General features: G+C 43.0%; 6 protein-coding genes across 8 annotated transcripts in view; 2 read left to right on the top strand and 4 right to left on the bottom strand.

The window, feature by feature from the left end:
* bsg (basigin) overlaps window positions 1-5,035 on the bottom strand; it is a 12,892-nt gene extending 7,857 nt beyond the window's left edge. For both annotated transcript variants that reach the window (XM_080004288.1, XM_080004289.1), the window contains exon 1: window positions 4,801-5,035. In XM_080004288.1, coding sequence (XP_079860414.1) covers window positions 4,801-4,864 — 64 coding nt within the window. In that variant the 5' untranslated portion in view covers window positions 4,865-5,035. The remainder of the gene's footprint in view (window positions 1-4,800) is intronic.
* Window positions 5,036-12,625: 7,590 nt separating this feature from the next.
* Window positions 12,626-21,849, bottom strand: LOC307243117 (E3 ubiquitin-protein ligase RNF126-like). The gene is made up of 9 exons (XM_080017771.1): window positions 21,768-21,849; window positions 19,151-19,209; window positions 18,776-18,836; window positions 17,303-17,538; window positions 17,031-17,099; window positions 16,868-16,937; window positions 16,648-16,741; window positions 16,365-16,480; window positions 12,626-13,585 (listed from the first exon to the last, which is right to left on the bottom strand). Exons 1-9 carry the CDS (start codon window positions 21,840-21,842, stop codon window positions 13,439-13,441), a joined length of 927 nt encoding a protein of 308 aa, XP_079873897.1. The 5' UTR covers window positions 21,843-21,849; the 3' UTR covers window positions 12,626-13,438.
* An 18,199-nt stretch (window positions 21,850-40,048) lies between these two features.
* On the bottom strand, window positions 40,049-46,005 carry fstl3 (follistatin-like 3 (secreted glycoprotein)). Its single transcript, XM_080003206.1, has 5 exons — window positions 45,842-46,005; window positions 45,128-45,313; window positions 42,490-42,705; window positions 42,063-42,290; window positions 40,049-41,667 (listed from the first exon to the last, which is right to left on the bottom strand). The coding sequence occupies exons 1-5, from the start codon at window positions 45,909-45,911 to the stop codon at window positions 41,615-41,617; spliced, it is 753 nt and encodes a 250-aa protein (XP_079859332.1). The 5' UTR covers window positions 45,912-46,005; the 3' UTR covers window positions 40,049-41,614.
* A 3,936-nt stretch (window positions 46,006-49,941) lies between these two features.
* Window positions 49,942-89,962, top strand: LOC307234436 (serine/threonine-protein kinase stk11-like). 2 transcript variants are annotated; one of them, XM_080006155.1, is made up of 11 exons: window positions 49,942-50,110; window positions 50,781-51,661; window positions 52,100-52,183; window positions 61,005-61,094; window positions 61,199-61,331; window positions 61,790-61,926; window positions 62,072-62,199; window positions 62,522-62,579; window positions 70,405-70,640; window positions 82,360-82,651; window positions 89,294-89,962. In XM_080006155.1, the coding sequence occupies exons 2-10, from the start codon at window positions 51,435-51,437 to the stop codon at window positions 82,599-82,601; spliced, it is 1,335 nt and encodes a 444-aa protein (XP_079862281.1). In that variant the 5' UTR covers window positions 49,942-50,110; window positions 50,781-51,434; the 3' UTR covers window positions 82,602-82,651; window positions 89,294-89,962. The 2 variants fall into 2 exon arrangements, with proteins under 2 accessions (XP_079862281.1, XP_079862282.1); XM_080006156.1 differs by lacking the exon at window positions 89,294-89,962 and adding an exon at window positions 82,831-82,887.
* A 3,909-nt stretch (window positions 89,963-93,871) lies between these two features.
* Window positions 93,872-106,141, bottom strand: cbarpb (CACN subunit beta associated regulatory protein b; the record flags this gene model as incomplete). The annotated part of the gene is made up of 9 exons (XM_080006055.1): window positions 93,872-95,399; window positions 96,993-97,182; window positions 97,817-98,069; window positions 98,339-98,491; window positions 98,943-99,114; window positions 99,891-100,053; window positions 100,398-100,459; window positions 104,599-104,747; window positions 106,094-106,141. The coding sequence occupies 9 exons, from the start codon at window positions 106,139-106,141 to the stop codon at window positions 93,872-93,874; spliced, it is 2,718 nt and encodes a 905-aa protein (XP_079862181.1).
* A 4,063-nt stretch (window positions 106,142-110,204) lies between these two features.
* Window positions 110,205-117,281, top strand: atp5f1d (ATP synthase F1 subunit delta). The gene is made up of 5 exons (XM_080024544.1): window positions 110,205-110,443; window positions 111,512-111,665; window positions 113,145-113,233; window positions 116,769-116,897; window positions 117,138-117,281. Exons 1-4 carry the CDS (start codon window positions 110,321-110,323, stop codon window positions 116,889-116,891), a joined length of 489 nt encoding a protein of 162 aa, XP_079880670.1. The 5' UTR covers window positions 110,205-110,320; the 3' UTR covers window positions 116,892-116,897; window positions 117,138-117,281.
* Window positions 117,282-144,179: the final 26,898 nt, after the last annotated feature.

Genomic DNA, 144,179 nt, shown 5'->3' with positions numbered 1-144,179 from the left:
AACACACCGTTTAGATCAGTTGTGTTACTCTGATCCATTAAGACATTTAAGAGAATTGCCATAAAATAGTAAAGAAAAAAAACAAAAAACATTACTCGAAAGGCATGCTTGAAAAAAAAAAAAAAAAAAAAAAACAAGACGAGGAGTGAATAACAGTACCCAAGTGAATAAATACACACTACTGAAACAAAAGATGAAAGGCAAGGCAGGTGAGATTGAAATGAAATCTAATTCAAGAAGAAAACAAGCAATGTTCATTTAAAAACTGATTCATGTCTACAAACTTGTCAGTATAGCCACCGCCTCAGAAATATTCTGCCAGGCTATGTATTGGCAAGGAAATGGTCATACAATCTATGCCATAAATTGGATTACGTGTGTAAATGTGAGTTGATTACAACACATACCCCATTTCAAAATCTGACTGTAAATATGAGCTGATTACACATATGTGACCCAGCTATGACTTAGTAAAGATTAAGGTTTTGGAAACAGAAGTTCTGAGAAGTCAGGCTTTAAAGTTTTAGAAGCATTTCCAACCTTGGAAACCTGGAAATACTCGATTTAGAGGAGGGATGAGCCTGGGGAGGCAGGACATGACGCAATGCCACAACTATTTATAACGTATTATATTGCAGCATGCCTTATGTATAATAAAGAATGCCATGCCAGGCCACGGACAAGGTAATGGCATTGGCTTTCAGGACGGCACACACTTGGAAACACTGATCCAGAATAATGCCAAATTTTTGTTTTCGATGACCGTGGATTCATAGAACAGCAGAGGACCCAAAACCCTGTTTTCAGGGCTTCGCTGTGGCACATTTCTTACCCACTCTCATAATATACAACCTTAAAACCCATGAAGAAACAAATTGAAAAACACTGGTGGGTCCTACTTGTTCAGCACCAGTAAGAGCAAAGACTCTTCCAGCACACTAGCCAAGGTCAAACTGCAAGCTGTGGTGCCTCTATGGATAAATATTGTTTTGCCCTGCAGAAAAAGAGGCACACCCTATTCTTTCACGTCACGAAACAGATAGTCAGTCCAAATGAGGTAGATCACAAAAACATGATTAGCAGTGCATATGCCTGCATTTGGGAAAGGTCTCTTTTCAGCAGGTATCAGTTGAAACAGGTCAAAAAGTGGTCGACCTATAATCTTGGTTCCAGACCAGCGTGCCTTTGTCATGTGACACTCTCGGCTAAAGTTTACCCAACCAAAGGTCACCTTCATAGTGCACTGTGCATGCTGCATAAGATGTTCAAATAAAAATAGGCTAGGCTGGGGTCCAGGGTGGGATCATATGTTTACCCAAATAACCTGATAAGAAAACCTATACAATTAAAAATCTCTCTCTCTCTCGACAAATGGCAGGCTATCAGGAGGAAAAAGCTTTAAAATGCACGGAAACTGTAAAACCTTTCAATGGCACAAAAGAAGAGATTAGGTAAATAAGCCCCAACCGTGGCCATACATGATTTTATCTTGATAAAAAGTCAAGGCTTATTGTAACCAACTGGCTGAATTCCAAAAGTACAAATTCCAAAAAAAATATGAAAAATGTTTCCTTTGAAAAGACAAAGAGAGTGAAATCTAATATCCTCAGGCAAACTTCAACACTAACAAAAGCCTCAAAGCAAATTTAAGGTTTCATGTTGAACAGGAAAAGCAAGGAACAATGTGAGGGATATTGTATTAGAACATGGACACAATTGTTTCCAATATGAAAACAATGACACTAAAAGGAGAAGTACTTGATCAAAAAGGTAAGTTATAGCCCTTTTAAAAATTCTGTACATTCACATCAAGGGTTAGCAGTGGGCAAAAAATGCCGGCCAACAATAAGCAATTTTGACAGCTTCAAAAACACAAACAATATTGCCATAAATATATATTTTTTTATTTTTTATTCATTTCTTTTTGGCAGATTAGTGGGATAATAAGCAGGGCAGCAGTTCCTCTGAAGTCAGTCCTAAGGCCACCACCCCAAAAATGTCTCCTCTGTTAAGACTAGCAAATAGCAATGACAGCAAATTATCATGACTACAACTCTTGGCTTATCTAAACAATGGAGAGAACCTCCAGAGACTTAAATATGGCTGAGTGTTTTCAGAATGACCTTTTGATTGGACACCTCTTAGGCAGTTGGAGCAAGAAAGCAGAAACCAAGTGGAAAATTGCACAAAATGTGTAAAACAGCTCATTCCCACTCCAAATGTTCCTCGACCAGGCGACCATTTTAATCAAAATCTAGGCCTTCCCTACCTGTCGAATTTGTCTTTCACAATAACCTACTTTTGAGCTTCTGAGACAAAAGTTATGCTACAGAATTAAGTGAAACTCAGGGGACATCTAAATTTAATCATGATCTACTCTGGAGCAGGCATTGGCAAAGCTGGGGAAGAAACTGGGAGGCAAATTATTAAACATTTCTTTGCAAAGGTCATGCTTTTCTATTCAACACTTGCAATGGAGAAAACTATCAAATAAATCTGGCTTGCATATACAATCGCCAAGATTCTGTGTATTACTTTTTAATTTCAGATTCTGTATTAATATGTGTAATTCTGCCAACTGCCATTACTGTTTGGGGTTCTTGCTTTCTAACAGCAACATCTTTTTTTTTTTTTTTTTTTTAGAAAACTCAAGTCATGGCTGGAGGTACATGACTTGGTACAATAGTCAAACCCAAAACCATATTTTTTTAAATTTTATAAAAGGGACAGCCCCAAGGTTTAAGAGGCTCATTGTAATAGCTTACATCACGGCTCAGTTTTGTTTCATTGGAAATCTTTGAAGGAATACATTTTGATGGTTGGCTGCATGTTCAAATTAATTTAAAAAGAAATAGTGATGCAATTGGGAGTGACATTTTTTGTCCATTCCATATCTACTGTCAGAACTTAAACAAGCTGACACAACTGAGCAAATGTCCCTAATGCTAGTTTCCATGACGCAACAAATTTATAAAATTACACTAATGATGTTAGCGAACACTTGCGAACCTCAGGCAACTGGCTGGGTGGAGAAGTTGTCAAGTAAACTTACTAACGTATAGATACAGAAGGAAGTATTAAAAAAAAATATATATATATGCAGCTTTATTAGGGGGCAGTAGACACGTTTCATTTTATTTTAAAGTGAAGCGTTATAAGCAAATTGTACCATTTCTCTCATAATTTCTGCCTGCCATTATTATTCTTTTTGGGGGGGGTTCATGAACATTTTGGGGAAGAAATGTTAGTTTTTATTAGTAGACCTGGAGGGTAAGATTGCATCAACATTTCTGATACATGAGTGGATCTGGCGGTCTATGCTTTTGACTACAAACGCTACCTACAAATACCGAATTATCTTGCCTGGCTGCCTCTAAGGACATGACATCATGTCAAGAGCAATTTATTCAGGGTATTTTGGGTTGGCTGAAATATAATTGTTTACTTTCAATTGTTAAACTAAGTTTGCAAATAAAATGCTGCAAACATTTCACCGTTACTGGTTAGCAGGTCGGGCTTCCTTCCCTGCAAAAAGTACTGCGCCAAATTAGAATGGTGCCTAAAAGGGGTTGTTTGTTTCGAGAAAGCCAGATGACGTACTGATTTAGCAAATTAGTTGTTGATTGCATAACACGGGTACCGCCACCATCGCTTCAGGCTGTGGACTTAAAATCAGCATTTCCTCATTAACTCACATTCTTAAATGGACAATGGAGCACTGGTACAATGAGATGAAATGGTAACCCACAACCATTCATCTGCGTTAACTAAGTTTGTGTGTATTCAAATTTTTAAAAAAGTATCTTGACATTTGTTTCAATGTAATAGAACAATTTCCTATTTGTACTAGAAATGAACAAAATATCAACAGTCATTAAACTCCCAAACTTTTGGATGAATGTGTTTTGAACCTTTTAACTGTTCCAGCGAGGATTTTAAACTTAAAGGATGTGACGGCTGCCATATGACAAAGCGTGACAATAGACGGTGCAAATAATTATGTTTGATCAAATTAAAGATAAACAAGTATTGAATGTATGTTGTAAAAAGTAAAGTGCTCGCCACTGGTCAGATGTGTTGACAGAAGCCCCAGTGCTCGCGGCCTTTAGGGAACTGCTTTACCAACTGGTTTACACCGGTTTCAGGTCATTCATCGGGGACGCAAATCAATGACAAATCGGCGCCGATTGTCGTAGAACTCCGAAGTGACGACGTCCAGCTCCACTACTGCACAGCGCTATGCAGCCATGTCCGCCAAACTGCTTCATTCTTAGGGATGGATAACTGGAAACATCACGACGGGACTGTGGAATCCAGCTAATCGAAGGCAGCTGTCAGTGGAGCGGCGATGAAAGGTTCGACTCATTTTGGCGATCCGGTGCTCGACGGTATGGCTCGGCTCTCTCGATACGAATCATTGTCAGAGGCCTTGGCCATGTGCACTGCCTTAGACCTTCGTTTAGTGGCACATTTCCAGATTGCGAGTCTTCGATACACTTGTGTTGCCGGATTGACTCCCGACGCCGAATCATTGCAGAGGCTCGTTTACAGTGAACACGTCGTTCGCGAGTCACGCATCACAAGTTAGGCCGTTTCTGATGTCACAGTTTCGTTAGCGAGGACGACCAATTGCGCTGACGAGCGGATTTCCGAGCGTTTACTTCCGAATTCCTTGAATCACCCGATGCCTTAACGTACCCGAATAGGGACATTATTTCCTATCACAGCGGAAGGGTTTCTCAGACTCTCATAACGGACACAGTGCCTCTGGAAGCAACATGGCTAACGCGGAGCTCTTACCTGTCGAGGCGCTGCCTCGGCTCAGGCACAGGCAGAGGGCGGCGAAAGCCCACAGCAGCTTCATGGCGAACGGTCTTGTCTTCTGCTTCTTGGGTTTTATGGCTTCAGCTCTCAACGCCTGGTCGTTAATACTCGGTGTGGCGCTGTAAGCTCGTCGAATAATCAACAACTACCGCCACTGACCCCCGGAGCCGCAGCGATTCGACCGAGGCACTGCGCGTCCTCCGGCTGCCTTCTCGGCGAGTGCTTGTGAACGAGCACGTAGGCGACGTCATTGTAGTGGGGGCGTGGCCGCACCCGAACAATGCTGCGTTCCGAAGCCATAGGAAATCGGTAATTTATAGTCCGGAGTCTCCGCTCTCAGCTCAACGTAGAGGAAACGGCTTATTGTGAAACGCCTTGACACGACAACGCCTTTGACGTTCGACTATAATGTCTATATAACAATGGCAGCACGTGTACTGAGTGGTGAGAAAGAAATCGACATGAAAGACTTTTCTCTAAATGAAGTGGAAAATGTTTAAATTAATACATTTAAATTCTTTTTTTTTTTTTTTGCCCTGGAATTCCGACTTAAATAGCAGTTCATTTGCGCTTTTTCTAGTATGATGTGTTTTTCCGACTTCGGTTGAATGCAGCATGAATAACAATACATTATGTCGTCGAGCAGACGCTTTTGTCCAGAGCGACTTGCAATAAGTACGTTTGTCACAGTATCACAGTCACACAGATAAACATTGTATAGAATGTCCACGCCATTAGAACTGTCAACGCTGACCTCACCAGGGGTCCTAACTGAGCCATGCACTAGGCTCCACTACCTACTGTACTATATGTAGCATACTGTACCGCATACTGTGTCACTGTTCAGGGTTGTTCGTGATGCCGTATTGCTGCGCCGTACTGTTGTATACTGTGCTGTATTATCCCAAACACTACCTCACACTATTCACATTCACATGCCACTTTAATTCACATGCCACTTTAAATGCACATATCTGTATATACATAGCCATATTCCCTCTATCTATTCCATTTTATTTATTTTTATTTTTATTGTATTTTGTTCTATATAATTTTTATTTTATTCTATAAGTATTCAACTTACTGTATTACGTTTTAGGAGTCAGTTAGTCGGCCTATAGAAAGAAATGTTTTATTTTTATTTTTTCCGAGGACATATTGTGTGCTATCACCGGGTGCGTTGCATTACATTTCACCGCATATATGTATGAAAGTATGTATCTGTATGTGACAAATAAAAAAATCCTGAATCTTGAATCTTGAAACAAGCAGTACTAGTAGTAAGAGAGTCGTTTTGTGTAATTAAAGTATGTTCGACAGTAAAGGGAAAAGACGGACTCGTGGGTTAGACAGGTCAGTGCAGGCAGGGTCCGGCCGGGTGGACTCTGCGTTGGCACATGGGAGGGTTAGGGTCGTTCTGGCACACGGGGGGGGGGGGGGGGGGGGGGGGACTACCATCCAGCATCCAGCCCGGCATGAGAAGAGTCGCGACTGGGATGAACGACCCTCGAGACCGCCAGGCGGCCTGCAAGGGTGAAAGAGCGAACGAGTGTGGAACCAGACCAGTGACCGGAGGTAGGGAACAGCGGTCAAGCTAGCCTCCACTTCGAAAAACGTGGTCAAACTAGCCCCCAGTGGCCCCCAGTGGCCCCCAGTGGCCCCCAGTGGCCCCCGGGTTGTAGGTAAGAGCGCCCGTGAACTGACTTCAAAGTAAAAGCCTCATTCCGGTGAACGAGTTCACATTTCATTCATACAGTCAGTCACGAATAAACGAATAAATAAACAAATAGATAGGTAAAAACACATTTAGAACTACGTAAAACAAAATCAATAATTATTCAATAATAAATGAAGATGAATAATAGCAGAAAAATAACAACTGCACCCTGCAACTTGTACTTCACAATTAAAGCAGAAAAGTTATTTTTAACTTTTGAAGAACAATCACAACATCTTCACAGATTGGGCGGTTGGTTGATTTACTCTCCAAATTCTTCTCTCAAAAAGAAAAGGACTGTTGTTCTCTCACCATTGTATATGTATATGTGACAAATACACCTCTTGAACCTCTTGAACCTTTCCTCTAACTGGCCACGGTCAACCTCCCTTCAACGAGAAGAGCTGCTGAGCTCGAGACTGAAGTGAGGGCCCTCTTAACGGTGCATTGGCATTTTCAACAAGAGGGTCAATAACAATATGTTTTAGATGGAAATGAAAGAGCCGGATGACCACACTACCATTGAAGGGGCGGATCCAGATATTATTATATCATATTTGACCTGTTTTGAGTTGTTGAAGTGTGTCTTTGCTTTGTCACATATTTTTATCACTTTTCTATATCCTGTCAATAAATGACATTGTGTGACAGAGTGTTTGAGTTTGATTTAACTATTTAGTTTTTAAATGTGAAACATTTTTTCAGTTCCTTGCTGACATTTATATTTTTCCACACCTGATGGAAATACTGTTTACTTACAGCTACTTATGACGCTGAAGTTCGCTTCTGATTCATAGCTTCCGATTCGGCAATTAAGGAGAAAGTTAAGGGAACCGTGAGGCTTAAGTTAGCTTCCGATTCGTAGCTTCCAATTTAACTTAAGGCTGTAGTGAGCAGCCCATTCACAGCTCCTGTTTTCATGGTGCACTCAAAGTCCTCTGAATTTCTACACAACCAAGTCTAGATCTGTACTTATAGTAGTCAAACTACTGTACAAATGGCAGTCAAATCTGGACTAGATTAGACCGCCCAGCCCCCAAAGAAGCCGGAAGCCCGCGGAGAAACACCCCGAGGGGGCCCGAGGGGCATAAAACAGTCCCAGAGAGCGCGAGGAGACCCTGCACCCCTGAGGCACACACACACTCCCCCCCCCCCCCCCACACACACACACACACACACACACATACAGGCACAAGATGGAGCCTCAGGCGCAGAACCTGGGCCATAGATGCCAGGGACAGACCATAGCCCTGGAGCCAGGGCCCACACCGACAGACCGATACCCCACCCGAACCGCGAGCCAGCGGTGCCCCGACGGCCACCAACGGCTCGTGCAAAGGCGCGGCCCGCCGACCGGCCAGATGCTTCGCCCTGCTGTGCGCCTCGGGCACCTATCCACGTAGCCAAGTACACACTGAGCGCCAGGTGTCAGGTCATTGGCAAAGGTAGGGACACAATGAGGACAACTGATGGACAGGAGAAGAAGAGCAGGGACTGAAATGATCACAGAGTGGTGGTTAGTGGACAGATAAACAAGATAAATCCAATGATTTTATAATCAAATGTAGATAATTGTGATGAAGTATTGACAAAGTTTTTCATAAAAATGTCTTCATATATAGATCAAATGAAGAACAAGCACACTGTATTGGCTGACTTATGGTACTTCTGACGCAGGCCACGGTAAAGGCTTTGGCAAAAGTGAGGAAATGAACATTGGCAGAAGCAGTGGAGGAGGTTGACCGTGGCCAGCAGTTAGAGAAATGGGAAGAACAACAATAATTGTATTTTTGAAAGACGGATTTGAAGAGTAAATGAACCGACTGACCAATCTATGAAGATATCTTGATTGTTTTTTCAAAATTTAAAAATAACCTCTACTTTTTTTTCCAGCGCGAAAGACAAGATCTACGTTACAATCATGAATGAAATGGAGAGATGGGGACTTGTAAAGTAACCACAACAACCAATAAACAAACCAGCAACTAACAAAGGCCATGTTGTAGTAAGACTGTAACATTGATATATATATATATATATATATATATATATATATATATATATATATATATATATATATATATAAATTGTTTTTTTCCCCCACGGTTGAATAAAGTTTTCACAAATTTGAAACTGTCTTAAAGAATCTTAAGCCTCTCTGGAATAATGTAGTCCAGGTTTGACCAGTGTAGTGTTAGTTTTTGAAATATACCTGGTTGTGGCGGGTGTGGAAAAATACAGTAAAATCCACATTGTTCCTGTTTTCACAAATAGAATATTAGTTTCACAAATCAGAAACGTATAGTCTAGTCCAGGCCAGATCCAGACATGGCTTTAGGTGGTCTGCCTGTAGAAGTGAGTGTACAAATTCCGAGGTATCGGAATGCAGCATGAAAACAGGCGCTGTGTATCGGCTGCCTACGGTTCCCTTGACTTTCCCCTGAACTGCCGAATCGGAACCAAACTTCGGCGTCGTCAGCTACTTACAGTAGATACTTCAGTGGAATAAGGAATGCAGAACTTCCACCTAAACTGCAATTATATGCCATAACACTTCACTTCTACCACGGCACTTGGTGATGACTGATATCAACGAAGCCAGAAAGATGTGTCATCTAAAAGAAACGGCCCCCACAGCGTATGGCCATTGAGCTGCGACGACGACAGACAAAACAAGCCAACATTTTATTGACGGCCTCAACAATGAGGTAATGGCGCTCAGTTCAACATTACTCCAATAATAAAAGCAAAGGGTGGGATCTAAAACGTGATCTCAAGTAGACGGGTCGTCAGGACCGCGAGCAGGGAACACGTCCCCCCGGCGCCGGAGAGAATCCCTTCGCGTCCCCTTTCCACCTTCACGCCGCCGCCGCCCCCCTCCTCTCGCGAGACTTCGTGTTTTGTTTCCGGGGTCAGCGCCCCTCAGTGGTGTGGAGCGGCGTGTTAAGACGTAAACTGAGTTTTCATGGCGCATTCTGCTGACGTTTGTTCGGCGACATGTTCTTCGGTGGTTCCTACGTCCTTCGTGTACCCTCCACCCGCCTCATTTTAACGAAAACATGGGTCTGTATATTCAGGCAAGTGTCCGCTACAGAAACGGCAATGAGAGCACCAGGCTCCGCCTCACTCGGTCTTCCGCCATTTTGAATAGTCTGAAAAACGGTCGTTTCGCTAGCGCGCTGTCAGTCCTCGACCAGTTGACACTGAAGCTGGTCCAGGACGTCGAAGGACCTAGCTTCACAAAAATCATCCTCAAAGATGTGTGATCCGACAAGAAACATGGCCGCTATTGACCATTAAACTTGACAACGGGTTTGGTCAAACACAAAATCGGCCGTAATTCATTGACCGTCCAATCCCCACGAAACTGAATGGGGATATTATGTAGAGGTATTGGAATGAACTGTGTGCGCCAAAGTATGAACAAATTGAACAGTAGGGCGCGCTACAAAAGCCAACAACGTGTATCTTCTTATGTGATAAGTGGAACGTCACTAACTTGGCGTATGCGCCTTATAGATTCGTGGAAATCTACAGGTTGGTTATCGGTACATGCTAGGGGGGCCTGGGCTTATTTACGTATGTTTGCACAGTACATCTGGAGCAGTGGCGTCACAAAGGGAGTCGCTTCCACCATAGGATCCAAGCAGCCTTCGTGGGTTTGAATCCCTTATAACCCCATATAACTTGCATTAAGTTTTTTTTTTTTTATACAAATAGTGCACATTCAAAATGTAAGACGTTTGTCCGACATTTCAATGGCAGTTTAACATAATGTCGGCGATTCAATCCTGTGTTCCACAATGGAACATGAACTTCAAACTGTCGGTTGAAGTCAGATAGACAACTTTGTGACTCAAGAGTCCTGAAGCCCTGCCGGCTCGCTGTTTGTTTAAAGTTAATTAACATTACATGTGTGTCGTGTCCCAAGTGCACCAATTCAACACTGCACGTCTTTGGGTCGTCAGCAATACACCCGCCAAGTGTGAAGTCGATCAAATGAACGGTTGTCCAGATAATCCTAGGACATGCACACAGACACATACAGATCGATCTTTATAGTTAGAAGATTAGATCTTTATGTAAAGCACTTGGAACTTCCCTGGGGTATGAAATCTGCGATGCAAATACAACTTCCTGCCTTGCCTTAAAATAGCACCACTTACCCTCGTGTGTATTCATTAAGGCGGACCCCAAAATGTAGCACAGTCTTTGAACAGGTTCTATGAAACGTGTTCAGTGCATTGTGCGCTGCTCGCTCAGGAGCGCTCCTGGAGGAAGTGTGACATCGTGACCTCAAGTAGTTTCATGTAGGAGACTGAGCCACAGGCACCTCAAACTGTCAGTCTGTTTGCGTTCTCTTTACAGTCTGTGAAATCAGTCCAACAGGAGTTGGATTTTTGAAGGATGGGAAAATAAAACGCATCACTGCTCAGGGATTGGACTACACACTCCCATCTAGTGGCTGGAAACGGGCTGCATTGGCTTTCACAATAAATATGTTAAAATAGATAGCTTTTAAGGCTCAAAGCTAGGGATTTCAATGTACAACTTTCAAATCAGAAAATAATTTAAGTGTAATCTTTGCTCCAATGATCAAAAGGGAGCTGAGCCTCAAACCTTTAGACTAATTTCTTTCTGCATCGCCTCATAACATTTCAATAAATGTCACATGGTAAGATTGGCACCCCCTTGCATTTTTTTTTTCCAAATAAATTGTGAAATAATCAGATGTTGGTATCCTAATATGTATTTCTTAGGTATGCAGAGTAACAAAACAACAAACACTGAATCCTAGCTTTTTCCACAGAGAAGTCCAAAAGTGACCTGGACAATTTTATTGGCACCTTTTAGAAATTGTAAGAAATAATTGGATTTCAAGCAGGTGATTCAACTTGAACTCACCTGCGGTGTGTCACAGGAGCCTGTCGTCTAATCACTCATTCAACCAGTTTAAATAGAGAAAAGCATTAATTCTGCTGTTTTGTGTCACATTGTGTACCGCACTGTGGATGGTGAAAAAAAAAAGGGCAGCGAATTGTCATGGAGAACCTCAAGGCTACAATTCCCTCGGCATTGACCTTGATGTTCCTGTGTCCATCGTGCGCAATGTTATCAAGAGGTTTAAGGCCCAGGGTACTGTAGCCAACCTCCCTGGAAGAGGACGCAGGAGCAAAGTTGACCAAAGATTGCAGCGAAGGATTGTTCAAATGGAGGAGAAAGGACCTCGGACAACTGCAAAACAGTCAAGCTGACCTTCAGACAAGGTACAACCGTTTCCATTCGCACCATCTGTCGCCAACTCAATGAAAGTAGGTTCTATAGTGGGAGACAAAGCCCGGCTAGAGTTTGCCAAAACACACCAGAACAAGCCAAAGTCTTTCTGGGAGACTGTCCTGTGGACAGGTAAGACCAAATTAGAGCCTTTTGGTAAATTGCATAAACTCTGGTCAAAGAGAGGAAGGACCATGTTTGTCCTTCAAACATGGAGGATGTTCACTGATGTTTTAGGGTTGCTTTGCTGCCTCTAGTACTGCGTGCCTTGAATCTGTGTGTGACATGATAAATCAGATAACCACCAAGGTGTTCCACCCGTGTCACAAGCTGCGTCTCCAAAGGTTACCGGTCCTCCAGCAGGACAATGACCATAAAGACACGTCAAAAAGGACCCAGGAATTGTTCAAAACAAAATGCTGGACGGATCTAAAGTGGCCAACAATAAGTCCAGAGCAAAATCCCATTAAACACAGATCTGAAAACAGCAGTTTGAAGAAGGCACCCTTCAAATAAGAGAACTTAAGCAGTTTGCAAAAGAGTGGGGCCAAACTGCCAGTAGAGGTGTAGGAATCTCAGTGGAGTCCATAGGAAACTCTTGACAGCAGTTATTTTCTCAAAAGGCTGTGCTTCCAAATATTAAATCTAGGGCATCCATTTTGTCAACGCTATTTCTGTTATTTAAAGATTTAAAAGGATATTTTAAGTTCTGAATCAAAAACAAAGTTTATGTACTATTATGAGTGAAATAAAGAATTGTGGAGACCAAATACTTGTTATTTAAACTTATTTTAGAGACAATTTTTTTTTTTTTTTAATGTGCACAGGTGCCAATATTTTCAGCCATGACTACACAATATTGAGTGGTAGTACCCAATTTTTTTTTTTTTTATCAGTTTTATTTACATAACTTGTAAATCAATCATCTACCATCAAGTTAAAAAAAGAAAAACACATTTACTTATAAGTTAAAAAGCAAAATGCACTGGAACTTCCTTAACATCGCCATTAACATAGTGGCAGGCTGATTCAAATATAAAGTAGCAGATAAAATGTCTAACAATCCCTTTTATAGTAAATATATTGTTTTAAAGACCCATTACATTACTTGACAAATCACTGCATTCTTCTCCAATCCAAGTACAAAAACTGTTATTCTATAGTCTATTCAAATTTTGTTTGGAAAACATGTTTCCTTTTTAAATCGATACAAACCCAGGGAGATCAATGTCCAAAACTCAACAGTGTACTCTACTTGACATTTTACTCGTCCGGAGACTGTTCTGAAGTCTTTCCCAACGTCTGATTCCTTGGTCTTCACCTGTTGTATAATGCAACTTGTGCACACAGACATTGTTCCGAGTGTCCACATGTTCCACATCCTTCCAGATAGCGGTCGCAGACCGAGACTTGGTCAGTCCGTTGGGCCAAATTTGTAAGATGTACAAGAGGGTACTGGTATGGACAGAAACCCCCCGTCCTCCTTTCTTTGCCTTTGCTCCTGGTGTGGAGACAGTTGCAGAGAGTCCCAACGTCACGCCGGGGACAGGAGAGGCCGTCGCTGTGGTGCGCGACGGTCTCGGAGCTCCAAGGAGCTCAGTGTTAGACGGCAGAATGTTATTTCTATGAGTTATCAGAGTTCTCGTTGCTTGTTGAACTTGAAGAAGGTGTGGAGGAGGAAGAGGTAAAGTTCATCCCTGATAGTTCTGGAGGGTTCAAAGCGGTATTTTGTCCACTCAAGCTTTTCCTGCACACTGGGCATGTGTCATGCTGAAAAGGAGCAGTGGAGATGTATATTAATTAATAGTGGAATAAATACTAGACTGCCACATTACACATCGCAATTATTTGATTTATGCCACACTTTGGCTGCTGTTGTAACTGTATGCCACACTTCCAGTAATACTGTCATTTGTACAGCATAACTGTCACCTTCCCATCTTGAGCTCACTCGTTATCATAGTCAGCTGCACAGTGCTGCACCATGCTAACTTTGGGTGGATAGATGTGCATATGTCATTTTAATTACGTTTTACAGACCTGCCAACCTTGGGTGGATATTTTGAGTACCACAAGAGTGTAACAGAGTCTCTGTGGTGTTTGAGTTACTGCAGCTAAATGACTCCAGTTATTCACGCCGTAGCCGTCTTGTAACAAGGCTCATCACATTGTATGCCAGCTACTATGGCTATATAACTATATTCAGTATACACATTCATCTCATGAGGATATACACCTTAAAATGCATCATCTTGTAAAGTTACTGAACATGTTTACCAACTAGAGACGCACCAATTGCAATTTTCTTGGCCGATTCATATTTTTATTCAAGTCTTACCTGCCGATTCCAATTTTGGCCGATCTAGATTTTCATTCAATTGTGTGGATATAAAATAAAAATCATTGACTGTTAATCTTTTACATTGTCGTCAGATCTTTGAGTTTATAATCTGTGATCGGAGAAATTACATTTTCTTATCCATTGGTCTCATGGTATATCTGCTGTAGGTGCATTAAAAAAAAATACATTGCCTGATCTGATCACGCTCACATGATAGGAGAGCAGCACATACAGAACACCACTGCAATTTCCAGTTACCACAATAGTGAGATTGCTGATTTTGACACTGTTTATTGTTCATTTTTCACTATGGAACAATAATCGAACATACAACAGTCACCAAGTTCCACTGAAACAGAATATGGAACGGTCACTAAGTTTCAGTATAATTCAACCTGTCACTCAACATGGAACATGGAAATGTGCAGTTCAAACTTCAAATGAAAGTGTCTCACTTTTAAGTGCAAATCTACATTTCTGTTATATTTATATGGTACTTTCTATTCCAAAATAAATTGCAAACATTGCAAGAAAAACAAATGGTCAACTCTTCTCACTCTTGTTCTGGAAGTCTACCCTAACTCACTGTGCATTAAACGTACTGAATCAAATCAAACAACTAATTTTACTGAATGAATTGTCAAGAACCAAGTCTAAAATAAGAAATAAAAGTCGAACCGTTAATCATGATCTGAGCTGCACTGTGACAGTGATAGAAACGCAGCCTGTACAATGTTAGAATATTGTCAGGCGATGGATAAATGATTTATCTAATGTTCTTTGCTTACCTTGAAGTACCTCCAAACAGCCAAATTTTTCTTTGACTCTTTTTTTGGCGTCAACAACGCAACTGCGTTACATTAGGTTGGCACTGGGTTTGAGTATCGGATCATTTTTAAGAGTACATGAGCAGGACGCATATTTGACCGGCACAGAATCTAAAAACATACGTATCTGATCAGCCGGGCATGGCCTATCGATTGGTGCATATCATGTTTTATGCTAACAGTCACATTTTTGTGCGTGATATCACACTTCCCATTTTACCACAGCAATACATCTTTAAGCCTCGGTGGATAATAAAGTAGCACTGCGCTCAGTGTGCTGCCTATCAGTGGATGTTGAGTGAGAGAAGGGTTTACAGAACCACAGGCACAAGGTCGTTGCATCTGATCTAATCCGAGGGATGTAGTTTAAATACCGAATAAATGTACGGTATTGTTTGGTACTGTGATTTTTTTGGTGTACTTTCAGCTGGCATTTCGTACCTGTGTATTTTGACCAAGAATTGCATGGTTGGTACACAAAATGCATGCAGCTCTATACTTTATCCCTTTGACCTACACCTGCCTTTCTGTCCAGGGATTAATAAGTATTATCATACATTACAATTTTTTGTTTCTGTCCAAATTTCAGGGGGATTTTAAACCATTGTTTGAAATAGACTGAATTAGGAGCGTTCCCATCAGGTGAGTTTGAGGAACATCCTTCTGCAATAGGTGGCCATGTATTATTGCAAATTTTTTGCCACAAATATAGTGGCATAAAATTGACAAAAACAAAAGGTTCTTCGTATGACAATTAATCGATAACTAGAGTTTCCTGATCGTGATAGCTCGAGAACATATCGGACATTGGGTCCCACTACTTAATCTATATTGCGCTAACAAGCAAGTAGCTAGTTATGCATACACGGTACCATGCGTTGTGTTAAATATACTTGTTTTACCTCTTTTGATAAGGGATGTGCATTACAATTTATTTTTAGTGGGCGACCACTGACAACAATTCAGTCGATTAGTCGAGATGTCATCACCTCTGCCCCCCGGCCTCAATACAGACCATTAACCGCATGTAAAAACAGATACTAGTACATAAATAATATAACAGGTGCTATTTAAAATTGTATTTTAAGTGCTACAGTGACCAAACAAAAGTCCTACCGGAGATGACAAGACAAACTCTGGGCGGAGTTTCTCGTAATGCGTGTGCTACACTTATTTATCATGAATAGTTTCTCAGAAGTCCACGTCACTGCCCGAGTTGACTAATCAACGACAAATCCTGCCCATCTCTAATTTTGACACCTAATTTTAGACCTTGTCTTTATGCACACTGTATTTGTTTTCTGTACTGTGCTTATGTCTTTCTACCGGGGATTGACTTAGGACCATCATTATTTTTGATAAATAGAAATATGAAGATTACCTGTTCCAGCCAGGGAACTATGCAGTCATTGTGGAACATGTGATTGCATGGAAGCTGTCTGACATTTTCTCCAGCACCGTAATCTTCTTTACAGACTGGACATTCTAGGCCTGAGGCTGAAAAACAGGACAAGTAAAATGACATTACTGTAGATCTTTGAAGGCAATGGGATAATGTTTTATGGGAATTTACTATGATTCCCTGTTTTCCCTTCCTTACTAGCCCATCCACAGCTTCTGAATGGCCAGAATCAACAATGAGAGTAGTGTTCACAGGTTATTACCAACATGCTCCTCTGTGATTTGCACTGTGGGGAGAGTCTTTATTTTATCCCTGTCAGCAGGCGGTGGTCCCGTGTTCTCAAACTGGTTCAATAACTAGGGAGAAAAAGCAATTAATTAAAATCATGTCATTTATGTTCTGCATGTTCGCTACCATAAATATAATTGCACAATATCTTTAACCTTTACATGAAAGCGCCATTTTGTAATGCAACATGCTACCTGCGTTATTATCGCATCAAGTCCGTTAGCACCCCAGGCATAATCCATAGGATTTGAATGAAGAACACCCCTATTTAAAAGGAAAAACTGAATAAATGAGACGGCACAAAGCTAACTGTTTACTGCATCCTAAGTTATCATTGCTCTGTTTGTAGATACTCACCAGGGTCCAACACCAATATTTTGCATTGCAGTAGGTGCAATTATTCCATTGACTAGCTGCTGAATAATTCTATGAAAAAGAAAATAAAGATTAAGCTTTAAATAAAAATTAAATAACACCACCTATTACATCTAACAAAAAACGACATGCAATCTAATGAATCGTACATTAAGCCCAGAGGAAGAGAAACAGACAACCAGAAACTAGTGAAACATGGTAAAGGGAAAAGTAGATTGAGTCAAGTCCGGCAGATTAGTCACTGTGCTCCTTACCCCTCTAAAGTGGGCACTCCCTCGTGTCTCCCTGCTTGCCGCCGGGAGCCATGACGACCTCTTGGTTGGCGAACACCATATCGCTGTCGTGACGGCATCTCCCTTTCGTGTCTGTTTTCAACATCACGGTTGTCCCCTGTTCCGAGCCCCGCTCCCGAGTCAAAGCTATCACCAAAGACCCCCAGAGCAAACTGGCCATAGCCTGACGGGAATGTAAACAAGTGCTGGTCCATGTTCTGGAAAAAAAAATTTAAAAAAATGGATACACATTTTGACTTATTGGGTGTTGTTCAGTTTATGGAGTGGATTAGTAGACTGCGGGCTGTACCATGCGTCAGTTCAAGTTTCCCCAATACCTCAATAGAAATATGGCTCAACACATGATAGATTTGTTAAGCGACAATATAATCCTCACGACTTTGGATTTCGAAAGCAGGTCTCGCACAGCTCAACCAGACAGACTTTACTTGCATATTGGACCCAGGGAGGTTAACAACTGTTTATCAGGGAAAATGACATAACCCATAACGGCATAGGGCTGAGAAATATATCAAACCTGCAGTTATACCAGTACAGCTTTTAAACGAGTATCATGGATTTAACAATACTGTGAAGAGATTTTATTTTATATTTCCATTTATTTGATGAAAAGTATCTATGAATTGTATGTTGCCACATCGAGCCAAAAAAGAAATATGCATAAGAGAGGAAAAAAAAAAAAAAGACATCTTATGCCATGGGCACACTACACAACTTAAAAAGTCATCAGATGGCTGTACAGTACACACTACACAACGTTCTGTCTTGTGATCTGGAATTGGAAGAATAAAAGCAGAATTTAAATAAGAAATATTATAAATCTAGAGAACAGAAGTAAAATAGGTATATAGTGTGTTTCTGGCTGCTGCTCTGGTACACTTCTGTCTCTCCTTCTCCCCCTCACCCGTGTCTGCTCTCATTGGCGCTCTTTGCATCACTCCTGAGTTGAGCCCGACACGACCAGATATTAAACCCGCTTCATATTTCGCCAGCGAGCCATCGGCAAGCAGTCTGACCGCGCTGTAAGCAGTTCACACCACATGCTCGTCGCACACTATGATTTGCCTCCAATCTGGGGCTTTGCTCGCTGATCTCCAATCCTGTCAGCGAATAGAAAACTAGGCTAAAATCTTATAGTCTGAACTTGGCCTTGAAAGAGTATTCCTAACGATTTAGAGATTAAAATACCATCACATACGATTATAATTTGAAATGGAATAAAAATGATTTGATTTACTCAACAATATCCCATGCATAATAAACACAACATCTTTTACCCAAAGTTTTTAATTTTTAAAAACAAAACCCATCAATTCTACAGTGCCAACCTAGACAAAGACTACGCGATGCAAAACACACACAAAGACAGTGAGGTGTGTGGTGTGTGTGTGTGTTCATGGAGATGGCAAATTAAATGAGTAAAAAAAGAGAAACCTCAAAGGACTGCTGGTTCTGATCCCCGCTGGAGATCGAGGACACGGAGCCATTGTCAGCACTAAACAGGGGACATAACAGTTTACAAGGTAACCCTAAACTTACTTCTATTGAGAGTGACTAGAAGGATCCCTGAAGAATGTAAATTCATCATCACTACAAATCTACAGTTTATTAGAAATAAATAGCTTATCTATCCGGTTAATTTGATAAAATACGAATGACAGCAACAATGCTAACTTGCTCAAAGGGGGTGACTATCATTAATACACCACTTTGCTTCTCTATAGTTCTTTGCCTTAGTAAATATAAATGGGATTGAAAATTCTACCAAGCGCAGGGGAGTTGGCTCGTGAAAATACACATCATACACACCTTCTCTCCTCCAGCAGTTCCTCAATAAATCCTGAGTCACATGTTGGGCATGTATAGTCCTGCAAATAAACAGAATCCAGATAAATAGAATTTGGCCTTGAAAAAAGACAACAGAGGAAGAGACAAAGATACCAACCACATTTCACTGAAAACATGCTCTGCTGAGGTAAATATTCTTAAGATACATCCACAGCCAAATCAAATGTAATTGTAGCAATACTTTTTTTCATGATTTAAAAAGAAATACATAGGATGTTCCAGACAAGAATAAAAATCAAGAGGTTGAATAAAAGTCAATCATGTCTCATCCAATTGTATACTGGGATTATGACCATTGGAAAGCTGTGGCTGATCTGCGTTGTCAGAACTTTAACAGGTCACTCCAGCTGGAGGATTGAATACCATTGATGAGACTTTGCAAATGACAAAGGAAGAAAGATTGCATGTATAATAAGGATGTTGGTCTATGGCTGATTAAATGAAAATTCATTTGAATTTACTGCCTCACAAATAGATGGATATACAGTGGCTTCAGAAAGTATTCAGACCCCTTCACTCTTTGTGTTGCAATTTTATATAGCTAGAATTTCCATTTTGCCCATCAATCAACACTCAATAAGCCATAATGACAAAGTGAAAACATGTTTTTAGGAATTTTGACAAATCTATTAAAAATCTAAAACTGAAATCTCATTTACCTAATTATTTGGAACCTTAACTCAGTACTTTGTAGAAGCCCCTTTGGCAGCAATTACTGCTTTAAGTCTTCTTGGGTAAGACTCTACAAGCTATGCACCCGTGGATTGGGAACATTTATCCCATTCTTCCTGGCAGATCCTCTCAAGCTCTTTCAGACTGGATGGGAAGCGTCTGTGAACCGCCATCTTCAGGTCTCTCCACAGATGTTCTATGAGGTTTTAGTCTGGGCGATGGCTCGGCCACTCAAGGACGGTCAGACACGTCCCGAAACCACTCCAGTGTTGTCTTGGCTGTATGCTTCAGGTCATTGTCCTGCTGATGGGTGAACGATCGTCCCAGTCTGAGGTCACGTGCATTCTGGGGCAGGTTTTCTTCAAGGACCCCTGTATGTATGTATGTATGTATGTATGTATGTATGTAGTTGGGAGCGCGACTGAAATATGCAAAAGTTAGGAACTGATAAGCTGAACCAAAATGCACGTCTCTTTGAAATCCACGCTTCTTGGAAATTTGGAACAGGTTCTTGATACTCAACCCTACCAAGAACCCCTAAATTGGAGCAAATTATATTATGTCAGATAGACTTCTCTTGTCGCTTAGTCATGGAAAATTAGATTTTTCCTTTCGTTTCAAGCAGCAAAAACGTTGGAGCATGACATGTTTGAGTTTATTTCCCTTACTTGACATCGCACGTCCTGGGATGTGACTATTGCACATGCGACATCACGATGACGGTGCTGAAACAATACATTGTGCAGCCCTACCATTGGGTTTTTGGTCATCTCCCTAACCAAGGCTCTTTTTGCCCGGTTTGGCCGGACAACCAACTCCAGGAAGAGTCGTGGTGGTTCCAAACGGCTTCCTTTTCACATTTTGAGGCCAATGTGCTCCTGGGAACACTCAAAGCTTTAGAAATAGTTTTATGCCCTTGCCCTGATCTATGCCTCACCACAATTTTATCGCAGAGGTCTACAGAAAGTTTCTTGACTTCATGGCTTGGTTTTTGTCTTGACATGCAGTGTGAATTGTTGGGCATTATGAACACAAGGGTGTGCCATTCTAAAAACTATGTCCAAACAATTGAATTTGCCACGGGTGGACTAGAATCAATTTCTAGACACATCTCAATGATAATTAAAGCAAACAGGGTGTACCTCACCACAATGTAGAGTCCACCAGCAAAGGGTCTGAATACTTATGGAAAAGGGAGATTTCATTTCAGGATTTTTAATACATTTTCAATAATGTTTTCACTTGGTCATTATGGGTTATTGAGTGTAGATTGATGGGGAAAAATGATTTTGAATTTTTTTTTAGCTGTTTAAAGTTACAGATACAACACAAAGTGTGCAAAAGTTAAGTGCTGTGAACACTTTGTTCATCTTCGAAGGCAAATTGCGGTGTTACAGCAGCAAACATCAGGACAAAGATGATAACAGTTAATAAAAAGACAATTGGGAAATAATTTGGCCTTGGACAATATAAAAACGATGTAAAATGTCACTATATAATAACTGTCAAACGTATAGAATGTGTTGTTAATAATTGATATATATATAAAAATAAATCTATTTCCATATGGCAATCAAAGCCAATGTAGCACCTACAAAAGGAAGTCATCCAAAGTCAACGATCAGCGTATTTTAATAAATGTTCTCATAAGGATATAATATGTCCACCTTTTGATTTGTGGTGGACAAGCGTCACGTAGTTATGCATGGAAACACTATCTCGTTAGCATTAGCATAATAGAAGGTACTGGATTCACAGCTAGTTAGCCAACGCTAACCGGCTAACTCGTAGCAACGATGTTAAAACGGCTCTGAACCCGTGTAACACACGCGAACAATCCCGTCTCATTGTTTTTGTCTGTGGCTGTCAAGGGTATCAGTCCATACTCGTCGTCCGCGTTACTTACAGGTAGACGCGGGCTAATCTCCGCCGAACATCTGTGACAGAAGAACCGGCTGAGGCATGGAGGAGCCTCCGCCATCTTTAAACAGAAAGGAGGAAGGAGAGCGCGAAGATGTACGGCGCGCCGAGAGGCTCAAAACAGCTCCCATCGCGCCGTCCCGCCCGCGCGCGACAGCGTGAGACGTCACTCAAACCACAGGCTGTGCGCACGTGGCCGCTCCTCGCAGGGGCGACGGACGTTCCTCGAGCAAACGCGGGAGCTGCCGTCGCCCGTCCCCGGTGGTGGTGGTCGTTGACCGCGCCGGCCTTACTGCACTTCTGTAGCGGCCATTGCTTCGATTTCTGCTGTCATGCACCTTTTCGAGTGATAGTAATTCATCAAACAGTCGAAGTTTTTGCCCCTAAGGTTTTGGATCCAATTCGCCGTTGAAAGTGGAAATCGCATTTCCTTGCACTTCGAGGAAAACAATTTTCTTATTGGATTCTTATGTATTTATTTTTTTTTTGTTTGTGCTGTATACAATGTTGCCACGTGGTGGGGCCTTTGTGTACCAGTTGGAATGTTGTGTTTCATGGGTACGCGTCGGCGTTGGATTGGCTTCCTCTTGTGTTGGAATTGTGTGCTTGATTATTGATGTCTTGGACGATTTTACAATGGGCCTTTTTGTACAAATATTTGACGTTGATCCTTATTATATCCATCATCTTCCGTGGAGGCTCGGCGCTGGGCAATATATATCGTTTTCTGAATACCAAATATTGTTATATTTTACAACATTATATGCATTACAATAAATCCACTCTAATAGGCAGCAGTTCAAATGAGTACTCTCTAAAATCCCCAGTGGTGGGAAGTGAGAACATTTTTTCAAGTATCTCTGGTCAAGTATATTCCATTTCTGAGACTTTTTATTCCACTACATTTCACAACAATGATCTAAACACAGCCATAATAAGCATGATATATGAATATATGAACCATGATGTTTACATATATCAAAAGAAAACCAAATGAAAAAAAATCAGGCACTGAATCTATGAAAGTGCTGATCATTAGGTGTATATGCTTGTAAATTACAAAGACACCACCTGTACTATTTATTTATTTTTTATCTTTTTTGCAAATTAGGATCCGTATGGAATCATCTTCAGAAAAACAATGTTCAGTCGTACTTTATGAAGTATTATAGACCCTTGTTGTATCAGGATACTGGATATGACAAGTACTTTTACTTTTGATACTTGAAATAGAAATGTCAACGTGATATTTTCACTTTTACGAGAGCCATTTGGTGTTAGGGTATTTGTACTTTCACTGAAGTAAAAGGCCTGAGTACTTCCTCCGCCATGAAAAATCAAACTGCAAATTTACCCTCACCTGTCAAGTCTTTTGTCTGTCCGTCCGTCGGTCCACCTGTCTGTCTATATTAAATCTATTGGACTTGACTGGCACCGTCTTACTTTTTCATAGAATCCTTGAAAACCACGTCTGTCTCATTTGTACAATGCAGACAATTTATTTGATGCGTTGCAGTTCAATCAAATTATCATTATATGTTGGAGCATCTATTCCAGTCACTGGTGGAGCCTGGGGCAGCCACGGTAAGCTACAAGAGGAGTTACACAGGTCTGATAACAGACTGCTGTGTCCTCAGGTCAGATAGTATTTGTTTTTTAGAGAGGTAAACATGTGTCCGCTGATATCTCCTGGGTTTTTTTTTTTACAGGTAGGTCAGTAGGTAATATGATTTCCAGAGCTGCTATGTGTTGATGATTTACAGCCAGCTTTGGCAGAGAGATATGCTTTCAGTATGTAGGGGTATTGAGTTTACTTTGCTACCTTGAAAAATATCTGTACACCACAGAAGAAGCACGGCATGGGGAGAGAATGTAGGAGTTGCCATTTGCATGTGCAGCAACCAATCACAACTCTCCGGCTGTCTGGCCTGATTTTATGTATAATCCAATAGTCATGAGAAGGGGAGCATAGAATAGAATGGAATCAATATAGACCCAAATATCTGTCAATAACCTCTAACCTATAGTTTGTTTAACAAAATGTAGAGTTTTTATGCCTATTGTTTTGAGAAAAATGGCATCATTTGCTACAGTATTTCAATGCCGACAAAAAGTTATATCTGTTTTATTATTCATTTGATTGTACAAATGTATCATTTATCATACAGTAGAGTGCTGTACAGGATTAGATTTCTAACCGGACTCGGATATGTATGAACTATTGTAATCAAATTCAATGTTTCCTCAAAGTAGGGGACACGGTGTAACCTAGTTATACCCTAATGTGGTCTAGCCACATGTTGTGTCTGATTTGGCTGTGTGGGAGCAGCACGGACACGGCTGTCCCATGGGCTGAGATTAGAGAGGGTCTGATAGCAATGAGGTTTGCTATGTCTGCCAAGCTGAGGTAAACTATTGTCCCTGCACACAGTGCGTCACCGCCATCCCAGTCCAATGTTCATTGTTGCAATCCAATCCGGGGAGTGAGTGCCTATGGGGCACTGTGGGGCCCGTGGGGTCAGAGACAGGCCATGGAGCCACAGAAAACAGCCTGGCCAGACGGAGCACCTTCCGCATCGAGTCGTTCAGGTCGCCGCTAAGCCTGATTTGTGATACAATGGCAAAGAAACACACAAGGACGAAAACAGTCTGTGGAATCCGTTCCACCTGCGGGTGACACTCTTACTTAATGATGTGTTGCTTACTATGAAATAAAGTCTCTTTCTGCAACTTTATTGTTCGGGCTATAACTTTAATACACATTATACCTATAGACATTTAAGTGTTGCAGTCTGTTCAAGAATGCCTTGCACGCACGCACGGACGCACACACACACGCACACAAATACACACTGGATATACTGATTCCACCCCCCATAAGCTACATCTATATTTTCATTAATGTGCACGTTGCACTTCCACCTCTCCTACTGTGTAATTGTACACCCAAATTTTGTCAAATGCATTTACTTGCTGTTCCTAATTTTGTAAAATGTTCTTAATTTTATGTGAATATTCCTTGAATGTGTATACTTTGTTTTTTATCTTGTTTAGCTTTTGGTACTATTTATATTTCCGTACAATTAATAATTGGCACAAAGAATTTAAGCATTTCACTGCAAACACAACACTTGCTCTGTTGTGATGCATTGACAAATAAAACTTTGAAAGCTCCCACACACACAGACACAGAAAAGCATGAGCAGCTGCCTGACGGAGCTTCCCGGGCCTCTCAGTCATGCGTCACTTGTTTTGAGCTCAGCCGATGGAGGAGTCTTCCTCCCTCTCTAGACACGGTCTGATTAAGGTCACACATCACAGGAACAGAACATCTCTTTATTTCTCCCTCTCTCTCTCTCTCTTTCTCTCTCTCTGTCTCTCTCTCTCTCTCACTCACACTCACACTCACACTCACACACACACACACACACAGCTACACACACGCACCCTTAATGTAATTGAAAATACAGTAAGTACTCCAGTAGGTCCACTCTGCCTCTGATGGTATTATGCCGCAAAAAATAATTACAATTTATTCAATTGAGATTAATTTGTGTATAAATGTATAAATCAAAATATAGATATTCTTAAAGAAAATTTGTAGTTTATTGTCACTTGCTGCTGATGCTGCTTAATATGCCACAGATAAAACATAATTTTTTTTTTTCTTGGACATTTGCTTTGACATTTCTTTCTTGGATTTTCGGGTCATTTCTGATCATCTTTTCAAACAATGCCAAGTGTCTGACTGAAAATGCACTCCATTCTATGATCTACACACATATTTATTTTGTTTATTTATTTAGGTTAATTTGGTTAATGTGATTCATCTTTGGAATCTGAGTTGAGATCGAAGGGTCAACAATGTTCTTATCAGCATTGCAAATTAGCAGGTGACAGGGAGTGTAGATAATCAGAGCACAGAGCGATGGTCAGTTTTAGATTAGGGGATTCCCCTAATCTAAAACTGACCATCGCTCTGTTAACATCATGTGCAATGGCGCTGCCTCTGGGAGTTTAGTTTCCATATGGACCTCCCGAGTTCACCCAAAGTATATTGTCGCCCAGTCACAGTCAGAGGTACTCCATACAGTTAATTTGGAGCTGTGTCCTGTCCTACCTATTTGATCCATTAAACTAAAACCAGTCCTTCATAAAGTCCTATAGTTTGATGCTGTGTTCCACCAAGGATCTTTGATGAATATCAAATGGCAGTAAAGTGACCTAGACCAGCTTTCTTTCAAATATAGGTAGGTATTTTGGCGACCCGTTGTCCAACAATGTATAATAATGCCTTATGTCTAAGCAAGAGCCATCTAAAATGTTGGTGGATATTTCCGTACTCCTTACCACAGGTCAAAAGTTGGCCCGGTTCTCAAAGATGGATGAATTATCCCATTTCATTTCGGATTTGTTTGATTCAGCAGATTGAGTTCAGTGCAATGTTTGCACTACAAAGGCAGAGCAGCATTATAATCTGCCCCCTCTGTTTGAATGGACACATCAGGAATGGTAATAAGAGACTAACTAGATAAAAAATAAATGTCATTAACAGAAGTGAGCAGATTGAGCACCAGACCAAGATGGTGTTTATGTGTCTGGCTCACCACATTGAGAGATCTAGGTTTCTAGATCCATGTTTAGAGGTACACTTTACTGAAGGAAGGGTGAGTCGTAACCTCGCGGTGAGCACCTCATCCCTTCGATTTCCCACAATGCAACTGGAACTCCTGATGCCTCCTGGATCCCTTCCCCTGCCCTCTCGTTCCACTCTGCTTCCAAAGTGATGGAGACAGGGACAAACAAGCAACCCAACCACTAATGATTGTCCACAGCCGAGGCCAATTGATGCTAATTAATCTAAAAATGAAACATAATTGAGGTTCTTCTGGGCGGGATAATTGGGGGGTAAGTGGAAGTGTGTCTGGGCGAAAGGGGAGAGACGAGACACAAGGAGAGAGCCAGCAAGTTGGCCAGCCTGTTAATTTTGTTATCGGAGACAGATCAACCACGGGTTAGCTGTAGCTGCGGGAATTTAATAAAACCGGGCTCGGTTGAGCTATCAAATGCATCATCGACTCCTCGCCATTGTTCTCCACCCGTTCAGTTACCCCGCAACGCTACATTAGTGTCAGACGTGTTGGAGTACCTCAAACCTCCAGTAGCTGGACGGCAACTATGGAGGCGAGTAGATTCCTGACTCCACCTCCATCAGGAGAAGAAGAAGAAGAAGTGAGAGAGGCAGACCTTCATCTGAGCCAGGTGGAGGAGGAGTCATTTCCTTATCAGGGGCGGAGATCAGCCCGTGTATCCATACCAGAAATGAAGAGAGGAATGTTTAGATAGTGGCTGAAGGCAAGTTATACTGAGATGGTTAACAGCGCAACAGTTCTGCCAAGCAAAAATGTGACCCTGTGGTTCTTGCCGAGCAAACGTAGATAATGTTCTACTTCCAGATCGACATAAGACTGCAACATTCCGGGTTCAACCAACTAGCTTATCTGTTAATGCTAACTGGGATAGGATACCACAGCCTGTTTTTGACAGTCCATTGGGTGAGGAAGCTAACTACCAGGATGCTATGGTTTCGCAGCTGGACACTATTAGCTTAGCCGCTGACCAAGCTAATAACATGAGCCCTTCAGTGTGGAGCCATACTGCAATGACTCTAGCAACCTGGCCCAGGGTTCCAAGAGTTGATGTTGACTTAGCGACCAACCATGCTAATTCAATGACCTCACAAGTGTCGGGACTTTTCATGGATGGGGTTTGTAGTGCACAAGAGATTTACTGCTGCCCCAGGGCTCATCAGGTTTGTGTGACCCCTGACGATCCCCTTCCACTCCAATCGCCTGCCCCCTCCAGACTCCACTGCACTGCTGATCATTGCTTTCACACAAGCCACCACACAGCTATAGCTGGCACCTCCCCAGCTCCTGCCTCTACAGGCCATCGGAGAAGAGACCAAGTAAAGGTAGGGCGTTATGATGGCACTACTGATTGGGAGACTTACCCGGCCCAATTTCAGCTGATAGCCAGAGCCAACCAGTGAAACATGACTCAGAGTGCGGTTCATTTGGCTGCGGCTCTAGAGGGGGAGGCAAGAAGGGTTCTCCTAGACCTTTCAAAAATGGACATGACGCATCCCCAAGTTATAGCATGGGCCATAGAACAGTCTTCAAGAGAAACTGGGAGGTCTATGCAGCTGAACTACGCCACCTAGCGTGTAAAGCGTTTCCAGCGTTCAGTGAGGAGCAGAGGTTTATCCTGAACTCAACAATCCTAATGCCACCGGGCCAACGCCAGCCATTGGGAAAAGGGGTGGGGAGCAGAGGAGAGGAAAGTTACTTCACTCCTGGCCATGCACCTCCATGCACCCAACAGTGAGGAATAATTATGTTGCGGTAGTGGATTCTTGACCCCCCCAACGGGACCTAAATTGTCAAGGGTGTTGGCTCTGATAAATGGCAAGGCAGTAGGTACATTGTTTGATTCTGGTTCGACGGTGACAATCATACGCCCAGACATACTGTCCGAGTACCTACAGTGGTGTGCTACAGCGTCGCCCCTTACCACCGTGACTGGAGATAGAAAATACATGCTGGGTCATTGTACAGTCAATATACTGTATAGTTGGGCGAGCAGACTTTCCCTTTCTCTGTGTGGGTAGCTGAAATTCAGGAGGCGTGCCTGATGGATTTTGACTTCATGAGGGATACCAATTCTGTGTTGGATGTTGGACAGGGGACAGTGACATTCATGGACGGTCCCCCACTACCTCTAATATGTGATAGTGACCTGGCTGAATCAATCCAGACAACCAGCATACCAGATAGACTGCTGCCGAACACAGACACCAGGTCAGGTCAGGCTGAGCAATACCCAGAGCTTCCTGAGTTTCCAACTGTGCATGTTGTTCAACCTGAACCAGCAGATGGAATCTCCTCTCGTGTTCCACAACCCTTATTCGTTGAGACAGAAGCCCACTCAAAGGAACCAACAGCTTTCCCAAGGGTGAATATGGTTCAGGATGGAGACCAATCAGGTTTTACACCCTCGTCGTCCACTGGTGTGGTCACCTCACAGATACATCCACCACAAGAATCCAGTCCAAGCGTCCCTGACTGGAGAACCTGTGATGAACAATGCGGCTGTGAGTGGTAATGCCACGGGTGGTACGTCACAAAAGCTGCCAACCCAAGAGAAAACGGTCAAGTCATTGCTGGAGAATAATAGAGGGGGGTTTTCCAAGACGCAGCAGCAGCAGCTATGGGATTTGCTCTATGCGTTCCGGTCAGTTTTTGCATCTTCAACTTCTGACCTGTTGAACAAGCAGGCTGCCGCTGAACAGGGTATGGTGGAGATGAGGGCTGCAAGAGTGATTGAACCGTCAAGCAGCTCATGGGTCTCACCAGTCGTAATGGTCCTAAAGAAAGATACTACTGAGTGGTGTTTTTTTGTCCAATTCAGACCTGTGAATAAGATCACAGTCAAAGATTCATATCTCCTGCCACGAGTCAGTGATGCGCTGGATGGAATAAGAGGATCTGCCGGATTCTCCTTGCTTGATTTAACGAGTGGGTATTGGCAGGTGCCACTATCGCCAGAGGCCCGTTCTAAGACAGCCTTCACAACTGGCTGTGCACTGTGGCAATTCACAGTCATGCCGGGGCTATGCAATGCCCCGGCCCGTTCAAAAGGCTCATGGAGAAAGTGCTCGCAGATGTTCCATCACAAAATAAACAAGTCTCGACAATGTACTGTTCATGGTGCAGACTTCTACACAGCCTTACTGGTCCTGTGGATGGCCTTTTCCAAGATCCAGCAGGCGGGGTTAAAATTGAACCTAGAGAAATGCAGACTTATGTGAAAATAACTAACCTTTCTGGGCCACAAAGTTTTGACGTCCCCAGATCCAGAAGGGCAGTTTCTGTCGGTCACTGATGCAAGCAACGATGGCCTAGGGGCGGTCCTGGCTCAGATCATGATCAAGGGGGAACAAGTCATCGCTTATTCCAGCAGGACATTCTCAATGCCAGAGCGCAAGGAGTGTCACCAGGAGAGAACTACTGCCGGTGGTAGAGTCTGTTAACCACTTTAAGCATTACTTATGTGGACTGAAGTTTGTTATCCGGACAGACCATGCCTCTTTCAGGTGGTTGATGTCGTTCAGAGAACCGGAGGGGCAGGTCACATGGATTGAACAACTTCAAGAACATAACTTCTTGGTGGTACACAGACGAGGAGACAGTCACACAAATGCGGACGGGTTCTCCAAACAACGATGTGGGCTGGAATGTGCGCACTGTGGCTGGGATGAAGTAAAGGACACAGAGGCAGTGAGACAGCGAGCAGAGAGATGTATGGCCCTGTGGCTTGAGGACACACATACAGCCCTTTCCCTGCACCACATGGAAATCGCTATGAAGTGGTGGTGTTGGACTACTTTACAAAATGGCCAGAGGCTGGGGTGGTTCCGGGTCAGGAGGTGGCTATTGTCTGTGAAGTACTTATTGAAGGGATGTTCAATTGCTTCTGAGCTGGTGGAGAGGTTTAACCACACTCTGCGGGCACGATTAGCTGTTGTAGTGACAAAAGATCAGAAGGACTGGGATCTGCAGCTACCATCGTCCTAATGGCTTGCCGCTCAGTGACACAGGAGACCACTGGGTGCATGCCATCCTTATTGATGCTAGGTAGAGAGCTCTGGACTCCAACCACTCGGGCATACGGGCGGCCCCTAGATACCCCGCAAGTACCAGCTGGCCCTGAGTATGCTACCCATCTTCGGGAGAGATTAGACCTGGCCCACGAGTTTGCAAGAAGGCAAGCTGAGACTGCAGGGGTTCACAAAAGAGGGCTTATGACTACCACACAAAAGGGGCTCACTTCAGTGCAGAAGATTTTGTGTGGGTCTATGCACCTAAACGCACCAAGGGAAAGTCACCTAAACTGCAGACTAAGTGGATCGGACCCTACCAGGTCTAGAAGGTGGTTTATCGGTTGAAGCTGTCCGGACGGGGACGAGCTGTGGTGAAACAACGTGACCGTTTAGCATTTTACCGAGGAACGAATCATCCGAACTACGATCACGGGTGCCGGTCTACTCCGGCTGTTCGGACATCTCCCAGATAGGGGGCCCTTTCCCGACAGTGCATTCCAAGGAGACCACTGCATTCTTCCGGCCTACAGCAGATTGAGGTTCAAGTCACACCTCTTGGAGCAGTTTCCCCCTCACAGGAATTTGGGGAAGTGAGATTGAGGGGGATTCCACAACCCAGAAGACAGCATAGGCTCCCCCAGCGTTATCTGGACTGAAGTGAGGTAGAAAGGGCGGGGGCAGTCTAATGCTGGGTATAAGTTCCTGTTGATCTATTGTTGTTTTGCAATGTTTTGTTGAGGGAGGTGTTCACCGTAGTGGATAATTGGCTAGGAAGTTCTTCTGGGGCAGGATAATTGGAGGTAAAGTGGAAGTGTGTCTGGGCAGAAGGGGAGAGACGAGACAAGGAGAGAGCCAGCGTGTTAGCCAGCCTGTTCCTTTTATTACCGGGGACACCTCAACCTTGGGTTAGCTGTTGCTGCAGCAAGGTAATAAAACCAGGCTCGGTTGAGCTATCGAACGCATCATCATCTCCCTGCCGTTCTTCGCCACCCGTTCAATTACCCCGCAATGCTACAGTATTATTTCCCCACGCCTTTTCAATATGTAGCTAAAACCACACGCTAACAACCAGAAGGCGGTCTTGTGGGGAAAAAAAGCAGGAAATAAAACATGACCCAATTGGGAACAATTCGCATTTGCAAAACATCCTGATCGGCTGATTTATTTTGCATTGCTTTGTGAGGATGATGGTTTTTTTAAAATTTCTTCCAGGATTGTGATATAATACTAACAATATAATATTCACGTGTCCCAATAATCAAAACAAAGTAATGGAATATTTTTTTAAACAAATTGAACAGTTGTATTGACCTGCAAGTCAGACATTTTTTCCGGCACTAGACTCTCTGAAACCTTCCATCCAAACTATTATACAATACTCAAACATTTTTCATTCCTATGTGATCAAAAGATGTTGCTCAAACCATGTGATTCCAGGATATGATGGTGAATGGTGGGATGGAATTTGGTGTTTCTTTGCGAGAACTATACAAAAGATTAATAGTCATAGATTTCCTCATAAGATGACCTGATCTCCACAGGCTTTCAGTGAAGGAAGATGAAGACATCTGCGCTTGCGTGATCATTTCTCACGTATGACTGAGGGAGACGCTCATATTTATTACTTGTTGTGATATCCTGATGATAAATAAACAGGGGCTAAATCAATTGTTCACATGGAAGACTTTAAGCAGCTGAAAGACATGTTATGAAATAAAGTAGGCCTACGTACGGGAAATGACGTCTAAGGGTTCTGAGGCTATATTGGGATGGAGTGATAGATCAGATATCTATTAGTTCCAGCTGTGCGGGACGGATCTGTTTACCATGAGATGGCGTCATCCAGAAAGCGGGTGGTCTCTGCAGCATTGCTTTCATCCCAACATCAGCCTCAAAACTCATCGACTGTTGTTGGCTGTTAACTTACTGGAAACCATGCGTTGGAGGAAATGAGACACCATGTGGATGTTCCTCCGTTGAGGAGAGAAGTGTTATTACGTACTTGTAGCGTGATGGTCAAAGTGGTAGAAGCAACTCACCCGGAAGTCATGACTCACTGTGTGTGTGTGTGTGTGTGTGTGTGTGTGTGTGTGCGTGTGTGTGTGTGTGTGTGTGTGTGTATGTGTGTGTGTGTGTGTTAATTTCAGCGGTCATAACAGGTAGGATTCACTAAATCCAAACAAATAGATGCATGATGCATCCGTAGGAGGACCAACGCTGACAACAACCATATGACCAAACCAGCCATAACAACAACAATTTACAACACTCCACACACACACACACACCACACACACACACACACACACACACACACACACACACACACACACACACACACACACTCTCTCTTTCCACACACAAATTTATACACAGAGAAAAGTAAAAAATGCTGAAACAAGTTGTGGCAGGGGTACACGAAAATACTTGAAAAATACTTTCCAAAGACTTTCAAAATACAGCAGCACAAATTCAAGGACTTGTTTTCCATCCCAGAAGTGCACAAACCATAGGATTAGGAAGATAAGATAAGATAAGATAAGATGGGATAACATAAGATAAGATAATATGGGATCACACACCTTGGGCATTCTAGCTCATTCTACGGGAGCTGAGATTTACAGTTTTTGCCCATTGCATACACACTGAAAGTGAATGCCTAGACAAAAGCCTCACAACCATTTATAACCATGCCTTAAACAAAGGCACTAAAAGTACAAGCATTTTCTGCTTTGCACTTTGTTTGCAATTCTGCAACACACATTAGACATTTAGACACTCACATTATAAATCTCTTGCAATCATTGGGAAAAAAAAAACGTCCTCTTTTGTCAGGACTTTGCAAAAATGGAGGCAATGAGAGCGAGAGGAAGAGGAAGATGGTGGTCGAGGAAGAGGAAGAGCGAGTGGAGGAGAAGGATGAGGAGAAGAACTAAAAAGGGGACCAGGCAATAGACGACGACATATTCATGATGACATTAGGGCTACTTTGGTGGACCATGTCATAAATCATGGCCTGATGATGAGGGCGGCCTGGCAGAAAGTCCAGCCCAAACTGAGTCACTACACAGTAGAATCCATTAGACGGACATTTAAGCCGTGCAGGAAATTTCCCCAGGAACTAGGAACCTTTGGAGGAACTCAGTGCGGTTTCCACCGCAGGAACCAGGGTCTAAATTAAATTCCGGGGACAAGTCCCATGAACCAAGAAGTCCCTGCTTGGGGGGTAGTACTTTTCAAATGTCTAGGAACTTTGGGGATGAGGCTTGCAGCGTTGAACATTTCTGATTGACCTGATCAGTACCCGCAGCGTTTTATTTAAGACACCATTTAAAAAAATCTGCAGCCACAAACTGTTTGCACAGTTTTTGTTTTTTTCAGGCGCCCCGACTGTTGTTATTGTTTACTATTTTGGGATTTGGCCAACGAGCTGTTCGGTTCTATATCTGGAATAAAAATCTCACGCCATGTTGGTGCCCCAGTACCAGAAATACTCAGTCTCCCTCCCTAAACTCCTACCGGTGGGTAGATACTCCCACAAGTGGTGCCTGAACAGGGACTCGGGAGACGAAAGGCGTCCTGAGGCCGAACCAGTGGCTGTGGAAGTGAATCGCTAAGCTGGACAACTGAGTGTGACTTCCTCTGCTGCCAGCTGGGGCACGTCATCGCTAGCATGGGCTCTCAGGAGGATGGGACAGACACACCTCAGGCAGCAAAACCTGCGGCCCCTCCTCCGGTCAGGAAGGGGCCTACCAGTAAGGTTACAAGGAGGTAGATATCGGGCTTTGCTGGCATTGCATCGGGCTTTGGTCCAGCAACGCCTGGTTCGACCTGGGCTTTGGTGGAGGAATCATGGGTTGAAATTTGTTGTGTGCATGGGGGTATTCACACATATCCAATGGTCCAGCTCGAAATTCGTCACAAGGGGAATAAGCCTAGGGTGAAAGCTGCGGTTAGTTCCCTTCGAAATCCCTGATTTTGGGCATGGATTGGCCAGGGTTTGATGAGAGAGGCTCAGGGAGTGCGCTCAGGGTCCGTAGGGAGATGTGAGTGTTGCGTGGCAAGCGGTGACATGAAGGGGTCGTCGGTGGGCAATTGGCCTTCCCCATGGATGATTTTCCATTGCGCGACAATACCCTGCGCATGGCCTTTGAGTGGGTAGTTAAAATCGATAGCGTGTTGGTGCACCCAGAAATTACCCAGTTGTTGTTGGTCCCGAAGAGCCCCTGAGAAATGCTCTTCCAGCAGCTCACCATAATCTGATGGCCGGCTACCTTGGACACGATAAAACACTACAGCAAATAGTGGCTCGCTTCTATTGGCCAGGCATTTGGGCAGTATACGCAAGTAGTGTGCTGCATGTCCTGAATGCCAATTGGTCAACTCTCGGCTAAGCCAAGAGCCTTTGAAAGACTCTGCATCGACCCCATTGGGCCGTTAGACCACACAGCTCGCGGGTATCGTTTTGTATTAGTCCTAGTGGATTATTCAAGTCTGTACCCTGATGCAGTGCACCTGCACAGTATTACGGCCAAAGATGTGCACAGGGGCTGTTTCAGGTCATCTCCTGAGTCGGGATTCCGAAGGAAATCCTGACAGACCATAACACTTCCTTTATGTCACGCGCACTTCGGGAACATTATGAATTACTGGGCGTCCGCTAAATTGGGTCCAGCATTTACCATCCCCAGACCAACAATCTGGTGGAGTTAATAAATAAGACGCTGAAAAACATGATTCAGAAATGTATTCACGACAATAGCCTTAATTGGGACAAGTGGTTGGACACCCTGTTGTTTGCGGTGTGGGAGGTTCCCCAGGCCTCCACGGAATTTTCTCCCTTTGAACTCCTGTTCGGCAGGAGAAGGGCGTGCTCGACCTAATTAAAGAAAACTGGGAGACAGCACCAGTAAGAACAAGGTACAGTATGTTATGGACCTCGGAGCAAAGTTACACGTGCTAGGGCGCTTGTCATGGAAGAATTTGCTCCGGGCTCAGGAACATCAGTGCCACTTAAGACAGGGGGGCTCAGATCAGACAATTCTTGTGTTGCTCCCTACATCCAGCTCTGAATTGCTTGCAAAGTGGCAAGTGCCTTTTGTGGTCACAGGGTGGGTTGGAGAGGCTGATTATGAGGTTGAATGTCTGACAGGCAGGGGACGATGCAGATTTATTACTTGAACCTCTTAAAAGTGGTTGTGTGGCACGGTGCCGCAGTGCATTGCACTGCTGCCTCACAGCAAGAAGCTCCTGGGTTCGATTACCCGCCTGGGGCGCTGTTGGCACCGTCCCTCGGCAGGTTATCTCCCAAATAAGAGCCTTTCTGTGTGGAGTTTGCATGTTCTTCCCGTGCTCACATGGGGTTTCCTCCACCTACCATCAGTAAGGACCCCCACCAAAAACATGCACTCATCGTCTGACCAGCCATGGACACTTGGTACCAGGTCCCCAGGTGCGTCGACGAATGCTGCCCACTGCTCCTGGCTGCCCCCCCCGGGGGAAGGACAAGCCAGGATGGGTTAAATGCAGAGGTCGCATTTCACTGGCCACCACCCTAAAAAGCGTCTGTATATATATGCATGTGTTGTAGTGCGCTCATGTGACAAATAAAGATTCTTCTTAAAAGAATGGAGGCAGTGGGCGTCTACGGCTCTAGCCATGGCAGTCATTGAGCAGGATGAGTTGGGGCCAGAGGTTCCAAAGACAACCGATTGTACTGCGGCCCTGTTTATTTACCATCTCTCTCCAGGCCAGTGCACGGATGTGGCCGCACTACAGCGTTGCTTCTCTGATTTTTGCTCCTCCCTGCCAGGCCATACACCACCATGTGGCTATATCACTTGACTAACATAAAGATCCTACAGGCTGAATTGGGGGCCAAGCTTTACATGGGGGTGATAGAGGAGTCCACAAGTCCCTAACCCAAGCCCTGGTCTGACCCCAGCTTGATAAAACCACTGCGGTCATGAAAAGACCAAGAAGGAGTCGAAGCAGTTCTTGGGGCTGGGGGGGGGGGGGGCGGCTGTCAGCCAGGTGGCTCCCCGGCTTAAGGCGGGTGGTGGGTGTATGTGGCGGACCAAGGGGCCCGGTTAAGCTACAGTTGCAGGAGCAGGATCCGCGCATGGGGCTCGTCGGACGATCAGGAGCAAGGGAAGCGATAATTTCTCGTGCTCCCCAACTGATTGTTGTTATTATTAATATTATTATTATTAGAATAATTATAAGGGGTCCAGCCCGTAGGAAAAAAATGCGGAATTTTCACGTCCAACAACTTTGGCATAACACACAAAAAAATATACCAAATTTAGATCAATATTACAGACACGGGCCAATGCATTTCACGCCGAAATATGTCCAAACTGGCAAAAACTATCTGAAAGACATACTTCGCCAGAACCCGCGAACACAGTTAAGGTGTTGTTTAAACCTGTATTTCACAAGGATCTGGTGGTTTAAGTTTCATCCAAATCGTTCCACATACGGAGCAAATATTCTTGAAAAACCGAAAAAATTTGACCCAAGACTTTCAGCTGTCTTGGTAAACTGGCATGTCACTGTTCGTAAATAAAATGAACGAGATGAGATTTACAGTTAGACGTTTTATGACGTCATTATACAATTTACTATAAATGTACAGATTCCAATTGAGAATGTCCAGCATGTGGTGGAGACTCGTTCACTCTGTACTTGTTCGACATTACCAAACTATCGATTTACGTGTGTATTTATATAGCTTCTTACCTGGTAGATGTCAGTAGATCTGTTTGATTGATATTTTTAATCCATGGTCCACTTAACTTTGTCGGATTAATGAAAGTCACAATAAAAAGTAGTCCTTAAAAAGTCGTCAACGCGTCCACTCGAAACCATTGAAATGTGCAAATGAGTGATGCTTTCAAGAGCCAGCATTCAACATTTTTCGCATTTCATGGAAACGTAACTTACTGAAAATGTCATCCAAGTAAAAAACTCTCAACTTCACATGTTGAGTTGAGTCACTGAGACTCCCGATGTACTTCAATGTAAAAAGGTAAGATAACAATGACAAGATATAGTTGAAATAAAAAATTAAATACTTTTTTGTAATAAACGTCATGTATAAACATTTTCCTACACCTCAACTTAACAAACTTTAATAAAAAGGCAGAAAGTGTTTGTGATATTAACAAATTACTCCATAATAATTCAAATTCCAAATTTATAGTGACTCCCACAGTGCTGTGAAGCACACCACATGCCCGCCTGCCTCTTCTGCAAGCAATGGAAGAGGCATGCGGAGACACTGAGGTGGGGTCAGTCCAGGGTTGGATACAGCACGCAAGGCGATATTTTCCCCAATGCCTAGCCAGGGATGACATTGCTTGTGATGTGGCCAGACCCTAACAGAAGGCGGGATCCTTGAACCATCCGCCCCATCCCTTAGAATACCCTTTTTTACCATTGCACTATAATTTTACCGTAATTATTTTTGTTTCCGTGAGTTTGCAGTGACATATCGTATTACTGTACTGTAATTCTACTTTTCTTTGTGTTTTTTTTCTTGTTGTAAAAACATGCAAGGTTCAACAAAATAAGCTGTATTTATGTTTTTCAAACCCCTTTAGATTTTTTTTTCATTAAAAAAAAAAAATGCCATTTTGAAAATGGACTGTTGGGTTTTTATTGCAGAGTTTCATTTTGACGTAGAAGTGAGATGTTTATCTCCAAGTGTCTTATTTGGCTTGCGTGTAGAGTTTTCACACAATGAGCCAAATTCCACAACAAGTGTATAAGCAATCGCAAAAAAATTGAAAGATAATATCAAATCAACCGGACTATCGGACCATTTCAAATCAAACGACAGTTCCTTAACGTCACTTAAGACAACATATTTCTTTATGATTATCTTCTTAAGATCTTGAAAATTTGTCTGACTCCACAAAAGGGAGTCAGTCCTTTTACACGGCCCCCCAGGACACAGACACGTACACGCGTGCACTGAGACACAGATACATACACTGAGAGTGTCATTATTCTGTTAAAGCAGGGATTTTCTATCTGTAGGGTGGTGTGCAACACATTCTGAGGTCTCAAGATCAGTTTTATTACCACAGCCTTGAAAATGGCCGCTACGTTATGCATGCGGTTTTGACTCCTTTACCTCCAAGGTGTCATAATGTGAGGGAGTCAGACAGCTGCTGTGATGAGACATGTACAGTTTACTGGGATGAGCTCATTCCTGTCCGAGGTTTAACAAAGTTACGGTGAGTACAGTGAGTGAGCACAAAGCAATTTATTTGCCTGAAAAAAAGGAAGGAAAAATATTTTCACTATCTTTTTTTCAATCTTTTGTTTTTACTGAATACCCCAAACAAAAGAAAGTGCAATTCAAGGTGCCTTAAATGTTGGTTTTCTCACAAGTGTAATTTCTTGTGGGTTGACATGAATTTTGGTAAAAAGCTTTGGGTTGGGTTTTTTTTTGTGTGGATTATGTAATTATTCATACATGACTCTGACTCTGTAAAGAAACTGAGCCTTGAGCATTAATATTCTCTCAACGCAAGGAGTTGTAAATTGTGTAGCTTTGCTGTAGAAACTATATCTGGAGGATAGATTACTGTATAGTGTTCCGTATGAGGGGGGACCTACCGTACATGGAGGCCCTAGCGAAAGGCAGAAACCTCCCTGTGCCAAAACAAAACCAGCTCCATTAGCCCACAATGAGGTCATGTCTGTGTGCCCGATGACAATATCTGACCAATATGCTTGTTGCGTGTCTCTGTCTAGAACAGTCGTGTCAAAATGCGAACACAAATTCTGGGTCATATAAAATTGGATGATTTTGGTTTGCAAGCAATGCATTATAACAAATTTCAATTTTGTGTATTGCGTGTCAGGACAAAAACAACAGGGCCCCATCTCCATGGCATGCTTATTTGAACAAACAAAACATCCAATTCCACTCCCAATGTAATAAAAGGGCGCTTGGATCGGAATATAAACATCTTGCTAAAGTTGAACCAGATGCTGCTGTATGGCACCGCATTGGAGTCAGTGGAGCAGGAGCGAGGGAGAGAGAGAGAGAGCGAGAGAGAGAGAGAGAGAGAGAGAGAGAGAGCGAGAGAGAGAGAGAGAGAGAGAGAGAGAGAGAGAGAGAGAGGTGGGTGGGGGAGTGGGCGACAAAGGAGGTACTCCATACAGGGAAGTGAGTCAGTATCTAGGCCCCTGATTCTATTTACCCCTTGATTCCTCTGCCCTCCTTCCCTCGACATACCACCTCATGGGGAGCAGAGGGACATCCCTCAGAAGAGAGGGGGCAGAAAAGCAGCTTGGCCCCTCTTTGATTCTCCTTCTCTGTCTACTGTTGGAGGTACTGCAGGGCTGCAGGCGGAGCTGAATGGAGGCTGCAGCGCTGTAGTACTCTCTGCCTCTCAGCCTAGGTCGACTTGCCGACTGCCTTCTCTTGATGGTGCACAGGCACAATGAGGATCCTAGTTGTGTGACTTATGGACACTCATAATTAACTGTATTTTATGTGAATATATGTTTATTTCAAATTACTTTGTGAATGGATACGGATTTGTAGATGTTATAGGTGTAAAAAAAAGGAAAAGACAGCAAACAAGTTTTGACAAATATTATATTTTATGTTTAGTTGCGATGGCAGTACAAAAATACAAAAATAAGTTGATGCATTTATCGTTGAAATTTCACAGTCGGTACACAGGTAGCATTATTTACAAGGGAACCTGTATTTTTTACTATAATACACTAGGTGGGCTCAAGGAAAACCTTGGACATCTGCTTTTAATTTGAATTTTGTATTGGATTATTTTGACAATTCAAAGCCTACCATACGTATAAAAATGTGTTCAGTTTCAAGAGGCATCAGTGTCAACTGTGAACAGAACTGTTCTTTTCTGTGATTCAAGTGATTAGGTGATTTTTGGCTCAAAAATCAAAGGTCATTCCCAGACAAATTTAATTTATCTCAGAATTTGACAATGATTATTTAATTTGTGTCTGGTCAGTTCTTAAAAAAAAGAATAATACAATTAATCCAAAGCCCCAAGACAGAATTGGAATGAACTTGCATGACCCACAAATACACTGACTAAACAAAGCCAAAAACTTCAACAGTGGAAGCATTGTAGAGGACTTGGGGTTGAAACAACAGCATTATAAAATGCCTACAGATACAACTAAACTGTTAATTTTAGGGCTCAACGGGTGGCCCAGAGTTTTGACTCTGTGCCAGAGTAAACATGTGTAGTGGGAGAGAGAGTGAGAGAAAAACTGTGGGCCAGGGGGGTTTGTGGGGTGGAATTACAGCTTTGTTTGGTCTGAGTCTTTCCCTCACCTCCAAACAAAGGTAGAAAGTCAGACGGCACAAACTGCAGCGGTTCAGTGTTTTTCCCTGTGGAGAATTGAAACCACATTGGCGGTAATGTGGTATGAAGTTTCCAAACAAATTAAAACTGCTTGCCTAATTTTAAGGGAAAAACATTTGTTTGAGAGAGAGAGAGAGAGAGAGAGAGAGAGAGAGTGTGTGTGCATGTGTGTGCGTGTGTGTGCGTGTGTGTGCGTGTGTGTGCGTGTGTGTGTGTGTGTGTGTGTGTGCTTGCGTGTCTGAAAGTTCCTGTACATCTGTATTTGTGTGGGTGTTGATGTGGGGTTATGCACGGAAGGGGGGCGGCTGTAAAAACTGTGAAAATGAAAAATGCCAGTGACCATTATAGTGTGCGCACAACAATAAACATGACTTAATAAATACATTTAGTTTTTTTGCATCAGCTTTTCTAAAGATATATGGATTTGTATACAGGATAAAAACATAAATAAAGCTTAATACCTTCTCCAATAAATAGTAGTGGTATTCTATTTACAGTATACACATCCCTCACAGAGCCCACTACATATTTCTCTCTGAAGACAGATGCCTTCATCTCTCCCTGGCCACAGTCAAAACAGATTGGATTCACTATTATAAAAGGTTGCCAAAAGTTTCCTACGAGTTGTCCAACAAGGCTTCCCACACTGAATGAGCTGGCTTTCACCGCACAAAGGGTAAGGCGAGTGATAGGACTAGCTGAGTGGCACTTAGAGAAAATGTTTGTTGACCAACCCATCAAAAGTAAATCAGGACTCTCTGGTGCACAAGGACTATGACAAATAAAACCCAAAAAGTTCCATTAGACTGCATTCTCTTCGCTGCCTTCCAGGTCCTGAGGTGTTCTTGGAGGATCTGCACAAAGGAGAGGAGAGGAGGGGGGTGTGGGGGGTTAGGGGGACTGAAATTGAGAAAACATCTCTGATTGAAAATTAAAAACTGAGGGGCATCACGGCCATATTCTAAAATTAATCATTTTTTTATTCTGTTTACCATCTCCCATCTCAATCTGCCTGCTTGACATCTACTGCTCTCTCCTATCTACCTCAGCCGTCCCAGAAGGGGGCAGATTCCTCGTGTGATCTCAAGGATTCCCCTCTGGGTTTTTCCTGTCAAGCTATCCCTTAATATGGGGGTATGGGCTGTTAAGGTTCTTTCAGCCTCTGACTGATGGTGAAAGGTTGAACCCAGAGACTTGACTTCCCTCGGAGCAGCTAATGGTGCACCAGGAGTAGAAGAACAAGTCTTACTGCTGCAGTGGCCGTAGTGGTGCACTCCTATGGAGCGTCCCAGGAAGCACGTGGCCCGGCGGAGGTGGCAGGCGCTGGGGTAGGTGATGTTGTCGTTGCCGCAGATGGGCTGTTCTGATGCCATGGGTATCGGGCAGGGGGTCATCCGGCACATAACGCAGTGGGCGCTGTTGGTCTGGTCTGTCACACAGGTGTGGGTTCCTGGACACACCACGTTGGAGCACGACTCTGCCAAGAACACCAACAAGAGGTTTATCTCACTATTATCTTTTACAAGTTAAAATACGTGACACATGTTGTGTAGAATAGGATATTTAAGAAGTGGAATTGGCTGGATTAATAATATCCATGCTCGCCCCTTCCCCGTCTGCGATCGTTTATGAAGGGATGAGCTCAGTGAGGGCATGTCAATGTTTCCTTTGCTTACTCTTGCAGTCTCCCTTGTACATGACCTCCAGGTCAGGGTGTCCCATGCAGCGGGCCATCAGCATCGCACACTCGTCCCGGTACGACTTCCCATCGCTGCCGCACACCGCATGCTTTTGAGGGATGTGGGAACAGTCCGGAGAGCACAGGCACTGCGGCCTTCCCGTCTTCATCTTGCAAACCTTCCCCGGGCCGCATTTGACTCCCTCACAAGTCTCTACAAAAACAAAGAAAAAGGAACGGTCTTTCTGTGCTCATGTGTCTTCAGACCTCAGGTGATCCGCAGGTATTTCCATCCAAAACAAGCAGGAGAGCGGAGGATTTCCTACAGCATAGCATAACTTTCACCAGGCACAATATTTACAATTATCATATCTCTTTATTGTCGGTCACATGCAGGGATGTCTGGCTGGGTGGAATGTGAGGTGGGAGTGTTTTCATAACAGCGATGAGCCGTCCGTACGGCTCTACCCAGACTGGCTTAAGCTGCTGCAGACGGACGGAGGGGATTTTGAGGCAGACAAAGTTCATAGAGCTGTCAGAGAAGTTTACAGACTGAGGGATGGGTCTGAAATGAGGAAGCCCGAGCTCCACTAACACCCCATAACATCTGAGCTCAGGCGGAATTGTAATCCTACACAATACAGACACAACACCAGACACTCCACACCGGCCTCTTCCCAGGACCTTTCATGAGTGCGATGGGGTGCTGATATTTACCCTGCTCACCTCCAAGTTCCCCAAGGGATCCTATGCACAAGCTGATTTCCTTTCTCTGGCCATGCTTTAATATCCTGTTCTCTTCTCTTTCTCTCTCTGCTTCAGTCTCTGGGTAACATGTTTTCCCACCTTCTAGACAAAATATAATAAATTCTCCTCGACCTGCATGTTTTTGTCTGGTATGCCAGAAGATTAATGCTATTCAAGCATCCTTTTCAAATATCATGTCAAAGATAAATGCACATCAGGTGCAATGTGATAGTCTGCAGTCAGCCCTGCTGTGGGTCTTTGGAAGAAAACTCAGGAGTAAATGAGACGCCATACAATTAGCTTATATTAGACCACAGACATCTTGACAGCATTTAATATAGCAAATCCTATCGCAATCTTATAATCATACACAAAACCTTGAGTGACAGTGTACTCTCGATCATGACATTTTTTTCCCTACAAAGAATCCTGACTGACAAAGGATAGCATTGCACATTATGAGTCCCAGATGTCTGGGCATGAGGCAAGCATCTCTTTTGGAATCTGCAGGAATTCATTTTAATATGAATGTCATTGTGGCAAACAGGAATCCATCTTAAGTTGGGAAAGTGTAAAGTGAGTTGGAATGGGGAGTCAAGGGGTTGCAGAAAAGTAAATGGCATTTATTTGCTATGAGATAAAGTCATCGCCAGATAAGGCTGAAAATGTGGTCCTAAGATTGAAAGGCAGAAGTACAATTGGCATGTGAATAAAAAGTGCAAACTTCTCTTTCTGGCACATCTTCGTTAAGTAGACCCTGTGGCTGTAGTGCAACGTTTTCAAAGTCCTCATGACCTAAGTATAGCTAAAATTGTTCTAAAGCCTTAAAATCCATAATCAAATTAGACAGCGATTCCAAAAGCACATACCCGTAGATTATCTTTGTTTGTGTCTCTTTACTCTGGGAAAAGTCCAGAAAATAAATGGCAGTGTGGTTGTTTCCTCCTACACCTTCAGTAGCTGCGATTTCACTGGAATTCATGAACATACTCTCTTAAATCTTGAATCTTGAATCTTGAAACATAACACAATTCATAAATCTGGCCCATGGTCACATGAAAAGCACAGGAAGTGTATGTGGAGTGAAGCTGCACGGACCCTCCTGTGATTCCAACAGGGAGGACACTTCAGGACAGCTGGATGGAGTTAGATGGAACACCTGGCCCGCATCCATGTCTGCATTTTGTTAAAAGGTTTCACAGGGAACTCGTTGTATAAATACTTTACTTTGCAAATGACTGCGCTCAAAATGTAACGCCTCCCGACCGACTCGAGGGTCATTTGCTGATAATGGTATTCCTGTTTAGAAAGCAGGGCCAACTTCTGCCCATTAGCCATTCTACTGCATCCAATCTGATCAAACTTCTCCTTTGTGCAAACTTTATGTGACTGTGGTAATTACTTAAGGTCTGTAACAACTTAGGTCTGTCAAATAACACTCTGTCGCACCTACGCAATGAGAAGTGCTATTGTTTGCCTGAAACCTGTTTATTGTTTTAAACCTGCTTGCACTGACGTCAATGTACAGTTTGCCAGAAGTTTCTGGCAAGAAGATGTCTCGTGATTCAGCCTCAACTTCATGGAAGTTGTCTGAGCTGCTGCATTGAGTCCCTAAAACTGAGTGCAGCAGTTGGGCGGCTTCTACCAGCCTTTGAAGACCATTTTGTACCAACTATATTATAATACAGACGTGTACAGTAAACATGTAAATCTACTATTTATTCAAACAACGATGATGCCATCACTCCATCCTGTGCAGTGAGCGCTAGATACAACCATTCCATTGAGGATTGAACCAATAAATAAATCAGATTCTTGTGTTCACTTTGGCGTTATTGTATATTATGGTCAGTTATTCTCCAGCGTGAGGTTTGTGGAGTTGCATTTACCTTTGCAGGGTTTGCAGGAGACAATGCCCAGGAAGCCCAGCAGGCTGACCTCGTTCATGGGCAGACTGGTGTTGGACCAGGCCGTGTCCAGCCGTCCCCCGACGCAGCACTCGTCCTGGGTCACGCCTCTCATCAGCACCATGTCACAGCGCTGGTCCTGGTTCTGCTGCAGCCAGCACATCCCAGCTGAGGACAAACATGTCAGAAGAGTTAAGGATCCTTAATCATGAGCATTGGACACATTTTCAATAGCCTTGCTCATGGATGAACATGGCTGAACTTTAAAATAAAGTCGATTAAAACTGTATTAACCCCCGGGGGGAAATTCAGGTAAATAAACATATATTAATGTTGAGCATTACTGAATTGTTATTTGTTTGTTGTATCTATTCTCTTCCAATACAACATCTGTTATTTCATCCAAAGTCCTGCTTTTCAAAATGACTAAAGCCTACCATCTATTATATTGCAACATGTACAAAAACTCCCTCTGTGACACAAATGTCTTTCAGACACTTCGACAGCTTCGCTCCAACACTTTGAAAACTTTATCTAGAGTCTAAAGTCTATTCTAAAAAGAGGATCAAATAAAAAATAGACCTTTTGGGGACGTAATTTATGATGAATACAATTTATATCTGAACTAGTTGCTCAACAATGAAACCATTTATAAAGTAAAAAAAAAAGTATAGAAATATAAACAGATTGACTCACCATTGGCAGGATTCTTCCCGATGTGACTCAAAGTGAGAATTGCAGCGATAACAAACCTTAAAAAACCCATGTTTCTGTTTCTCAAAATGTCTCTGGAAACTTTTTTTCCTAAATACCAGCAAGTGGTGTGGCTCTCACAGTGGAGTGGCTCGCCCTGACTTCCTCTGGGAGGATCTGACCCTGATGTGAATGAAAGTGTTGTGGATAAGTGATGTGGTTCTCCCTCTGTATAAATATTTGGTCCAGATGGAGAGTTGCTGCTGGGATGGGCAACGCTCTGAGCCAATAACAAGGCAGGACACAGTTTGACTCTGACTCAGTCTCCAGAGCCGGGAAATGATCCATCCCCTCCTGCAGCAGACTAGATACAGAGCTCCAAAGAAGCCCCATAAAACATGTTCACACTGTATTACACCAATTGAACGCTAATTAAGTCCTTAAAAGGGATCCTGGTCTAGAATGGAGGACATGCTTTCATACAGTCACTACTTCTTCCAGGAAGTTAATTCAAGACATTAATTTGTACAAAATTGGCCTTGTTTTGTGAAAAGAAATGCCCTTTCTAGGATAAATATAGGATAACATCTTTACCGTATCTCCAAATTTAAGGTCAGGAATTATGTCTTACTCTATCATATTATCTGAAATGTGTACTCTATGTGAAGTGCGTTGAATCAAAAGAATGAAATGGTTTTTTTTTTTATCTTCTCTTTAAATATGCATTACAGATCTTTATAGAAGTAGGTCACATGTTATATGTATGCTATTTCTAATGCCTAATTAAAATACCTCTGCAAAATAATAATTTGAACAAACATGTCACACAGCTTCTTTGTATTGGGAGGAGTGCAGAGAAAGGACAGGACACGTAGGACGTCTAGACATCTCAAGTCTCAAGTCGAAACGAGGCATGTAGACATTGAGGAATTTAGCCAACGAGGAAAATTTGGACATTTCGGAATTTTTGTTACTCGGTATATGTGAACCGCCAAAGATTTTTTGTGAGGAACATATTAAGTTTGGAAGGTTGTTTTTATATTTGTTATGCAGAAGTGGAGTAAGGGAATATATTGTTTTTCTAGTTGTCGTTTGCTTCCAGTATTTCCGTAAAAATGCAATTCCCTCAAATTTACTTGCATCGTAAGTATTTTGCAGATCTACCTGGTTGTTCTCGCTGCTGTCATGCACTCTCCCTTTTTATGTCGGAAATCGAATATGTCAAGACTATAGATGTGGTCGAGGGGGGAAAAATATTTACAAATTGAGAAATGAGGTTTGAAGTGAACGTGCTGAGTGGCTGCCCTTGAGAAAAAACTGGGAAGCTGTTTCAATTTCAATAAACCAAAACCATTTTGTGTGTTATCAAGAACTGAGGAACCAACCTCATAATCATAAACCAGAGATCAAACACAAAAGGGGGAGACAGACGGTAAAAAACAAAATAAAAGCCTTACTTTCTTGACTCTTGTGCAAAGGGTGGTCTTCGGGGGTCTTTAACCACAGTATTTAACTAATAGTGAAGTGAGTGGAGCTCTCAGTGACCTCAGAGAAACAATGTGTGAAGAAACATCTATTTTTCTCCCATTATACAACGATGAGATGACTGAGGAATGGGGGAGCAGCAATGCCTTCAGATTATCACAAGATGTGTTTGGTATCCATTCAAATGGAAACAGGAACAGAAACATCTGGACAAAATGACTTTCCACGAATGGCAGTCTAATAGAGATTACCATTGTACGTTATTATGATAATAATAATGCTTGTCTTTCTAAAACGGCATTATTGCTACTCCCCCCCCCCTTTTACGCACCCATTCACCCCAAGCCAGAGACATTTCAGTCTCCCCATGTGACTGTCACCGTTTTTATATAGCATATGCTGGTGCATCGGGAGTCTTTGTGAATGATGTGGCCTTCTGTAGATGTACAGAGCGCCGGCGTTCCCCAGGGCACCGGAGGAATGCTGCCTGACCCAGGAGGAGAAGAAAGGGAAGAGAGAGAGGGAGAGGAGAAGTGATGGCGGTGCATGGCTGTGGGTGGCCTGGCTCTTCACAGGCGGTCTGCAGATCCACTCATCTCCTCACATGGTTTAGATCACCACTACCGAGCCATGCAAATGCATACAGCATGTTGGGGATTTCAGGGCAGTCACTTATAGATGATTATTATTGGGTCTTTCCATCTACTGTGTCCCTTATTTTGGGAATCTAAGATTGGTTTTTTTAATCTACCGGGACAACATGCGAGGAGGCGTAAAATGATAAATAACAAAGAGGCCAGAGACCGACTGTCCAATCCAACGTAAAGGGTGTGTGTGCTGCGTGCTTATCACCGGTGGGACAGGTGTGTTTTGAAATTTGAAATACATTTGGGCACAGAACAGTACTACCACCTAGTGGAAGATGTAGATATGTTCATCACCGCCATACACCCAAGAATATTATGCAGATAAACGAAAAACACACGTGGAATCACACCGAGGATACTCAGTGTATGAGCCTTTTTCTTTTTTTTTTTTTTGATTTATTGATTTGTTCAGTCATTGTTTACACATAGGTGATTACTCGAGTCTTTTTTTTAGGCTTTGTATATTCCATTATTTTGCTGCGTTTTGGAATATATATGATTTTTATTGAAACGCATGCCAAATTAATTTAATGTTATCATTTTTATGGCAAGATTTTTTTTTAATGTATATATATATATATCTTTTATCGCTAATGTATATATAATTTCGAATTTTCGGAATCGAATTGTCGTGTTTGTGTTATTCTCGAAATGTTATCCTCAAAATATACTCTTGACTTGAATCTAAACATTTCACCATACAATGTCATCGACGGCCTTAATACTCTTTCGTAGTTTTCTAATAATAATAATAATAATAATAATAATAATAATTATAATACAAATCATAATAATAATAATCACAAGGTGCATTCTTTTCCTCGCCGTATCCACGCCTACGTTCCAGGCGTCTCGGAAATCGGTAACTCCCGAGTCGGTTGTTCCCACTTTCGAGTTGAATCGCTTTCCCCCTGTTTGGGAATACAGTACATGAATATCCCGCAATAAACGGGCTTGTTTCGCAGCTTGTGAATTCAACCCGCGTCTACACGGGAGCTATTCCTACGGAGTAGTTAAAAAAAAAAAACAACCAAAAAAACAAAACCAACCACGGGAAGGGGACTTTGTTGACGGTTCACATTGTGCTGCCACGCGATTGTGAGGTCAGGTGTGTTATTTCAAGCCAACTCTGACCAGAGCGACCCCACCGGGAAATTGCCGCTCTGATCACCGATTTGAAATGTCGGAGGTGGGGGTGGCGGGAGGTCGGGGGCTTTCCGAGTCCATGGGGAACGCGGCGAAAATCCACTGACTGCGAAAACGTCCTGGGCCGCGCGTGCAAAGTACGCGTGGAATCGCTCAGAGGTAGTTTGCGTCGCTCAGCTCTGGAGCCAAACTTCTGCAACGTCTCTTTCCTTTCTAAGGCTACTAGTAATATTAAGGAATGAAAAGCACGATGTATGCAATAATTGCAATGTATTATTATGACCTTGGTTTTTTTTTTTTTAATTACCATTGCAACCACAAATGTTTTATCATAAACAAATGACATACACATGCATGCGGTAGTGCGCACGTCTGCTGCTGTGTTCTCTGGAATCCCGAGCTTAAATTAAGTTAAATGGCTTAAATAAAAACCGTAGATTGATATAATATTCTGTTTGTTTTTTCCCCCCCCTTCTTATATTTATTAATTGCCTGGAGGCCGTCGTGGTGCGTGTAGCGTGTCAGTGGAAACCAGACGATCAGCCATCGATCACTCAGTTAACAGATCATCGATCACCACCAGGAAACAGATCTCTGTGGGTGGGCTCTCTCTCTCAAAGCCATCATAGGTCGATGTGCCGTCTGGGAAATTCAGTTTCGATAATACTGCAGACAACGTCACGGACAAAATTGGTTAAACTTCCCTCGTTTAATCCAATTTGACTCAACCTTTCAAAGAGCCGCGGGTTGATCGTCACTGCTCGGGTGATATTTATTCCCCAATTCCCCTACCCACAATCCCTTGCGGCAGAAGCATGGCGTATGTAAACAAGTTCCCCGGTGCTGTGACAGCCAGGGAGTAGAGCGGCGCCCGGCACTGTCCTCTACCGGATTGAGGCTCTAAGCTGATGAAGATATTATCTTTTATCACCTCCGACCTGTTACGACAAAGCACCGAGTTTGACTTATGGACGACGAGCCACAACCTTGACATGTACTTAGTCTTGTAGCATTGTAGCTAACGTTACCCCGCTAAGCTAAATCCCATGCATGTGCAGAAACAAGCGGCTAACAGTCCGATCCGTGCATGGTCTGGCTAGAGCTGTCACAGTTATTGCATAATGCATTATTTCATTATTGTGACATCTTTTTTTATGATTCCACAATCCAAAATGTGTCCGGTATTTTGATGTCAGTGTTTGAAATATCGCAATATGTAGAATGTGAATCAGGTGGATTTTCAGAACAGTTGGCTTGGGGGAAATTAACTGGCAAATTTTAATGTTCAAATGTTCATTGTCAAAAGACGGCTTTTCTGCATTAGACTGGTACACTATACATTTTTTACACTATTATTATTACTGCACAGTAGCATTAAATGTAAAAATAGACAGTTAAATTGTTAATGTTATTTGTATGAATTCTCAACTGAAATGTCATGATTGTGACAGCTCTGCTTTTGGCCATTGCTGTTGACAGCATATGATCTCTGCAACAGCTTGTCAGTGAATTATTTAACATGTTTGCATTGAAATTGAACAAGCAAATTCATCACTCAGCATGTGGACTTATAATAACAAGCGCCAATAGCAATTCCGACAGCAAGCCTTCTGATACTATAAAAACTGAGTTAAACCTACATGGGGAACTCTTGTTATTCACAGAATGGGGCAGGCACCAGACGCAGCAGCCGGACCCTGTTGACCACCAGGTTACCTGGACGTGGAGACTGATTGAACTCCGGTCACCTGTGAAATGTCACTTTCCTATGAAGAAGATGCTTCATCTGAGCTCACTGTTCACTGCCCATTTCTAAAGGCAAACCTTTGTGCTGACCGTAGCCGTGTGGTTGTAGGGTGAACTTGACAGCTCAAGAAGAGCAATGTGGACATCATACCACTGGGACTATCCAGTCTTACAGGGACATGGATGAGCTCATACTTGTATTAATCTGAGGTCACATCCAGATTTAGGCCTTATGTTCTCACCTGAGCTCTGGTCTAAGCCATCTCACCAGCCCTTTCCGATGACACATGTAACTGGACTTTGTTGTTTTGATAGCTCCAATCCAGCGGAGGGCTAAATAGATGTCAATGGAATCCATAATACGTTTTCTGCATAATTCTCACTGACGTTTAAGTCACTTTAACGACAGCTTGTGTATATCTTGCATTGACTACTGCCCAGTCTTCCTACTTATTCACATGAAATCGGGCACTTTGAAACAGCGTGTACTGTACAGTGGGCACCTGTGACTAGAGCACCCGCCTGGGATCCTGCACCGCTGGAGGGGCCCCGCGAAGAAGCAGCTGAAGGGCATGGACGCCTTCATCCACAGGCTTGACTCCGCTGAGGTCGTCTACCAGCCGAGGAGGAAGCGGGCCAAGCTGATAGGAAAGTACCTGATGGGAGAGCTGCTGGGTGAAGGCTCGTATGGCAAAGTTAAAGAGATGCTCGACTCCGAAACCCTCTGCAGAAGAGCTGTCAAGATTCTCAAGAAGAAGAAACTCCGTTGGATCCCCAATGGGGAGGCGAACGTCAAAAAGTAAGTAACATATATCATTTGAGGCTGATTTTATTGAGTTATTTATTCATTGTTTATACTTAGGCACTTACTCATGTATTTGTCGTTATTTAGTTTAAGCCTACAGGATATGCCTTTACCATTTTTGTAAATTTACATTATTACAATCCCCAAAATCCCATGCGGTTTGCTGGGATTTGCATGCAGCGTGGCATATGTAAATGTCTTTTAAGGTCTTTTGACAGCAAGGTTAAAAGAACTAATTTAATAATACAAGACCAAAACTCTAATAAATTAAATAGAAAACACCATCAAATATTTCAGACCTCTTATACTGACAAATGTTGTCTCATATCATTATGTGGTTGACAGAAATTGAATAGATTTGAAGCCTTCAGTTTTACATCTTAACAGTTGCTTAGGTGTTAATCTCTCTTGATCCTGGTTTATTTTTCTCAGGGAGATCCAGTTGCTTCAAAAATTGCGGCACAAAAACGTGATTCAATTGGTGGATGTTTTATACAATGAGGAGAAGCAGAAGATATATCCTTTTGAATGGGTGTGCACTATTTGCAATTTTTGTTTTAAGGGTAATTGTGACGTCTAATGTAGGGTTGTTACAGCCATAAGATTTAAGCGGATGATTTAAAGACAGCCCAACATGTCACAATCCCACAAAAAACAAGCATAGAAATGCAGCAAAAATACAAGTCCTATGAAAATGAAAATGTTTGCGTTTTGTTGTACCCATCCCTGACCCTGCTTTAATGTCTGAGTCGTGGGGATGTTGCAAAATCACCATGGCAACAATTATTTTTTCACATACTAGCTGTGTATGTCATTTGTTCTCTATATAGATCGACTCTCATTAGGGCAAAGGTTTATCTAGACTTGCAACATGCAAAAAAAGAATGAAAGAATAAGAATATAATATTTGTGAAAATTCTAAAAAATGTGTTTGGGGTAATCGTCATTGGGAAAGGTGTCATCAATAATAGAGTTTTATTGTGAAATGTTATTATTATTAGCTATTACTGTGAATATCCCAGCATTCCAATTATTATTCAATTTGAATGTTTTTATGGTATATTTCAAAATAATATTATACATTTGATTAATGATTTATTTTGTGAAAACATAACAGCTTCAAAATCATTTTGATGGTACACTGACTTGTAATATGGAGAATGGCACCGCTTTCAATCCCACCTACACCCTCGAACGGCTGTTCTTGCATTATGTAATTTCTGTGTTCGGGAACAAAACTGCGGGAAAAGTGCGTTGCGCTTTACAGCACTACATCACTTCCTTGATGTTTTGCTCCGGTAATTAATTTTTTTTTTTTTGCCTGGTAAAATAGATTAAAAAAGACAATAAATAATAAACTTGCCGGTTAAAATGTTCTGTTATAATGCTCATTTAATAAAACATAGCTGATCGACCTCCCTGACGGCATGGATAAGATGGGCCAGTTGTGCGCCTGGCACCTCAGCGGGTGCACACCTGGCCGGTCCTCATTTTCATTGTGCCATGGGGTTTGTTTTACCCCCTGACTCGTGCGTGCGAGCAGATCTGCCAGGCTTAGCACATCTGGTACCTAACCGGTAGCAGGGATCCCTGCGCCCTCTCTCTCCACGGCTCCCAGAACCGTGGCCTGAGTGCTCACTGAAGTGGTGAAGTGAGGTCCATGCAAGGGGTGCCGTAACCTAGGTGTACATTATGTCAGCGTTTGTAAGATAGACTGTTATTGAAACACCGATAAGTTTCAAATTTGTCCAGTAAAATAAATTATTTTGCGCCACCAGACCAGTTTTATGACATTGCTGTAAATGTGCATTTACACTCTGATACTGTACGGGCGCCAAATCCCAAACACCAAAAGTTACATAGTGCTGCATTAATAATTTTGAGCAATTTGTCCCTACATAAACAGAACAGCTGTATATGTACAGGCAGAGAGCCCTGGCCCACGACTCTCTGGTTGTCCACTGACTGCCTAATGTGACTTGTATAAATCTTAAACAACAAAAAATACTCTGAAGTGGCTCATACTAGGTATGGGTGATACCAAACTTTTTAAATTCTATATGATACTGATACTTTTTGTAATCGTTTTAGTGAAACCGATCATTTCTTAAATTGGTATGTGATTTTTCAAAATAATGTTCATTTTTAGAAAAAAAAATAAAGATCATTCACATAAATCACATGACAAATACCGGCCATTAATTACAAATTTATGAGCACAATTATATAAAAATATTTGTACTTATATGTGTAAAATAAATTGTCCAATATTTTGCAGAAATACTATATAATTTATCGGAATATTATATCATACTGAAATTAATAAATAATTATAACATAAATATGAATAAAACAAATGAAAATACTAATCATGAAAAAGTACTATAACATAAAACATGTGCACATTTGCACTTTAGTATAGATTTTTTTAATCAGGCCATGATTTTTTCCAAAGCAACTTCCACTTTCTACTTATTCAACTATTTAAGATTCAAGAGGTTATTTGTCACATACATATACTGTACATACGGCATACATTTTAGATTTCTTGACAGCAATGTTCAGAAAAAAAAAACCAACTCATTAATTTTCTTGCATTCTGACATTTCTTCAGAAATCCAAACAGAAAGATATTGCCATTTTATTTACTTTATTTTGATTTCCACGCTCCGTTTTCTTTCTCACAAGTTTGCTCCGGCCGTGCACCTGCGCGAACCTGGACTCTGCGCTCCGATCGGTCCGTGTCACATACTGCAGACCTGCCAACCTGCACGCATTTTGTGTACTAACTACGCAATTCTTACTCAAAATACGCAGGTACCTAATGCCAGCTGAAACTAAGCAAAACAAAAACATGAGATGCATCAGCCGGTTTTCAGCTTAATCGGCCATGACTGGTGATCGACCCATCAGTGTCAAATATATTTACAGATTCTGCACTGGTCAAATGTACACACCGATACTGTGCTCATGTACTGTACAGGTAAAAATGATCCGATACTCAAACCCGATACAACATAATATAACGTTGTTGGGTAGTTGATGCTCAAAAAAGAGAGCTGTTTGGAGGTACTTCAAGGTAAACAAAGAAGATGAGATCAATTATTTATCTATCGCCTGACAATATTCCAACATTGGGCAGAGTGCGTATCTCTGTCACAGCGGAGCTCAGAGCGTGATGAAAAGTTTGACTTTTCTTTTGAGACTCGGTTCTCGACGAGTCACTCATTAAAACGAGTCGTTCGATTTGATTCAGTTGGTTTAATGCACGGTGAGCGAAGGAGGACTTCCAGTGAGCGAGAGTGAGAAGAGTCGGCCATTTATTTATTTTTTGGAACGATTGCAATCTATTTTTAAATGGCAAGTACTGTATGAATACAGTATGATAGAAATGTATATTTGCATCTTAAAAGTGAAAGAGTCTTTCATTTGAAGTTTGAACTGGACATTTCCAGATTAGTTGTTGGGTCCTTAAACTCAGTGAGAGTGACAGGTTGAATTATACTGAAACTAAGTGACCGTTCCATGTTCACGTGTCACGTGACTGTAATCAGACCATGCAATGTATTTGTCATTGATGTACAGCAGATCGGAAATTGGAATCAGCAGGTCAGACTTAAGAAAAATCAGGAATCTGAATCGGCCAAGAAAATTGCAAATGGTACATCTCTAGTTGATAAACATGTTCGGTAACTTTAAAAGATGATGCCTTTCAAGGGGTATATCCTTATGAGATGAATGTGTATACTGAATATAGTTATATAGCCGTAGTAGCTCACATACGATGTGATGAGCCTCGTTACAAGACGGTTACGGTGTGAATAACTGGTGGAGTCATTTAGCTGCAGTAACTCAAACATCGCGGTGACTCTGTTACACTATTCTGGTACTCAAAATATTTTCCAAAGGTTGGCAGATCTGCATACTGGTTTCCATAGTCATGTGACATGGGCCAGCTAGGGCTGTTTATTGGCACAAACACTCTACAAAAGTACTGACAACATTTGCAAGCGATGCAGCCACCCCCGTTTTGTATTTATCTAATGTTATTATCGATATGTTTTTAAAGGAATCAATACCATATGAGTAGCTTGTGAGTATTGAAGTATCGATCCCGCAGTATCAATACTACATACTAAATCAATAAACACCCTATCCTCCAACGTACTTGAGTATGTGAGGAAAAATAACTGTAATTTGCTTTCGGCTGCTCCCGTTAGGGGTCGCCACAGCAGATCATCTGCCTCTAATACCTTCTGTTCTGCACATCTTCCTCCCTTACACCACTGCATGTCCTCCCTCACCACATCCATAAACCTTCTCTTTGGCCTTCCTCTTTTCCTCTTGCCTGGCAGCTCCATCCTCAGCATCCTTCTCCCAATGTAACTCTCATCTCTCCTACACACATGTCCAAACCATCTCAATCTCGCTTCTCTCACTTTTTCACCAAACTGTCCAACCTGAGCTGTCCCTCTAATGTACTCATTCTTAATCCTGTCCATCCTTGTCACTCCCAATGAAAATCTCAACATCCTCAACTTTGCCACCTCCAGTTCAGCCACCTGCCTTTTTGTCAGTGCCACTGCTCTAAACCGTACAACATGGCTGGTCTCACTACTGTCCTCTAGACCTTCCCCTTCACTCTTGCTGGAACCCTTCTGTCACAGATCACTCCGGACACTCTTCTCCACCCACTTCACCCTGCCTGTACTCTCTTCTTCACCTCTCTCCTGCACTCTTCGCTTCTTTGGATGGTCTACCCCAACTACTTGATCTTATCCGCCTTCTCCACCTCCACCCCTTCCATTCTCAGATTTGCGCCGCCTTCCCTCCCATTCAGGCACATGTATTCTGTCTTACTCCTGCTGACTTTCATTCCTCTTCTCTCTAATGCATGCCTCCACTTCTCCAGGCTCTCCTCCACCTGCTCCCTACTCTCGCTACAGATCACAATGTCATCTGCAAACATCATAGTCCACGGAGACTCCTGCCTGATTTCATCTGTTAACCTGTCCATCACCACTGAAAACAAGAAAGGGCTCAGAGCTGATCCTTGATGCAATCCCACCTCCACTTTGAATGCCTTCATCACACCTACTGCACACCTTACTACTGTCTCACTGCCCTCATACATATCCTGTACCTCTCTTATGTACTTCTCTGCCACCCCCGACTTCCTCATGCCACCTCTCCTCTTAACCTAGCCTCCACTACCCTTCCCATAGCTTCATGCTGCTGATCAACTTTATTCCCCTGTAATTACTACAGCTCTGTATGTCTCCCTTATTCTTGAAGATGGGTACCAGTACACTTCTTCCCCATTCCTCTGGCATCCTCTCCCTTTCCAGGAGGCTGTTAAACAGTCTCGTTAGGAACGCCACTGCCATCCCACCTTAACATTTCAGTCCTTCCCCAGGTATGTCATCTGGGCCAACTGCCTTTCCACTCTTCATCTCCTTTAATGCTGTTCTCATCTCATCCTTGCTAATTTGCTGCACTTCTTGATCCACTATGCCCACATCATCCATTCTTCTCTCCCTCTCATTTTCTTCATTCATCAACTCCTCAAAGTACTCCTTCCACCTTCTCAACACACTCTCCTCATCACCCTAACCTGCTGTACATCCTTCCCAGCTTGGTCCCTTTGTCTTGCCAATCGGTACAAGTCCTTTTCTCCTTCCTTACTGTCCAACCTCTCATACTGCTCGTTGTATGCCTTTTCCTTTTCCTTTGCCACTTCTCTTTTCGCCTTGTGCCGCATCAGCTTGTACTCCTGTCTTCTTTCTTCATCTCTCTGGCAATCCCATTTCTTCTTCACCAAACTCTTCTGCTCTATGCTCTCTTGTACTTCCTCATTCAACCACCAATAGTCCCTGTCTTCCTTCCTCTTTCCTCCTCTTTGCATGATACACAGAGCACCTTCTTGGCTGTGTCCCTCACCACTTCTGCAGTTGTTTCCCAGTGAGCTGGTAACCGTTCATCCCCACCTATTGCCTGCCTTACCTCTTCCCTAAATTGCATGCAACACTCCTCCTTTTTCAACTTCCACCATTTTATCTTTGATGCTTCTTTAACTCTCTTCCTCTTCTTGGCCTCCAGAGTCATCCTACAGACCACCATCCGATGCTGCCTAGCAACACACTCCCCTACCACCACTTTGCAGTCACTAATCTCTTTCAGATTGCACCTCCTGCATAAGATGTAGTCCACCTGTGTGCACCTTCCTCCACTCTTGTATGTCACCCTGTGTTCCTCCCTCTTCCTGAAATATGTATTCACAACAGCCAATTTCATCCTTTTGGGGAAATCCACCACCATCCTTCCACACAGTCCTTCCACATTCCTTTTCTTGACACCATACCTACCCATCACCTTCTCGTCACCTCTGTCTCTTATCCCTTCGCCAACATGCCCATTGAGATCTGCTCCAATGACCACTCTCTGTCCCTTGGGGACGCTCTCCAACACTACATCCAACTCACTAAAGAATTCTTCCTTCTCTTCCATCTCACACCCAACTTGGGAAGCATATGCACTGACCACATTTGTTATCACCTCATCAATTTCCAGCTTCATGCTCATCACTCTGTCTGACACTCTCGTCACCTCCAAAACACTCTTGACTTTTTCTTCCTTCAAGACTTTCCCTACCCCAATTCTCCTGCCATCCACTCCATGGTAGAACAGTTTGTTCTCGGCTGTCATACTCCTGGCCTTACTCCCCTTCCACCTGGTCTCTTGTACACATAGTACATCTAGTACAAGGTTCCTTCTCTCCATCATGTCAGCCAGCTCGCTCTCTTCACCCTTCATAGTGCCAACGTTCAGAGTTTCTACTCTCAACTCTACTCTCCTAGCCTTCTTCCTCTCCTGCTGTTTCCGGATACACCTTCGCCCTCTTTTTCTTCTTTGGCCGACAGTAGCACAATTTCCACTGGCACCCTGTTGGCTAACGGCACCAGTGGCGGTCGTTGTCAACCCAGGCCTCAACCGATCTGGTATGGAAATCAGATTTGTTGTCCGCATTCCACATTATGTGAGGAAAAGAACGAGTTGTTGTAATTACTTCAAATGGGCAGGAGAGGGCACCCTTCATCTGGCAATTCCCCCCCTAAAAAAAGTGTAGCCTGACAGAACAAAGTATATTTTTTCCTCTCCTCATCAAAGTTTGTGTAGTCGTTGCTTCATAGGAATCCCGTCCTTCCTGTCTCATAAATTTCTGATTAGGCTTTGGCCCCCATCTGCCCTGGGCATTGATTTGATAGTAAGATAATTTCATTACTGTCTCAATATTCAAATCATTTCTCATAAAGCGGCTGTTGACATCTTAGATCCAGTGATAATGAGTCAGTTATGACTTGTTCAACTTGAAATTCTGACTTCATTGTCATCACGAGCCAATAGATGGACTTGCTTGTCTCTGTACTTGCTTGGATGTACCTATACTTTCCCGGACATCTATTTCTGGCAGTATTTCCTTTTACGACACATGAATGACAACATGAGAGTACAGTACTAGGGAAACAGAAATACTAATAAAGCAGAGCATGTTTTGCCTGTCGACGGCCAGACAATATTAAGGCCCTGGAAACTAAACACAAGGAGACATTAGAGTCTCATATCTTGGTCTCTATCCCCATCTCTGTTTCTTGGTGGTGGAGGAAGTACTCAGGCCTTTTACTGTAGAAAAAGTACAAATGCCCTGACATAAAATTAATCGGGTAAAAGTCTCTTCACCACTGCTCTTTCTTTTTCTGACCCTCCATCTCTCGTTCTCGCTTCCTTCCGTCCCTTACTCCGTCCACAGCCTAGTCTGATGTCACCATGGTATGTACATCAGCCTCTTAACGTGGCTCTGTGTGGTAATTGCTCTGCCGGCCGCAGCCCCTTCGCAGGCAGCTGCATCTTCCGTCCACTCAATTTGCTGCTAATGTGTGTTACTGATTGAACTGGCAATGAGGGTCGGAGCTGTGATGAGGCTGGGTTGACCCCACCCCCCATGTTACTAACTTTGACTCCGTTGACCCCCCCCGTGCCCGTGGCTTCCGGTGCGCATCTCATTGCTCATGTGAAATCCCTCCAGCGCTTCATTAACAGGGCTGTTTAATGGAGGTGCACGGTGCCCGAGCAGCAGCTCTCCCTCCTGCCCACTTCACCTCCTTCGCCTTTTCCTCTTCCTGTTGCTCTGCATGCCCTTTGTTCTTTCCCTCTCATCCTCAGCCCCCTCCCGCCCCCCTTCAGTGGTGGGGAGTGGGGTGGGGGGGGGGGGGGTACAATACTTTTACTCCACTACATTTCAAAGCGAATGTCTGACCTACATTTCTCAAGCAGTCACACTTTAGTTTAAAAGATTTCAGGATTTCTATTTGGAGATATCTAAATCAGGGCCTGGATCTATCAAACTGCTCATTTAGGATTGCTCATCAATGACTCATTAGGTCCATGTCCTTGTAATTATTTTTGGAAATTTTATTCAGGATCTGCATGTTTGAGATATCATGACCGGATTTGACCACACGTTTTTGGTTTCATTTTTATATGTCATATAATATACCATATATTTTTACCTGAGTAGAATTTTTAATGTGGTACTTTAACTTTTACTAATAAATATCGCTGGCATTATCGCCGGCTCTTCCTCTGCTGCTCCCCAGCAGGATGGAGACTCCCTGGTGTGGTGTTCATCTTCTGCGCCTGCGTTAAGAGCGGCTTGTGATGGATCTGAAGTGCTTCTTACTCAACTTGAATAAGCCCCTTTCACCAGCGCTGACGTCTCTAATCCTTCCTGGCAAATCTTAAGGGGGAAAAAGCGCCTATCGGTGTGTGATTCCATTTGAGTTAGAGGTACTTTATGAATGTTTAAACCGCCACAGGTTATCAAAACAGATTGGACGGGTCCTCTCAAAGTCTGTTCAGTCGACGGTTTTGTTGAGACTCATTCATCGTTGGTATATTTGACTAGTAACAGGAATAATTTCTATTTAAATATTTATAATTTGCCATATTAACTAAATAATAAATAATCAATTCAATAATAATAGTAACTCAAAGTAATAAAATAACTAAGAGCAAAAGAATAAATGTTAATGAATACTAACACAAGGATGGCACAAACTATGAATATCAAAAAAATGGTTATGATCAACTTTTATAAAAATAGTTTTTAAATAATTTCAAAGTTTGTACAGATCTAGCATGCATTATGTCTACTGGCCTCCAGTGCAAAAAGACCACACATGAGAGAAAATTTTAATACCTCTGAAACTACTTGAGAGTTTTTGATGTTCTTGTGCGCATACTGCGATCTGTCCCTTTCTGATTTCCTTGACTGTACTACGTATATGGTGATGGAGTACTGTGTGTGTGGGATGCAGGAGATGCTGGACAGCATCCCCAAGAGAAGGTTTCCAGTCTACCAGGCCCACGGGTAACTGATGATCTCATACTACCATAATGCCATGCTCACTGAATTTATTTATTTTTAAATTAAATTAGCTGGCCAAAGAATTTGTTATTGTGCTTTATTTCTAGTTATTTCTGCCAGCTGCTGGATGGTCTGGAGTACCTGCACGGCCAGGGTATTGTGCACAAAGACATCAAACCAGGCAATCTGCTGCTGACCACGGATGGAATGCTCAAAATCTCCGACCTCGGCGTTGCAGAAGTAAGTATGTTTGCACACGTTTACTCTTATTTTGCTCTTTTCAAGGCAAGGAAAGGACAGTTTATTTGTACAGCGCATTTCATACACAACGGCAAATCAAAGTGCGTTACACAAGACATGCAAGACATAAAAATATCAAAGAATAAAAGCATTGAAATAAAAAGTTAAAAATATTAATAAAATCCCAGAGATAACAGGTGTAAGTGCAAAATTAAGTGCAACTTAAACATGGCGGGACTCAAAGCGGCACCCACTCAAACTGCTTTAGAAATCCACATTCAAAGGACGTTTAAAACCATGTTCAAAACCTCCATTATCGGTGACAATGCAGCAGTAATAAAACATGCACATTTTATGCATGATTTGAGTTCTGTCTACAAATGTAATTGAATTCCCTTAAAAGTAAAATTCTCCAATAGAATGTATGTTGTTATGATGATCTGCTAAACCTCTTCCAGGCGCTAGCACCGTTCGCGGAGGATGACACGTGCAGGACGAGCCAGGGTTCTCCTGCCTTCCAGCCTCCAGAGATCGCCAACGGCCTGGATACCTTCTCAGGGTTTAAGGTCGACATTTGGTCAGCGGGTGTCACATTGTAAGGACAGATTTGTGAAGGCTTGATGCTCTGACCTGCTCAGAATAAATTTATTGGATGGGATGGATTACAGTTTCTGTACACCTAAAAGTCATTGAGTAAGAGAATGCACTGCTCAATGTGATGTGTACTCTGCTCATTTCAGATACAACATCACAACCAGTTTGTACCCGTTTGAAGGTGACAACATCTACAAGCTCTTTGAGAACATCGGCAGAGGAGAGTATTCTATCCCCAAGGAGTGCGGCCCGCTCCTCTCCGACCTTCTCAGAGGTAAAATTTTGAAACGCTTAAAAAAATCTCTTATACCTTTATTGTTTTACATAGCAAAGAGTGCAGTGAATGGATTTTCTTTAAAAAGCAAAACAACCGGTTGTGTTTGAAATACTGTTTTCTTTATACATTTTTTTTTCAGCTTGATAAAAGCCTTTTTAGCTCTAATTGTGGTTGTTTGTAGCTCTAAGTCAAAGATTATTTGGTTATTCAACACAACAATAAAAGAAGTTGTCAGTGTTGACACAACCTGTCAACGCCGACGATACAGAAAGTGTTAAAATTACATCCAAAATCACTGTCCTACTTACCGTTGTTCCAGGGATGCTTGAATACGACCCCGTGCAGAGGTTCTCAATACAGCAAATCAGGCAGCATAAGTAAGTAATCACACTCCTGTCTTCACACTCCTGTCTTCACAAAATGATGTGCAAATTAAATTTCACAATAATTTTATACGGGACCACAAGTGTTTGTGTTTTTTGTGTGGGGTGTGTGAGCAGCACTGTTTGCCTGAGGAGACACTCAAGATTTCTTGCTCTCATTCTCCAGACAGGTAAATTAAGTGTGGCAGCTCTTCTGTACCATGCATTTATAGCAATGGTTGTCAACATGGAGTCCCAGGGGTCCTTCAGGGGGTCCCCAGCAAAATTATAAATAGGTAAACTTCGTCATTATTTAATTTACAAGACATTAGCACCGTTACAGAATGTACAATAACAACTGTTTTCATTCTAATTACATCCTAGTTTCTAAATAATATCTAACAACAAAATTATTCTCCGATTGGGGTTCCGGGGACAAAATCTTATCAACGGATGGTTGGAAATCACTGGAGTCGAGGTCTGATCCCAGGCAAAAATGGCGTATCAATATTGGAGAATATCACCACAGAAAAAGCTGATACTATGAGACTTCTGCTGCTGTATGTCAGTATGTCCTTGTGATGTGGGAGTCTTGTGATTTAAGCAGCCACACCTGTCTTGGCTCAGGATCAGGGGTGGCTGTGCCATTGTTGCTCACCAGAGCAATCGATGAGTATGGGTTAAATCACCCATCCCCACACACTCAGTTCTAATAAACAAAGGCAAAGGCTATACAGTTCAATGAAAGTAATGGATCAGATCAGTACTTTGTCTTGGGTGGCACATCACATTCAGGCCTCAGAATCAGTCTGTGCAGTGAAAAAGTGGAATTGGTTCGTCCCTTGAAAACTGTTCTCACTTCAATCAAACAGCCTCATGGCTCAATTGTATTCATATGCAATGGTAATTAGTTATGTACTATTATGGCATGGATTTTGTGGAAATGTCTGTTTCATCAGAAGACTCCAAGGGAGTAAAAGCAATTACTGTATAGTCATAACTTTAACTGTGATCTTTGGCTTTGGGTGAAAGTCAGCACACGGTGGTTCAGATTTATCCCTTTAATTCCTTCTCTTTCACACCACAAATGTTCTTTGGAGCAAATGGTTGATACTGTAATGTGGCATATGCTTTTTTTTTTTCTGAAAAGTGATGGTGACTCTGCTTTATGGAACAGGCCATTCATTCTGCTGGAATCGTAAGACTAATTACAACATTTCTATACCGCCTCTGCCAGAGGCTTTCTTTTTCTTCCTCCAGCTTTCCACTTTTATTCTCTGGACTACACAAGAGCCCATATTCCTACCATCGCAGGCTGCAGTTTCCATGGCACCAAATGATTGAAGCATAACTGTGCGCTGGTGTTACGTGAAGGTTCTCTGATAGACAGACAGAGAGAGGGAGAGAAAGAAACAAAGATGGAAAGATGACAGCTCTCACTTTAATGGTGCAAAAAACAAAAGACAGTGGGGGGAAAAAAAAAAGAAGGACAGGTCCATGTGTTGTCACGTGACTAGTGACATTATTGGCCCATTATACATTATTTTCCGACGCTGCTATTTTCCGATGCAGGATTTGCCGTCACCAACGCTTTCTGTTAGTTTCTTCATTTTTTTGTTTTGACTGATGAATGATCAATCCTTATTTGATTCATGAACCTCTATTAGCGACCTCTTCCCCCTCCGTGGCACCTGCCATCAACAACAAGGTCTCAAATCAATCTCTCTGCCATATGTGGAAGCTAGCAAACTATTTCAATACAGCTCCAGATTGAATGAGCACCGCTGGAGAAAGAGTAAATATTATCTGGAAATAAAGGCTGCCTGCCGTCTAAATATTTAAACAAGCGAAAGGGCAGAAAAGTATTTCAAATTAATTACCTTGCTATGTGTAAATATGAACATTAATGGGGTCTTAAAATGAGTCGAGGCGCCATTCTAAGTCGATGCAATTTATTTGCCCCTTGTCTAAACCAAACAGATTATTTCCAGGTAGTGTAAACGCATCTGACACGGACAATCTCAGGATTTTTGCTCCATGCGTGAAAGGGCAACTCCGGACAATGTCCAGATAATCAAGTCCTGACATTATCTGGACATTGTCCGGAGTGGATGTGTGAAGGCAGCTTCAATCACAGAGCTCTGAAGCCCTGTCCCGCTGCTGCTGCAGAGAGCTGAGCGGCCTGCTGTTCGCTTGTTAATTCAAAGTTTATTAATATTACACATGTATAGACGTATATCCATGTCCTTGGGTCCCCAGTAATACACCCGCCAAGTGTGAAGTACATTGGATGAACGGTTGTCGAGGTTATTGAAGGACATACATACATCCAGAGATTCCTTCATTTGTAGTTAGATTATTGCTCATATACTAAAGCGCAGTGGTGGAGGTGGTAGAGCGAGGAGAGCTGCTCCACACCAGATCAGAGAGCAGCGTCGTGGGCAAAAGTGCTCTCATTCTCAGGAAACATGGAAGAAAGAATCATTTCCGATAAACAGCGCATGCGGAGGTTTTAAGTGGGAAAGGACGAAGAGCACCGATGAGGCACGCAGACCGAGATAGCGCTTGTGACAGCTACTGTGAGCGAAACAGCAGCGAGAAAACCCATCCTGGCCAGCGCCGACACCCACATGCACAGGCACTTCCCACGCCAAACGCACTTCACCACGCTCACGCCTTCCACACTTATGCCCACGCTCACACACAAACTACTTTACACAATAAGGTTATAAAAAAAGTCCCTCCCCTGACACACACACGCACATACTCGCCGAAACACAAGACGTTGTTAATACACTTTCACTCACACATACACTTTCTCTCACACACTTGGAGCTTCCTACCTCATGCCCCTGTGGCTACGCTGTCATCACCAACACTTCATGAGTTGTTACAAAACAAAAGGCCAAGGTCTCCTCGTCTCTCCAGCTTTCAATCGCCAAACATTACTCACTCATGTCAGAGAGAGAGGGAGGGAGGGAGGGAGGGGGGGGGGAGAGAGAGAGAGAGAGAGAGAGAGAGAGAGAGGATACAAAAGAAGCAAGGAAGAGACAGAAAAAGAAAGAGAGAGAGAGGTGAAAATAAAAAGATTACAGCTACCACACGAAAAATCACAGGTTAACAATGAGGGAATCATCCTGGACTGAGTACAGCACCTCCCTAACACCCTATACACTCCTGAAAGTGTCCAATTTGCCGGTCAGTTTGTAAAACTCAAACTTCACCCTGAGGCGGGCTGAGAGCAGACCAATCGTCATCTGGGCCGGGTCTACTGACCCCTGACCCAACACAGCGTTCCTTCTGCTTTTCCAAATGGCCAGCTTGGCCACCCCCGAAACTGTTCACCAGGACATGGACAGATTTGTTTGACACAGTGTAAACAGGACTGAAAATAAAGAGTTTAAAGGAGAAGCTCTCCCCCAGACCCCGAACCCACCGCTCCAGTACTCCACTGCTGCAGCGTCTCCCTCTCAGAGCAGAAGACGCATCCCGCCCCCGTGCTGGAATCCAGGCGTGCCAGATACCTGGCACTTCTGCCAGATACCTGGCGGCTTTCTTGCCTACAGCCTCAAACCCCCCCAGCTTGGGAGTGGCAAAGGTCAGGAGGCTGTCCCGCTCCTCCTCCCACTGCACAGCCGGAGAGACCGTCACCGAGGGACACACGACCTCGCCCTCACCGTCCCATTGGTCAGTCAGAGCACGGCTGTCAATAAAAGCCCTATAGGCCACTGGCAGTGAAGCACGGACTTCATCCACCAACCTATGCAGCAGTCTGGAGGACCTGATGCCAGTTGTCTCCATGAGCTCCTCCGCAGACGTCTTCGCAGACGACCCAGCTTGATGCACCGAGCCTTGTGCAAGCTGGAGGGCAGGCTGGAGAAGGAAAGGAGGCCGGATTCCAGCAGTGAGTTCTTAAACAAAGGCTCCCCAAACCGCCACATCCCAGGGGCAGCTGTGGTGTCACGGTGGAACTTAAAAACCTGCCATGACTGCAGCACTGACTGGTAGAAAGGAGTCAGCCCTGTCAAGTCCATCCCATCGGTCCACAGCAGAAACAGCTGCTTGTCATAAGAGAGGCGCCGCGCCCGCCTCAGCAGCACCTTCGCTGTGTCCAGCCAACGCAGTCCACAACCGTACATCAGCCTCTGCGACGTTTGGAGGCGGAACGCCGTGACCTTGGATGCAGTGTCAATGAGGCCTTGACCCCCCCTCCTGGACCGGCAGATAGAGGGCTGCAGCTCTTATCCAGTGCTGACCGGACCAGAAGAAGTTGACGATGGCCCACTAGACCTCTTCGAGCAGGCCTCCAGGTGGATTCAGAATGGTCAGTCGGTGCCATAAGGTGGAGGCAACCAAGTTATTAGCAACCAGCACCCTCCCCCTGTAGGACAACTGGGGTAGCAGCCATTTCCACCTGGACAGTCTGGCACACACCTTCTCCACCACACCAGCCCAGTTCTGCATCTGGTACTGCTCCGAGCCCAAAAACACCCCAAAAACCTTCATTCCTGTTGTTCCCCACCTCAGGCCCCCTGGTAGCTCAGGAGGCGTCCCCCCCCCCCCCCCCCCCCCACCTCCCCACCTGCAAGGCCTCGCTCTTCTCCCAGTTTACCGTAGCAGACGAGGCGGTCTGATACATCCCCAAGCAAGCCACCACCCCCGTCGTCATCCTGGTCGGTGACGAAAACATTGACATCGTCCGCATAAGTGGCGACAACCAGCGCCTCTGTGGCAGCCCCAGTAGGGAGAGCCCACTCAGCCTGTTCCTTAAAGTGTGCAGAAGAGGTTCTATAGCAAGGGAGTAGAGCTGGCCAGAGATGGGGCAGCCCTGCCTTATCCCTCTCTCTACAGGGAGTGGACAACTCAACCCCCCGCCCACTTTGATCAGGCAGGATGCCCTGTAAAGGAGCTGCACATAGTTAAGAAACCCATCCCTGAACCCAAATGCCTTCATGGTCAAAAACAGAAAACCGTGGTCCACTCGGTCGAACGCATCGATGTTATTGAAATTACACAGGTCAAACAAATCTCTCATTAAAAACAAATTGTCCTTAATAGATCTGCCCGGCATGCAGTAAGACTGGTCCTTGGAAATCAACAGCCCTAAAACTCCCTTCAGCCTATTGGCCAGGACTTTTGAGAAGAGTTTGTACTGGTAGTGTACCAGTCCACATGGACTCCAGCAGCACCCGGTGTAGATCTCCCCCTAACAGGCCCCAGAAATGCTTGTAGAACTCTAGAGGCAGACCGTCTATCCCAGGAGCGCGCCCAGTCGCCAGCTGGCCCACAGCGGAGGTGAGCTCCTCCATTCCAATGGCAGCGTCCAAGGCATCCCGCTCCCCGACCCCCAGCCGAGGAAGCCCCTGAAGGAGCTCCGCAGCACACTCTCGATCACAGCCCTCCGCCCTGAATAGGGTGGTGTAGAAGGCCACCGCATGCACCCTCATCTCTGCCGGGCAGGTGGTCACCCTGCCGGCCGGGAGACAGAGACAGGCCATCTGTCTGGACTGCTGAACCGGCTTCTCCAGGTTGAAAAAAAATAGGAGCAGGGGGCGTCCATATCCTGATGTCGATGTACCGAGCCCTGACCATGGCACCCCGTACTCTCTCCTGGAGGAAAGTGCTCAACTCATGCCTCTTCTCCTGCAGCCTCCCACCCAAAGGGGCGCTGCCACGAAGGAGGCCACCCTCAATGTCCCTGATCTCCTGTGTCAGGGCGTCTATGGTCTTCCTAACCCTGCGGGTGGAGTGAGCACAGTACCGTTGGCAGAACACATGGATCTGTGCTTTGCCTACCTCCCACCACTGACCCAAGGAGCTAAAGGCCCCCTTCCTGCTCCGCCAGCCGTCCCAGAATGATTTAAAACTACTGCAGAACGTGGCGTCGAGCAGAAACTTTACATTAAAAAGGGTGAATGGAACTGCTTAGCAACCCTGAACTGAGTGTTTGTGATACGTAAAGCCTGTCAAGCCAAGCCACACTGACCCTACCGTCTGAAACCCTCACCCATGTGTACTGTCTGTCTGTCACATGTTTCATCCTGTGTCTATGAGGTCATGTCAAGCAGTGAGGTGAGACAGACAGGTGGAAGAAACCCTGTGGGGTCCCTCACCGGTTCGATCCAGACCATAGTCCAGCGTACAGTTCCAGTCCCCACCCATCACAATGTAGTCAGCCTGATCCCCCCTCCGCAATGTTTCCTGCAACTTTTCAAACAGCTCCACCCTCTGTGAGCCTAGAGTGGGAGCGTAGACATTTATGAAACAGAAAGTAGAACCTCCTGCCTTCGCCCTGACCATCTGAGCTCTAACTGCTTCTATCTCGGTGCTGGCCAGAACCCTGATGAGAGAGAGAGAGAGAAAGAGAGAGAGAAAAATGATTTTGGGCGCATGAGGAATGGCGTTCCGCTCCGTCTCCTGGTCGGCTGATGAGCCCATGCGCCGATCCCCTCTGCTAGACAGACAAACATTATTAAGAAAGCTCCCTGCCCCGAGTAGGACCAATTAGGGCCACGCGGGCGCTGATTCCGTCTACTCTGGCCAGCTGTGTGGTTGCAGAGAAGGAAGTGATGCTGGCGTCCGCAGCCGCGGGTTAACTACGCCCCTTGGTCCGCCACATACCCCCACCGCCTGACTTTGGCCGATTGCCGACTCCCCCCGGCCAGCCTCAAGAACTGCTTCACCTCCTTCTTGGTGTTGGTTGGTGTGTTCACGACCGCAGCAGTTTTATCAAGCTGGGGCGGGACCAGGCCTTCACTGATGGTACCCAAGATACCGTACCTCCCTCCGTCCAACGGGACACTTCTTTGGGTTGGAGGTGAGCCCCGCCTGCATCAGGGACTCAAGCACAGCGCACACATGCTGCATATGCCGCTCCCAGGTGGCTCCCAGGTGGCGCTGTGAATGATAACATCATCTAGGTAGGCTGCGACTTATGCTACATGCAGACGCAGGACACGGTCCTTGAGTCTCTGAAAGGTGGCTGGGGCACCGAACAACATGAATTGAGTGTGCGAAAGTGGTATAACCCGAAAAGCGTGGAGAATGCCAAATTTTCCTTGGACTCCAGGGACAAGGGAACCGGCGTGACCAGAGCCATGGACGCCCCCTCCCTCCATCCTTTTAAGAGGTTCAGGTGATAAATTTGTGTTGCCCGCTGCCTGTCGGACCGTTCAACCTCATAATCGACCTCTCCAACCCACTAATGTCTCCCAGTGCTAGTTGTCTAATGTAATATAACCTAAATATAATGTAAACCTTTTTCCCTGTCCTGCATGTGTGAAGTGTCTAAAGCGCCTTTTAAATTATGTTGAGGATGTTATCGGTGTCTTAGGAATGGACAAGTCGGTAATTTGATGTAGTTCTTTGTTAAGTGAATGTGAGTTATAGAAATGAGAGATGTAAAGAAAACTAAGTAGTTCCTATAGATGTACTATTCAGAAACCCTGGGGGTTGCTGCTTATTAAGACAAAGAGCGCAGTGTGTGTTTGTGTGACGAGCGCTGAGATGACGAACAACAAGAAGAAATGTGTGAGAGGGCGCACACGGTAATGAGACAACACCAGTCACGACTCCCTCTCCAAGTGCAGCGCGCGCGCACACGCATAATTTCCTCCCATATTCTCAGTATTACTTCCATGGAGCGGTGAGACGTCACCACATTGTTTCTTGCATGGTGACGAGCTGTCGGGGTCGCGTCTTGTTCATTTTGTCCCTGCGATTGAACTTTCATGTTTCTTCACCACTCCCGTCTTCCACACTTTCTCGGCTGTCATTAATAAAAATCATAATTTATTATCAGCTTATTCATAATGGTGTCGTGTTCTAACCTTTGTTCCAGTTGGGTGAAGAAGCGCCACCCTGCCACAGAGCCCCCAGTGCCCATGCCCCCCAGCGCAGACTGCAGGGACCTCTGGCGCAGCATGACAGTGGTCCCCTACCTGGAGCACCTGCATGGCTACGTGGAGTTGCAGGGGGAGGCGGAGGAGGAGGAAGAGGAAGAGGAAGAGGAAGAGGAAGATGAGTTGTTCTACGGGGAGGGTGATGTCATACACACTCACGGCTTCACACCAACAGGTCAGTGCTAACACTGGAAATGCAGAAGGGGCTGAAGAACCAAAAACGACCTGGATGGTCGTTCTCTTGTTTTATTCAAAGTCAAAGTGCAGGAATTCCTTATTTTAAATTGCTTTTGATGATGTGAAAGCATTCATTGCTCAATGTGTTCAATGAAATATTACTTCATTGAACAATAGGTGCAAACGTAACGGTCATTTTTGATTCGACATATGCATTTTGGGGTTTTGATAGTATATATTTATGATTTTTGCTCAAAACCATCTTCATAGCAGCTGGATGCACGTTTGACAGTCTGTGCCAGGTTTTTCAATCGGAAGGCTGTAGCTGACTAGCAGTTGGAAAAATTAACAACAAATCGAGGGCAACTGTGGGTGTTTATTTCTTTGCTAGATGCTGTCTAGACGTGAATTTGTCATCAAACATTTTTCAGTCAGACCTAATTAGGTTTTCCATCTCATGTCTGGCTCCGTAGCTGCCATCACTCAGTGTGCTTACGTGCTCACTAAAGTTCCGATTTTATATCTAATAAGTTGGTATTTCTAATATTGCAACTGTCATGGCGACATGGTTTGAATTTGTGTGTGAGTGAAAATGGAAGTATTCCTAAACTAGTTCTGGTAAACCAAATAAAGAGTTGGGTGTTGATCAAGCCCAATATGAAATGGTATCATTTTGTACTTTAATTTGGAATTCCAGAAACAATATATTAGCCCGGCATGACAGACCAATTCTCAAATGCGCATTAGTCTGGAATCTCTCAGTTAATTTTCTATTTCCAAGGGCTGTTATCAATGGGTGCAGACCAAAATGTCTCTGGACGCAATTGGATAGACCTACAACCAATCACAGCATTGGATAGACCTACAACCAATCACAGCACTGGATGGTCCTACAACCAATCACAGCATTGGATAGGCCTACAACCAATCACAACATTGGATAGACCTACAACCAATCACAGCATTGGCTAGGCCTACAGCCAATCACAGCATTGGCTAGGCCTACAGCCAATCACAGCATTGGATAGGCCTACAATCAATCAGAGCATTGGATAGACCAACAAACAATCAGAGCATTGGATAGGCCAACAACCAATCAGGGCATTGGATAGACCTACAACCAGTCAGAGCATTTGAATGACCTACAACCAGTCAGAGCAACGAAATGTGTGACGTAGCGCTGAGCGAGTTGGTTAGTTCAGCTTTTACCAAATTCTGTCGGAAGTACGGCAAACACATCTTTGTTATCAACAAAAGCTTTTGAGAGAAAAATATACCGTCCAGTTAATTCAATACTGTCGCGATAGCGAATACAACAGAGCGTTCCACATCAGCGGCAGCCATCTTGGTAAGGTGCGTCAACGGCTCTCCTCTGCATCGTCATAGTATCAAACCCACCCCATATTAGATAAACAGTTGTGATTGGCCAACCCTGGCAAGGTTAGGTGGAAATCTGTTTGAATGGGATACTGGCCAGATGTATTCCACAGAGCAAATGAAACATGATCTCGCCGATTCGTCAACCCCCAGGCTAACACTATATACGAAAATGTAATATTCTTTGAAAACAGAAGGTGATCAGGTGTAGCGCTAAGTCTTTTACGACCCTTACACCACTTTATGCGTGTCTAGCTAAACACTGCAATGCTCATCGGGTTTACTTTTTATTATATTTATCTTTTGAAGAGGTTTATCTTGCAGTGGAGGTGTCGCACTATCTGTGTTTAGTGTCTGTGTCAGAGCATGAAGACCCTGGGACTGGACCAATAGTGTCTGAACTCTGGAAGACATGGTGCCTAACTGAGCACATTTAGATGATGGATACGTTTGTTTCTCTTTTTTATTCCCTGGGACAAATGGGGCCCTCCTTGGCATCAGAACCAGATTGATCCATACTCTGTGTGCCAAATGAAAAACACAGGTCTGTTGAAGTATGTACTGTTAAACCCTGAAATCTTTGTTTGAATCAATCAAAGATAATATTGGACGGCAATGTCTTCAAGCTTCAAATCCAAAACCAAATGATGAAGATTCAGCACTGGCTGGTAATATTTTTTCAGCCTTGAAATCAAGGGTCATTATTATTTTTATTTTTCAGTTTTCACCGTTCATGACACAATCTGAGAAGCTAAACGGGATGCTCGCCGTGTCAGGTGCCATTGCCCAAAGAGATCTGGAAGCTGGCTACCAGAAGGTGCTAGCAGCGCTCAATATGTTATTGTCTGTGTTTTGGCTCATTGCAGCATGCTGCCGGTCGGTGTCAGCCCTCTGGCTGGCCAACACGCACGCGCACACACACACACACACACACACACACACACACACACACACACACACACACACACACACACACACACACACACACACACACACACACACACACACACACACACACACACACAGTCATTCAGAGATGAATGGTGACTGAATGGAAGACGAAACTGATGAAACGCAGCAACACCTTTAATTAGATTCTCTTTCTTTTTTTGGTCAATTCAGGATGTTTAACAATTCATCACCATGATGTACTATAACAAGTATTCCCCCAATGCAAGACTTCTGTTTAATGTCTAGAATCAAGATCTGTTTGTATCATGAGCCTAAGTCTAGCAATCCTTCCAAAGAGCAAAATGTTCCCTTTTTATCAGCACGCTCAGAAACACTCGTACATACAGATCACTTTTCTGGATTTATTTCCTTTCAAGCAAAAGATGAACCATTCTCAAATCAAATCAAAACAAATCACAAGGGTCTGGCAATCTGTCCAGAAAGGGTAAAATTAGATGCAGTTTCTTGGACTCAAACTGCTGGCTCCCGATCAAAACTTGGGTCGCTAGTCCATTTTGTGTGGACTTCTACTTTGTCAAAGCAAACCAATGGTAAAGCAATTTAGTGGTTTATTTATGTGATGGTATCATAAAGGCCTATTTGCATTTTATTGCTGTTCAGATAAAACTATTTTAGAAGCTCAGGAAATGAGTTAATGTTGTTTTAAAGTCTTTTTATTTCATGTTTTTTTTTATCCCTTAATATTGCACATTTTGTTTGTTTAGTGTTTTTTAATACTGCATGGAGGCATTGGGGATTACTGCACTATTCTTTTCATGAAATAACTTTGATTGAAGGGCTGGATGATATTCAGATAACATTGATATTGTGATAGGAGACTAGACCCTGATCTGGGATTTTAGTGATTGTAACATCATGATATAATCAAATGTTGTCTTTCAGGCTGCAATTACTGTAAATTAAAGCAATTTTCTGAACTTCATAGACTATTCTAGCTAATCAATATCTTTACTTGCTTGGTCATAATATATATCTTACTAGCGATTGTTTCTCAAATTTTTCTTATAGTATGTGTAAATATCTTACCATAGTGTGTTACGAATATCTTATCTGAATATGAATATCTTATCTTATGAAAGCACAAATAGTCATCCCCAGAATATTGTCGAATTATCGATATCAAGGTATCTGTAAAAAACATATGTTATATTTGACCGACCTATGGGAATGTCTTAAATTGGAAATTACGTTTGGGTCGTGACTTAATGACTAAGGACAAATGTGGGTCTGGAGTCCACTGATTTAAACTACAAGAAAACCAGAAACACAAACTAAAACCATAACATTTACACTGTAGGAAGACCAGATTTCCCTGTCACAAAAGCACAGAAAATGCGCTGACGTTCCTCCGCGCTTCCCAGCGAGCTGTTCTAGGTGCCATCTGAATGTTACACCTCCGCCTGCGAACACCTGAGGAAGGGGAGGAAGACGACGAGAGACGGGGGCGCACAAATAACTTTGCCATTAAATATACAATTCTCATCGCAAGCAGCGCTCTTGCCATTTGTTATTCTTATGATTTTTTTTTCAATCATCGTCCTCCCATTATTGCACTGACTCCTCTGTGACTCACAGGAGGCGTCAAAAGGCAGACGTAGCCGAAACCACCTCATTCAGCGTCTAGCGCTCAGCATCTTGGTCGGAGGTTAAGGGAACAAGGTATTTTGTCTGATCTGCTTCGTCGCAGGGGAAATTACGTCTCTTCTTTTATCAGCCTATCCTCTTTTATTAGGATACTTTCTGAATTGGAACATTTTATATTTTCACTTTTTGTTTTCCACACAAAGCTTTTAATGAGCTTCTCTGGGCTGTGACCGTCCACACTGGGCCCAATTAGTGTAGGAAAGACGTCCGTGTTGATGACGAAATGGTCACTTTTTATTTTTTCGTCGCCGGTTACCCACAGGTTCATTTATTCGGGCTTGAATCTGGTGTAGGTTTGGGCAGATACTTGAGTCTGATCGATAATCAATAAAACAAGTGTGATCCCTCACCGTGACTTTTAGGAAAATACTATATTTAAGTTGGATCACATGGTGACATAATCCAAATTCCAAATTTCACATTGACATTTCCAAGTGTGATGTGATATGGACCTATAATTATTATTCACATTTTAGTTACGTTACAGAGTTTCTCTAAAAACGCAGAAAAATTATTTGGTTTATGCCCGCACAGGCGGCAATATATAAGTTTAGGATTCCCGCTAGCTGTCCGGTCCAAAATGGTCATTCAAGCTAGAAGGTGGGATCTTTAAACGGTAGTTCTACAACCAGGTTTAAAGCGAGGTAAAAGGTACCTTCAAGGTACGATGCATACCTGAGGGTCTCTGCGATGTGGCTGTGTCACGGTTCGGAAAACATGGTTTCAAAAGAACAAAGAGGAAGACAGGCGGTTTGCCATCATGGTAGGTAGATGGAAGTGATGCCCCTTCAGGTAACAGTCATGGTCAAGAGAGAGCGAGATCCTTGGGAACAAAAGAACTAATGAGGGGTTGTGTTCCGGGGTTTTATGTCCTCTGAGGGGGCGGAACCCAAAGTGGCCTGCTTCAATGGCCATTGGTCGAGGTATCCCATTGGTCGGGGAATTCTTGCTAGGCTCTCTGTTAGTTCGCTGTTGAGGCGGGCATCCCTCTTTGTTGTGAGGCGTTAAAGACCCTATTCTATAATGTGAATCTTATAACCCGTCTCTTTCAATCCTTAATCTCGGTATTGCGTTCGTGTTTGTCAAGTACATCTTCAAGTAAGACAAAATCGAACATAAAAATACATCTTTGGAATGCAAGAACATAAACACATACGAAAAATAAATCTTTGGGATGCAAGAAGGAAAATCGTACACATGAAGTCTAACTGCACAAATAGAAATCGCATACAGGTTGAAGTCTTGGCTTGGAGTAACACCAACGTTGGGCGCTAGGGGGCGGCCAAGCTCAGCAAATGGAAAGAGAAGTTTACGCATTATCGTACTGTGCCTTACTTCGTCAGTATACATCTCCCAAAGTCGAGAAAGGTATCATACTTTGCACAGTCACTTAAATAATAACATTATGTTTAATCTATGAATTAAAAATATATTGATATAATATCAATACTGTGGCTTGGACTAGATATTGTGAGATTTTGCTTATCCTAATATTGTGATATAGCTACATCAATATCGTTTTCATACCAAAATTAGCAGGTTTACTCAGATTTTCTAAAACCGGGTAAACCCGTTAAAAATAGGCGATTGACACCTTTCCCACTGCCAGGAGAAATGCGTTTTTTTCTGGTGTGTCACGTTCAACGTCACAAACACGTCGGAAAAGGGGCGTGTCATGGTGCCAGTGTGATTGGGAAGAATACAGTACCGGAGACAGCAACGTAAAGAAACAACAAAATAAAACTTTAAAACATGGGGAAAAAAGTTTTTTGAGCCATTCAAAAGGATCTGATCTTTCATGAACGACCCAATATACAGTGGTACTTTGACTTACGAGTTTAATTCGTTCCGTGACAGAGCTCGTAATTCAATCTGCTCGTATAGCAAATAAATTTTCCCCGTTGAAATTAATTGAAATGCCATTAATCCATTCCAGCCCCCCAAAAAACACCCCAATTTTTTCTTTTAAGTGTTTTCAAATAAGAAAAATGTATTTATAAATAACAAATATTGTATAAAAACATAATAAAACACAATAAAAGAGAATGTGTCGATAATTTTTGCCTTCTCGCAGATGATACCCTCCATCACGCTATCTCCTGCAAGCTGCTTCTCCGTCAACCACACCAACAGCAGATTCTCCATCATTTCATGGACAGCGGTCCGTAGCTTAGACATTATTTTAACGTCCTTGGCTGGCGTAATACCCTTTATTGTCTCCTTCTGCTTCAGTATGCTACATATCTTTGAAGTACTACGCTCGTACTGCCTCACCAATTCCATCACACGCACACCTCGCTCATGTTTTTCTATTATTTTGCACTTTAAGTCAATGGACATCATCTACTTCTTCTTCTCAGCACAAAAAGCACAAATCGCGAGCACAAAACACAAAAGAGATGCTTCTTACGCTCAGGTAACCACGTGAAGTGAAGGAGTGAGACGCGGGATGCTGGCCGCATTCACTTGCCACGCCCACCAGCGGCGGCACCTGAAGCTCGCTCCTCGTAACTAAAATTTTTGCTCGCAAATCAATACAAAAAATTGACGAAACGACGGCTCGTAACTCGGAAAACCCGGTACCACTGTACAGTAGAAGCAGCATGAAACACCGTGAATACTCTATGCTGGTGCGCGCACCAGTTGTTCGGCGGCGGGGAGCAGAGACCGGCTTGGGGCGATGCTGGAGTGACTCGGAGTCTGGCGTGTAGCAGGGGGTTTCTCTGCTGTGGTCCCCACGGTACGATCCGGACACTCAAGACATTTCATGGTCCCCCATGCGGAAACAAGTCAATATCTTCCGATTTTGGATTCTAAATGGGATATGAAATGATCGAATGATACACAGATATTCCTGTCTATTTTTGCACCAACGTACGGAATTTCAATGTGTGTCTCATAGCACAGGTAAAGGGACCAAAATTAGCAGGTCAACCCGTGTGTCCTGTTCACATTAGAGCCGATCGGAGGTGGAGCTGATTAAAACCTGTCTATTGCAGGGTCTTGTGACCCGGGACTGAAACCCGGGTTTTTCCTTTTCCACTGATGACAAATGCCGGATGTTAGCGGGTGTTACCGGATTTTTGGTGCAGTGGTAAAGGGATATAATTGTTTCTCAAATATTTATTGTGCATGAAAGCAGTAATATCTGTCCTCTCTCACGAAAAGTTTCAGTCTGCTCCCAGCTTCTTCCATCTTGTCACATGTTTGTCACTTGTCTACATAAACTGGTTGGTTTGCAGCCTCTTGGCCTGTGTCTCTCTGTCGCAGGGCCCTGAAAACGCCACTCGTGTGGTGTGTGGCAGGTGGGACTGCCAGATATACATTCCCAAAATATCGCCATTTTATACAATATAATATTAAGGTATTTGTAAAATTGCCCAGCCCTAATACTATAATTTTAAAATGTGTATTGATAATATGTATAATCAATGACGGTTAATTGGAAAATATAAGATAATGTAATATTACTGGTGTTTTTGGGTTGGCCTGTGGCTCAAGCAGAAGTTGTGTGTCGGTAGAGTGGACTTGGTCACCACGGCTGTTCCTTCTCAAGGGTATTAGAGCCAAACACCCACACACTGAGCTACAATGCTACAGCCCACTAGTGGGTTTGGACTGCAGTGGAGAGAGAGGGAGGGAGGGAGGGGGGGAGAGACAGGGAGGGAGAGAGAGAGAGAGAGAGAGAGAGAGAGAAAGAGAGAGAGAGGCATATGGTTTTATGTTGACTTTTCTTCTTTTTTTCTTGTTGTTGTGAATCTGTCTCTGGGTCTGTGACAGAAGCCTCCGTGCCCACACAACGCCCTCACCGAGCTTTCTCCTGTGTAAAAAAACATACCATTTTCTGCCCCGTTTTGCCGACACTCGTTTCGCCAGCAGTCGAAATCACCGTTTAGAGATGAGAGAGCAGGAGAGAGAGAGTGTGTCCTTGGGTTACCATGGCAACTGGGTGAGTCATTCTGCTGCAGTCAGTTTAGTCACACTCGTACTGACTGTATATCCCCACCACCACCCCCACCCCAACTCATCATCACCACCAACATGGTATAATTCCATTCGCGGACTTTCTTTTATCGGAAAGGTTATTATTATTTGAATTGTTGCGCCCATTGTCGTCAGAGAGAGATCCTCATAGGTCTGTGAGTTCTTGGGGGTCAACGCCATTCAAGCTATTGTGAGGATTATTTTGAGTTGAATTATTTGAGAATTGCTTGGGAGTCGCTCAAGACTAATAATTCAAGTGAAATAATGGTTAAAAATTATTTGTGGAGGAACCATCCTGATTCTTCGATGTCTCAACCCAAATAGATGGCCCAAAATTAAATTTGATCATCAAATTTACATATTTTTATTAAATGCATCTAGCTTGTTATGGTTTTTTAATCATTACTATTTGAAGGCCATTTATTAATGTAAAGCTCTTTGGGTTGCATGCTGTGAATGAAAGGTGTACAAAAGGTTACTATTATTATTAAAATGAAAACCAAGTGTGTTTGTGTGAGACCAGGTGTGGGTGAACGGTTTAGGCTGATGATAAGGGCAAGGAAAATGTTGCTGCACTTGCTTTGATTACTTATTTATAGCCGGATGGCTAATCAGTCTCCACAGCTGACAGCGCTCTGCCAAGGAGGTGGGGGGTAAAGCGGTGGGGGTTGTTTAGAGAGGTGGGTGGTTAGGTATTGTGTCTGAGCAGCTCGCTTCCATTTGCCTCGGTTCAAGAGCACTTGTTGGCTCTAATTGACGTTCCGTGGACCTTACCTTCCCTTTACCCTTCTCTTACCTTAGTGAAGATTTTCTCTGAAGCCACTTTACACTGAATTCAACAAACGACAGCAACTCAACAAACGACAGCAACTCAAGTCTCATTAATTTCTTACGAGGCCAGTGTTCCGACAGTCGGTTCAATGTGGTTCAATGTAAGGCGGCTCAGTTGTCATTACAAAGACTGCTCGATGTTTGGGTGAAATTGGACATTGTCTGCATATTTTCAGATACATCTTCAAGAGAGGTTTTTTGGTAGAAGTGAATTCCCAGACGTATTGTAATTCAATCATTAGACGACATCGTTTTCATAGTTTAGTAGAACTGGAAACAGATAAACTGTCAAAGTCATCGACTCAAAGCCGGCGGGAAAACACCTCCTTTTTTTCCTCGACTTTCCTCGTCGTTCCTCCCGTTGTCTCGCTCATTAGAGGTTAAATGTGGAGTCTCCTGCTCTCCTCCACTCAGCTCTAGAGAAAGATACTGTGCGTTTCAGTGGATAATGGCCTGTCGCCTTGTGGGAATGCTGTTCATTTCTTGTGGATTTATACATGGCAGTCAGCCACCAGCCACGGATAGAGATTCTTATTGGGGTCTAATGCTGATCTCCACATTTTATTTGATGGGCATTTGAATCAGATCTAAATGGGATGCAAACATATTAGATTGTGCTGTGTGAGACCGTGAGCTCCCTACACCATGACCTCACAATATTATAAATTCCTGTGTACTTGCCTACCACATGACTACAGGAGTGGCGTAAATGTGTGAAGTGTCACTATATTTGTGAATTACAGAAAATGTACAGTTCCTTGATTGTGATGTCAACGTCTCACAGCTTCTCAAAATACATTTTGAGAAATTGGATCACACTTTGCGTATTCTTGAGTTGTCCTTTCACCCTCTAAATTATTAAACTGGACAAGCTTTAGCTCGTCTTTATTGTCACAGACACCACAACACATGCATTACGTGTAGCTACGGCCGACACACACGCATGCAGATGGAGGACATGAAATTTCTTTTCTGCATTTTTCCCCATCGAGGCTTTCTCCGGGGGGACAGACCAGGAGCACTGGGCAGCTTACAGTACAGCGCCCGGGGATCAACTCCAACGTCCTCGTTGGTCAGACGATGTTTCTTGTGCATGTTTTTGTTGGGGGTCCTTACTGATGTTACATGGAGAAAACCCCATATGAGCACCGGGAGAACATGCAAACTCCACACAGAAAGGCCCCTAATCAGGAGATACCCTCCGGAGCGCGGTGCCAACAGCGGCCCAGGCGGGAATCGAACTTTCTTGCTGTGATGCAGCAGTGCAATGCACTGTGCCCCCGTGTATCCATCTATCTCTGTCCTCTGTCCAGCGGTCGGCATGGGGCCGAGAGAAGGCAGCTCAGTTTCTATTTGAACCATTTCTTAAATGAACAACATTAGGTCAATACCGTACTTTCTTATCTTTTAAGGTGCACTAGACAACTTTTCAACTTTGCCCCCTAGCGTTTCCAAGTGCTATTATCGTTTGCGAGGCTGTTGCAAAGACAACTGGCTCGCTTTACGTTTTCATCAGAGCATAGCTCCGTCAAGTAAATGCACTGCAAGAAAATGGGTTCTTTGTTTAGTTTATCTAATGGACAATGGATCATTTGTTTGTTTCTGGCTGCTAGCTAACGCTACCGCTAGCAGCTTGGCTACTCTCCAAAGCAAGAAATAACCGTAAGAATCCCAATTTGCACTAGAAACCCTGATCTCAGTGCTAGTAGTATGTGGTATGATTAATAATTATGCAGGTTGTGTTACCTACTGATCCAGTAAAAACAATGCAACTGAAAGGCGGTTAGGAACGCTCTCAAGTCCTGGAGCTCTCCATCGAGTGAATGCCCATCCCAGATTCACTCTTGTTTTGCTTCTGTTTCTATCACTCTCCCGCTTCGCCTTCCGGGGTTCTCTTGCCAGGTAGAGTTTTCACTGCCACTTCGGTTGCTCCACCGTCCGCCATTCTCCACTACTGGCCGTCGCACTTCTGTGACGCATTGCCATAAATCGATCTTTTTCCCGGGAGTTTGTACCCGGTGGCAGTCTGAGTGCATAGTAGTATGGAGGCTTATAGGGAACCAATCTTAACGTAGATAGTGTGATTATTCTTTAGCCATTACACTGTGCAATCAACATTAACCTCATAATGATAAGTAAAAACAAAAAACTTGTCTATTTCCCCTTAAATACAGTACTATCTTATCTTATCATATCTTATACTGTGTTCAGAGGAATTTCAGTCAATGGCTGGCTTTCACCATGGCTGTTATCTTTGGTTTCATCATTTTTGAAACCTTTGTGCTGTACGTGATCGTCGTCATACTTTCCCCAAGTCTTCACTTCTGGATTGTGTCTAATCATTAAACGGAGACTAAACTGGACCTCAGACAGGTATTGATGTTCTTCTTGATGAAGCAAACAGGGTCACAACCCTCAAGTCAGATGGTATCGACAGATGCCCACGTGTTAACCACAGTCTTCGTAATTCTGCCACTCTTTTAAATTCCCCATGTTAAAGAATCGATGTAGGGTTCATTTGGACTTGTTACATTTTTTCCTATATTTAAAGATTTTTCACACCAGACATTTTCATTGTAAAAGCTTATGACCCTCAATGTCTGGTTCAATTTTCAGATTTTTCTGTTTGAGTTTTAGCTCAATAAGGCATCTATCTTTGTTTTTGGTCCATTTAACAATTTATCAATTCATAAAAAAATTCATTTAATATCAATTGTCTTGAATTCTTTCTTTAATGTTCAAGGTGTTTTTGCCTCGATAAGCCATTTCACATGAATCCATCCTAAATTCAAAATTCATCCTAAATTCATGATGATATACAGTGGTACCACAGAAAGAAGATGTGCGACAATATTCAGTTATGTCCCCTCCCATTGTCTGAATCCGGTGCGTGCTTCGCCACCATCCAGGTCGCCTGCAGGAGGACGTCTGGCCCGAGCCGAACGGGCTCCAGGGCCGTCTGAGTGCAGCCCTGGCCCTCAGGAGCCTGTGTGTGAATGGGATGGACGGGGAGAGCGAAGCGGAGAACCTCTCGGCCTGCAGGACCAGCCAGAGGTCGGAGCGCCTCTCCAGCTCCTCCTCCACCCGCTCCCGCATCGGAGAGACCACCTACAGCCGCATCCGCCGGCTTTCCGCCTGCAAGCAGCAGTGACCGGGGCATGCTGCATCACTGCCACGCCCCGGAGCGCACGCACCACACAGGTGAGGAGATTTTCTCTTTTTCTTAATCATTTTTCTTCCGATTTTCTGACTCACTGTGAAGTGGTCAGGGCTATTCAACTGCATTCCATTGACGGCCATCCAATGCATTTTCGTATGTGTGTAAAAGGAACAATGTCTTCTTAGACATACTATACTACTACTGCTCCACCTCCTTTCAGCACGTTGAGGGTTGGTGATGACACTGCGTGGAAACTTTGACTGGTTTCTTGCCCCCACAATGCATTGTGGGATACGCTCGTCAGTGTAGTGTGCAGTGTTGGCATGCTACAGTATTTCACCTGAGGTAGGCGAGTGTATTTGTATTGCGCACTTCATACACGAGCAAATTAAATTGCTTTTACATTAGGGGCAAAAGACGGCTTATGTAAAAGCAAATAGGAATAAAAACAAAGAAATACAATTCTGAAATCAGATGACAAGACATAATACAATCACGGAGAAAGTGGTGAAAGTGCATGGCAGAACTCAAACTAAATTAGAAACTCAGAAGGACTTTTAATACACACTTGGAATGAAAATCGAAAATAAAAAAAAGCGTTATGCAGTGTGTTATGCTGGTAATACTATAGTTTCCGGCATACTAAACATTAATTTGAGGTACTAAATAGTATGCTAGTATGTCACGTAGGATGCAGGAGTAGAGGAAGATTTCAGCAAACTGTGTGTGTGTGTGTGTGTGTGTGTGTGTGTGTGTGTGTGTGTGTGTGTGTGTGTGTGTGTGTGTGTGTGTGTGTGTGTGTGTGTGTGTGTGTGTGTGTTTTTCATCTTCTCATGCCCCTCAGTCGCTGCAACAAGGAGCTGAACAGCTTCTGTCTGTGCGTCGTTACGGAGCTGCAGAGAGTTCTCCCCCGTCCCCAGGGAGGTGGGGTGGGGGATGACACAGCTAAGAGGGGAGGAGTGGGGCAGAGGAGACCTGCACAGGGAGAGGAGGAGGGGCAGGAGGAGGATAGGAAGAAGAGAGGGACCGTGTGGGAGGAAGAAGCTGCATTATCAGCTTTCTAGAGTTTGCTCCTGCTCTCTCTCTTTTCCCTTCTTTCTTTTTTTTACTATCCTTTTCCTTTTTTTGCGAGTCCTTTTGTGGAGCGAACCCATTCATGTGGGTCGTGACTGTCTGCGGTTCAATATCCACCGGTTAAATCTCTCCCCCTCACCTCTTTAACCTCCATCTGTCTTCCTGCCGCTGATGTTTTTCTAGTCTCATCTTCTTTTCAACAATATCTCGCCCCCTTTTTTTCTGTCTCTTCCTTGCTCCTTTTGTATTCCCCCTCTCTCTCTCTCTCTCTCTCTCTCTCTCTCTCTCTCTCTCTTTATGATTGATTCAACAGTATCAGCCCGGCTCTTTAATGTGTGTGTGTGTGTGCGTGCGTGCGCGTCGTCCTCAGCCTGTGAATCTGTTTTGAATGAGAATGAAACACATCGTCCCCGCTCTCATCACCAGCACACACCGACGCTGCGTGACTGATCGGGCAGAATGTTACTGTTGCAGACAATTGGGATTGTTTTTTGTTTTTTTTGTTGTTTTTTATGTGTGAAAGACTGAATTGCCTTCTGCTGCGTTATTGTGTCAGATTATCAGATCCTTCGTGAATCTGCTTCACGCTGCTTTTTTGGTCACATGAAGACAGGACAGCAGCATGCTGAGCACCTGCCAGTGGCATGTAGTTTAGCGGTGGCAAATCATGTTTAGCTCAATGGGCTGCGAATAGGTTGCTGCGCACCTGTCTGCCCCTTTTTGGCAGGTGCAGTGGAGGAATAAAAATGCCTCTGAAATTTGTGAAAGAACGCCACGCAACACTGCCTTGCAAAAAATACCCAAAATACACCGCCTACTTTATTACGTTTAAGGGCTCCAGGGTTTGACCAAAAATCATTCAAATACGGCTAAACATTTTCATTGGTCGCACCTGTGTGCCCGAAATTCAGCGAGTCTGATTTAAAAAAAAAAAAAAAAAAAAAAAAAAGTTAAAATATTTTTTAACAAACACCAACTGGGTGTGCAGACATTTGCCTTTGCACATCTTGCACACGTGGCTTGTGTGTGTGTGTGTGTGTGTGTGTGTGTGTGTGTGTGTGTGTGTGTGTGTGTACTGTATACACACAATACGTAGAGTTTCCTTTTGAAAAATATGGTGTCTGACCACAAATTCTCATAAACCTTCAACAAACCTTTTTTCGCCAAGTGCTGCGCTCAGCCCGCACATTTTGCGCTTCTACTGTATGTGTGAGGCCGTGAGGCCGTCTAAGGTTGTATCAGGTTATTTAAGATTCCAGGTTCACATCTGATTGGTAAGGGGATTAACTGTTGCTTATTAAGATTTATGAGACCTCCAACCCACACAACAACACGTGACCACAACTTGAGAGAATAAAAGTTATGTATTTACAAAGATACCTTCAAGAAATAAATAAAGAAATGTATATGTTTCTCTCAACACTGCGGCAAACAAGGTAAACATTGACCCAGAATCACATCACAAAGAAAAGTTAAATGAAACAGTTTGCTTGTCTTGGGTCCAAGAACCAAAAGAAAACTCAAAGAAAGACCCGAAGAAAAAAACGGAGTACTCGGAATAAAAAAATATCTATCAAATATCATATCTCAGGCAATCCAACACGCAATTACTTACTCTAGCAACAAGGTCATGTCAAGCGGCTAACCCAGTGCTAATTAGCTAACCAGAGCAGTTAACTCACCAGGATAATCTGTCTATTTACTTGGAAAGCACCCGTCCGGAACTCTCCCCAGAAGTATTCTCCTAAACCACTACCAGTTTTCCTGTCTCCAATGCAGTGTTTTCCACATTGTGTGTGTGTGTGTGTGTGTGTGTGTGTGTGTGTGTGTGTGTGTGTGTGTGTGTGTGTGTGTGTGTGTGTGTGTGTGTGTGTGTGTGTGTGTGTGTGTGTGTGTGTGTGTGTATATAGATAGATATGTGTGTGTGTATATATATATAGATATGTGTGTGTGTATATATATAGATATATATATATAGATATCTTTATATATATAGATATGTGTGTGTGTGTGTGTGTGTGTGTGTGTGTATATATATATATATATATATATATATATATATATCTATCACTTTCAAACCACCATCGCAGTTGCGTGCGTGTCTCCTGGTTCGTCTATGCTCTGTGCTCTATCGTCTGCCGCGCATGCGCTCGCGATGCGTTTTGGGGGCCTCGTGAATTGCAGTGCTTAGTGATTATCTCAAAAAATTATACTGTAACTTAAGAACTACAGAAAATAACTTGGGTTACACGAACAAGTGCTTCCAATTTAAAAAGTTGGTGTGGAGCCCTGCATTTTCAGTCGCTGGAGACCTTTGTCAGAACATCCATTGAATCATTGGATCGAATATTTACAGGGACCGAGGTGTGATAGTGTGTGATTTTTTTTTTGCTAGATATAGGATAAGATAGGATACACTGTATATATAAGATATATGAACTGAAGTGCTATTAAGTATATTCTTTCCAAAGACTACTCTGATATTCAACTTTACATCAGGACTCATCATTTACGTCACCCAGTTGCCCCGGGCAAGCACATTTGGGCCATTGGCAACCATCTTGTGCAATCTGGTTGCCCTGTTGTCAAGCACTTTTAATATGCAAAAAAGGGGATGGTTAGTGCAGTGCTCTGCTTTGCATACTTTATATATACTGTGCAGTTCAATGAGATGCGCCTCAGATGGATTCTTCAACCTCCGATTTCCAACCAACTAAGGTGTCTGTTTTATACGGTGTTTTATATTTATACAGTGGTTTTAATGTTGTGGCTGATCGGTATACACCGATTAAAACTACTGCAAACATTTCTCAACTCATTCATAAGTTCAGGGTTTTAGTCATGTCTGCGCTGGTTAGGTTTGGCGCACCGTCTCCGCCACGCCCCCTACTACTTCCCCTACTGCAGGGAAAAACAGAGACCAGATCACTTTCTGGTCTGGGACCGGAAAATCAGGGGAGCTCCTCCCTTGATTCGCCCGATCCCCAGCAGCTGAGCGTCCCCAGGATGAGAGCCTGCACTGCCTGTCTGCAGCAGCGGCTTGACCCCCTTGGGCCACCACTGAAGGACAACCGGTGAACAGCCAACAATGCCATGTGCTCATTAATGTTCTGCTGGGAAACCTTGGGTTAGCATTCATGTGGATGTTACTTTGACACGTACCACTGCAACAATATATCATAATCTATGTAATCACATAAACATATATGCACACACATAATGAAGAACACAACCTCATATAACCCGTCACATCTTTATTTCAGCACACAGCGTTCATTCTCACACACACGTGTAGGTGCTTGTGGTCAGCCTTGGACTTCTACCAATTATATTTGCTACAATACTGTATTATTAGATGATCATATCATCAAACACAGTTGTGTACCCTTTTTAATGCACATACTCTGCATACTGTGTACACTCGTCACAATAGACTCCCGTTGAAACCAGTTAAAAGCAGTTCTAGTCACCCCATCGTCCGTTACATTGTGATAAACTCCTTCCAAGTCATAATGCGAACCATGACCATATCAACTTGTCTGTGTCCTGAATAAACTAAGTCTTAGTCTCAGGGAGCTGCTCTTGAGGACGTCTCCGACCCAACCCTTGTACAAGCTAAAACCACCGTCTGTCTGCCTCTTTACTTCATTTAAAAACCACCAACTGACAAACTGCAGATTAAAGCAACACTTTTAATTTCTGTAACACCACCTACCTAAACATTGTTGCAGACCAAGTACACCCCTTCATGGCAGCCATGTTCCCTGATGGCAGGGATGTTTCAGCAGGATGTGCCCTGCCACACTGCAAAAATTGTTCAGTAATTGTTTGAGGAACATGACGAGAGGTAAAGGTGTTGACTAGAACTATTATTTTCCCCAGATCTCAATCTGATCGAGCATCTGTGGGATGTGTTGGAACAACAAGCTCGATCCATGGGGCCACCACCTCAACTTACAGGACTTAAAGGATCTGCTGCTAACGTCTTGGTGCCAGATACCACAGAACACCCTCAGAGGTCTTGTGGAGTCCATGCCTCGATGGGTCAGAGCTGTTTTGGCAACACGAGGGGCCGCTACACAATATTAGGGAGGTGGTTTTAATTTTGGCTCATCACTGTATACAGTATATCAACATCGTGATGATTAATCCTTCTCTCCCGGCCTCACACGGCGGCTCATTATCATCCAATACGTAGAGTTTCCTTCTGCAAAATATGGTGTCTGAGCACAAATTCTCATAAACCTTCAACAAACCTTTTTTCGCCAAGTGCTGCGCTCAGCCCGCACATTTCGCACTTCTCCGCTGTTGCCGTCGCATTGATTTAGCTGCAGATAATTGGTGAGAAATGGAAGAGTCGTCTAATAGTGAGGGCCGAGGCTCTGAGTGAGTCACCAGCCGCGCCATGAAAAGACAATCTGGAGGGGGGGGGGATGTGTGGGTGGAGGTGATGAAGAGGGAGGGGTGCGTGCGTGCGTGCCTGGAGGAGGGAAGGGGATTCTCCTCCACCTTATCACAGAAACACACTGACGTCGTCTCTGGATGTCAGGAGTGGAAGAGAGAAGCTTAGATTTCAACATCCTTATTAATTAATGCAAGGTAGACCCTAAAGTAAGTGTGTGTGTGTGTGTGTGTGTGTGTGTGTGTGTGTGTGTGTGTGTGTGTGTGTGTGTGTGTGTGTGTGTGTGTGTGTGTGTGTGTGTGTGTGTGTGTGTACGCACGCATACTCTGAGAGGCATTCTAAATAACCATAACTAAACTCTACACCTAAACTGCTGTGGAGTCAGAAGGGAACCCCCGAAAACTCTGGGTGTTATTGATTCAGGAGTTTATTTATGCCTTTTTATGAGAAGGTGGTGGCTGCGCTAAAGTAAAGTACAAATATTTATTCATTCATAGCAATAACACCAAATTGTTCACTGTTGCTAGAAGAAGAGGTGTGTACTTTTGTCTGCACCTTATGGCAAATCTTATCCTTTATTTACTCATAGTTCCAAAATATTTGAATCAAAGAACTCAATAGTGATCACAAACTTTGTTGGCTTATTCAGGGCATATGAAAAATGTTGATTTGAGAAACTAAATGTTTACTATCCCAATAGAATCAAAGAGGTTTTTTTTATGATGCATTGAGTCAGCGTACTCTGCATATGAAACACAGGTTAAAGGAGTGAGGACTGTATGGAGCAGAGTGCTTCAGAAAATGCAATACATGCATGTTTTTCTATAGATTTACAAGCATTTATGGATGTTAAATTATGATTTCCGACAACCTCTGAATGAGTGAGGCCTCGGACCCCGGACCTGCATTTGGAAACCACTCCTTCATGATAGTGGTTACGATACTGGTGTCCTCACACCATTCAGTGGAATCTTTACCACCATAGTCAGTAATTCATTTCAATATTTAATCACGATGGTACAATGAAAAGTTGAAAGCAATTTTCGTAATGTATAAAATATCAATATAGAATTGTACTGAGCCATCTCGTCAAATTTGGATCAAGTTGATATTGAATTGAATGGTGGCCCTTTGTGTCAAAATCGAGTCACGAGATCCTGCGACAGTGTGATATTAAGATAATATTTTGCTTGTTTCCTCCCTGCAGGTTGGGGTTGTAACTGATCTAAATGAAGCTGCGGGGGTCGGCTCACAGACACAAAACCAACCCCCCCCCCACACACGATGCCCCAGCGGCAGGTTTCTGCCCCGCACGTCAGGAAACATCCGTTGATAAACTCTGCTGACAGACTTTTCAGGTGGAAGTCAGCGGTTCGGCAGATAGAGGCCTGGGAATAAGGTGGAAGATGAATAGATAAGCATGATGCAAGAGTGAAGGGAGAACGTAAAAGACTTGATGAGAGGCAATCCTCAAACTCCTCTGCTTTCCTCTCCTTTCGGCGGTGGCTAATTTAAGATTCCTTCCCCCGACGACCCTCCGCAGGGTCTTATCCCTCCTCCAAATGAAGCACTGTAGCTGTTTCGAGACCCTGCCGCTCCTCACCCTACGCTCCCAACGCCGTTTAAAGCCGCACATTGTGATGAGTTTTGAATGAATATAATAGAAAAAACAACATTGAATTATTTCAATGAATGCAATATTTTTTTGAGTTATGAAGATTGTATCTTTAGAAAACGAATACTTGGCATGAGATGATATGTAATGTGTTATGAAACCACAGAATACAATACAAGACTATCTATTGTGGGATCTGTGTATTAGCCTCTGGATTGATTGTTGATGCCTGGTTACACCCCCTGCCCCTGAAAAACATACACGCACTGTGTTTCTCAATGAGTATTGATATGTAAAAATGTACTCTAAAACAGAGATGGTGCAGTACTGTGCCTTGTGACTTCTATTTCTGATTAATACTGTATTTACTTTACCCAACAAAGTATCACTTAAGTCATTTGAAAAATGAATAAAGTAAAGGATAAGGTAACTTATACGCACGTAATGTACTTCAGTGCAATTTCAAGCTTTTACTCCAAATCTCTTCCTTTTTACTCCACTACATGTCTCTGTGAGTGCTATGTATTTTCACCGAAGGAATTTGTCACAAATGCAATATAATCAGTTTGTAAAAATGGTTAACAAATAATCATAGTAAACCATCAGTGTCAAAAACTGGACCATTGACACTTAAAGCTTAACCAACAGAGGCTCAAACGTCCACATTTCAGACTTGAGTACAGCGAATATCATATATAAAGTCCTCTTACTTGAGAAGAACTCTGAAAAGTGGCCTTCTTAAGGATATACAGTACACAGATAACTATACTAATACTGAAGTCCGGGTTAGGAGAACTTCTTCCACAGGTGTTTATCAGCGACCAACGGGTCAAGTCTCAACTCCTCCTTGATGGAAGTCGTCAGCTGAATGGATTTCTATTTTGAACGTCCACACCTCCAGTAGCGTCTCAGCGTTTCCTGCTCTCCTCCTCCATTACGCAGCTCACTTCTCCTCGGCTTTGATCTATCATTCTGATTGGTGGCTTTGATAGGGAGGTCTGTGACCTTTGTTCAGTTCACCTTGTGGTGCAGATCTCCTCTATTCTTGCAGAAATAAGAGGCATGTTCATGATAAACGATAAGAATGAGACAAATTCATGTTTCATTTGTTTATTCACTGGTTGGAAAACAAACTAATGCTAAAATAATGCTTAATACGGTTTGGTCCCTCAAGGCTCAATAGGTCAGGGTCAGTAAAGGCAAAGTTGTTTAAAAAGCTCTTTTTAAGAATTAAATAATTAACTTACAAGCAAGGAATACATAAATCGCTTTTGTTCATAGGAAATAAGTCTCACAAATCATCATTTACAGCATTCTAGCACAGCCCCTGCACAAAAGTAGCTCCATAAAACACAAAATATCTGGTCATACCACTGCTTAAGATTTCTGCCTCAAAACAAATGACCATCGCTTATGGGATTGATGGCTTGGTACTGTAGGTCAGAGAATCAATGAAGAAATATGCACTAAAATGTAAGCTTTCATGCAAAGCTATGCACCAATGCATTGGACAGGCTACTGGTTGGAATACGAACATGGTTGACCACAGTGTCCCCAGTTGTCTAAATGTGGTGACGAATATGAGACTAAGTTTGGCTCCTTCACCGTTGTGCTTGTATACACAACAGTTTTCTATCTTTGTACAAATGTACCTAATATGTCATGCAGCACTGACTTGTCGGTCGTTCTCTTTGAGCTGCTGCAGTTATTCTATTCCCTACTTTCCACTTTTTAGACTGATGCACAGAACTGCTGAATTTTCCGAGGAATTAACTTGAGCATCGTGACCTTTTCTCACGTTGAGGGGGTGAGATTCAGGACATAGTATGTTGATGCAAGGCTCCTGGTCACTCATAAATATGAAGCACTGATGATTAAAGGGAGCGACGGGAAGAGAGAGAGTGAGGGAAAGATTATTGTATTCTCCATGATCCACAATTGGTTTAGCCTGTGAGTGGAGGCAAGGTGAAGGTCCTCCCTATCAGCATCCAGCCTACTCCTCAGGCTCCTCCAAGCTCATATCTTCATTTCCTTTCATTTCCGCCATTGTTTCCTTAATGAGGAACACGGCTTCTGCTTCAGAGTTGACTCATCTATGAGAGACTTCCTATTAGGTACCGGGGACACAGATCTAATTTGGCCAGAATTGAAACCACCATTACGCCTAAGCAAATGAAGAAAAATGGCCAAGGAGCTATTTCCTGCTGTGTTTCTCTGCCTGTTCACTGCAGCACAGTAATGCCTTTAAAGCGAAGTGAGGGAACGAAGGGAGGCCAAGAAAGGAGGGCTTCCCTCCTCCTGTTTCGATTAATATTCAACGCCATCTTTTGCAGTGGTTCCACGGGCTCCGCGTTTGAGAGCGGAGAGCCTAACAACCCCTCTGAGAGACAGAATTTATGAGCGAAACTGGGTCACACCGTGCCGGCTGCTGCACACCACTGGGGTGCGAAGGCAGAGCCCGTCCGAGGCTTAAGGCAAGAAAAGGAGTTTTGAGTGCTTTTGTTTGAGAGGCTTGCCATCCCTCGCTTTCTTTGCCCACAAGACAATCTGCTGACATGGTCTGCTTGAATGGCAGCGTGGGTTTGACTAAACCGAACACACAGGAGGCCGGGGGGAGAAAACAAAGCGGGGGAAAAAAAAAAAAGAAACTTTTGCAAGCTGGCAGGAAGTGAAGTCCTTAGCCCCTAAGGGATGCAAACACTTCATCGTCAACTTTCTCAAGAGAAGAGGGAAATAAAGAATGTAAGCTGCAGACGAGTATGTCTTGCTCTGCGAGCCCCATGCACAATACAGTCATGCCTTTCCTATAAAAGCGCAGTAATCACTGATGTCTTTTGGGGGTGAAAATGTAAAGCAGACTCACGATGAGTCCATTCCAGTATTAACGATCTCCAGAATACTATTTAAAACACTTTCTGAGTCAAGGATTAGATTCACATCTGACCCTCGGTATGTCTCTAGTTCCGTTGTGCCATAGTTGAGACTGTTATACACACATGTTTTGGCACAGAAATGAGGAACGCAGCTTGCCCTCTAATCTTGTCTAGATCTGCCCCACCATCACACGTCATTGTCATTAGCAGGAAGCAATGAAGCATCAAAAGAAGAACAACAGAGGATGAAATTGGCAATTGAAATCTGACAAAAATAGACATGAAAAATACAGTCATCACATATCCGGAAAGCATTAACTCGTCCAAAAACATCTTTGTTGGCTTGGCGTTAGAAACAAGTGACAAGGAGAATTAAAAATATCTTTACTTTCAATAGAACAGTTTCTATGATTTCTATGAGAAAAACAGAAACATGTTTATTAGGCTTTTTTTCTAGCTGTAATATTTATTACCATCTACCTGAACAACCATTCAGTCTGAATGACGATGCTTAAAAAACCCTACGCCAGCTCTGGTTTAAAATCAACGAGAATTCATTCTCAATCACATTTCTTTTTACAATTTCTGGTAAACAAGATACTTCCTCTAATATATAACACGCCTCCTTTATCTTTAATAGACTCATTATGGGTGGAAAATATATTGACCCATGACAACAATGAGTTAAAAAACGACTTTATATTTTCAGTAACGCGTGACCATGACTGGCAGATTGTGTCCAGATCTCTAGATTTCTTGTCTAAATAGCACCTGGTTTCACAGTGGATCAACTAGTGCAGCGGAAACTTCGGTTCTAACCTTCTCTTACAGAGAGCGAGAGCAGAGGGAAGAGCAGTAGATGCAGTTTATAGAATATAGAACTGGATGCATACAGAGATTGCATTTGTCTTCCAACCAAATAGCGTTTTGGCTCTGATTGGCGATTCTCAACGCTGAGCTGTGACCATTCTTTACAAATCTCTGGCTTTCTCAATTGTCAATGACGAACTAATAAACTTGGTAACGCTATCAATTATAAAAGCCTAATTGATAACTTTGCTAATATGTTAGTTGCACGGCACAGCTACCCCAAGGAATTGCGCCCCTTTAACGTAGAGAAGAATAACTCTTGGACAGGTTTAACACAGAAATGTGTCTGGCTGTATATTTGTTAAGTCTGAATCAAGACATTAAAATGTATATGAAGACCTCTATGTGATGTCTAACACATGGAAAGAAATTAAACAGTGCATGTCCGCTGTGGAAGATGTTATGGAGGAGGATAACTGGAGCCCTGCTACACTGGGCTATGGTCTGGAGAGGCGTGCGTCACAGTTACCGTGACGCAGTCTGGACCCATGTCCTTGGTTCTGCGAAGGCCCATGTACAGCCTCTCGTCCAGGCTGGCGCTCAGTTTGTCCGTCAGCTCGGCAGTGATGGTCTGAGGGCCGTAGCTGGAGGAGTCAGGAAGCTGAGGGGGCAAGCGCTCGTCAGGGGGTTCGTGGGGCGCTCCTGAATGTTTGCTGTCGCCCTGAGGGTCAGTGTGCTCAACCGAACTTACGTCTGTCTCTGAGACAGAGGGATGCAGAGGAGGGGACAAGGAGGCCCAGTCCTGCTCTCTGACAGCGCTGCCTTGCTGCTCCACCTCAGCTTTCTGCTTCCTCTCGTGCTGCTCCGCCTCCGCAGCTGTGGCGTCCAACTTGGGGGTTTGGGGGGCGCTGCCAGTGCCGTCGCTGGCCTCCTCGTCGGGGGCGCTGACGATGCGCGGCAGCGTGACGTGGTAGCTTGTGTCCAGCGGGTAGTTGACGCTTTCGCCACGCCGCAGCGGGGTCCGGTGCCTGTCGAAGGAGGAGTGGTGGTGTCGGACACCCGGGTCGCTCCACTGCTTGCTGCGCTGCCACTGCTTGCGGAGGTGGATGCGGGAGCGGTGCTTCCTCATCGGCGACTCCTGCTGGTCGAACTGTGGGTCGTGGCGGAGAAACTCGTGGAAGAGGGCGTCTGTTTTCTCGTCGATACTGTAGTCTCGCCGATGCAGGACTGGGGGCTGGGGTGGTGGCTGGGCGGCATCCCAGGGTGTGAACATCTGACCGTACGGGGACCAGCCCAGCGGGCCCGTGGCGGTTTCTTTGGCGACCCCGCCGCTGGCCCCGCTGAGCAGCTCGTCCTCTGGCTCTTCCTCAAATAGGTGAGATTCAAAGCTCTCACCAATTGTGCCAGTTCGCCCGGCGCTTGTGAAGTGATGCCTCTTCTCCAGGGCAGTTCTGTCTTTGGGGCTTCCGCTGCTGCTGCCGATGCCGAAGAGACGCAGGTCTTCGGGGCCGCGGGACGGAGCCTCGATGGAGGTGTAGCCGCTGTCCATCTGCAGCAGTTTGCGGTTTCCCGTCTCTCCGTCGCTGCCCCCTCTCTCCGAGTCCGTGCTGTCTTGCTTCCGTTTCTTCACCACCTTCATCCCCAGCCCCTCATCTGCATCCACAGCCAAATCCTTCTCTCCCTCTTCAGCGTCTCCCTCATCCCCCAAATCCTGGGATGGATAGCTTGGAAGCACCCCTCTCTCCACCTCGGTGCAGCCCCCCTGCGAGCACACGCTGTCTACATCGCTGCAGACAGAGCTCCGGTCGTTGTTGCTGCTCTGGTCAGACGCGGCGTACTGCTCCAGCGAGGCACGGAGGGTCCAGATGTCTCTGTAAAGGACCTGGGGGTCCATGGGCTCGTCACTCTCCTTACTGACCAGGGTCAGCACTTCGTCCTGGGGATCAGGGGAGAGACCGATCACCGCCGGACCTCCATAGCTGCAGCTGGGCTCAACCACCACCTCCACCTCTAACCTGTAGCGTGGACACCAGGATGGAGACGCACACACACGCGATCATACAAATATACAGAGAGATTGCGAACAGAAAAGACAGCGAGGAAATAACAGACAGGAAGACAGAGAAGAAGAGAGTGTGATTGCAGAGGGGAGAGGATGTGCACACACACATACACATACACACACCCACACACACAAGCATAAGGCCAGGGTCAGTTCAGTTGCAATGTACAAACCCATTTCACACATTTTTTCTAAGACATGGTTCTATTCCCCGTGCACACAGACCTGATTTTCATGCCTTGGTTCAAGACTTGCTATGATCGTTGTGCCATGGTCTCAAGCCGGACACAAGTGAATGGTGATGTCATGTCATAGTGCAATTCCCAGGATTGCCCTTTATATGGTCTGAAGCTAATTTCACGGAAAATATAGAAAAGCCCCGTGTTGTGTTTGTATCTTTGAATTTAAACAGCAAATTAACATGGGGGAGTCAGTATTTTTTGAAAGTTTTTGGCAGGAAATTGCTGTTATTTTCAAAAATAAACATCTGCAATGATACACAGGAAAGAGTGATTTTGTTTATGTAAATAGATCTATTTATAAAATGTAAGAAGGTTGAGGAGTAAAATTTGACATTTTTGTTGGACCAAACTATGTTTTGCAAATTCTGTCTCGCCGTACTTCCAACGACAACTAACAATTTAGGCAATTATCTAACATTATGGCATCTTTGCACCATGTCAGAGCAGAAATAGAAAAGTACTAAGAGCCAGAACCTGACGGTTGACCGAAATAATTCCAGTCTCCAAGAATGCATCCTGGGAAATTCCCATCCATCTTCCTTAAAGCAGAAGGCAACTTCTCCAAGAAGTATTAAGGCCTTCATCAACTAATATTTTCTAATTCATCTGGTGGTGACAGATGGCTGATAATTCTGCTATCTAGGGGATTGGCGATCTTTCAATGTAATATCAATATTTCCTTAATGGTTTTACACCTAACGGATGCTGTTTGGCATGAGGTGGAGCAAAGCAGCTTTTAATGAATCAGCGGTGATCGGAAAAACAAAATATAGTCATAACTCATGATGTTTGCTTTCTAATCAACTCTGTTTGGTTTATAATATTTTATTGCCAAATTTTATTGTACTAAATATTTTTGCCTAGAAATGTACTTCCATTGTTTTAATTAATAAGCCATACATTGCATTTTTTTTCTAGCAGTATTAAAATGGCTTTGAGGTAGTAACAGCTGGATGCAGGAACTACAGTTTAATTCGGTGACAGTCTAGTGTACAATTCTGAGAATGACATTCAAGCCGATGCTGACATGTCTGTTATTATATGATAATGCAGCAAGTGACACCCATCAACCAAGAAAAAAACCCAGGGATAAAAATGTTCAAAACACTACATTCAACCCAGATGATAAAAAAGAAAAAAACCCATTGAAACACAATCACACATTAGTTCCTAGCAAAGGTGGGAGAGGCATTACTATGGCATTAGTATTACTATTGATAATCACATCATAGCTTTTTCTATCTGAAGGAATGAGTGTGAGCAGAAGCAGTGGGCAGGATGAATGGCAAGGGAATTAAAGATACCTGCCGAGGGAGGGGGGTGGTGTGGAGGGGGGTGGGAGGAGGTGGGCGGAAGGCCGGCCGGAGCCGAAGGTGATGTCCTGTGTGCGGGCGATGTACTGGATGAGGTCGATGTGGTGAGCGTCGCTGTCGTCCTGGTCCATGCTCTCACTGGCCGCCCGCTGCCGCTGGAACTGCCGTCTTTTTGGGGAACCTGGAGCATGGGGGGGGGGGGGGGGGTTACATAAGTTAAGTTATGGTGAAACAAGCTACACAGGCAAAGGCTTGGAGCAGTTGAGCTTTTTGTGGGAATGTTTGAGATAATTTTTTGGTCCCAAAGAGGGAACGAAAGAGGAAACATGGGACTTGGGTGAAAGCAGGGGGGATTTGTGTGTGTGTGTGTGTGTGTGTGTGTGCACGCGCGCGCGAGTGCATGCACGTGCACGTATGGAAGGTTGTTGGCAGGAAAGCTTCAGCTCATGCCACCTTGGAAAGACAAAGCTCTGCGTCACTGAGCCATCTGTCAAAAGCGTTTGTGTATGCGTATCTGAACACACACACACACACACACACACACACACAGACACACACACAGAAGGCGTCAGCCAAAAGAGGCATATCACAGTTGGTTGCTGTTTACCACAAAGGAATACGACCAAAAGCACAGAACATTAAAATAAGCAGGGAATCGTTAAATCAAAGCACTAGTGAGTTCATCCCTCAGATAAGGCCACAATCAATAATTAACCAGATTTATATTTTTTCATTACTTTACTTCTCTGCAGTGTTGGCAAATTGATTAAAATAATAAAGGATTGTGAAAGTATAGATTTCTGAACATCCATTACCTCTAGTGTCCAGACTGGAAGCCCTCTGGCTGCTGTCCAGCTTCCACTTCTTGATCTTGAAGTAGGGGCTGGCTCCTTCCAGACTTGCGTGGCGTCGCAATTTGGTGAAGAACTGAAGCACTGGCCCCTGGGCCCCTGTGCTGCCACCATTGCTGCCTCCAAGAGAGGAGACGCCGACTGCTGCCGCTCCTTCACCCACGCTCACACTGCTGGGACTCCCCCTGCCACGGGGCCCTGCTCCCATCATCTCAATCTAGGGCAAGATGGACAGAGAGATGGAAGAAAACTTAAAGATGTGCAGGAACTAGTGGACTGTGTGTAATGTTCAATGGCAGTGCTGGTTAACAGGGTCTTTCTTGGAAACCGTAAAAACGTAAAAACCGACTGGTTGGCTGACAGGCTGGGCAGTTATTTTAGCTCAGAAGGACTCAGATCTTTTACTTAGGTGAAAGTACAAATACCCCAGACACCAAATGACTAGTGAAAGTGGGTGGAAGAACCGTATTGACAGAGCTTACTTACGGAGCTAAAGCTGGGATCCTTGGTGCTCGGGACCGAGGGGCTCTTGCTGAAGCTGGTGTCCACCACTGAGTTCAGGGCATCTCCTGGAAGAGCTGAACTGGGACTGATGGTCAGACTGGTCAGAGCTGTTTGAGGCAGTGGACATAGCATCGGCTGTTGGGAGGTCACAAACAATGGAATGTCAAGTCGAGGTTCACTTTTACCTAAAACAACTTCTTCACAACACATTACAATAAACAGTTTGTCTTTGGACGAGGTGGAAAAACGCAGATTTCTGTAAAAAGTCTGTAGATCAATACACCAAAACTGTTGAGAAGGTATTGAAGCCTGGTTCATTCTTGTTTTAGTACAAGCCACGTCCATGGTCACCAACTCATGTTCACCATTGCCAACACAATTTACCATAAGCCTGTCACTTCATACCAGACCTCCTTCAAGACACCAGTAATTAAGCAACCTGGCCTAAATGGGAAATCAATGCATACAGCCCACTGACGGGGTTGCAGTGTTTGGGTACATTAGGTTGATACATGTTCTCCACCTGACCTGGGTGAACATCATGACTAACGATGCATCTGAACTAATAGTGAGGCTGGGCGGTCACCTGGAAGATGGAGAGCGCTGACTTGGTGGCAGGCCGCGTCGCCATGATGATGGTGTTCTCAGCCGAGTCACACTCGGGGATGGTGAGGATCTTGAGGGCGGGCGGAGGGATGTGGAGGTGCGTGAGCCGGGCGTTCTTCAGGTGGTGGAAGTCGCCTTCGGTCAGGGTGTACCTAGCAGGGCAATGGAGGGCAGGGCATGATAAAACCTAAAAACTCATCACTCACATTTTGGCAAATTGATTATTTTGCTGTTGATATATGATGACAATCACTGAAGAAATATAATAGATTTACTGCAAAAAGAAGAATAGATCTATTGATTCTGAAGAAGAGAGGGACAAGGGAGAGTCTACTCTTTACAGTTGATTAAAAAATGGCTATTTATCAAGTTTCTTGACAGACTTGTTTTTCCATTTTTTAAAACAAGCTTATTCTCACATAACAGACAACCATCAAAAAGAAACACCTTCTTTACTTCCAACGCATTGCAGCTGTTCCAAATCATTCAGCCAAACAAAATGATTCCTTCGAAGCATTTGCATATCTTTCTGAGGTGGGGGACCGGAGGAAAAGTAGGCCACTAAATACAAATAAGTGGAGGAGAGGATGAGGAGGAGAATGAGATACAGAGAGATCGCTTCCTTCCCTTGCCTGACATAATGCATTTTGACTTAATTTACTTAGTCCTTTGCCAAACGAATGGACACAGGAAAATACATCATCCTTTGTGGGAGAGGACTTAAACTAGCATGTGCGGAAATGGAAGAGAGTTCAACAATGAATGGAAACACACTGTGATTACTCATTTGGTGCTGACTCACTCAGAATCAATATCGTCATCATGATGATCGTAATCCTACATTTAATTTCCTTGTAAATAAACTAACGACGACCCACTTTGACATTTTGAACTTCCATTTGAACAGCAACTGACAAACATGGCCGACCTGCGACCTTTCTCCTGCGCCTTCTTGCCGTGGTCGAACAGCGCCGCCTCGTTGAAGGACACGCGGCGTCCGGTGGTCCCCGTCGACAGGAAGCGCTCGGTCTCCTGGTCGTGGGAACTGGCCACTGACAAGCAGTCGGACTCATCCACCCTAATGGTGATCTCTGTCCAGGAGAGAAAGAGATGGAAAGAGAGATAAAGATATAGACAGAAGTAGAAATAGAAATATAGATAGAAACAGAGATAGAGATAGAAGTACAAATAAAGACAGATATAGATAGAAGTAGAAATAGAAATAGGGATAACGATAGAAGTACAATTAGAGATATAGATAGAAATAGAGATAGAGACAGAAATAGAGATATAGATAGAAGTACAATTTGAGATATAGATAGAAATAGAGATAGAGGTAGAAATAGTGGTAGAAATAGAAATAGAAATAGAAATAGAGATATAGATATAGATACAGATTCTTCTACAAAGGCTTCTCCTTCCAGTCTCCTCTCACCGTGCGTGGGCTGAGACTCCTCCATGTAGGTGGTGGTGGTTTTCTCTGGGTCATCGCTGGCCCTGGGGCACAAGCAGACACAGAGATCAATGTGATGACATGATTACCCCCGAAGTCTGTGGCTTTCACCTGCCGAGCCCACCACAAAGACACCACAGAGACGAGCAGACCGTACCATCACGCAACACACACAACACACACACACACACACAGCACACACACAACACACACAACCCACACAGAGGAACAAGGCTGTACCTTCACACAACACACACAACACACACAGAGGAACAAGGCTGTACCTTCACACAACACACACAACACACACACGACACACACACACAGAGGAACAAGGCCGTACCATCAGACAACACACACACAACACACACAGAGGAACAAGGCCGTACAATCAAACAACAGACACGTGGATCAGAACACATCGACCTGTGTCACTGCCATCACCGTTCTCTGATTGGTGTACTACAATAAAAAATAAACCTAATATAAAAAAATAGCACTAAGATAACACTGATATCGCTTTATCACGTACAGTGTTGGTGTTCACTTCTTAAACCTTATCCCTGATGTCTGACTTGACAGCGGAGTGGCTGCATAATCAACGAGAGTCCAAATGGCTGCTACTGTAGTAACCTGATAACCCTGAAGGTCAGGGGAGAGGGGACTTCTACCATTGCTCTGCTTTAACGTACAGAAAGTTATCAGTTTTCATTTAAAACTGCAAAGAAGATTAAGTCATCATGCCAGATCCATTCCGTATTGTAACATAGCCTGTTTTATTGCATTGCTGCCTGTTCTCCTATTATTCATCATGTAGAGAAATATCCAGCAATATTCATATTTATATTCTAACCAGTCAATACTTCATCCCTACTGCCACTTAGACCCTCGCTAAGTGCCTCATTTATCTTTATCTGGTGCATAGAGAACATTTGGTATGTTCTGTGTATATATATTGACTGTTCAGCATTATTTTTAAGCTACTTGTCTGTCTGCATGATAATGTGCCAACTATTGCCAACTATTACCAACTATTATAAGACAAAGTCATTGTATATGAAAATGTGATTCAGTGTTTCCCCAAAAATACATTTCCGGCCTGGTGGTATGCACCCAAAGTGCCCTAAACAGAAGAGGCGCTTCGTTCAGATGGCACGGCCAGCTGTCTGTAATTTATATTTGTGTTGAGATTTTTGTTCGCTCGGTGTATTCACCGAGACTTAAAACAAAGTGATCAGAAGTAGAGGATGACTTAATAAGCTGCATTTATTGCATAAAAATAAGCTGTGTAACCAATGGCCTTTGCAAAACATTAGCACATTATGAACACAGTGTGCACGATTCATTGCTGCACTTTATCTTCCTTGGCTTGGAGAAAAATTTCACCTTGGCATCGAGATTTTTCACCTTGGAAATTTTGCTACAGGAGGCCAATTTTTTGAAATGCTCAGCCTGTTCCTGAGGTCTGTTTTCACCTACTAAAAATGAAGATTTGTCTTTATTTAGTAAATTCTTAAATTTAAGGATAGATTGCTATCAAAAGCAATCATGAGTTGTATTAGTTGAAGCCTGGTTCCCTGTTCATGGTAGAGAAATCACATTCACAGTATTGAGCTCATTCCCACAAATAAAAAAAAAAATGATATGATAAATCCTGAAATAAATAAACAAGGCAATAAATAAATGTAAATATAAATATATAAATTTGTAGATATATGCCCGGTCGACTGGGCGGAGGCGGTGGTGCGCCTGAGCCCTGGGCGGCCGGGATCTTTCATTGCGATTCATGGGCTCTTTCATCGCTTTCCTTGCACCACGGGGTTTCATGAGACCCTCGGAATCGTAAGCAAAGTTTCCATTTTCAAGCACCCAAAGTGAGAAAGCGAAACTCCTGCAGCGCACACTGCAGCGGCGGTGCAGGTGACAATCGGTGACTTACAGACATTCAGTCGGCACATTTTAACACCCTATTTTGTACACGTGTTTAAATAGCATAAATGGACTGTAATGCCGTACATTTTTTTTTCGGGTACAGTGCCGTTATTTTTGGCATTAAAAAAAGATTTCTTTTTGGTCTGGCGGGGTACTCGCTGGCCTGGCAGCCCGCCAGGGTCATAGAGAAAACACTGTGATTGGCCCAATAACCAGATTCAGATTCATAGCTGATGCTCGGCTCTAAACGTCTCCGTCAGCGCAGCTCCTCAGACTGTGGCATCTGAGCTGCGATATTTCCACTAGAAAGTGGTGGGGGAGGGGGGCCTTCCCCTAGATAAAGCTCCTAATTGCCACTGATTTTCCCATGCGTTGCCCCTTAAATCCCACGCCCAGAATCTGCTCTGTGAGGCAGAAAGAAGAAGATCTTCCTGGTGATTTCTTTGGCTTTGTTCCATACAAATGTATTGTGTGCAATGACTCGAGCGTTTTCCCTCCGCCAAGATCTGTTCGTCTTCCTTCATTAATTTCCTTTGTTCCCCCTTCCCCTCTCAACTGTGTGTATGTATGTGTGAGGGTTTTACTTGTAAATTTGTTTGTGTGTGTGTGTGTGTGTGTGTGTGTGTGTCTGTGTGTGTGCGTGTGTCTGTGTGTGTGCATGCGTGAGTGAGTGCGTGCGCATGGCTGGGTGAGATGCTCCGATTAATCACCGCTGATGGCTGCTATGGAATCTCATTACACTCATCGTTTGTACCGGTCCGCACTGCCTCCCCATGTCTCTTCCAGTGTTATTGCGACGCGGTTTCTCTGGAGTGCGCGCACATCTACAGTACTGTCCAACCACCACGGACCAATCGCAGATATATAAATGAGCATGAATATTGGATGTGTTTCCATCACTGTGTTTTCATCACGGGGCTATGGAGGGAGAAGGGGGAAGGGGGAGGAGAAGAAGGGGGAGATCCTGCCTCACTGTGCTTTACGCGTTGTGCTCTCTAGGGTTACATCAGTGGATTCTACCTCCTAATACCTCCTAAAATACATTCCAAGGTGTTGGGGGAGGTGTTCTACTGTGTAGATTGTTTCTGTTTTATCAGATTTAGAGTTGAGAGCAAGAGCACGATGTTCTGTTCTGTACCAAACCTGCACTTTACCACTAATCGTTCTCAATCGTTTTGGATTTTTGATACTCACACATACAGGTTCATTTGTCATTACACGAGTCCCGCTTATTGTACATTAAAGCACAATGTGTGTGGAGATCAGATTTTCTTTGGAAACTAGGTGGGTGGACATGAAATTTGCATTTGGACACAAAAAAGAAAGGTGGCTTCTACCTCTCCTTTTAAGCGCTTTTGTTTTTACTTTTCCCAGCCCTTCCCTCTAACTGACAGCATTGTGACAGAGGAGACATACGCTCTATCAGTTCTTAATGGGAAAATGGGAAAATGCCAAAGATGGTGGCACCAGCAGCGTTACACATGGTGTTCATATCATTAAGAAAACCCACTCATCGTACTTTCAGGTTGATGCTTGTCATGGACGTCTGTGATGTGATGTGATGACGCTGAACGACACATGCATTGTTTTCCATTGAGTTGAAAAACTCACTATCATTATTGAACCGGGTAACATAAACCTATGTTTTTCTCAAACAATGATGTCAAATGTTGCCGTAAAAACAACATAAAATATTCAGAGTTTGACATTTCGGTGTTACATCTAAAAACTGTAAATGTAAATGACTGGGTAGTGAAACCAGATGCCAATGCCATTCTATTACATTTAATTCACATCACTTTAGTTAAAAAATAAATCAGATATTTATATTTGTATATCTTTAAATTACGATAACTCCATCTGTGCTGTTTTTTGGAAAATATAATCAGGATTTGCATGAGCATCATCTGCACAAAAAGGATACAGCAGCACTTTATGAAGTAGTACTGTCTCTGTTATATCAGGGCACTGGATATTACAAGTACTTTTACTTTTAATACTTTAAATACATTCAACAGAAAGTACTTTTGCTGTAGAGGAAAGGTCTCAGCACTTCTTCCACCACTGCTCCTGAGTGAAGTGACTTCTCTCAAAGTGTCTCAAGGGGCCTTTGGGGACATTGTTCACAGTGCTTCCTGATATATTTGGTTTGTCCAACTTTTTTTGACTTTATCCCGGTTTACTGACGGTGTCCGTGCTGTGTAGAAACAGAAATCATTTGTAAAGTCACTGTGTCGTAGGAGCGTCTCACCTGGCGTAGCGCTGCCCCGGGCGGCAGCAGCGGCGGCAGGCGATGACGAGAACAGCGAGCACGGTCAGCAACCCCACCAGGAAGATGAAGAGGATCACCAGGAGTAGCACGTAGCCATCCCGCTTCCCCGCAGCCTCGAGGGGGATGCCCTGGGAGAGACGGAGGGAGAGGGTCAGAGAGGTCGGAAACAATCTGCAAAGGGGCATTTATTTCTTCTTTCCTGAATTTGAATTCCTCCCAGCTCCCTAAAAGGAAATACTCTGTAGTTTGAAGTGAGGGACTGAGCTGGGGGTGGATTTCCCTGCAGTCTAGACAGATGACGTAACCTTTTGTTACATTTTTTGAGACCTTCAAAATGATGATAAATATGGTCAGTGCAGTGTTAAAGTGGGGAACTTGGAGGATGTGGGCAGGTGCAGAGTGTGATGGTCCATCCAGTTACATACGATCCACAAATCAACGCCTTGCCAATCGGAAAAATCAGATCAGAAGATTTATTCAGCCCACCCTGGTTGTTTTGTGCACATACGGTGAATCTATAAGTGCGATGGAGCAATTAATCAATGACTACCGGGGCTATTAACCTGTCTGAGCCCTGAACATCCACACAGGGGTGACTCAATCACATAGTGGAGGTGGGGGAAGAGATTTCACAGCCTTATGCTAAAGACATCAAGTTGAACTTTTTTTTTTGTTTTTTTAAAAATGTTGGACGCTCAAACATGAAAATGTCATCCTGTTTTGTTGAATTGAATCACACTCTCACATCCGCAAAAAGGGTTGAATCAACAAGCTGAAAGTAAACCCGAACGTTTTCTCAGATTTCTCCCTTGTTGATGGAAAACGACCTGGAATATGAAAACATTTCATTTCATGTGCTCACCACATCAAAGCAGAATAAGTCTTCTCCTCTGGCCAAAATGGAACATATCACACAGTCACTTTGTCTTTTTTCTCAGCCAAAGAATACAATGTTTCCACAGACGCTTTGTGTGTTTAATAGAACCGGTAGCTCAGCGTGCTGGCAGAAAACTCAATAAAACACTTTGAAAGCATTATAATAAATCAACTATTCCCGTGATAAACATACATTTCTCCCAAAAAACATTTCTTTGCCTTGATCAAAAGCTTTGACCAAGCTCTTGATTTGCAATTGAGTCCAGCAACATATCACTTGTTTTTTTTTATTAGATATTAGACATGTCTGGTTTGTTATTTCTGTGTGAACTGTGCAGCAAGCATTGAGGAACCCTGGACGTTGACGTCACATTGTAATTTCTCTGAGAGGGGAAATTAAACCTGAGATTAGATCCAAGATTGAATCATTTCAGGCCCGGGCAGAATGTTCTCTATTAACAAGTCGGTCAGACCGGAGAGAACAGAATAAAGGGGATGGTACAGTAAGCGGAGTACACTACACACACACACACACACACACACACACACACACACACACACAAAGTGTCTGAGAGCAGGGGGTGACAGGTCGACTTACTGTGGAGTTTTCTGGTAGGATGTTCCAGACGGCAGACGCATTGCTCATGGTCCAGGCCAGCGAGAGGGTCCCCCTGAGAGGGAACACAACACACACACATGCACACACCCCCACGCACACACATATAAACACACACACACACACACAGCACACGCACGCACGTGCACGCGCACGCACGCACACATGCACACACACACACACACACACACGCACACACGCGCACACACACACACACACACACACACACACACACACACACACACACACACACACACACACACACACATACAGAAAGAAATAAAGGAAATTAAGATCTGAGTTACTGTCAATCTATCCTGTCCACAAAGACAATCCACGAGCATGTCCAGGAGACATGACACATACCTAGATTTAAGGTAGATTTAATGCGCTGTAAATAATCAAACCATCACCACATCACCATCATGCGTGGTCTACCCTTGTGTGTGTGTGTGCGTGTGTGTGCGTGTGTGTGTGCTCAAAAAATTCAAATGTCAATATCAATGTTGTACTGTGTCTCACATGCAGACAAACCTGCACGAACACACACAGAATCCCATTGCTAGGCAGTGGAGCGGGGGCTCTACCAGCTGAGCTCCACCACCAGCGCCACAGCCGCTGTACATACCATCGTACAGATCACAGCCATTACAGTATTACAGCTTATGCTGCACCCTTCCGCCCACACACACAGGCACATGCACTGTGAACACACACACACCCACACACATTGTAACTCACTTGCTAGGGGGGGGCACCACATTCCAGCACTGCTCAGATCTCCTCGTCTTCTAGCTACAGTAGCAACTGCACCCCATCGGCCAGTTAACTTCAACATGTGAACCTGCACCTCCTACAGCAGCCTAGCCTTGCTCTCTCGCTCTCTCTCTCTCTCTCTCTCCCTCTCTCTCTCTCGCTCTCTCTCTCTCTCTCCTCATCGTGGCTCTGGTGATCTCAAGGCTACAGGCGATCAGAATGCTGTGTTTGGAGGTGTCTTACCTTGGTGGAGGGATGTTGTGCAGCAGCTCTGGATGTGATGCCTGTAGCTTTGTGGCTCGTCCTCAGCTCCCTTGCTGCATCCTCAGCTTTCCCTGTGAGCCAGAGTGGGATTCGTTTGGGTTTGGTGGGGCTCGGGGAGGTTCAGTGGGTTCTCCTCAGGGTCGACCCAGCGGCCCAGGACCAGTTGCACAGGCTTGCAGCATGCCTGACAAACAGGAGCATGATGCGGGGTTAGTTGTATGATCTGTAGTTTAACCAGTCTAGTATGCATTATTCTAAACATAGACATTAGTATACAGAGTATGGCTGGGGGATATACAGTTTATAGTTATAATGCCAATATCATGATATGAGGCTACATATCGTCTAGGATTTGGTTCGCATAATATCAGGGTTAAACCTTGTCTTATTTAATACTTAATAATAGTTTTCTGAGTTTCGAAGACTCTTCAAGCTGTTCTAATCAACGCCTCTAAATGCTTGGTCATAATATCCACATTACCAATGACTGTTTTTAAAAAGAATTGTGTATAAATATATCTTACAATAAGGACCAATTGTCACTCTCAAAACATTGTCAAATTATCGACTATCAAGGTATTCACCAAAAGAATTGTGATATTTGATTTTGTTTTGTCTAAAATCCATTGAAATATACAACAGTATCCCCACCTATAACTATCAATACAAAACCAGGTATGGTTGGGTTTTAATTAGGACTCTGTACGCATTAAGATTATCACCGCGTATTGATATAAGCACAGCTCTTTTCGATATTATGTATTAATTTCCAGAGTGAAAGTGATTTTTGAGCTTGCTTTGGACGCATAAAAATCTTAACATGCTGCTGGTATTTGTGATATGATGACGCTCAACACTCATTATACTTACATTATTATTATTATTATTATTATTATTATTATTATTATTATTATTATTATTATATTAATAATAAATCAATTTCCTCCTGAGATGTGAGCTGGAAAATTAATGAACTGCTAAACACATCACAGCCCACTTGGAAGCCAAATGAGTGGAAGCTGCCGGATGATGTATCGGGCAGTGATATTGTTGAAATATTGATTAGTGGAGCAGCAGATGGTAGGCAAGCTTCTCCATATCCCTTCCTGTTCTTTTGCAGTGGACGCCTTTCAGAATAAATAAAAGTGCGGATTCACGCCTAATGCTCAAAATGCACACGTTATTCCTATTTCCTATAAGCGTTTGTCATTTTCAACCCGAAAACGAACAAAAAATTCAATTCCAGTACTCATGATAGGAAAAAGGAAAAAAGGGAATATATATATATATATATTTATATATATATATTCATTTTCAGAGTTCCTACGGGATTTGGTTATAAGGTAAAGCGAACCAGAGCACACAGTATTTACTTAGCTACAGATGCATTACACATGTGCTGGAATGGAAATAATGGATTTAGAAAAAAATAACACAACATGATACACCAGACTGACCTAAAAGAATGAAACAACGCTTATAAACGTGTCATAATGACATTATGCTTTTCCTCATAGTGCGGTGCATCCAGCCCCAGCCTCCTCCAGGAACACCTCTCTCCATGCATACACAGCCAAGACAAAACTCACCGAATCGACACGGTCCACACCAGCCAATAAAAAAACAAAGTCTCCCCGAACACTTTAATTTAGATTTTTTAAAGGCTAAAAGTATTTATGAATGAACCCCTGGCTGTGAAGCCACGCCCACTGGGTAGTCAGCGACGCAGCGTGTGACGTCACAGCTGAGGGAGAGCTCCAAGGTGCGCTCCCTCAGTAGCGTCATTGGCTCTTTTTTTTTTTTTTTTTTTTTTTTTTTCCAAAACTTGTACTTGTTGGGAAGGGAAACCCGGGCGGTATTCGCCATTTGTTATAACCTCCTCGAGCCTATGCGTCTAAGTCGTGTTGGATTTTCTTCCACTAGAATTATAATGATTTCCCTTATAGCACTAACATTATAGTTACAGCACCTGCAGCAGCTGTATTCGATGTACATTGATGTGTCAGCGCTGCAGTTTAATGGAAAATGCTTGTTCAAGGGCTTTTGCGTGCGTGCCACTTGCGCTCCAAGAAAAAGGAATAAATACGTTATCGCTCTTATCTATAGGGCTCTCAGACGACGTAGAGACGTAGCGCCACCCATCGGTGATGCGGCATCAACAGCGGCCTCGTTCAGTGACAGTCAACCGTTTTGAAATCAAGGACTCTCAATGTGTTGAGCTTAGTCCAACGGCCCTCATTTGATATCGTTTTGTCTCTGGGACCATTTTGGGTCCAAACTCCAAGACCTGTCAATACTATTGTTGCGGAGATAACGATGAAATTAGGATCGATACATTGTTGTCATTATTGTACATAATGGTGCAAATGAAATAATGATTAAAAAATGAAGTTTACCTATTAATACTTTGCTGGGGACCCCATGGGATTTCTTGAAGGGCCATTGAGCGTCCCCGTACCTCACCTTGCGAACCACTAGTTGCTGAAACGTTTTGCCCATGTCCTTACTTATTGTACTGGGTTCCCGGAAACGACTTTTCTGGCACTGTTACACTATTGTGTCCGATGCGTGTTATTGACATCATGCACGATCACACGGCATATTTTCATTTTTATGACATATGATAATCCGTGAAAACGTCAACTAATTAAGATAACAAATGAATCTTTAACGCGCATATACATAGGCATGTTCCCTCTATCTATTCCATTTTATTTCATTTTATTTTTATTGTATTTTATTCTATATATTTTTATCTTATTCTATAAGTATTCCACTTACTGTATTACGTTTTAGGAGTCAGTCAGTCGGTCTATTAGAAAGGAATTCTTTACTTGTATTTCTTTTTTTCCTGGGATATATTGTGTGCGATCACCGGGTGCGTTGCATTACATTTCACTGCATATATGTATGAAAGTATGTTTATGTATGTGACAGATAAAAAATCTTGAATCTTGAATCTTGAATCTTGACATGATTTTAGCACATTGACTACAGTCGCGCCTCCAAGGAAAGACTACCTTTCCCAGCATCCTTTGTAAAAAGAAAAAAAAAAGAAAAAAAGGCGCAAAGTCTTCTGGGTAGGTGAGCAACGTCCTTGTCCTCCCTGGCTCGCACCCACAGGCTCCACGCTCGGGCTTCGGGTCTCTGCAGGTTCTCTCCTCCACGTCGTCTCTTCCCCCCGCAAACATGATGGCAGCCAGGTTCCTCCTCCTCCGCCGCTCCCTCCCCGTGCTCCGGCAGGCTCGGTGCTACGCCGAGGCGGTCTCCGGAGCTCCGCAGATGTCCTTCACGTTCGCCTCCCCGACACAGGTAGCGCAGTCCGGGCGATGGGAGGGGAGGCTTTGCGGCCTAGTTAGCACGTTAGCCTCTATGCTAACTCACTAAAGCACGGGCATAACCAACCCACTGCGTACGAACACCGTAGTTTGACCAGCTCGTCGTCACCTCTACAGTAATGTGTTCGTTGGTGACACAAATGACCAACATTTTGTAGTTGACTTACACGGTCAACAAGCTGTCATCTAGCACTAGTGGGCTAGCTAATGCTAAATGTCAAACTGTCAATGGGACTTTATTGATTTCGACGTCTTGCCCTTGTGGGTTTGATAACCCGTTCAATGGGGACTCTCATCAGGACGAGCAGAACCGTCCCCGTCCCCCGCAAACCCGGACTGTCGGGCAGGTTCTAACCCTTCTCGCCTACATTCTGCATTTCACCTTGAGCTGTGTGTATCAGAGCTCGCTCGGTGGAAAACCTGGAATTTATAGTGTAGTTTGGAGAATCACGGGAAATGACAAAATGTGCCAAAAATGTCCTGTCAAACAAGAGCTGAGTGGAAAAACGATCAATGTGCGGCAATATTCACTTTATAAGTATTAGTTGCATGATGCATTCAAGGTACTTAATTTGTCACACGCATCCCACAAGTACGATGTAGTGAAATGATAAAGGGGCAACTCTAAAAGCTGTGCAAAACAAGTAGGAACGGTGATAATGCATATGAATGTGTATGAGTATGAAAGTACAATGTGCAACAGGGAAAATACCATAGCATTTTATTTACTGTTATTTTAGTAAAATAACATTTATTTACAGACAATTTTTAGTTCATTTCAGAATTTGTTAATCACCTTGGTTATTTAAGAGATATCTCATTTGAGTGTTATTTATTATTATTTATTAAAAGCGCCCATAGTATTTTGCAATGGAAAAAAAAGTTGCACTCAATATGGTTTCAAATTTGTTATCCAGGGATTCTAGTAATCGTCAACAACTGGCACACAGATTTCTTTAATCTGTTTTGCTTCAAAATGTTGCAAATAGTCATTTATTACATGGCGCTGTGGTTTATTTTAATCCTTTTCTCTCTTCCGCAGGTGTTTTTCAAAGAGGTCAGTGTAAAACAGGTCGACGTTCCCACGCTGACCGGTGCTTTTGGTATTCTTCCTGCCCACGTGCCCACCCTGCAGGTGCTCCGGCCCGGGGTCGTCACAGTCTTCAATGATGATGGCTCATCAGCAAAATACTTTGGTAAGAAAATACTGAAAAAAATAAAATGTTTCATTTGTTTTGTCCCTTCACCTGTTTTTATTTTCTCTGTTCAACTGATGTGGAAAAGCCCTTTGCTCATAATAAAGACTTTAAAGACGTTGAAGCAAAAGCTTTAGCAAAAGCTCACTTAAAGACTTAATAAATGAAGAAAGTTTATTTATCTTTTGAAGTATTTTATGTGAACAATGAATGTTACACACATAGTAGAATTGCGAATTGGCAGGAAACTTCTGATTACAATAAACAATCTTATGCTCCTTTTTACACAAGTTAATATAAGTCTCTGAGGTCCCCCAAACATGTTTTTGAATGTTTTTGCTAAAAATACCACTCATATTATGCATTCTAGCCATTTTGACATACCTTTATACCACCATATTCCACAACGGGCTTTTTTTGTTGGAAGAGCCACCCTCCAGCGGCCCGAGTTCTGTGAGCCAATGACGTTTTGAGCACAAGTTCTATGAGCCAGTGGCATTTTGAGCATGGCTTCCAGGTTTTGCTGTGACGTTCACCTCATCAGTCCACCAAAATCTGTTTCTGAACATTTGTTCCGACTTTTGTTGCTGGGCTTCAAGCTTATGGGAGACACGGACACTGCACTGCCACTTCTGGTTGCAGGGATTTTGTTTCCTCTAAATGTCGGAAATAAAACAAATAAATACATTTACAATAAATAACACTGTTTTTATTGTTTCTGTTTGTCTGCAGTTTCTCCATGCACAGTTGCTATTAATTCCTCTTTCTTTTAAAACATTTGTTTTAGTTTCTCAGATGGGGGGGTGGTTCTAATTCTACTATAACCCACTGTGATTTAGGGGTTGGCTGCAAATGTAAATGGCTCGTTTCAGGACATGCTTTCTGAGATAGACAGCTCACAAAAAAACAGACTGAGTTGTCTTATTTCACAGTTTGTGTGTTAGTAGGCCCAAAAGAGACCCGAATGTATGTGCGCTGAAGCACTGAAAAAGTGAGTTTTGCAAAATATGTCCGCTTTGACAATAATTTCATGCCTGGTTCATTTTTTCCTCGTAAACTGTGAGATGCCAAACTGTGCTGTACTGCATCTTGAAATTTCTCAAAGTCATAGCATCTTCTCCAATGTTCTCTTTTACTAGTTTGATGTCATTGCTTTTCAATAGCTGAAAAGCATCAAATTCTGAATGTCCCCCTTGTGAGTTTATTAAAACCTTTTGGACAAACTCTTTGTTCATAAAGCTAAATAAACCTGTACCACATAAAATTGTCTTTTTTAATAAATGTACAAATTACATTATTCATAATCTATTATGGCCAGTCAAATATTTAAATGTTTTGGCCTTGTGAATTTCTAAAGTAAAGCAGCAACCCAGCAGGGGTCAGTTAAGTTATGTGGAGTGTGATTACTTCATTACAAAACATGAAATACTAGTGAATAACGTGGCAGAATTAAAGATGTGTATGTGTGTGTGTTGACAGTGAGCAGTGGGTCCGTGACAGTTAATGCGGACTCCTCAGTTCAGCTTCTGGCGGAGGAAGCGGTTCCCCTCGACCAGCTGGACATCGCTGTGAGTACCACAATCTACTCGGCTGTACAACACTGAAAAAACACAGATCAGCCACAACATTTAAACTACCACTGATATTGTGTAGCTCTCCGTCGTGCTGCCAAAAAAGCTTTCACCCTTCCTGTGGTATCTGGCGCCTTACGTTAGCAGCAGCACCTTTAAGTCCTGTAAGTTGCGAGGTAGGGCCTCCATGGATCGGGCTTGTTGTTCCAACACATCCCACAGATGCTCTATCGTGTCGGACCCTAACCCCAGCCATACAAATGATGCAAAAGAAAACTTGATTTATCAGACCAGGCCACCTTCCTCTATTGCTTCATGGTCCATTTCTGACGCTCACGTGCCAGTTGTAGGTGCTTTCAGTGCTGGACAGGGGTCAACACAGGCAGTCTGAATGATCTGCCCCATACACAGCAAGCTGCGATGCACTTTGTGTTCTACATTACATTTACATTACATTTCATTTAGCAGACGCTTTTATCCAAAGCGACTTACAATAGTTCAATCACCGACGGGCGCAGCCATCAGGAGCAATTAGGGGTTAAGTGTCTTGCTCAAGGACACTACAGCATGCTAGCAGGAGGAGCCTGGGATCAAACCAGCAACCTTTAGATTACTAGACCACCAGCTCTACCGCCTGAGCTACCACCCCCTACCAGATCTTGCTGCCCACGTGCATCAATGAGCCCATGGGTGCCCATGACGCTGTCACCGGTTCACCTGTTGTCTTTCTTGGACCATTTTAGTAGGTACTAACTAGGGATGCAACGGTACAGTGGGTTCTGTATGTATCAAGGTTTTTGGGCCACAGTAATGATACTGTTTCGATATCTTTATATTTAACTATATATATCTATATATATATAGATATATATATATATATATAGATATATAATTTCAAATAAAATTAAAAGTTGAAAGGTGTAAAATGTTTTTTTATTATAGTAGTCTGCTATAAATAACTAGTGTAATGCTCTGTGTGTATGACTGTGTGTGTGTGTGTGGGGGGGGGGGGGTTCAAATTGATTGGTGGGTTGTTATAAGTTGCATAATTTCATCTGATTGGAGGGGAGGTGTCCAGGATAGTGGGTAATTGGCCCAGGTCTCTAGGGGGTATGTTCCCGGCATAGAGTCAGTGTGGAAGGAGAGAGGGAAGTGAGTCAAGCGCCTGGTGCGTGTGTATGATGGGAAGTCGGAATAAAAAGGGACACAGCCATCCCAGGGGGTTATTTTCTGACTGGACATTGATTGATTGCAGACTTTACAAAAATATTTCTAACCAGTTTTATCTTAATGCTTCTATTGAAAAGGCTTGCAAAGCCGTGTACAGTTAAAAAAATAAAAAATACTGTGTGTGTGTGTGTGTGTGTGTGTGTGTGTGTGTGTGTGTGTGTGTGTGTGTGTGTGTGTGTGTGTGTGTGTGTGTGTGTGTGTGTGTGTGTGTGTGTGTGTGTGTGTGTGTGTTATATAGACCTCTCACAAAAATAGAGAAATGACGCAAGGACGTGGCCAGTGAAGATCCAACATTGGATTCAATAGGAAGCATGCACTTACAGCACGTCACGCCCATACCAGTGCCAATGCCAATTAATACCTAGCTTTTTCAATTAGTTGTTTCAAGATGATGCTGAGGATCAGTTTAGTAATAATATCTCTGCATGATAAAACATCAAACATCTTTGGTCCCATCTCCCTTTTCCCCCACTATTAATATCCTGTGGCAATGATTCCAAGTTGACAAATTGTGTCTTCAAAATGTCAATTGCATGTGGTTTCGTCAATTTGTTGTGAGCCATTCTGTGAACTAATGAGGTCCGTGTGATAGACCCCCAGATCCAATTGGTCAAGGCGTCTTTAATTACAAAGCAGTCTCAGGGCAGACGCTCATCTGCTACACTGAGCAACACTTCATTGACCCAAGAGTAGATTTATTTTTGTCCCCAGAGTGCTGACGGTCACGTCCCCGTCGATGAGGGTCGACGCAGTCAGACTTGTTTTTGAACTTCAACAAAAAAAAAAAAGTCCTTGTTTAAATGTCAGTCTTGTTAATACTTGGCTGTGTGATTATATTCTTACTGTAGGGGGTCTTTCTCTTTGACCTTGGGCCGCTCCAGCACCAAGCGTCAAGTTGACTTGCTGCCAGTAAATGGGATGTTATTTCCTTGTCGTCTTGAAATCTGCGGTAACAATGCACACGTAGACATGCTGTTAATGAGGAGGGAAAGGTCAGTCACTGTCAAGTTATAGCAGATGTGTCAAATCCCCACTGGGAGACCTTTAACTTCCAGCTATGTTTGGCATTTCTACTTTCTAATCGCCACTGTGACAAATGAAGCTTTCAGGGAATAAAAAACGTCAGTAAGGATTTGCTGTGTCCCGTCTATAATCTACGCATTTCTGTTCTGCCCTACTTGACCTTGCTCCCCTGGCTTTAACAGCAAAACTAACCTCTGCAGGATGTTGTATTTTTCTGCAGGCTCTCACGTCAATAGCTTATTCCCAAGTCCTAGTTTCTGTTAAGGCAAGATGAGAGACCTCGATCTGTCAGAATCAAAGAAGATTTTATTTTCCGCTGAATTTGAGGTCTGTGAAGATTAAATTCAAGTATCTCTTCATCAGAAGGTGTTTCAGTGCACTGTGTCCAGTTGGCTGATACACCGTGGTGGTCGGAGTTCATTTTGCCGATCAAGGGGAGATTTAGCCAAACATTTGAACCGGTTTGATCAGGGATTTTTGTGTTCTACAATTAATACAATACCTTCCTCGACGTCTCAATAAAAGCAACAATTATCTTGCATTTTCCCAGTGCTAAGTAATACCTTGTCTTCTAAGATAAACCAGTATGTATTTTTATAACACTGTTATGTCTTTAGGATGCCATACGCAAAGATATCTCTGCCGTCTCGAATTGGATCAAACGTTTGCATTTTACACCAGCCTCACAAATCAACAATTTTCAGACCAGAGTCTCCCAATATGACCACAAGGGGGCTGTAAGAACTGAAGAGCACATCTAAAGTCCCTTTTAATTCTATTGGAAAAAATACTGTGTTCATCCATTAATGTGTATGTAGCTAATAACTGTTCTAAATACCCAACTGGCTCATATCAATCACATTTGATATTGACATGGTGCCTGTCCCAATCCCTTAATGCCTAAACGTGTCCAGTGTACAAATCCAGTGCAATGGCCAAATCATTGGCTATGAGTAGACAGTAATGAATATGTCTGCTTGTTCCCTCGCACAAACGACTTATTAAGAGAAAGATGCGTCGGAACATTTTCTTCTTTTTTTTTGTCATTTCATGCAAAACCTTTTAGGCAGGCTTATTTGCACAACGCATTTCATACACAAGGACAACTCAAAGTGCTTTACATAAGACATAAAAAGCATTATGTAACTACAATAGAATAATAAAAGCATAGCAAAGAAAATAAAAAAAGACGTACATACAGTTTTATGAATGATGACAACCTGAGGAACCACTGTGCGTTTGACATCCCTCCTCACCTCCTCCTCCCTCCATCCCTCAGGCAGCTAAGGCCAACCTGGAGAAGGCGCAGTCAGCGCTGGCGGGCACGTCCGATGAGGCGTCCCGGGCTGAGGCTCAGGTCAGCGTGGAGGCCAACGAGGCCATCGTCAAGGCTCTGGAGTAGACTGCGGTAAGACGGCTGCTGGATCACGACCACACTGGATGCTCAAATTCATAGTGTCCCCGAGCTTCCTCTGCTATAATGACTCAGAAGTGCATTTTATTTACGGAAATGACTTGTTTTCTTTACCACTGACACATGTAGAATGTTTACTTCTATTCAGGTTTTTCGTGTGTCAAGCACTCATTAAAAAGTATTTAACCATATAAAAGTCATTCTGTCCTGTGTTTTTCTGTTTTTCCTCTCCAGGTTTGTAACCCCTTTATGTCGGTTGGAAGGAACTGAAAATGGCCCATCTTTGTCTTTTACCCGGTGTAGTCAAGTCATAAACTGCAAGGTCTCACGCTTGCTTTGTACAGTGGATGAAATTACCAATAAATTTATTTGGAATTACTTGCTTTTGTTTTTGTTACCTTTTGTGACATCATCATTATTATTATTATTATTTTTATTTTTTTAAACAGTTGACTTTGGTTTGCCTACAGAGTAGCAGTTCCCATCCTCACCACCTGGTGGCAGCATATATCCTTGCAGTGTATTGTCATATGGCTCGTGTTGGCTTTTTAATCACATACAGACTACTTGGTCATATAATTTCAGGGAAAGACCAACAATTATCTTTTTTATGACTATTGGCTCTGATTTCTTACTCAATGTTAAATCCCTCATTAAAGTATGTTGACTTCGATTTTGCTGATGTTCAGGTCATACATTAGTCATTGTTCCTGTCATGCCTGTGGGTCTAGGGTTGCCTGTTGGGAGTTGTGATGTACCTTCCGCTTGCACTTTGATGCACTTTGAAAGTGTTAGCTGTCCATGTTTGTTGCGTGAGTCAACACGATGACCTCAGGCCTCTAATGGCCGTGCCAGGAAAGTGGTCCTTAACTCGCCACCCTGTGGAAAAAATGGGCTTTTCTCTGGTTTCATAATAACAGGCTTCAGTTCAAACCCACTTCAGGAGGCGTCAACATCAGCCATGTGCTTTCAGAACTCCAACCACAACCTGTTTATTTTGAATGTCAAGACTCTCCATAGTTCCTAACGTACGTGTACGTGTGTGTGCACGCGCGCTAAAAGGGCACCTTTTTAATCACTATTTAGCCTAAACATTGACATTATTACAACCAGGATAAAGCCTGTGGACAGAACTGGCACTAGCTGATTATTAGGGCGGTATTAACTGCTAGAATCTGGCTTTTCACCTCATTAGTGTCGCAGTTCTGCCAGCAACTTTCAAAACCATTAGAACCTTCAACCGATGCACTGGGAAAGTTCCACTGGTGAATCACTGGTGCTCATAACTTACTTTTCATCATTTAAAAGTCAAATTTGATCTTGGGCATTTAAAGAATTAAAAATAAAATGAAAGACAACCCAACAAAGAAAATGTTTTTATTTGGAAGCAGAGGCAATTGAAGACAAGGGTTTGGTTTTTTTAGCTGTCAAAATAAGTGAGAATATAAGTGTCTAATTACACAGCATCTAATTGGTGGACTGGGATGCCCTTAAGGTCTCACACGTTTTGTGCAGCGGTTCTTTTCTGTCTGATTCTCTCTTCTTTCTCTGCCTTTTTTTTTTTTTTCCATTTCCAACCTCCCCCACTTTCATCACCAATGCCGACACAAAAATGCACGTACACACACACACACTAACTCCCTGGTTAGCCTCAGGGGCCTGGAGTTGAACCCGTTGGTAATACAGCAGACGGGTGAGATGAAAGAGATGTGTCATAACAACCTCTTCTTCTTTAATCCAGATTTATGACTCAGGGTCGTCTTTTATTCCCCTATAGCATCTATGAGCCTCCTCTGAAGCCGCCACAGACGTTCCCCATGTGCTCTCCATGTGTCTGCTCCCTTCCCTGTTGTTTTGTCCCTTCTATGTAAATGCAAAATGGACAAGATTTTTTTCTATAAACCAAAGTGTGTCTTTTGTAAAACTGCACACGCTCTGAGGTACCCTTGTGCATTTTTCAGCCAAAATGTTATTTTTTTGGTGTTTTTTTTGCCATTATGCGCTCAGCAGTTTTTGCCCCAGTTTTGGTCCTTTGAGAGACGAAATAACGTCAACAAGGGCAAACATTACACGGTGTTGGATCAGTGACGTGTCTGCACCTAAAACACAAATCGAAATTCCTTGCCCTTGCTGATCCGTCTGACCCAATAGATGATGGCGCTGTGGGTAAAATGCTTCGCAGTCTGCACCTAGGAGCTCAAAACACACGAAACCTGTTGGCGGACAGTCCATGGTGTCATCTTTTCGTGCCTATTGCTGTAAATATTCAAGGCCGGAGTGGGAAGTTTTCTGCATTTGTTGAGACTTAATAGCTACTCAGATTAATTTGTGTAGCTGGCCCGACCTTCACGGAATCCATCGTATTTATTATTTCCTTGGTGGAAAAACTGAAAAAAACGAAGAAGAAAACTGTCTTTCACTTAATTTGAAACAGGTACGCTAAATGATGACTGTAGCCTCCGTCTCGTCAAATGTCTGTCACTTTTTGCATTTTCATTGAAAATGCCATGGTGATGCGGGTCATCCAAACGGAGCGTCCCGAGGTGGACGCGTTCAGACAACACTTTAACGGGTTAGGATTAGGAGGCCTTGATAAACATAAAAGCTTACATTCAGCATATGAGCAATGATGTGAGTGACACTGCCAATGCGTCTTAACATATTGGCAACGTTTCAAAGTGACACATGCCGTTGTCACGATATCCCTGTATACACTGCGCATACTGGAGCTTAGTCATTAGATTTGTGACTAATCAGCGATCACTATATGGAGCAACTCTGTTCCTCAACCTTCCTAAACTGACTCAGATTGCTGAATCATGAGTGTCTCTCAGTGGAAAAGGGTCTTCGTTCCTTTAATAACACGTCATTTAATCCTCCCATTTTATGGCATGAAATAACAAATTTCATACCTCGCTGGCGTTCCACTCCTCCGGCTCATGTCGATGCCGCTCGTAGCATGCGAAGCCATCGTTCTCACACGAGCAATTAAACGTAATAACGTTTGTAACGGGTGGATAGTTAGTAAGATATTGGTGCAGCTGGAGAGCAACACATTTACATTTGACAAATCTGGCACCTTTTGATTTATAACAGGTAAAACAAAGAAGAAAAAAACAGATTACACAACCTCAAAAAAGTGAGATAAATATTATAAATAATGATTATGACTATTCTAGACAACTGTAGCCAAATTAGTCGTAGTAGTTATTTTGTCTTTATATTATGTTATTGGACGTCCTATATGTTTTAATACTGTGTTCCTGTATTTTGATGTAGGAATAGATAAAACAAGATGTCAATACAGTTATATAATCCAACCAGGAAAGCAGCATACACTATTTGAAATAATTTCCCAGACAGAGAAATCACATTTAAGTTTATATTTATTTTTGTGGTGAGAAAGTGTTTTGCCAGTGGCAGGTTTTGTCTACAACAGGATAAAGCCAAGACCTTAATTACAGACCTGAGAAAAGAGGTTTTAGGTTGAAATTAAAGAGGTGGAAATAGAGCTCTGGGGATAAGTAGAATATCACTTTGAAGATGGTGTTTGTATTACAGCGATCACTCATCCACAAATAATTATCCACCTTGAAGTCGAAAGAAAGGACTTAAATACAACCTTTTTCCTTCAAAGCAACACACATTGTGCAGATTGAAGCTGCTTCCCTTTCTTTCTTTCTTTCTTTCTTTCTTTCTTTCTTTTCCTAAAATACAGTTTCAACGTGTGAGATGCGGTCAAGCACAGGTAAAGTGTGCATCAATGGGGGCGAGCTGAGGTTCTCCATGATGTGAGAGAGAGAGAGAGAGCGAGAGAGAGTGGGGGGGCTGATTGAAGTGCTGAAGTGCTGACCTTTCCTGTGGGTGGGTCTGTGTGTGTGTGTGTGTGTGTGTGTGTGTGCACGGGGGGGGGGGGGGGGGGGGGGGGGGGGGGGGGGGGGCAGCGGCAGACTCTCAGTCAGCTGTCAGATACTGCATCCAGCCTGGGAGTAGGAGTTGGGGCCCTGACACCAGCCTCCTACTGCTCTGCCCTGTTTGTGTCATCCATCCCTCCATTCTTCCATTCCGCACAAACACCAACCCACCCAATGTGAGGATGTACACACACAGACACAGACACACAATCCCCCCTAAAACACACACAACCAGACGCTGAATACAAATATAAATACACATGCACGCACACACAAATAAAAAAAATAAAAAGCCAACATTGCAGCCTGAGCCAGCGAGGAAAGGTTTCTACAAATAGACATGTGGGCATTTGGGAGAAAATCGCAGCCTCCTGGAGTGGGGAGATAATCAGCTTTACCACAGTAAGAGCAAATGGCCCCTGACTGGCAGGGTAGGTAATCATTCCACTGAGTTTCCTTTTTGTGGGAAAGCAAGAGAGAGAGAGAGAATTTGAATATCAAGTGTTTTATTAAATATATTTAGACAACAACAGAAATATTGCTTTCGCGGCATAGGCAAAGCACCCACTTTGAATAAGAGCTGAAAATAATTGCCTTTTTAATAGTAATAATAAAACTCTAGGCATATAGAACACAAAAGCACACAAACAATACAATTATTTCATAACACAACTAATAACACAATTATTTCCAAACTCAACAAAAACATCTATTGAAAAGAAAAACATATCTGGTGGAAAACAACATGAATTACAGTTGAGTTCCACATTACTTTTGAGTTTTCCGGGTTACGTGAATGCACCATCACTTCCTGCTTTTGGAACGCTTTCTACCAGTGTAGATGTTTGGTGAGTCCGATCCACTCTGACAAATTCCTGTAACTATAAACCATTGACCGAAATTACGTAACTTCCCTGTAACATACAGGAATCTAAACAATTTACTACCGGTTCGGACTCAAACTCTCCGTACCCTGCCAAGCCATGCACCCAGAACAATAAAAATGTCTCTATTAAACGTAAGGTCGCTGACTAACAAGTCATTTTTAGTTAATGAGCTTATAAGTACTCATAACCTGGATCTCGCTCTATTAACTAAGACCTGGCTGGATAGAAATTGCTCAGTCGCACTCATTGAGACAGCACCTCCTAACTTCAAGTTCATCCAAACCACTAGAGCTGACCAGAGAGGCGATGGAATAGCTGCTCTCTTCTCTGATATCTATAGCTGCAAGGAAATCCTCCTCTGGGAATTAACGTCTTTTGAACACGTTGCTATATCTATAAACTGCAGCGCCCCGATTTTAATCATCGCTGTCTATCGGCCACCAAAATCTAAATGTGGCTTTCTTGATGAATTCTCTGAGCTACTGTCCAAGGTCTCCACTGATTATGATTGTGTAATTATCTCAGTTGATTTTAATATTCATGTTGACAATGAAACAGACCCAGATGCTCAACACTTCATTAGCCTATTGGAGGCATTTGACCTCACTCAGCATGTTTCTGGACACACCCACAATAAGGGGCATACGCTGCACTTACTCATATCAAAAGGACTCAATATCACTGTGCCCTGTGTCATGGATGTTGCTATATCATATAACTGTTGCATTTTCTTTGACGTGTCTGCTCTTCCTGTACAACAGAGGGGTACCCCAACAATTAAAAAACGTATCATTAACAGTAATACCATTGAAACCTTTAAGAGAATTGTAAATGAGTTACCGCTGTTCAAGGCATCATCAACTGAGGATCCTGTGAACAACTTCAACTCCAAAATACAAAATATCATTGATAAGATTGCACCTGTTAAAACTAAAAACATAGAAAAACAAAAAGCCCCCTGGAGAAATGGAGCGGTTGTTAGGCAGTTTAAGAGAGAGTGTCGCCAGGCAGAACGAAAATGGAGAAAGACAAATCTTCAGGTTCATCATGAAATTTACAAGGATAGACTCAATCGATACAATATAGAAATTAAACAGACCAGACAGTCTTTCTTCTCTAAAATCATTAATGAAAACCTCAACAATAGTAAAGTGCTCTTCTTCACTTTAGATCGACTTATTAATCCACCATCTACAACCCAGTCAGAGATGCTCTCCACTGAAAAATGTGAGGAGTTCGCTACATTCTTCAGTAACAAATTATAGCTATCAGACAGAATATTAGTGCCTCAAAATCCAGAAATGAACCTACCCTTCAGTTCCCCAGTGATATGACTGCTGCCACGTCTCATTTCGTCCCCTTAGACATAAAATAACTGGACGATATTGTTGGTCAGCTCAGGTCCTCCACCTGCCGCCTGGACCCCCTCCCTCCCACATTTTTTTAAAACAGTTTTTAACTGCCTAGCACATGAGGTATTAGAAATTTTAAACGGCTCTCTTCAATCAGGTATATTCCCTGCAACATTTAAAACAGCTGTCATTAAGCCACTCCTGAAGAAGAGCAATCTCGATGAAACAGTTATTGCCAACTACAGGCCCATTTCCAACCTGCCGTTCCTCAGCAAAATACTTGAAAAAACAGTTTACCTTCAGCTTAACAACTATCTAACCTCAAACATGGTGGATGGTAGCTCAGGAGGTAGAGCTGGTGGTCTAGTGATCCAAAGGTTGCTGGTTCGATCCCAAGCTCCTCCTGCTAGCATGCTGTAGTGTCCTTGAGCAAGACACTTAACCCCTAATTGCTCCTGATGGCTGCGTCCGTCAGTGTTTGAACAATTGTAAGTCGCTTTGGAAAAAAGCGTCTGATAAATGACTAAATGTAAACAGCCTTTTAGACACCTATAAATCTGGCTTTTGACCTCACCATAGCACAGAAACAGCACTTATTAAAGTTCTGAACGATCTACACATAAACACTGATGCAAAAAAACGATCTGTTCTTCTGCTCCTGGATCTCAGTGCTGCATTCGACACTGTTGACCATCAGATTTTATTAGCGACATTACAAAAATGGGTTGGCCTATCTGGCCCGGTTCTAAATTGGTTCAAAACCTACCTACAGGACAGGCAGTTCTTCGTGTCCATTGGAGATGTCAAACAAAGTGGATATTGTATGTGGAGTGCCCCAAGGTTCGATTCTGGGACCATTATTGTTTAACCTCTGGCACATATTGTAAAGAACCAAAACTAATTACCATAATTATGCAGATGGTTTACAACTGTACATATACCTATCTCCTGATGACCTACTCCACATACACTCCCTCGCTCAGTCTATTAATGATATTAATGCATGGATGTCAAAGAACTTTTTACAACTGAACAAAGACAAAACAGAAAGACTCATCTTTGGTGCAAAGGCTCAAAGACAGAAAAAATTGCAGCTCATCTTAGTTCTCTGTCCCTGAAGAGCAAGAATGAAGCCAAAAATCTGGGTTTAATCAGACGTCATTTAGACGGCGATCTAAATTTTAAGAGCCATATAAATCAAATCACAAAATCTGCCTTCTACCATCTAAAAAACATTTAAAAATAAAGAGGCTTTCTGTCAAAAGCAGACTCCGAAAAATGAATCCATGCATTCATAACGAGTAGATTGGACTACTGTAATGGCCTATTCAACGGCCTCCCAAAATCAGCTGTGCAGCGGCTACAGTTAATCCAAAATAAGGCTGCTCTCGTTCTCACTGGGACAAAAAAGTTTGAACACATTCAAGATTTTGATTTTTTTTATTTGTCACATACATATACATACTTTCATACATATATGCAGTGAAATGTAATGCAAAGCACCCGGTGATAGCACACAATAACACCTGTTCACCATCACACCTGTTCTTAGATCTCTACATTGGCTCCCCGTCAAAACTAGAATTGATTTTAAGATTCTACTTGTATATAAAGCTATAAATGGCCTTGCACCTCAGTATATAAAAAAAATGCTAATTATACACAAACCAGCAAGAACTCTCAGGTCCACAGGCAGTGGTCTTTTAACTTTCCCTCGTACCAACTCTAAAGCAGGAGAAGCTGCTTTCTGTATGTTGCCCCAAGTAAATGGAACACCCTACCGAGGGACCTGAGAGAGGCCCCCACACTGAATACTAAAAGCAGGTTAAAAACCTTGCTGTTTGCTACAGTCTATGACTGACTAACTGACTGACTGACTGACGTCTGTCTGTCTGTAATAATTTACTAAAATTATCTTTTTTATTCATCGCGTTTCTGGTAGTCTTTTGGGATGTTGTGAGTGTTGAGTGTTTAGTTTAGTGTTGTGTGCCACTTTTAGCCCCAAAAATGGCAAGGAGAAAAATAATGATAAAAATCTGAATTAAAACAATATTTATTATTATATTTATATTATTATATTTTATTATTAAACAATAGGTGTCCAGCCCGAATAATAATAAATAATAATAGTAAATCAAGAAATTACACTAATAAAGAGTGAGACAGAGAGAGAGTGAGCCCTTTCCTGCTCAAACCTGTGTGTATGTGTGTGCATGGGTGTGTAGGCATGGTTACACAGGAATAAAAGCTGTAGACTTACATACAAGTCTTACAAGGTTTTGCATGGTATATACAAACCTTTGAGTGGAGAAATAAGGTGACATTGTGTGTGGTCGCCAAAGAAAATAGAAACTATTTTGCAGAAACGAGAGGTGAAAGAGTTGCTCCGTGTGACGTGCTCTGTCGTGAGCCGTTACGGTAAAAGCCAAAGCTGGGGGACACTTGTCTCTTTGTTCTGCTCAGTGCGGCTGAATCACTTCCTAGAAAGAGGACAGGTGGAGCACGCTTATGTACAAGCCTAAAACACGCACGCACACACGCACACACTGCAGGTTTGCATGAATTGGAATTGAGATCAGGATTATTCAAAATTCTCAAGTCAGTTCTCTAGTAAAAAAAAAATGTACATACACATTTTTATGTTTTTATTTCAAAACGCTTGATGTTCTGACATGTGAGGATATTTATTGTTTTTGATGACAAGCAGAACAAATAATGTGGAATAATGTGGAAAACAAAGACAGTGACAGTCTTGTAATCAATGTTCGATGCCAGAACCTGAGAACAGCTCCGTTCCTCCAACCACCACTGGATAAAGGAAATGGGTGAAAGGTGGTTCTGCGTGTATGTGTGTGTGTGTGTGTGTGTGTGTGTGTGTGTGTGTGTGTGTGTGCGTGCGTGCGTGCGTGTGGTTGTGAGGGGAATTCAGCAGGACATTTGGCTGCATTTGGCTGCTATCAATGTGTAAAATATCCCTCAAAGCGCTGACAATGGCTTGTGTGGCTGTTTGCTTTTCCAATAAGAAGTGTCACATTCTAGAGAGGTGAAGAGAGTGCAGCACGATGGTGGGACCTGTAAGCTTGGTGTGTGTGTGTGTGTGTGTGTGTGTGTGTGTGTGTGTGTGTGTGTGTGTGTGTGTGTGTGTGTACGTGCTTGTTTTGTGCTGAAGATGATATAGGGGAGGTATGGGAAAAGGACTTGTCATGTCTCCATATACTGTGGTGCCACATGCCCTTCATGGTGGTGAGAGCCCCTGGCCTTTCCTGCTCTCCCCGACACTATAGAGTGTCTATGTTTAGTCGTGAGGCCGCTAAAGAGACTTGGCACTCTTGTTACAGAAATTAGAGGGTCGCTTTAATCTGCAGATTGTCAGTCGGTGCTATTAAATAAAGAGGCAGAGCTGGTTTTTACTTGCACAAAGGTCGGATCAGAGAGGTGCTCTCGTGTAGCTTTCTGAGTCTAACGGGTTATTTTCAGGGAGTCAGAGAAAATATGTTCAGTTTGGTGTCACAGATTTATAGGTATTCCAGATAAGGAAGTCTCAACACACCAAGGACACTGAGGTGCTGTTCTTACTCTTGCAGCTGCATCGATGGAAGGAGACCGAAAAGACGATAGCATACAGACTGTACTCCCACTTGTATGGTTTGGAAAACCATGGGAAAGTAAGAAATATGTGACTGAGGACATTTGAGGTTGTGTACTTCATTATGCGTGTGCATCTAGGTTTATGTGATTACATAGATTTAGATATATTGTTACACTCTGAATCTAATTTACACAAGAAAATTACCTGTGCAAAGTCTTTCACCTGGCCGTCAATAATAGGGATCCTGCATGGTGGTAATCATAGGTAATCATCACTTTTTATATTTGTTTCTATATGATCCACCTTCCTTCTCATCAAAGTGCTGATGAGCGGCCATCACAAAGTGGAGTCAAACTTCATCCCGGCCTAACGATCTGTGTCAGCGTCACCGGAGATACCGTCGTCTTCCCTTGAGTTACCAGATGTGAGACCAAAGAATCTAGAAATAGTGCCAACGTCTGAAGGCAGAACCTCTCAGTGCAGCTCTTCCCAAACAGGGAACCGAGCACCCACGTCATCGCCGTGGGTTCCTCTTTGGCAGCTGGTCGACCTGTCTCTCTTTGCAAACTATTCTGTCGTGTGCATGTCACCCTCCCCGTGTCCCACATGCTGCCTCCATTAGATGGAGGGTATGTTTTCCAGCCCGCACTGACCGTAATGGCTGTCAATTGCAGATTTGTTCCTCCAGAACCTTCTGGAATCAGGAGGAAGATACTCAGATGCCGGTTTCCATAACAGGGCGGCAGAGACACACACCCAAGTAAGGATACCGAGAGATAGATCAATATACCATGAATATCCACATAAATATGTACATCTATATTTGTACAGTGTGTACATGAACTGTGTCCCATAGGTGGTAGCAGCGCTTGGGGCTGTGACCCACCAGTTGGGAGAGGGACACCGACAGATTCCAGGAACGACAAGAAGAGTGCAGTTCTAGGAACTGCTCCCATATGAATGAGAAAGGAATTCATATACTGTATGTACTGTATATAGATTTAGATAGATAACCCCAAGATATATGGATAGTGATACCAGTCACAACTTTCCCTCGACTGTCTTACGTTATGTGTAAAGGTTGAATTATTATAAACTTTGTTGGAGACATATGAAAGGAAATTAGAGACATATACTTTATGTTAATAAAGTATTTAATCTTGTACAAGAGGAGCAGTTTCAGTGTAGCAACACAACAGAGTGCCACAGAGGAAGTGCTCAGTTCTCACTGGAGATCTGAGTTTTTTTATACGGTTTTCTAGGAGTGGCGAAACTGACGAGTTGTTGAGATGTCGGTCAGCAGACGTCGCGACGCCTCTGCATGGGTCCTGCTGATGAGACCATTTCGCTGATGGGGCAATTTTGTTGAGAGGGATCATCTGTTGAAGTTCCCTTATCTGATGGTCGTGACATGTTGCCTTTCTCCTCTTCATATTATGGCACAGAAAGTGTCTAGTTTATGTCTTTTTTAAGACATGAACTCTATTTAGCCTTTATAAGAAAACGGACGGACAGACGGACAGACTGCCAGACAGATAGATACACAGATAGATGGATAGATGGATAGATAGATATTGTAGATTGAGATATGCATGTGTGTCTTTGAAAAAGCATAATAATAATAGCTTAATAATAGTTATGTTAGTAAGTTGAAATGTTAGCAGTGACATCAGAGTCTTATACTGTGCGTAAGTGGATCCACAACGGGACGTAAGGAAAAGTGTAACTGATAGCAGAGCAGCATCTCAAGGCCGTCTGCTTCCCATTGAGCGGTGCTAACTAGCTCGGAAACCGCCCCACTGCCAAACGGTTGTTTGACCTTCTGACTGACGGAGCTGTGCTCATTGTGGCTTCCATGTCACATGCCTCTCCACTGAAGCACTTGGAAAATATGCCATCTAGCTTGTTTCCACAGCAGACACCTGTGGCAGGCCTGTGGCAATAACTCCCTCTAAATGCTTTGACCGACACTGACACGCTTTGAGTTCCTGCGCCTGGGTGGGGTAGAGGACAACAATAAAGTAAAATTTGGTAAAGTTAAAGTAAGTCGTTCCAGTGCTCGAAGTGGGCCGGTACTCATCGGTACGTAATACCGGCACCTCTGCCTTTTACTCTTTGGCGTACCAGGACTTTTTCCATCTGCACCGGCTCTTCTCACAAGCTGGCAGGACTCTGTTCTGCCATCTCAAATGAACAAATCAAGTGGAGCACACCTTTTTTTGTTATTAGGGGCAAAATAGAAAGGTGCGAAATAGAAAACGAAAACATGGATGTCCACATTGTTAAGAAATATGACATCATTGACCATATATGGTCGTGAACGGGGGACTTCCTTAGATTGTGGGCATCCGTGTTTGCGCTTTCTATTTAGCACCTGTTTGGTGGAAACAGCTGGATTCACTCATTATCTATTCCACCAGCTTTGTTCCACCATTGGTAAAGGCTGGTGGTTCAAAGAGCCCCTCTGCCACATTTGAATAAGCGGAGTACCGGCACATATTTTTTTCCACTTCAAGCACTGTGTTGTTCCCACACCCTCCTGTAAGAACTAAGTGTGCATTGGCATTCCTGCAGTTATTTTTCCCAAAACAAAAAGCTCATGGGAAAAATCTCCAAACTCAAACAACTCATAGAAAGTATTACAACATTAAAGGGATACCTATTCCTTGGGGAACTTGCCCTTTCGCAAATTTGAGACGAGAAGGTCGATGCAAATGTCATCCTTGTGTGTCCACAGCTGAGATAACGACGGGCTACAGATGGGATCAACTTGCCTGGTGCCTGTGAATTTTCCCCAGAAGCTGGAGCATTGTAAGTGATGCACTTTGGGATCAGTGGATACACGGTGCATTTTTTGAAACAACCCATGAATTATAATTGGAACCCATTGCGCACTGCGTGTCGTCTTTAACACGATGGCTCGTGTGTCTGGTCCGTCTCGATCTAATTAGGGAACGCTCCAGAGGATTCCCACTGACGCTCAGCCTGGATTGCTCCTGTGTCATAGCTCATCGCCCCGCCCACTTCATCCCCCTGCCTCACCCCTTACCTCACCCCCACACCCCCCCGCCCCCCAGCTCTAGAGGTAATTGGGCCTGCCAATTTAATGTCCATAGATAGTGTTGCATTGCAGCTAAAGGTCACTTTTATTTAGTTTCACCTTCCAAAACGTGCACTTGCTTTGAACAGTTGCCTCATGCCAAGTGGTATATTTACCTTATAAGTGACTGTCCTCTGGCGGTATGTGTGTATGTGTGTGTGTGTGTGTGTGTTTCCAGTGTAGTCCAGACCTCCATCTGAAGTAGGCCAGCCATCAACGCCAGGCGGGGATTGCATCTGTTCGGCATGTTTAGCTTCCTAAAATGTTGATACCATCGCACCATGGAACCCATCATGCAAACCTTGTACTTTGCCAATAATATCTGTTTAACATAACAACTTCAGCCCCATCCATTTAATGTGAGATAACCCTCACCAATGAACACCTCTTGAATAAAACATTATTCTGTGAAATATTGCAAATTTTATTCTATGAAAAAGGTTATTACAGTATTATCATCATTCGTTATCTTTATTCTTGTTCATATATTAATTTTATAATTTGATATTATTATTATTATAATTATTAATAACAACAATAATAATAATAATAATAATAATAATAATAATAATAATAATAATAAGAAGAAGAAGAAGAAGAAGAAGAAGAAGAAGAAGAAGAAGAAGAATATTAATCATAATCATCATAAAAATCATAAAATACAATTGTACAATTAATATTACATTTATAATACAAAAAAAAATAAAAAAAAATAAATATAAATAAAGACAATTATTTATTTAATTTTAATTTATTTCAGTTGAGAAATAAATTATTAATAACTTATAAAAAGATCCCACTTGGTTTAGGATGAACCTTGCAGCGACTGCAAACTAAGTGTCTGTATATGTCATTACATTCAATTACAGAGGCTTCGGCCATGACACAGTGGTGCTTTAAAGGTCAGTTACATACAAAGTCAAACAAACAATATTTGTCAATCAAATAAGAATTGAGATGCACAATCCTGCCATTAATGTACCTCACAGGAGATTACACACATGTGCGCCAAAGCCAAAAGGATTTAATGAAAGAAGGATTAAACAGGTTAATCTGATCCTCACTATAATACGATATGCAGCTCTTGTATTTAGACTAGACACAGTAATACCCCGTAGAGAATCAAAATACCTTGTTATCACTGCTGGACAGCAGCTGGGTTTTCTGAGGAAGGCTGTATGGACACCTGTCAGGGAGCTGGAGGTCACCCACCTCTCTAAGGTGTCAATACACAATATTAACTATAATTAACACATACAGGAAGTTTATTTTGTTATGTCGTGCTTTTATTTTGGAACTCCTACTTATCACTCTCTCTTTGAGGTTACTTCCATGGGGGGCTGTTGGGGGGGGGGGGGTTGTCTTTGGCTTTTGTTTGCATTTTCTTTGTTTGTTTATTTTGTGTTTTGCGTGAATTGTGTAGATGTCAGTGTTGTAAATATGTTTGTCACATGTGGTTTGTTGAAGTCTATGTGTCCCACTGATGGTGTTGTTTGGGACCTGGGCTAGATAAGGCATGTGGGAAAGCAGTGGGGGGGGGGGGGGGGGTGTCAAGTTAGTATATCCCTGCTGCCGTTCTGAATCTGTGAACCTGTTTGTGTGTTTTGGCATTTTGAGTTAAATATAGACTTATAAATAAGAACCCCTGCTTGCTGCCTCATTTCATGTCACCCCGTACATTTCAGTCCTGCTGGCTGTCCACCTGATGGTGAGGGATATCGCCATCATAACCCTACGCCAAAACTTTTTTTTAATTTTTATGACTGATTATAAGATGTCTTTCTTTAGCAGTGCATTGTCATTCATCATCGTTTTTGCAGCGTTTTAAATACCAACACGTTACACTGAAACACCACCCAGGCTTAAAATGGTGTGGAATCCCTATTTTCCCCCTGCACATGTTCCAAATGCCTGGTAAAGATGGGCTTAGCAAACAGTAAACACCACATATGTGATGTAATATAAATAGACAACTGACTAATTAACTGTGAACTCACATAAAAGGCTGACTAGCGGTATCAAGTATCATGTGATGGAAATAAAAATCATGACTATACATAGCCAGAGTGGAGGGTGGAGAGTGTGTGTGATGAGGCATTTTGATGAACTCTGAGACAACGTGGGGATTGTGAGAGAAGGAATCAGGGTGTGGAGACGATCAGACTCAGTGCCAGTCTAGTATGGAGTAGAGTGTAGTATGGAGTAGTTCATGGATTATTCTCACAGTTTGAGTTAATGAAGTGGTGATAGTAATATGAAAAAAATATATATCTCTGACCATGACAAATACAACTTATAAAGTCAGGTACCTTTCATTTGGATCATCTTGATACACACATTAAATATCAAATTATTGTTTAAATTGAAGAAAATAGAAATACCATCCCATTTCCAAGGCTTTCCTGTTAGGCTATTTCATTTTCAATGATTAAAGGAGACCTATTATGGGCTTTTTTACACTTTTTGATGTAGTTCTCCGAGGTCCCCACAACATGTTTTTGATGTTTTTTGTCGAAAATGCCACTTTGATTATGCATTCGAGCCATTGTGACATGCCTCTAAACCTGGACTTTTCCAAAACTGACTGTTTCAGTCTGTGTAGCTTAAATTGTTAATGAGAAGTCAAGTCCCTACTTCTGAGCCAATGGGGTTTGAGTCCAAGTTCCATGTTGTGTGAGCCAATGGGGTTTGAGCTTCACTCCGGGCTCCGTTTTATTTACACGGTAAGATTTTAGTGATTTCACCTTATCAGTACACTAAAACCTGTTTCTGAAGAAATTAGAAGCAAGTAATAAGCAATCCAGTTTCTGAAACTTCACTCATATTAGATCTATGAGGCCTCATTTAAAGGTTCATTTCAACTTTCGTGGACGCTCTTCAAGCTTGTGAGAAACACTGACACCGCACCGCGACTCTAGGATGCGAGGATTTTTTGTTTCATGTAAACGTCGGAAAAAAATAAAAATAAAAATAAATGTATCTACAAATCTACAAAAAAAAACACACTTATTTTTGTTGGATTGTTTGGAGAAACGCACATTTGATGGGATGGAGCAGACGACCATAGAAAGAAATCCGTGTCGAGCTGACGTCAGCTCGTGCAGAGAGTAGAAAGAACCTTGGACCTGGGAAGCCTGAGCGTTTTGTTCACAGCGATTACTTTGTCATCAGTTTACCTCATTATCTGACACATTGGCCACGTCCAATATGAACATCCGACAACATTATAACATTTTAGAAAATAAGAGAGAAATAATGACCCCTTTAAAGAGGGAATGAAATTAAGCAAAGGGTAGGCTGACCAAGTGAAAAAGAAGCATACTTAAGTGTGTGATCTGAACATATAGTTAGTATACATTTTCTGGATTCACATTTAATTTTTTTCTCACACAATAGTGTTACACTGAAACCACTTCAGCTGTCACTGTAGTGTGTTAGACATTGCCCATAAGATGTTCTTAAATTACAGAGGTGTCTTGGAATGAGTAGCGTCCCAAGACAGTGCCCATTGTATAAAATAATAATTATTAACAGACGATGCCTGGGGTCTCAAGAGAGAGACAGAGCCCATTGTCAGGGGTCCTGGGGATAAGGAAGGTGAAAACGTGAACGGTGACCTATGCAGGGGAATCAGATGGTCAACATTGTCTCTGGCTTAGCATAAAAACACCTGCCTGAGTGTCATTCGACAGAGAATCCTTCCGGCTCGGTTCTCTCCCAGACCGTCCATGGCAAGTCTAGTCTGATGCTGTTCTTTTGTAATAAATCTATTATTTTACTCAAGTCAGCGTCAGCGGTCACTCCTCCGTCATCAACACATCAAATTCATCAAAAAAACGACATTACAAATATACATTTCATGTATTTCTGGCTACTTTTGGCGACCAAAATAGCACAGTTATAAGGATACTAAAGTAGAGGTAAGGTTAGGTAAACTGTTAGTGTACTTACACTACACTTACAGCATATCAATGACTAGCATACTAAATTGTATTTAGAATTAATGCATAATAGTAAATAATAAGTTCCAGAGAAATACACTCCAAGTAGAACCCATAAAAAAGTGAGTGGAAATGAGTAGAACTCTACTTTTAACACATTTTATTTACTAAAGAAATCTACTTTCACTGTGCAAAATAAAGCTCAGCGACGCATTTGCATCATTTTTTCCATTAAAAACAGATTGGTGCCAGCCCATGTGTGGCAGAGAAGAAAAATCCTATCCTTTACGTCGTGGAAGTGTTCACATTATTTTGAATTTGTGGGGGAAAGGGACAAGGACATCACAGTGAAATGGGGGTTTTCATTTTTGGTAACACAAAAGTACTGTAACAAGTTACTTTTCTCAGTCGGTAACATAACAAGTTACTTTTTAATGGCAGTAATCTTGTGATGTAACAAGTTACTTTTAAAAGAAATGTTACCCAACACTGCTTGTGAGTCATTTCATTCCATCCAATCCTTGTTTAAATATTTAGCCTGGTTTCTTTGATCGTATTCGATTTACAGTATCCAAAACCAAATACAACCCCTTCTCAGAAATGATTGGTGACAGGTCATTGAACTTCAACAGCACCGCTTGCAAAAGTCTTATTACCGCATGAGTACCGGATGAGTATGTTTTCCCAGGGTGTTTGGAATGTGGGCGGCCAATTACCAAAACCGGCCAAAATCATCCAATTCAAACCTCTCCAACCCCGACCCCAACCCTAGTAATGGGATATCATGATGAATGGAAAAATATGGACCCTGAGAAATATGATAACGATGGGTTTTCTCAATTCAACCCTCATTAGCAAGTAAAATCACCTTGTTTGGTGTGTCTTTTCCCCTTGAAATTCAGGGGAAACCATCATTAAGCACCCCCCCCCTTTGCCCATAATGGTGCAAACCTCAGCCCCCCCCCCCCCAGTGCAACAGCCTTGAATTTGGGGAGAATATCCTTTGAATGTCTACGGCTGACAGGAAAGCCTGCTGTCTGTGCACCGACGGACAATGAACTCCCTCTCCTCTGTGGATTCACAGGCGTTATCAGGAAACAAAAACGGAGAGAGTGAGCTGGAGAGAGAGAGAGAGAGAGAGAGAGAGAGAGAGAGAGAGAGAGAGAGAGAGAGAGAGAGACAACAAACAGCATGGAGAGAAAGGGGGTCGGAACGAAAGAGACGCAGGGGAAATATGAAAATGACGTCAATACAGTGGAGTGGGGGGAGAGAGAGAGAGAAAGGTAGTGAGGGGGAATGGAGGGAGAGAGAGGTGGAGAGAAAGAGAGAGAAACAATTCACAGTAGGGAGAGAAAAGGGGGGGGGTGAATGAGACATCAAAATAATGTAAAGACTGTAAATACAGCGGAGTGGGGGAGAGGGAGAGAGAGAGAGAAAACATGGAGAGAGACAAAACATGGAGGGGAACAGAGGAAGAAAGCAGGCGAGGGGACGAAGGGGTTGACCGAGCTGCAGCAGATAAGTGACGTCGGTGGCTCGCGGGGCTATTTTGGGCGCGTTATGGGGTGGAATCCATTGCCACCACCGCAGCTCTCCCCCCTCTGGACCCACGTCACCACTGAGCTCAGCGGCCGCCCAAAAACCATGTGACCCCAAACGACCTTCGCCTCCACTGATTAGATTAGTGATTACTGCAACGAGCGCGGCGAGGGAGGGACTCCAGGAAGACAAGATAAGCAGAGAGAGAGAGAGAGAGAGAGAGAGAGAGAGAGAGGGGATGAAGAGATGTGGGAGAAGAGAAGAGAGATGAATGGGGAAATATTGGTGTTGAAGAGAAGGGGGGGGGTGGAATTAGAGATTGAGAAATAAAAAAAAAACTTAAAAAACGAATGAGGTTGCAGAAAGAGAGGAGAGAATATAAATAAAGAGAGAGAGATGAGTTTTTAAAAACGTATTTATTTAACATATGTAGTATTTACTGTGATTCCAATGGTACAAGCACAAAATAGTAAAGAATTATGAAATAATACATATAAATATAAATAAATAAATAAATAAATAAATAATATACATAAATATAGCTGCAGGCGGCAATACACTAGGTCCAGTGTATCCCAAATCAAACTGTCATGACAGTACGTATGAAGCGTTTTAATTTCAACCGGACGTCAACTATTGATTATCATTTCTGAAGTGACATAATTTAGGCATAGGATAGGTCAGTTCTAAATAACAGTTCTTAATAGCTGAGCTAACAGTCCTAATTTTTATTTGTATGTTGTAAAGTACAGAAATTTGGAAATGTGGACAAGAAATGATATGACAAGTCAGATAATAGTTTTATTTGTTTATTCGCTTTATTATAGTTGTATTAAACAGTTGTCCAAAACAGCTGGACAAAATAATTAATACACTGGGTTCAGTTTATTCATTTTAGGCACGTGTTCCATTATTTGGTTTTTGTGTAATGCAGCCAAATATACTGAACTTATATACATAATGTAGTTACATCCACGTATTTCACGAATCCAACTTTAATGGCATTACGTATGAAGCATTTCCTTTTCAACCAGACATTAACCATTGACAATACTGGAAAAACAATAATAGAAAAACATACGGTTTTTTTTTACATTACACAGATCTGATATTGAGCCAGCGGAGCTGCTGCATCTGTACCTGTCCGTCATCTTGGGAAGGTCCCGATTGTCCCGATTAACCAATCATTGACTGCAGTGCTATCACATGTCCTGTGCGTGCCACCATGTTGCGCATGCATGCAATGATTTCACCGTTGCGGAGATGAGAAAAAAATGCTGTTTTTTACTAACTTATTCCACAAAAATGGACCGCTCTGGATCAAACTCAGACGACAGCATGTTGGATCTGCCCCAAATACAAATGTTATTCATTGTGTCCGTGGGTTTGTCGGTTCCATGAGATCCACACATCACTGACATCAATTTTTCATGAACAAAAACAATAGGGGTATCGGCCGTCATGTAGTAAAAAACTATACAAGAAAAATGTAAAAAAGAGACAGAGAGAGGGGATGAAGATATGGGATAGAAGAGAAGAGAGATGATAAATTTGTGTTCTCTTCCTCTTAGAAGTGAAGGAACAGGGAGGTGGTAGCTGAGAATGGAGAAATAAACAAAAAACAAAAAAAAAAAAAAAAAATATATATATATATATACAGTATATAGATATATATATATATCTATCTATATATATATATATAGAGAGAGAGAGAGAGAGAGAGAAAGCGAGAGAGAGAAACTGGCTGAGATTGAATTAGCCCGCAGCCTGGGCCAGCTTTAAACCCAGGATGGAGGTGGATTAGTGGGCGGGGATTGTGAGTCTGCGTGGGTGTGGGTGGAGGTGCTGCAGCACGTGGGTGGAGAGCAGGGTGATTTGGCAACTTCTGAAGTTGCTTGCACCAACAAAGGAAATGCCAGCATCTGGTATTCATCACTGTGTACTGTACACACACACACACACACACACACACACACACACACACACACACACACACACACACACACACACACACACACACACACACACATTGTTGTGGTGGAATGCACTGCACAGCTTGTACCCATAATAACCTGCTATGCTTTTACTGATATGGAGAGCCCCCTCCCATCCCCGCCCCCGCACCCGCTGACCTCCGAGAGCAAATAATACTATCGATAGTGTTCAGTGAATGGGTGAAGCCAAATTCTAGAGGCATAATTTCATAGTTTTTTTTACTAGAAAATTAGTCTGTGAGTCCATTCCGCAGTGCCAAAAAACCACCTACCACTACATCCACACTTCCTCCACTCCCCCCCCCCCCCCTTTCCATTTTATTTCATCCCTACAGTCACGCCGTACCTTTTTCCAGACCACTACTAATCCTTCTGGTCAGAGGCAGACTGAAACAATAATTCAGGCCAGAATTTGACTCCATCCCAACCCACCCTATTCAATTTTCTAGGCTAACCCTATTTGTTGATTTAACAGGTACCAGACTGTCATGAATCCTCCCTGATCTCCGACAATTTATATTTGTTTTCATGTTTTATTTTCATCTGGTCATTTCCTCGTGCCATGTCACTAACCTCCATGTCATTTCAGATCCGTTCACTCCCTTTTGCCTGGCAGTCACTCCCTCCCCATCACCTGGTTTCCCGTGCCTGCAGCTGATTCCCTCAGTAGTCCCTCAGTTTAAATTCCAGCCCACTTTCCTTTCTTCTCTGCCAGATTGTGTCTTGCATTAAGCTGAGCTTTCCCGCAACAACTTCCTGTTTGCCGTTTACTACCTCTGCCTGATTCCCTGGACTCTGATTCTTTACCTGTTCCCTGCCGGATAAGTTTGTCTTCTCTGACTCATCTCCTGCCTTTGACCCCTGCCTGTTTTTTTGGAACAAACCTTGTGGACTTTGACTTCTTACCTGATTGCTTTTGTGTTGTGCTTGTGGGTTCACATCCATTCTGAGTCAGTGAGAGTAACAGTTATAAATTTGCCCACTATGTTCATCTGTGAGGAAAGTTATCCAGTATGACAGAATACTCAGCCATCGGAATACTGAGTTTTCAAGCTATGCTATGACTATGGGTACACCCTTAACTCACTGGGAATACACCAGTCACAGCACATACAAATGTACAAGGTTAGACACACAAAACAAGTAGTCTACACTTTTTAAAAGAGTGAGATACAGTAAGCGCAAATGATTCTTAATATTCAAGTACATCAAAACTTCACACACACATTCACATTCACATACCTATAAAAAAAACCCAAGTTGATTGTTCACCGCGGGCCACAACGACCCTCAGGCCACCAGGAAATTTCCCGGCGATCCCGACGGGCTGTCCGCATGTGCTTCTGGTACTATGCCTCCGGCCTTCAAACAAACAAACACCCTTCCACCAACCCTCCACCTCCTCTTCCTCCTCCCTCTCCTCCTCCCGGATAAATAAATGGAGTTAACACTCCTCGCGGCTTTTGTCAACTTTCGCAGCCATAAAGGTTCTTATCGTGCTGGGCCTGTGTCATGTGGGTGGATTTCATTAGCTTATTTAGCACATTCAGCCCGGTCCTATTGTGGGCCGTACAGTGCGCAGAGGCTGGCACCGCCGCCGTAAAAGGCTCTAATTATCAGTTCCAGTTTGCGGGGGCGTCAAGTTTACACCATTCGGATCAGGCTGTGCAGCGAACAGCTCGACAGACAGACTCACTCTGGGTTTCGGGTGGTAGTGCTGTTGGTGGGGGTTTCGGGTGCTGGTTTGGGGGGGAGGGTGCTGGTGCTCGTCGTGCCGCATCTTTGTCCTCACGACACCTCGGACATCTCAGGGTTTCAGCACATGGGGAAACAAATATGAAGCCCAGTCCTACGAGTACAAAGCATCGTGTGGCAACGGAGACGGGATGCTACATCGTGCTCTCGCCGTAGTGAACGGTTGAACATAAGTGTCATGTTCTACTGATAAATACCACACCTATCAGAGCTTTTACCTCTGCGAAGGTACAAACATTGTGACTGTAGAAACCAGTCCACTGACGTACCACATTGACATTTTTCTTTTGAGTAAAAGTGTCAAAGTACTTTCTCTTAAACGTACTTAAAGTATCAAAGCTAAAAGAACTTGTCATATCCAGTGCCCTGATATGACAGATAATACTTCATAAAGTACAAAAAAAAAAGTCTTTTTTTCTGCAGATAAGTTCTCATACGGATCCTAATTACAATTTGCAATACAAAAAATGTCACATAACATAACGTGAAGAAATGATGATGGTGATGATTGGTCGGACCAGGTTTGGAGAGTTTTCATATGTGTTGTCTGATCTCACCGCCCGAAAGTCTCCCTCCCTGAACTTGTATTTGTGGGTAATCTCCCACAATGTACTTAAGTACAGTACCAAAGTACAAATACTTTGTTTCTTTCCGCCACTGATAAATACAAATCAGGGCTCGATACAACCAAAAGGTCTCGGGCCTAATTGGCTGACGACCAACTCAAATAGTTCTTCAAGTGGTAACTATCGGTCTAATGGCTCTTCAAGAAGTCCATTCATAGTTGTTGATTCACATTTCAATTGCAACATTCGCAGGTGAATGATTGACAAACAGGGTTGTTTGTTGTTGTGGCAGTTCACCTGTTACTTGCCGCTCTGGAATGTGTAGACTAGCATGGGAGTGACGTCCTCTGCAGCGTTGTGTAATAAAACACCAAGTGATACTGAGACTTGTCTGCACACACAAGCTTACTGTATATCATGTGTATAGACAGATACACACACACACACACACACACACACACACACACACACACACACACACACACACACACACACACACTGGAAGGGAGTGTGGAACATTCCTCCTCCAGGGAGTAACTCCAGTGAGCTGCTCTGGTGCTGAAACGAAACATCTCCATTTCACCGGCGCGGCTTCACAGTTTACCGGTCGCACAACCAACACATTATTTACAAAACTGGTTCATCGGCATTGTTTGGACTATTTATTAAATTTAACGCGAAAATCGGACATGTAAGCAAGCCTTACATGTCAGCCTGTTAATTGTTAAGAATCTTTGGGTACTTAGAAGAGCACTATATAAACCCAATGTATTATTATTTGAATAATCCTAATAATAATAATAATATTATATAATAATAATAATTATAACAATAATAATAATAATTACAATAATAATAATGGTAGTAGTATTTAAATTCCCCACATTTGATTCATATGTATGTAGGTTTGTTTTTTATTTTTCAGGGTGTTTTGGGGTTTATTGTATATTGCCAAATATGTTTTTTTAAATACATTTTTATTCTTATAACTTAATTATTATTGCCTATTGTTTTGATGTGAGCTGCTGTAACACCACAATTTCTATCTATCTATCTATCTATCTATCTATCTATCTATCTATCTATCTATCTATCTATCTATCTATCTATCTATCTATCTATCTATCTATCTATCTATCTATCTATCTATCTATCTATCTATCTATCTATCTATCTATCTATCTATCTATCTATCTATCTATCTATCTATCTATCTATCTATCTGTCTATCTATCCATGTATCTATCTATCTTTCTTATAAAAAAGAAGAGAAAAAGTTGAGTTAAGCATGGAGTAATAAACTGGAGGGAAAGCGTGACTGTCACTGGAAACGTGTGGAAGTGAAGTTACAGTAAGCTGTGACTGTGACTAAGCCCTTCTTCGGAGTGACACTTTCTTTCGGTGTCTTCTTCTTCTGCACGTTTTGCACATTTTCTCTCACTCAAGTGAGGATTCTGACACTCTCTCTCTCTCTCTCTCTCTCTCTCATCCCTCTCTCTCTCTGGCACATTGTCTTCTGTGGTGTGTAAAACTGTAAAAGGAGAAAATGTGTCATCACTCATCTGTGCTGTGAGGCGGGGGGGTTGGGGATGGGGGGGGGGGGTCCATCTGCAGGTGTGGGATCAGAGCTACTGCCCATTAATGCTCTTTTGACCATTGTCCGTGTGTGTGTGTGTGCGTGTAGGCGTGCGTGCGTGTGTGTGTATTTGTGTGTGGGGTTGGAGGGCTGCGGAATTATTCAGTCAACCCCCCAAATGAGCAAGTCCAAAAAAATCCGCCCAGAACCATTTTCACGGTCACTTTCAGTATTTTTTGTTCATCAACAGTTCCATAATTCGATTTGAGTTTCAGCATTTCAAACTTTGAACGCGCTTTTAACAGAAAAACCCCAAATTTGAGATCTTCCTTCGAATTGTTTTGATTCATGGCTAAAATGTTATTCTTCAGGCAACACAAGTTTTTAGGCACAGCAAGAAGTGGAACAGTTCCATTGAAAGACATTTTGTTTCTTAGTTGTCATTGGTGATAACTGGGACTTCAAAGCGTTGAGACATTGTTTGGCTAAAAGTGACGCTCCCGTTCACCATGAAGGTCCGCAAAGTGGTTCTGCCTTCTTCACACCTGAGCTGTGATGGAGGTCTACTCTGTAGAAAAATGCTCCACCTCAAAACTTTGGTTTGGTTTGTTGCTACGTTCCCCACTGCTCTCAATTGGATGCACCCACTCGTGGCTGAGGGATTCTGCTTTCAAAAACCAACTGGACTCCCATTGTCTGTTTGGAGAAAAACAATGTGAAATTCCCTGCACCAGGGTTTTAATTCAAGCAGTTTGGCTGAGAACGTAATTAGCTCACGGTCACTACCACAGTACCTGTTTTCGGGCTGAGATGTCCATCATTTCAAAAAGGTTTGGGTTAAAAGAAGACTCAACCCCTTCAGTGTTCTGCTAGAGAACATGGCAAAAACACGACACACTTCCCAGTAAATCCCTGAACACTGTCTGTAAAGTCACTTTAAAGGCTATTTGTGAAGAAATGACCCTGAAGGGGACGTTGAACTCTGACCCTCGTGAGGCAACCCACCATGATATTTTAAAACACTTTGTGTTGTCTTGTGTGTATACTGAAATTTCTCCATCCACTGTTCCATCCTGGCTCGAAGTCTGTGGTGGCCAACCTTCAGTCCGAGGGCCGCACGCGTCCCGTGGCCCCCTGCGGTGCGGGACGCTGGTGGATGATGGAAAAGTAAAGATTTATTCAAAATTAATGCATAGATAATTATTAAAAAAAAATGTATTCAGAAATGTATACAGGTACTCCTCACTTAACGACCCAGTTCCGTTCCAAGGACCAGGTCGTTAAGTGAATTGGTCGATAAGTGAGGACCCATGTTATTTCACGGTAAGGGGGCGTGATTGCGAACGCCATGAAAACACTTTGGAAGCCGCTGTGGAGACACCACTCCATATCAAGAGCGACCAAACTAAGGATTTATAACACCTCAGTTCTCTCCATCCTCCTCTACGGAGCAGAAACCTGCCCTCTCAACAAGACCCTGGCTGACCATGGCTTTGACACCAGAGCACTGCGCTCAATAGAGGGGATAAAATGGCAAGATAGGGTTTGCTGGAACGTACCCAACAGCCCCCTGCGTCCCACCTGGCAGCACAGCGTCGGATGCGCTGGTATGGCCATGTCAAAAGGCTCCCCTCGGATCGCCCTACTCACGCTATCCTCCACCTCCAATCTAAAGCTGCCGGCTGGAAACGCCCCCGCGGTGCCCCCCCGCACCGGATGGATTGATGCCGTCACCAGGGACCTACACCAAATGGACCTGTCGCTTGCTGAAGCCGAGTCCCTAGCACTGGACCGACCCAAATGGAGAAGATTGGATAAACTGATTGGCTCTACGCATGGCGTCGCCCCCGCTGCCGAGCAAGAGACCTGATTATGATGATGAGTATATAGTGTATACTGTATAGTGTATATAGTGTATATATAGTATAAATAGTATATATAGTGTATACTGTATAGTGTATATAGTGTATATATAGTATAAATAGTATATATAGTGTCTATTGTATATAGTATATATAGTGTATATAATGTATATAGTGTATATAGTGAATATAGTGTCTATAGTATATACAGTGTATACAGTGTATAAAGTATATACTGTATAGTGTATATAGTGTATATATAGTATATATAGTATATATAGTGTCTATTGTATATAGTATACATAGTGTATATAATGTATATCGTGTATATAGTGTCATGAACCCTCACTGAGATCAGCATTCTTTGGTCCACCCATTTAATTTAGTCTAGTTTAGCCTTGCCAGTAACTCTCCTGTGGCTTCAGATCCAGCTCCTCCCCTTTGCTACAACACCACCAGGGTTCCCCACTCTTTTCCTCACCTCCAGCTCATTTGCTCACCAGGCACTCAGTACTTGTACTGGCCTAGTTCATCGGTTCTGTGCCAGATCGTCTCTGCTTAGGCTGAGCTTTCCAGTGTGCCGTCCAGTGATCTCGCTAATACCTTGTTGATTCTCTGTTTTTTTGATCCCCTGCCTGTCTTACAGATTCTGATTCTCTGCCTGCTCCTTGCCTGACTGTTGGCCCTCGCTGACAGATATCTTGGCTTTCATGACCCTGGTCTGTTTGTTCTAATAAACCCCTGCTCTGTGAACCTTAACCTGCTCTCCTGCGTTGTGCTGTTGGGTTCACCTCTGGTCTGAGTCAGTGAGCCTAACATAGAGTGTATATACTATATAAAGGGCCATGCGTCATGAGATGCTTGACGCTGAGACACCGTGCAGGCAACATGCACGCTGCAGTATTGTACACAACAGACAGGTCGGAGAACTGGTTGTAAGTCTGAACGGTTATTAAACAGGTAGGTCGTTAAGTCAGGATACCTGTATTTCAAAATGAAGCATTTATTTAGGATTTTATCATATTGGTCAAATAGGTAAATTCACTTTTTGGGGCACCTTGTAGTGCTAGTATTCTGCACTAGGTGTTGCCCTGTGGGTAGCACAGCGTAAAATAATTTGATTAAATATGACTATTATATTGGGATACAGTGGGTCACGTGGTTTCAGAAGTTTAAAAATTCTGTCTTTCGACTGGATTTA

This window comes from Zeus faber, assembly GCF_960531495.2.
Source record: "Zeus faber genome assembly, chromosome: 1".
In the NCBI taxonomy this organism is placed as follows: Eukaryota; Metazoa; Chordata; class Actinopteri; order Zeiformes; family Zeidae; genus Zeus; species Zeus faber.
Note: the sequence above shows the minus strand (reverse complement) of the source record. Positions and strands in the feature narration are given on the sequence as shown.

What these genes read in the sequence shown, in the direction of transcription:
- atp5f1d (XM_080024544.1), top strand. Translation starts at nt 110,321, where the DNA reads ATGATGGCAGCCAGGTTCCTCCTCCTCCGCCGCTCCCTCCCCGTGCTC. An exon ending in CTCATCAGCAAAATACTTTG is followed by an intron (nt 111,666 to 113,144) that starts GTAAGAAAATAC and finishes GTGTGTTGACAG; the next exon opens with TGAGCAGTGGGTCCGTGACA. An exon ending in TCGACCAGCTGGACATCGCT is followed by an intron (nt 113,234 to 116,768) that starts GTGAGTACCACA and finishes TCCATCCCTCAG; the next exon opens with GCAGCTAAGGCCAACCTGGA.
- LOC307243117 (XM_080017771.1), bottom strand. Translation starts at nt 21,842, where the DNA reads ATGGCGGAGGCTCCTCCATGCCTCAGCCGGTTCTTCTGTCACAGATGT. An exon ending in GAACTGCTGGAGGAGAGAAG is followed by an intron (nt 18,837 to 19,150) that starts GTGTGTATGATG and finishes TCCCCTGTTTAG; the next exon opens with TGCTGACAATGGCTCCGTGT. An exon ending in GGAGTGCCCACTTTAGAGGG is followed by an intron (nt 17,100 to 17,302) that starts GTAAGGAGCACA and finishes TCTTTTTCATAG; the next exon opens with AATTATTCAGCAGCTAGTCA.
- fstl3 (XM_080003206.1), bottom strand. Translation starts at nt 45,911, where the DNA reads ATGGGTTTTTTAAGGTTTGTTATCGCTGCAATTCTCACTTTGAGTCAC. An exon ending in CGGGAAGAATCCTGCCAATG is followed by an intron (nt 45,314 to 45,841) that starts GTGAGTCAATCT and finishes GTTTGTCCTCAG; the next exon opens with CTGGGATGTGCTGGCTGCAG. An exon ending in CCACTACGGCCACTGCAGCA is followed by an intron (nt 41,668 to 42,062) that starts GTAAGACTTGTT and finishes TCCTTTGTGCAG; the next exon opens with ATCCTCCAAGAACACCTCAG.
- LOC307234436 (XM_080006155.1), top strand. Translation starts at nt 51,435, where the DNA reads ATGGACGCCTTCATCCACAGGCTTGACTCCGCTGAGGTCGTCTACCAG. An exon ending in AATGAGGAGAAGCAGAAGAT is followed by an intron (nt 52,184 to 61,004) that starts ATATCCTTTTGA and finishes TGACTGTACTAC; the next exon opens with GTATATGGTGATGGAGTACT. An exon ending in CCGACCTCGGCGTTGCAGAA is followed by an intron (nt 61,332 to 61,789) that starts GTAAGTATGTTT and finishes AACCTCTTCCAG; the next exon opens with GCGCTAGCACCGTTCGCGGA.